Raw genomic sequence first — 144,179 nt, forward strand, 5'->3', positions numbered from 1 at the left:
ATGTCTCTCTCCGTCATATTCATCTGTCTGGGTATTATTTACTTCTCTTCTATTTTCTCTAGGTCTGTCGGATCTGTTTCGGTTTTCTCGATAGCCCTGTTCATTTTGTCTACCATTATTTCTGTTTTCTTGATTTGAGCGTGTGGTGTTTCTATTCTGGTATTCTCGATTTCTGTCCTCATTCCATTGCCTATTTCTTTGTTCATAATTTCCTCTTCCGTTGTCTCTATTTTCGTTTTCCCTTCTGGGATTAAAATCTCGTCTTGTATAGTCCCTCCTATTTTGATTTCTATCTCTGTAATCTTGTGTTTCTCGGGGCCTGTAATCTTCTCGCGACCTTCTTGATTTTCTTTCTCTTAGACGTGATTCTGTTATTTGTAGGAACTGGCATAAACTATCTATGTCTTTGTAATTTTGCAATGTGATATGGTCTTCCAGCGTTTCCTCGAAATGTCTTGCAATCAGTTCGACTAATTGTTCCGATGAGTAATTATATTGTAAATGTTTTGCATTATTGTAAATTTGCAAAGCATATGTCCTTTCTGATACACCCATCCTATCATTGTATTTCCCATTTTGCAATTCCTTGTTAATTTCCAATTGTTGGACCTTTCCCCAGAAATAATTCAAAAATTTTTGTTCAAATTGTTGCCAATTTCCGAATTCTTCTTCTTTGCTATCGAACCATAGGCTTGCTTCATATTTGAGATGGTTTCTGATAGTTTCTTTTGCTGTTTCGAAATTTCCGATGTGTTGTATTTTCTTTTTCAGGCTATTTATGAACGGCACTGGGTGTAATCTTCTTACATCCCCGCCAAACCTTATCTTCACGTCATCTGTGCTATGTATAACCATTTCTCTTCTTTCTCCGACATTTTGTTGAGTATTGATTTCCGCAATCTTTCTTTCCACTTCTTCTCTGTCTGCTTGAATAGCGTTTTTAAACTTGTTTTCCAAATTTTCTATTTCCTTTTTCTGGCAATTCGTTACCTCCTTTATTTTGATTTTGATTTCTTTAATCTCTAACTCCTGTTTCTCGCTCTTTTCTGCAATCTCTTCTATTTTTTTAACCATTTCCTTCTTAATACTCTCTATATTTCTGTTGTTTTCTTCTATGGCTTGTTTTGTTTCCTGTTGGTTGTCATCCATTTTTTGCTGTGTTTCATCCATTTTTTGATCCACTTTATCCATTTTCTTTGATGTTTCTTCCATGGCTTGTTTCGTTTCACGTTGATTTTCATCCATTTTTTGTTGTGTTTCTCTTTGATTGTCATCCAGTTTTTGTGACTGGAGTTGCATCAGTTGTAATAGTTTATCTATTCCTGATAATTCCTGATTTTCTGATGCCATGATTGTCGTGTCTAAAATATCTTCTTGGTCTGAATGTTCTTTTTGTTTTTTGTTGTCTTTGCTTTGGCTTCTTGTCACAGACATTTGTTTTCAAGGAGTACTGTCCCCGCCAAATATGAAATTTTACTAGTATGTTACCAAGACGACTTTTTCTCACCCAAATATTATAAATTGTCAATAAATATATCAAATGTAAATATCGTAAAATAAAATATTAAATCAGTTATGTAAAATTTGTACCTAAAGAGATCTAAAATTTTATGTTATCAAATGTAAGTATCTCACTTTTTACCACAGGCATATAAATTTTCAAATACCGGCTTTACTCTTTCTATCCTTCAAATTTGCCACTAGAAATACTTTTCCATGCCCCACGTTGGGCGCCAGTTGATGTGATCTTTATTATTGATATGAGATAATATTTTTATATGTCATTTAATTTAATCAATGCATGAATAATAATCTAATTAATTTACCAGATCACATATCAATGTGTTTTCAATCTCAGGGCTTTTTATAAAATTAAGTACTTACATACGTGGCTTCTAAGTATTTCTTAATGGTTCCTAATCGGGATAGGAAAGAAAAGAGTAAAATAATAACACATATGGGTTACAATTGTAATCAAAATACTGTTTATTTTATTTAAATGGCAATCACTGCTTAATATTTGCTATATCTTATTATTCTTAAACATAACATTTACACATGGGAATCTTATTTTCTTTTGGTTTCCAATTGAAAGTTTTTATTAACATTTAACTATTATGATTTATTAGCAACAATTCTATTTAAGTTTGATGAAGCTTTTCTGATATTATTGATTATGTTTCTTTAATTTTAAATGTGGTATTTAATACGAAAAACCCATACATTCATGTCCAAAAAAATGAGACTGACCTTTTTCTGGTGAACTGAGAATGTCTTCACACAAGACCCGTTTCCTGCTATCCTTGGCTGCAATCAAAACCTCGTCCTGGCTTCCAGTAATGTTCTCCTCTGAAACTAGCTCGTATAGCTCTCGCTTCCTGCTTCTGTCGTGATGCTGTGTTCTACCTTTTTCGAAACTGCAATCAGCTACCGGGAACTCTTGGCTCAAAGAGGTTCTTTTACTCTCAACCTGGCCTACGTCTCGTTCCACGATAGATACTCCACACTCACGGAACTACACCGGCTTTCTCACTCTCCGTACACTACCGTCTACTACTGGACTTCACTTCTCGACAGCTCAAAACATTCTGATCCTCTATTTGTCATTCATTCCCCTACTTTCTAAATATCCCTTCCAGATTCACAAATCAAACTTCCACCACCAACTCTCATTCGCAGTATTCCTCAAAACCAATTTTTAAACTTTCTAAATATGCTTAATGGATTTCAAAAGAAAAATAGTTAATTCCCATTCTAAAATTACTTTCTACTAATTACAAAATTTTAATGACCTATTCTCTATTTCTACTAAGTCTTATTTAGCATCGGCTAATGATCGAACCTTCCGCGAACAACGATTATGACCTATTATCGATTTCACTTGAGTCTTATTTAATCACTTCTTAAAATTAAATATAACAATTTGTTGTATACAGGTTGTTCTAAATTTATATGCCCGTGGTTGAGAAAATTGAAAATATTTTATATTAAATTGAATTTTGTTTATAATTATCAAATTTTAATTTTCATATTAAATAGAAATATAACAATACATACATACATACTGATGTGATCTTGATTATTGATATGAGATAATATCTTATATGTTACTTAATTTAATCAATGTATTAATACTAATCTAATTAATTAACCAGATCACATATCAATATGTTTTCAATCTCAGGGCGAATTATAAATTAATTACTTACTTCCGTGGCTTCTAAATATTTCTTAATGGTTCCTAATCGGGATAGAAAAGAAAAGAGTAAAAAAAAATACACATATGGGTTACAATTATAATCAAAATATTTTTTATTTTATTTAAACGGCAATCAATGCTTAATATTTGCTATTTCTTATTATTCTTAAACATAACATTTACAAATGGGAATCTTATTTCCTTTTGGTTTTCAATTGAAAGTTTTTATTAACATTTAACTATTAGGAGTTATTAGGAACAACTCTATTTAAGTTTGATGAAGCTTTTCTGATATTATTGATTATGTTATTCAATTTTTTATATGGAATTTAATACGAAAAACCATACATTCATGTCCAAACAAATGAGACTGACCTTTTCCTGGTGAACTGAAAATGTCCTCACACAAGACCCTTTCCTGCTATCCTTGGCTGCGATCAAACCTCGTCCTGGCTTCCAGTGATGTTCTCCTTTGAAAAACTAGCTCGAATAGCTCTCGTTCCTGCTTTTGTCGTGATGCTGTGTTCTACCTTTTTCGAAACTGCTATCAGCTACCGGGACACTCTGGGCTCAAGGAGGTTCTTTTACTCTCGACCTGGCCTACTTCTCGTTCCACGATAGATACTCCACACTCACGAAACTACACCGGCTTTCTCACTCCTCGAACACTACCGTCTACTACTCGACTTCACTTCTCGACAGCTCAAAACATTCTGATCTCACTTTGTCATCCATTCCCCTACTTTCTAAATATCCCTTCCAGATTCACAAATCAATCTTCCACCACCAACTCTCATTCGTAATATTCCTCAAAACCAATTTTTAATCTTTCTAAATATGCTTAATGGATTTCAAAAGAAAATATTTAATTCCCATTCTAAAATACTTTCTAACTATTTACAAATTTTAATGACCTATTCTCTCTTTCAAATGAGTCTTATTTAGCATAGGCTAATGATCGAAACCTTCCGCGAAAAACGATAATGAACTATCATCTATTTCACTGAGTTTTATTTAGCATAGGCTAATGATCGACCTTCCGAGAAGAACGATAATGATACGCGTCATTCACTTTGTTTATCTAAGCACATTGTTCCGAGTTTCGTACGCTTATTCTAATCACTTCTTAAAATTAAATATAACAATTTGTTGTATACAGGTTGTTCTAAATTTATATGCCCGACGTTGAGAAAATTAAAAATATTTTATATTAAAGTGAATTTTGTTTATAATTATCAAATTTTAATTTTTATATCAAATAGAAATATAACAAATCCCCGCCTTGTATTCGATAAAATTTATCTGCATTTTTAAATAAATTTTCTCGAGGCAAAACCAACTCCCTGTATATTTCCTTACTTTTATCTACGTCTTATATCCTAACTTACTATCTACTTCATGTAATTCTGTCTTTTATTCGTGATATTTGTATACATCGTGAATATTATAAATTCCTCGGATCTTTTCCGAGTTCCTGTGCCTCAACTCATAACTATTTATCCCATTTTCATTATTCACGATGTACGGGCCTTCGAAAACAGGCATCAACTTTGCGCAAATGCCGCCAGGAAGATTTGATACTCGTAATGCCCTCACGAGTACTTTTTCACCCTTTTGGAAAGTCACTGGTCTTCTTTTTCTATTTTGTTCCTGTCTTTGGATATATTTTTCGTTGCTTCGCCGTAATCTTCTCTGTACGGTTTCAATCACCTGTTGATATTCTTTTGGCTCTTGGTCTTCCCATGGCCTTATCGGCAATACACCCTTCATGATGTATTCTGGGGTCTCTTTTGTTACTGTGCTCGGAATTGTATTTAGATACCTTTCTATTTCCGCCATTTTCCTGTCCCAGTGGCGATGTTGACCATCTGTTGCAATGCGAAGAAATTTCGTCACTTCCTGTATGAATCGTTCCGAAGGATTACTCTGTGGATGCCTGATGCTGACAAAATTTGTCTCTATTCCTCGTTCTCGAAGTTGTCCCTTGAAACGATCATTTCGGAAATACGTTGCATTCTCCAGTAGGATCTTTTTTGGTGTTCCTACTATGGCTATAAAATTGTCGATTTTTCTTAATATTTCCTCCCCCTTGGTGGTGCGGCAACTATATAATTTTACGTATTTTGAAAACACATCCACCATTACCAGAATATGTTTGTTCCTTTTAGTGGTCATAATTAGATCGCTTAACATATCTATTGCTACAATGTCTAGTTTGTTTCGGGCTTCAATATTTTTGGCAACATTTTCGTTTTTGAAATTCCGACTCTTATATTTTTGACATACATCGCACTTCTGGGTAATTTCCTTTGCAATGCGGTAATCCTGTCGGCTGATGTAATTTTCCCTAAAAACGAGCCAAACTTTTCTGCTACCGATATGCCCATTGTCCTCATGTAATTTCTTTATTATCTTTTCGGCCAATGTCTGTGTCACTAAATATAGTTCCTTTCCGTCTATTCTCTTAAAATATATGTCATTTTCTACTTCCGCTCTTCTTTTCTCTCTTTCCTCTAGGTCTTCTTGGTTTGTCCTTATCTCATTTAACGAATATATCCCTTCTTCTTGTATTAATATATTTAGTCCCACCTGTAGAGTAATTGTTTCCTTTTTTCCCGTGTCCTCATCCCGTGTTAGAGCGTCGGCTATTATGTTGTCTTTTCCTTTTATATATCGGAACTCAAAATCATACTCCTGTAATAATAGAATACCTCTATGTATTCTATTATTTACTAATCTATTCTTCATGATATGTACTAAAGCTGCATGGTCTGTTTCGATTGTGAATTTTGCTCCCAATAAGTAAAACCTCAATTTGTTTACGCAATATAGTACACTGGCAAACTCCAATTCTGTAACACTATATTTTCTCTCATGTGTTTTAGTCACTCGCGATATAAAACATATCGGCACTTCTTGGTCGTTTTGTATTTGAGACAGAACTCCTGCAAATTTTTGTATGGACGCATCAGTTCGGAGTATAAAAGGTAAATTGTAAATGGGGTGGTATATTTTCGTTCCTTTTGCGAATTCTCGTTTTAATGTTTCGAAAGCTTCCTCCTGTTCTTCTTTCCAATTCCATTTTATTCCTTTTTTAAGCAACTTTATCAGAGGGATTTCCTTTTGGCTCAAATCGGGAATCAGTTTTTTAAAATAATTAATCGTGCCAAGAAAACCTCTCAATGTTTTCAAATTCGTTGGTCTTGGGTATTCATTTATGAGCTTGACTCTGTCATCGGATAATCTTACTGTTTTGGTGTCCAATTGAAAACCCAAATAAATGACTTCTTTTTGAAAAAATTGACATTTTTCAATGTTTAATTTCAATCCCGCTGTGTCCAATTCTTCCAGAATTATTTCTATGTGTTTCAGATGACTCTGAGTATCTTGTGAAAAAATTAATAAATCATCGATATAATGAACTATGAAATCTTCGTGGCAATTCAAAATGGTATGTAGAGCTCGGACGAGTGCAGCACAAGCACTCTGCAATCCAAACGGCACTACCTTAAACCGGTAGACAATACCATCAATAGAAAAAGCGGTGTAGTTTCTACACTTTTCAGCTAACGGTATCAACCAAAAACTGTGTTTTAAGTCAATTTTCGAAAATATGTGTGACCCGGTGATTCTTCCAAAAATGGCCTCGATGTTTAGAGGTGATTCATATTGTGATACAGTGTGCTGGTTGATATTCCTGGCATCTAAACATAATCTCAATTCTCCACTGCTTTTCTTTACTATCACAATCGGGTTAACATACGGTGAATCACATCTTTCGATGATTTGATCTTCCAACATTTTATTTATTTCTTCTTTCACCTCTTGTCGATACTTGTATGGAATCGGGTAAGTCTTTGATCGAAAATTTCCCAAGTTTTTCACCTCAAATGAATGTTCGTACTTTTTAGCCACTCTGTTTTCCTCATTGATCAAATTGTCGTAGTTTCTTAACATCAACCGCAATTCTTTTTCTTTCCCTTCTCCACATATCAATTTTCTGTCTTTTTTCTCAGATTCCTCACACATGTTTACCGTGCATTCTGCATCCTCGTTTGCATATACCTCCTCTTCAAATACCACTGTTTCAATCATATTCTTTTCACTTTCATTTTTTAGCTTTATTTCTTCTTCTCCTGAGCCCGTCTCTTCTTTTGAGGAATCCCAGGTTTCCTTTGTTTCTGATACTCTCAAATTTTCTTCTTCTGGGCTCAACTCTTCTTTTGAGGAGCCACAGGTTTCATTTTCTTTTATCTTTTTCTGACCTTTTCTCCTTTTTCTTCTTTGTCCTTGCTTCGCTGCCAAATTCATTTCCACTGTTTGTTCTTTACCTGATTCGTCCGTATTTTGTTTCTCATGTTCCTTGTCCTGTTCTTTTTCTTTTTCTTCTGTTAGTTTCATCGTATTATTTTTAAAATCGATCACTACATGTTTTTCTGCCAATTCGTCCACTCCTACTATCATGTCATGTGACATGTTTGGCATTATTACACATTGTAGTGCATACATATTCTTGCCCAGTCGTACCATTACTCCTATGCCTTCATTTATAGTTGCCAATGTCCGTTTGTTTGCGCCCACTAAATTTACCCTAGGTATTTTATAAATTAAATTTGTTAAGTTAACTTCTTCTATTAGTTTTCTGTTGACCAATGTTATTTCAGATCCAGTGTCTATCATAATTTTAATTGGTTTCTCGTTGATAAATCCATCCACAAATTTTAAATTAACTCCATTTTTCTTTTCGTTGTTTCCTGCCAAATTAATAAACTCCTTGGGGTGACAAAAGATTCCTGTTTGATTTTTGGTTTTTAGTGAGCGCCGTCGTGAAAAGACGCCGGTTGCTCATCGTTGTTTATATTTTCGTCATAATGTCTCTCTCCGTCATATTCATCTGTCTGGGTATTATTTACTTCTCTTCTATTTTCTCTTGGTCTGTCGGATCTGTTTCGGTTTTCTCGATATCCCTGTTCATTTTGTCTACCATTATTTCTGTTTTCTTGATTTGAGCGTGTGGTGTTTCTATTCTGGTATTCTCGATTTCTGTCCTCATTCCATTGCCTATTTCTTTGTTCATAATTTCCTCTTCCGTTGTCTCTATTTTCGTTTTCCCTTCTGGGATTAAAATCTCGTCTTGTATAGGCCCTCCTATTTTGATTTCTATCTCTGTAATCTTGTGTTTCTCGGGGCCTGTAATCTTCTCGCGACCTTCTTGATTTTCTTTCTCTTAGACGTGATTCTCTTATTTGTAGGAATTGGCATAAACTATCTATGTCTTTGTAATTTTGCAATGTGATATGGTCTTCCAGCGTTTCCTCGAAATGTCTTGCAATCAGTTCGACTAATTGTTCCGATGAGTAATTATATTGTAAATGTTTTGCATTATTGTAAATTTGCAAAGCATATGTCCTTTCTGATACACCCATCCTATCATTGTATTTCCCATTTTGCAATTCCTTGTTAATTTCCAATTGTTGGACCTTTCCCCAGAAATAATTCAAAAATTTTTGTTCAAATTGTTGCCAATTGCCGAATTCTTCTTCTTTACTATCGAACCATAGGCTTGCTTCATATTTGAGGTGGTTTCTGATAGTTTCTTTTGCTGTATCGAAATTTCCGATGTGTTGTATTTTCTTTTTCAGGCTATTTATGAACGGCACTGGGTGTAATCTTCTTACATCCCCGCCAAACCTTATCTTCACGTCATCTGTGCTATGTATAACCATTTCTCTTCTTTCTCCGACATTTTGTTGAGTATTGATTTCTGCAATCTTTCTTTCCACTTCTTCTATGTCAACTTTCCACTTCTTCTATTGCAACTTGTTTTCCAAACTTTCCATTTCTTTTTTCTGGCAATTCGTTATCTCATTTATTTTGCTTTTGATTTCTTTAATCTCTGTCTCTTGTTGTTGCATGTGATCTTTAATTTTCACTTCATACTTTTCTATGCGTTCCTCCATTTTCTTGTTGTTCTCTTCTATTGCTTGTTTCATTTTTTGTTGTGTCTCATCCATTTTTTGATCCAATTTTTGTTGTGTTTCATCCATTTTTTGTTGTGTTTCATCCATTTTTTGTTGTGTTTCATCCATTTTTTTATCCACTTTATCCATTTTCTTTGATGTTTCATCCATTTTTTGATTCAATTTTTGTTGTGTTTCATCCATTTTCTTTGATGTTTCTTCCTGATTTTTATCCATTGTTCGTTTTGCTTCATCCATTTTTTGTGACTGGAGTTGCATAAGTTGTAATATCTTTTCTAATTCTGACAATTCTTTTTTTCCTGTTTCCATGATTGTTGTGTTTAAGATATCTTCTTGGTCTGAATTTTCCTCTTGATCTGAATGTTCTTTTTGTTTTTTGTTGTCTTTGCTTTGGCTTCTTGTCACAGACATTTGTTTTCAAGAAGTACTATCCCCGCCAAATGTGAAATTTTAATAGTATGTTACCCAAAACGACTTTTTCTCACCCAAATATTATAAATTGTCAATAAATATATCAAATGTAAATATCGTAAAATTAAAATATTAAATCAGTTTTGCAAAATTTGTACCTAAAGAGATCTAAAATTTTATGTTATCCAATGTAAGTATCTCACTTTTTACCACAGGCATATAAATTTTCAAATACCGGCTTTACTCTTTCTATCCTTCAAATTTGCCACTAGAAATATTTTTCAATGCTTTCCACGTTGGACGACAGTTTATGTGATCTTGATTATTGATATGAGATAATATCTTATATGTTACTTAATTTAATCAATGTATTAATACTAATCTAATTAATTAACCAGATCACATATCAATATGTTTTCAATCTCAGGACGAATTATAAATTAATTACTTACTTCCGTGGCTTCTAAATATTTCTTAATGGTTCCTAATCGGGATAGAAAAGAAAAGAGTAAAAAAAATACACATATGGGTTACAATTATAATCAAAATATTTTTTATTTTATTTAAAAGGCAATCAATGCTTAATATTTGCTATTTCTTATTATTCTTAAACATAACATTTACAAATGGGAATCTTATTTCCTTTTGGTTTTCAATTGAAAGTTTTTATTAACATTTAACTATTAGGAGTTATTAGGAACGACTCTATTTAAGTTTGATGAAGCTTTTCTGATATTATTGATTATGTTATTCAATTTTTTATATGGAATTTAATACGAAAAACCATACATTCATGTCCAAACAAATGAGACTGACCTTTTCCTGGTGAACTGAAAATGTCCTCACACAAGACCCTTTCCTGCTATCCTTGGCTGCGATCAAACCTCGTCCTGGCTTCCAGTGATGTTCTCCTTTGAAAAACTAGCTCGAATAGCTCTCGTTCCTGCTTTTGTCGTGATGCTGTGTTCTACCTTTTTCGAAACTGCTATCAGCTACCGGGACACTCTGGGCTCAAGGAGGTTCTTTTACTCTCGACCTGGCCTACTTCTCGTTCCACGATAGATACTCCACACTCACGAAACTACACCGGCTTTCTCACTCCTCGAACACTACCGTCTACTACTCGACTTCACTTCTCGACAGCTCAAAACATTCTGATCTCACTTTGTCATCCATTCCCCTACTTTCTAAATATCCCTTCCAGATTCACAAATCAATCTTCCACCACCAACTCTCATTCGTAATATTCCTCAAAACCAATTTTTAATCTTTCTAAATATGCTTAATGGATTTCAAAAGAAAATATTTAATTCCCATTCTAAAATACTTTCTAACTATTTACAAATTTTAATGACCTATTCTCTCTTTCAAATGAGTTTTATTTAGCATAGGCTAATGATCGACCTTCCGAGAAGAACGATAATGGTACGCGTCATTCACTTTGTTTATCTAAGCACATTGTTCCGAGTTTCGTACGCTTATTCTAATCACTTCTTAAAATTAAATATAACAATTTGTTGTATACAGGTTGTTCTAAATTTATATGCCCGAGGTTGAGAAAATTAAAAATATTTTATATTAAAGTGAATTTTGTTTATAATTATCAAATTTTAATTTTTATATCAAATAGAAATATAACAATACATAATATCCACAAACATTTTCCCTTTTTTAAATAAAAATTGAGTCATATTTATGAGCTCGTTAACTTTTGAACGGTATAACCGATTTTCGAAATTAGACATGCGTTAAAAAGGTAATGATCAGTACTATTAGAAGCCGTAAAGGACGAACTTCTATTATTAAAATTTTTTGTAGTTTTGGGGACGAGAACGAAAAACAGACCCTAAATGGGAAGGGCCGTAAAATCCACACCATTCCACCAAGATGGAGAGTCCACATACGGATGGACGAGTCTTTTCCTAAACTTTAAGATGAAATTTGGTCCGATTTTCAATTCAGTCAGATTTAGAAAATCGAAAATTCGTGTATATATGAGGAGGTAAAATGCAAACAAGCTTAAGTCACAAATAAGTAATTTTTCAGGGAGGGCAAAAAACTTGTATCTTTGCTCTGAAAAAGGATAATGGCTTCTAATCAATGATATGCAATAGTACTGGTTCCAAATATGAGATAAAAACACTCGTTTCAGTTAGGGTAGCTGAAAATTAGTTTAAAAACTTGATTTTGTTTTGGCAATAAGACGTTTTGCACGAACTCAGTATAAATAAGTCGTTTTGCATGTAAAATGTTATGGACATAAGCTGACTTGCATGTAAATCTCAAACACTTCCAAAACCCTCACATAACCTCTCATTTGTACGACTCACTAGGTCAGCTGAGTGGCAGTTGCTGCGCTCCTATTGGTTGGTTGGAAATAAGCTAGTTTGTATGGACTAGTACATTGGAAATAAGTTATTTTGCATGTAAAAGTGATTTTTAACATGCTTTTACAATTGGAAAGAATTTTTTTTGCATGAATCAGATAGAATAAACCACTTTGGCTACTACAGAACAATGCATTTTCACTTCTAACTCAACTTTGATTTTTATGTGACTTAAGACTGTTTACATGTTACCTCCTCATATAGTATCACATGTAGGGGTATTGTGCGCCACTGACGAGAACTGCTGTTCTCTGGTAATAACATTTTTAATTAACTAATGTTTGACGTTTTTATTTTCACTCCGAAAATCGTTCTCAAGAAAGATAATCCTAAAAAGTTCTGGGAATATTTTATAACTTGGTTTTATTAGGCTATGTATTTATTTTCGTTCAAAAATTGACATTTTTACCTCCACTGAATATGACAAGAGTATAATACATAATTATTGCATGTAACGTTTTAAAATTCTTGAACCTTAGTGTACAAATGGGATATATGTGATGCCACGTCTTCTTCGTTTGAGACTTTTACTGTCCAAAGAGTTTTCAGAATACGCCTAAACAGGGTGTCCAGAAACTCTACCGACAAACGAAGAAAGGAGATACTTCACATAATTCTAAGACAATTTAGCTCAATTGACCTAGTCCGAAAATGCTTCCTAAGGGAGCTAGAGCTCTTTGAAAATGGCGTCTTGTAATTAGTTTTTCTTAAATACCTTCAGTACGTTTCAATTTAGAAAAACGAAAATCGGTATGTATATTTATCTTCCAGAGATACATCGATTTCATCCATGGTTAATTTCTAGTACCGATCCCAGGCGTCCGTTTTGGGTAGGGCAACGGTTATTTCACATAACTTTTTTGTCTTTAACCTTTAATTACACGCGCTGGCGTATTTTGTACGCCAGATATAAGAATTCTACTGTAAATATATTTAAAAATTTAATTTTTGACCTTGTTTATCTCTCTAACCTATCACTGGAATGTGCTTTACAATTTGGTTTTAGTTTCGTTATAATTGGCGTTCTGGAAAGAGCGTAATTTACAGTTTATTATTTGTTGTTTCCGGTGGTGGACAATATACGCCACGATTATATTAATATAAGTACATATTTCAATTGTTTTTTAGTCATTATGGCACAAAATATATTTGTCTTTATAAACAATACTTTTTCTTAAATAAAAAATCACATTTCAAAAAAATTTTTATTAGTAGTTTTATTTATCATGGAATCCAGTTATTCCATGATTTCAGTTATAAATCTCAATTGACTTACTGAGAATTAACCATAAAGTATTCACTGATGCCGAATAAGGTTTACAACAAACAACTAAAGTGTATTTTTCAAAAAAAAAATGAACAAATCCGCTGTTTTAAGTGTATTTTTTTGTGGCGTATAATGTACGCCACGCGTGTAGTTATGCCATAACTTGATGCGCGGGTAGTTTTAACTTTTAAACATTTTTGACACTGAATTATTAAATTGTGAGGTATTCTAGTACTAAAAGGATCTCTTGCTTTAAGTCGGTAGAACATACGGTTTTCTAGAAAAATCTATTTGAAAATTTTTCGTTTTTTGAATTTGAATAAAAATTGAAAAAATGTTTCAGAAAAACGGTGTATCTTACCAACTTAAAGCGACAATAACTTTTATTACTAGAACACGTTACAACTTTCTAGAGTCAAAATGCTTAAAAATTAAAGACAAAAATGTTATGCGATAAAATAACCTTTGACCTACCCAAAAGGGACGCATATGACCCATACTAGAAATTCGCATTCAATCAAATCGATTCAACTCTGAAATATAAATAAACGTACCAGTGTTCGGATTGGGCAGTCAATGAGGGTATGTGGCTCCGAATTTCATCATACTATATCGATTTACGTGATATTTTCACAGTAAATAGGGAATAGCTCAAGAAACAAAGTCTACCCTATGCCGATGTCCTTTTTTTTGGGCGGTTCCGACCCCTTCTCTTAGGTGGAAAATTTTTTGCTTAAATAACTACGGAAGTTGCTAGAGAACCTGATACTAAGCAAAAACTGTTCCATAATTTTTTTTCGAAAACTCAATAGTTTTTGAGTTATTCCTGGTTGAAAATTGGCCATTTTCATTGAAACATAACACCTTTTCAAACGGTTTTTTGCGAATACCTTAAAAACTATGCATCTAAATAAAAAAACTATATAAAATATTTTTGTAGCTTATAAAATAACAAATAGATTCTTTCCTTTATGAATCTTCTAATTATAACACAAAAAGAGATATGGTAAGTGAAAAAAACTTGTTTTCTTGGTGCATAATCAAATCAGTGTATTTAACTTGAAATAACAGAGAAACTGTCGATTTTAGGTGTATAATGCTACCAATATCTTTTGTTGTGCTTGAAAAGACCTATAAGTTAAGCAATATTAAATGTCGATTACATTCAAACTGTACGAGATAAACTCTAAAAAATTTGATGGCTGACGTATTTTAAGAAAAAAATGAGATGTATATTTAACCCCTCATCCACAAGAATTTAAATGCATCGTTTTCCTTCTACAGTACATTTTTTATAGTGTTCTTTTTTTGTTCAAAAAGTTGAGCGGGTTCAAAATGAATGGTTTTTGAAAAAAATAAGATCAAATTATTGAGCGCATTTTTAAATTTTCTTAAAAATTTTCCTATTTCTCCATGTAACTCTAAAATGATAAGACATGCCAAAAAAATGCAATACAAAAATGTAGGTTTCTGCTAGATAAACATTTTGATTTTATTTTTTATAACAGTATCTCTTATGATTTTCAAGTAACATGAAAAAAAAATAATATTTTTAAGAAAATTTAAATATGCGCTCTATAATTTGATCTTATTTTTTTCAAAAACCATTCATTTTAAACCCGCTCAAATTTTTGAACATAAAAATAACAGTGTAGTAAAATGTATTGTAGAAGGAAAACGGTGCATTTAAATTCTTGTGGATGAGAGATAAACTTCTCATTTTTTTTCTTAAAATTCGTTAGTCATCAGTTTTTTGCAGCATATCTCGCTTAGTTTGAATGTAATCGACATTTAATATTACATACCTATTTGAAAGGACTTTTCAAGCACAATAAAAAGTATTGGTAGCATTATACACCTAAAATCGACCCTTTTTCTGTTATTTCAAGTTGAATACACTGATTTGAGCATGCACCAAAAAAACAAGATTTTACCTACCATATCTCTTTTTGTGTTGTAACTACAAGATTGAAGAAGGAACAAATCTGTTTGATTTTTTATGAGCTCCAAAAATGTTTTATATAATTTTTCTAGTTAGATGCATTGTTTTTAAGATAATCGCAAAAAACCGTTTGAAAAGGTGTTATATTTCAATGAAAATGGCCAATTCGCAACCACGAATAACTCAAAAAGTATTGAGTTTTAGAAAAAAAATTATAGATTGGTTTTTGCGTAGAATCAGGTTCTCTAGCAACTTCCGTAGTTGTTTAACCAAAAAATTTTCCACCCCCGAGAAAGGGTGGGAACCGCCTCCAAGACAAAAGCACACATCGGCATAGGGTAGACTTTGAATAAGGAGATATTTCCAGGCTATGCTTAAAATTTCATTAAAATCCATGCAGTAGGTCGAAGAATTCGGAGGTAATAACCTGTTCTTGCTCTCATTGACTGCCCTTATACCTATTTTTGAATTTTTTTTTGGAAATTCAAATAAATAAAAATTTTCAAATATATTTTTCTAGAAAATGGTGGACCCTATCGACCTAAAACAAGAGTACCTTTCAGTTGTAGAAAATCTCACAATTTTATAATCCTGAGTCAAAAATGCTTAAAAATGGAAGATAAAAAAGTTATGCGATAAAATAACTGTTGCCCTACCCAAAATGGACGCCTATGACCGGTACTAGAAATTCGCAATACATGTAGTCGATTTATCTCTGGAAGATAAATATGTGTACCAATTTTCGTTTTTCTTAATAGAAACGTTCTGGAGTTACTTAAGAAAAACTAATTACAAGACGCCATCTTTAAAGAGCTCTAGCTCCCTTAGAAAGCATTTTCAGATTGGGTGAATTGGGTTTAAATAACTTAAAATTATCTGAGGAATCTCCTGTCTTCGTTTGTCGGTAAGTTTCTGGACACCCTGTATAGCTACATTTTTAATGCCTCCAATTTATTTACGAACTGGATTTTCAGAGTCAAAGCTTCTACTATATATAGTAGTTGCGACCAAACATATCATTCGACGAACCTCGACGAATCTGAGGGACATACTCAATTTCTTATTTGTAATTATTGATTTGTATTTTATAAATTATTTTCGAGCTATTTACATTCTGACCTTTATCTCTTCATCGTGATTTGACTGTGAGTTTATAATTGCTCAAAGATGTTTATACTTATCAAACCTCTAGCTGTTTACCAATACATATGGATACTGTTAATAAAACCATCGAAAAGTTTACCAAGAGCCTCGAACAATGACTTCTTCCACACGACAATAATACAGAGGCTATCCATCTCCTTTTCGAAACGTGTCATAAGAAGACTTAAGAAAGAGAAACTCAGTAAGAAGCCCTTTACCTTAATAATTATAATACAGATCATAGTGAGAAGCAAGTCAGTGGTTCAATTACAGTGAGAAAAAGGAAAGATTGTCGATGAACGAACATATATTATAAAACACACTGTATTTTTCTGTCACCGTGTCACAAAAAGAAATTGGCCAACGCAAGTACATGTAATACTTATACAGTGAGCACGTAAAGGTTGGAATAAATTCATTTTCTCGAGAATGGACGATTTTGGAAAAAAATCCCAAAACAGGTCAATTTTGATTTATAAATTACCACTTTTTGGCATATATGTCATACTAGTGACGTCACCCATCTGGGCGTGATGACGGCATCGATGATTTTTTTAAATATGAATAGGGGTCGTGTGATAGCTCATTTGAAAGGTAATTCAATTCTCTATTCAGTAATATAAACATTAATATAATTATTTATACAGGGTGTCCAAAAAAATATTTTTATTGTATTAAATTTATTGACATAAAAAGAAGAATGTATGTAATTTATTTAATTCAAAATACATTTTACTGCTCTCAGAAAACAGAAAAAAAATGTTTCATTGAAAACTAATCATGACTTTTCGCTTAGATTAAATGTTTAAACTGTCACGAGGTTCGTGGGTGGCTGCTTTAATATTCAGTTTAACCAAAAAACAATGTTTATCTGCCAAATAAACATTCTTTCCTGTTCTCTGATCGCAGTAAGATGAATTTTGAAATAAATAAATTACACACATTCTTTTTTTATGTCAATAAATTTAATTAAAAAAAACTTTTTGGACACCCTGTATAAATAATTATGTTAATGTTTATATTACTGAATAGAGAATTGAATTACCTTTCAAATGAGCTATTACACGATCCCTATTTTCATTTAAAAAACTCATCGATGACGTCATCACGCCCAGATGGATGACGTCACTAGTATAATATATATGTCAAAAAGTCGTAATTTAAAAATAAAAATTGACCTGTTTCAGGATTTTTTTCCAAAATTGTCCATTCTCGAGAAAATGAATTTACTCCAACCTTTACGTGCTCACTGTATAATAAGCTGTTCTTATAGTACTGGTACTAGTTCATTATTTTCCGGAACTTAGAAAAGATGTGTTTAATATTATGGTCGCTAATGGGTAATCTTTCATTTTTCCTACTATATAGGGTGAGGCAGATAAAGGGCCTATTAGAAATATCTCGAGAACTAAGGGCAACTGAATTATGAAAATTGGAATAAAGGTGTTTTGAAGACTGATCTATTTAATGAAAATATTTTCATCTATTTGGTACTTCCGGTTATACCGGAAGTTGCTTATAACTTCGTTTTTTTTTTAATGGGACACCCTGTATATTTTTACATTTTTGGATTCTCCTTGATTTCTTCTTTCTTAAAATGTGAGATTTTGTAATATTATACGGGGTAGTTTAAAAGATAATTACGTTTCTTTATTCATTTCGTAGCAACTTTCACGCCCTGTAGAATTGTAGTAGTTTTACATCACAATGTAGTAGTTTTACATCACAACCTCTGTTTATGTTCAAATGATTTTCAATATAGTCTACTATTGTTAACAATTATTAGTATAGCTAGATTTTTAATTTAGTATACAGGGTGGGTCGACACTCGGAATGAGGATTTTCTGAGTTTTCTTAATTGGAGCACCCTATGTGTTAGTATGGTAGTGAAATTATATTTTATGGTACTTTTTATTCCTTAAGCATTCCCTATACTTAACTGCTTTAATTTGTGCTTAATTGTTAATCGCGCCAACAATGTTAACTACGTAGGTATTTGGACAGCTCAACCATTATTGACAATTTTAAGTATCAGTCTAGATTAATATGAATTTATTTCCGAAAAAATATTTGTGGTTGAATATTTTCACGGCCAACCTAATAAAATTTCACGTATTTTGTGTTTTAATTAATGTTTGGCTTGAATCAGCAATAACTAGCAAATTAAAGCAGTTAGGTATAGGGAATGCTTAAGAAATTAAAAAGTACCATAAAATAGCATTTCATTTTAATACTAAAATACAGGGTGTTCTATTTAAGAAAACTCAGAAAATACTCATTCCGAGTTTCGACCAACCCTGTATACTAAAATGAAAAATTTAATTATACCAATAATTCTTAACAATAGTAGAATATATTAAAAATCATTTAAACATAAATAAAGATTATTATGTCAAACTACAACAATTCTACAGGGTGTGAATATTGCTACGAAATTAATAAGAAAACGTAATTCTCTTTTAACCTACCCTGTATAATATAGCAAAACCTTATATTTTAAGAAAGAAGAAATCAAGGAGAATCTTAAAATGCAAAAATATACAGGGTGTCCTATTTAAAAAAACAAAGTTACAATCAACTTCCGGTATAACCGGAAGTATCAAAGAAACCAAAATATTTTCATTAAACAGTTCGCACCTCAAAACCCCTGTATTCCAATTTTCATGATTTTCTTACCTTTAGTTCTCGAGATATTTCTAATAGGCCCTTTATCTGCCTCACCCTGTACAGTGCATTCATAAAGTGTGAAAACGCTCTATTATCTCATGACTTAATTATTTTCAGAGTTAAAGCTCTGACAGGTCGATTTTTATTTTTAAATAATTATGACTTTTTCACTTAGAGTACATAATAGTGACGTCATCGATTTGGGCATGATGACGCCATCAATGATTGTTTTAAATGGGAGAAGGGGTCGTGTGGTACCTCACTTAAAAGATTATTCAATTCTCTATTCAGTAATATAAATATTAACATCATTATTTACACGGGGTGGCCAAAAAATAATTTTTGAATTAAAATAATTTACGCAAAAAGAAGAATGTACTTAGGTATGTAATTTATTTAACTCAATATACATTTTGCTGAGGCCACATATTATAAAAAACATGTTTATTTCATATACAAACATTACTTTTCGCTTAAATTAAATGTCAAACAGCCACACACCTGCCTCTTGGCAGGTGTGTGCTTTTGAACATTTATTTTAAGCAAAAAGCAATGTTTGTTTGTAAAATAAACATTTTTTTTCACTTTTCTGACAGCAATAAAAAGTATTTTGAGTTAAATAAATTACATTATTAATATTATTCTTTTTTTTTTGCGGCAATTAATTTATTTCAAAAATAATTTTTTTGGCCATCCAGTATAAATATTGATGATAATATTGAATGGGTTGCATATGTGAGTCCATATTAAATGTAGTAATGAAACACAGATCTACTCACAATCATTTAATTATACTTTGACGACTGGTTTCGATCTCTACATTATACAGATCATCTTCAGGTCGGCGTTACAAGTAGTTAAATGATGCCGTTACAAGGGATGCGTTGCCACTTAGTTGTTATCATATTAATTCGTCCAACTTATGCCAATTGGTTTGCTGGTAGAGTTATACGGTAAACAGACATGTTACGCAGGTCAAAACAAAGTAAAATTTTTGAATTTGGAATGGATCCTGAAGGAAGATGCGTGCTGTGAAATAGGTGATGACTTGTTAGAATGGAGAAAGACAATGCTCAAGTGGTTGTGTATTGAATGTAGCCAAGTATGAAAACTTTATTGTAGACACTTGTACAAATGTGATGGTCTTAGCTCGTAGATATTTTACGATACGGGCAGAGGTCAAAGCATAGGAAATGACAAATAGGAAATTATTTTAATAATTAAATTGAATTATGTCTTGTTCCCGGTCAAATGACTAAGGGATGTCAAAAATTTAATAAACTAGTAGGTGCCAGACACTTTGAAATCTATGAACTGCATAGAAATAATAAGAAAGAAAGCTAATTAAATGAAAAATTAGTAAAAATTATCAAAAAGATTGGTTAAGAAACTGTAAAAGTAAATTATAAAAAGATCAGAAAAGCAAGGGTTATTTTGTTTGAGCTATTGTTTAAAGGAATATGTTCAAAGAAAAGTTATTGGTAGGGTGTGGTGTAGGCACTTATTTGAGAATAGTTTTTAAAATAAATAAATAAATTAACACATAACACATAGGATTTAAAAAACACAAAGACATAACAATAATTGATAAAAAATTGGAGGTAGCACTACATTTCCCCAATTCACTAAATTAGAGGGAATATTCCCTCTTAATAACACAAAAACCAAGCTTCAATTTAAGAATAAAAAATAACCCGTTGTCCTAGGTGAGCGACGGAAAACGACGCGACGCGATGCGATGCGTTGCGATGCGATGCGACCAGTAATTCACGCGACGTGTGGCTTATGTAGCGTCGCATCGCGTCGCTTTTCATCACTTCAAACCAGGACAAACGTGACGATGTCAATTATTCATTCCTAATCTTAAGTATGGGGAAGTATACGGCAGTTTTGCTGGAAAATTCATATTAAATACTTAGCTTTAAAAAATTCCATAAACGAAGAAGAAAGACAACAAATATCATATATTTAAAGCAAAATAAATTCGGAGAATTTCATCATTTATTTTCGAAATTAATTAATAATCCACGTCGGTTTAAAATGTATTGTGGCTTATTACCATGCACTTTCGATTATATTATTGCAGCTGTTAAACCCAGTACATATTCAACTGTCAATAAGTAATTTTCAAAAACCGATTTCTATTGAGAAGACGCTGTTACTGGCTTTAAAGTATGTTAATGAAAAAACACTGGTACTATACATATTAGTTTTTATTTATTTAATAAACTATTGAATAGCATAATTTGAATTGATAAAAGCAACTTGCACTTGACACTGCAAGCTTGACACTGACACTGCGTCGTGTCTCGTCGCGAACAATCGCGAACAAAACAAATTCGCACTTCGTCGCGTCTTGTCGTAGACTGATTAACCCGAAAACGTAGGCCACACACAAATACAACCATTACTTGATATTTTCGCGTCGCGTCGCGTCGTGTCGCGTTGTCGCGTTTGTCGCTCACCTAGGACAACGGATTCAGTGAATTGGGGAAATATAGTGCTACCTCCAATTTTTTATCAATTATTGTTATGTCTTTGTGTTTTTTAAATCCTATGTGATATGTGTTAATTTATTTATTTATTTTAAAAACTATTCTCAAGTAAGTGCCTACACCACACCCTACCAATAACTTTTCTTTGAACATATTCCTTTAAACAATAGCTCAAACAAAATAACCCTTGCTTTTCTGATCTTTTTATAATTTACTTTTACAGTTTCTTAACCAATCTTTTTGATAATTTTTACTAATTTTTCATTTAATTAGCTTTCTTTCTTATTATTTCTATGCAGTTCATAGATTTCAAAGTGTCTCGCACCTACTAGTTTATTAAATTTATGACATCCCTTAGTCATTTGACCGGGAACAAGACATAATTCAATTTAATTATTAAAATAATTTCCTATTTGTCATTTTGTAACGGTCACGTTACAAAATTAGCTCTTTAATTATTATTATAATTATTTTCCCTCGGTCTCCATTTAAATTCTCTAATTTCTCGTATAGGACTACTGGGGTGACGTCATACCTCGGTGATGGAACGTACTCCACCTATCGAGAATTATTTCGTTTTCTGAGAGAATTTGACGTTCACCTTGGCGGAGAAACGTCTCTCGTTCGTCACTTGGTTTGTGGCTGCTAATTAAGTGGGTTGGTTTGGTACTTGGTACTGGTACCATGAAATGGCGAATGAGTTCCATACACCTTATTTTATAACATCAATCCAGTTTTTTTAAGTAAAAAGTTACCAGCAAGGGTTGTCTGGAGTTAGGGAGACATGTGTGTGACAACTCCTGTTGGAGCCTAATAGGAATCATTCGGTGAGATTTATTTTTTTTTGTAATAATTTTTTTAATTAGCCATTGTCATGTGTTTTTTGTTGTGGAATATTTAAAATATTAGTCCCATTGTTAAACTTTCTTAGTCAATCTATTAAGGGAAGGGTGTAGATGATTTCGATCTTTATATTATCTTTATATCGATCTTTATATTAATGGGGTTTTTGGTTTTACATAACCAAACATTTTTGGAAGTCCTCAAATTAATATTGGAAATAATTACCATTTCTCTGTAGGTTTTAAATTTATTGAACATCCAATATTTTATAAATTCAATATATTTTTACAGATATTTCCTCAAATAAATCATTTCAGTGTCGTTTATTCATGTCTTCACACTTAAAATAGTTCAAGGTTACCTGAGATTGGTTTTTTGTTCCATTTTTAATGGCCGGTTTTTCTATACTATTGCTTCTAAAAAGTATTTCTTCTTCCCTTTACTTTTTGCTCATGTTTAAAATGGGAAATAAAACTGGGAATGTTTTTAGCCATTTGGAAGAAACCCTAACATGAAACCGTAGCCCTTTGACCACCTAGGGAAACCACTGCAGCCACGACCAAGTCACCATTGGGAGTATGTCGATTTGGGAGCAAGCTATGGGAGCGTTCCAGCTCAATTTTCGTCTTGGCACCTGGGCCTACAGGAGTCATGGGGTCGCACCATCCTGGTGCATCATTTTCTAGGATGCAACCGCAACCTCGTTTGGGAACATTTAGTGAGGTGTTTTAGTAACTATTGGTTTTTTTATATTTCAGACTATCTGTTAAATACACTATGTTTTTTTTTCAGATTTAGGTTACCTCTGGTTTTTTTTTGACATATTTGTATATTAGATTATTTGGTTCCCAAACTTTGTATCTACGGTAACTTCTTGTGCACAGGAATAAGCCTAGAGAAAATTAGGTTTTTAATACTTTATTATTGCTTTGATATTGGTTTATGTAATTCGGGTAAATTTATTTTTTAATATTACTAGCTTGTTTCCCAAATATTTTACTGTTATTCGCTTTATTCCATTTGTTCGGTTAATTTAGGTCATGGTCGGTATTTATCTCAACTTCATTTCTACTTTAGTCAATTGTATATTTAACTTTATTTATTCATTATTGTATTTTCCCTTAGTGAGGCTTGGGCCTATTTATTTGTAGTATTTTCATCTTTGTCAGTTTCCTTTAGTTGTACGTAGCAGGCGTACTATAACCATTTGGTAGAAGACTTATGTAATTTTGTACCCTATATATATGTAAGAGGTATTTAAGTTTATAACAGATAACATTATTGTTGTTATCTTTAAAATATATAGTTTCTTGTATAACTTATGTCATTTTAGAGTTACATGATATATGCTTGTCTAACTCAGAGATTGTTAAAAATCTAGTAGTTATTTTAATAAATATTTATTTATTTTGTATATCAATTATTTTATTATTCCTTTATGTTTGTTATTACAGGTTTAATATATTTAATATTTGAAAGCAGTGTAAGATACCTGGGAAAATGCTCGAAGATCATTTTCATGGTGCCCATGATTAGTTAGTTTTATTTATTTTGTTCGTTTTTAGTCATTATTCATCTCCATTCATTTTCAGTACATTATTCTTATTTTATTATTTCATCTTTTAGTCATCATTACTATCTATATAGAGCTACTGTTCTTCGACAGGCATGCAAACGAGCCGTATCCATCCTTGAGTGTCAAGTTGCTCTCTTGCATCTATAGCTAGCCAACTCTATTCAGTTTGCCTCTGTCTCTTCCCACTTCTACTTCTATCCCTTCTAATTCCCCTTTCTTCAGTACTACTGCACTTTAGTAGTATTTTTTTTTATTTTTCCTATTGCGGCTTCTCAACGTAGAAGTCACTTCATCCTTTTCTTTTTACACACCCCCCACTCTCTCTCTTCATTTTTATTCCTATTTTTTCTTATTTTTCCCTACTTCGGCTTCAATGGGGAAGCCCATTTTAATTTGCAATATAGACACAACTATTGAGTCATTAGTTATTTATTTATTTTTTTTCCTTACTTCTGTTGGAGTATATCTTTCTTTTTACTTTCACTCCAACAGAAGTTTTCTTATTTTTGTTACACTGGCTGCCCAATACGTGGTGCCAACCGTTTTATGGTTTTAAGACAGTAGTTCTTTTAGTTCATTTTTATTTTATTGGAATTTTTGTATTATTAACTTTTTGATATCTTTGTATACATGTTACTTCTGATTTATTTTTGGTCTTTAAAATTTTATTAATACTAAACAGGTAGACTTATACTGCTTTTGGTTTTGATTAGTTTATTTCGATACCTCATTTTTAGTTTTAGTGGTACAGCTCATATTTTAGTTTGAATTTTGTATTTTTATTGGAAACTTATTTGTGTATTTAGAATGAGTATACATGACTGACATTATGTTCTATTATTATGGATTTTTAGTCCTTCTACCAATGGTAGTATGTTTGCACGTACAATTAATTATTGACTATATGCATACGTTTTTCTAGTATGGTTATATTTTATACATAACTAGAAATTATTTTCAGGATTTAGGTACTTTATTTACTTTATTGATTTGATTATTTATATATTTTGCTGGCATTTTGATTTGTTGGTGTGTCGCTAATATTTTCTCCATATGTATCTTTGTCTTACAAACTTTAGATTATATTTTATATTTGTTATTTTTGATATTTGGGTTGTTTGGTAAGACAGGCACACACCACAAAGCAATATCGGTCCACAACATTAGCTTCTATACATGATACGTTGAATTCGCATGGTTCGGATGATTACAGATGGTCATCCAAATTTAATTTCTTTAATTGGTAGTGTTAAACATTACAATGATAAATTGTATAGTAAAGTAGTTCCATTATCCATCTCACCTTCTAGTTTGTTAATGTTGATAATAATATTATACCAGTGTGGGTACCATAATATAATGCTTATATAAATCAGATGCTTTGGGTTGAGATGTAAATATAAATTTTTTGTTAGCTAAGAAGTATTGATAATAGTCCTTATTTGTCTATTAAGTTTTAGAACAATACTCAGAAGAAGATTGACTTAACAGTGGTTGAGCCAATCTCTTCTTTGGTTTGCCTTTAGCTCAATTTTTATTGTTATATTTTAATCTAATGTTTTTAATCATCAGGTAGTGCAGGTACCTACATTACTCGATTTTATCTTTTGGCTTTGTTGTCGATGACTTTTAATTTATTATTTATTAATTTAATTATTATGTAGTACTCTCGTTTATGAGCTTATCATTTTGTTGCATTATTAATGGTGCACTTTTCAATATGTAAGCTCAGACAAGTACGTTGGTTTAATATTGATATTTTGTATGGAACTATGGAACTTATCATAATGTACACTACTATATCTCAGTTTATGTGTTATATTTTGAATATTTGATTACTTACTATTTTTTTATATTATTTCTATATCTTGTTCTTGGATTTGCCATAGTGGAAAGTTGTTGTGGTTTATAATTTGTTATTGGGTTACTCTATTAACATTTTTGTCTCCAATATCTTAAACACTTTATAATAATTTATATCCTTATATCCTACACACTATGATTCTGGAATTAGTTTGGAAGTTTGAGGTATGTACGGATTCTTAAGTCTCTAAGTCTGAATGTATGCATGGTATGTGGTTGTATGCATAATGTATGTATGTATGGATGATGTATGTAGGTATGGATAATGTATGTATGTATGAATGAGGTAGGTATGTATGGATGATGTATGTATTGATTTCTTCTTTTGGACTAGTTTGTCATTACTCTGTTGATACTCTGATTTGTGAATGCGTGGGTTCGAGGTTGTTGCTCAGCAACTGATCACTGCTGTTCGATTGACTTCGTGATCTATGTCTTTCATGGCTGAGTACACAGATGTTTTTTTTTCATCATAATATTTCTGGTCAGGAAATGTTGGCCACATTTCCTAACCATTCTTCTGTAATTAGTCCAATTATTCCAGTTACATTTTTACCATTAAATAGGGAAGTATTTAGTTCATATTAGGTCTTTTACTTCATAGTATGTTCGTACTTTGATAGTTGATGGATAAACATGGATAAATATCTTGCGCACTTGTTTATAAATCAATGCTTAGGCCATCCCTATATGTACACAGTACGTTCGTTAACTCAGTATTTGGAGTGTTTAGACAAATGAGTTGTTCTTCAGACCTATATTCCCACTTCTTTCCTTAGGCATTAGTTTTGTTATTCAGATTCTGGAACCTTTCCTGAATAATTCCACGTATGTGAGAGCGCATGAATCTGCAGTTTTAATTAAAATTGGTTGCCTGTTCTCGTCAATTTTTTTTCCCTATCACTTATCATATTTTTTCCTTCCTATTATTTATCATAGTGCCATAGACCTTGTAAGTTCACCATTCATTCTGTTTTCTTCCTTACTTATTCTTATATTAGTACTTTATCTGTGTCTGGTTATTCTCATACATCTGTTGTAGCAACATGCTATAGTTCGCGAATACCAGCATGAATTAAGTTATGAAGTTTCTATAATATTTTAGTCAATACACTTTAGGTATTTATCTTACTTTTGATTTAGTTTGGTTACCTCTCTGTTACTTAGTCTGTTAGCAATATTTGTACTGACTTATTTTGGATTACTTAGTTTGGATAGGTTCGTATTACCGGATGAGGGTGTATGTAGACCTAATTTATTTATTTTGTTCAGTATTAGTTACCATTGGATCCAATAATTTAGTTTATTTAGTATTAGTAGGAAATGGTCCATAAATTTGCCTGATCGTTCTTCTTTGGATATACTCCTATATACCTAAATCTGGTGTCCATTGATAGTCCGATTCTGGATAAGCGTCCGATTCTTCATTTATTTTGTGTATTTGGTTGGATAGGTTCGTATCACCGGATGTGGGTGTACGTAGACCTGATCTGTTTATGTGGTTTAGTATTGGTGTGAATTGGTCCATAAATTTTCCTGGTCGTTCTTCTTTGGATATGCCTTTTATGAATCTGGTGTCCACTGATAGTCCGACTTTGGATTAAGTGTCCGATTCCACATCTATTTTGGTTATTGAGTTTTGGATTCCTTTGGTATGTTTATTATTGGTATTATTTGGCATTAGTGAGAGTTGTTCCATAAATCTTCCTGATTGTTCTTCTCTGGATATACTATTATGAATCTGGTGTCCATTGTTAGTTCAATTTTGGATTAAGTGTTCAATTCTTTACTTATTTTAGTTACTGATTTTTTTTTATTCACTTGGGTACATTTACTTTTGATATGGTTCGAATTGGCTCACACCATTTCCTGGTTGTTCCGTCCTTGGATATATCCTTTATAAATCTGATGTCCATGGATAGTTCAATTTTGGTTTTGGTGCCCAGTTCGACACTTAGCATTATTATGAACTTTAGTGCAATATTTAGTTCTGTTTTGACTTTTAAGCAATATTATGTCAATATTTGGTAGCAGAGAGTAACATAGTAACATTTTAGCATGAGTTTGAGTCATATATTTATTTATTTTTCCTTGATCATTAGTTTATGCTTATTGGTAATCTTGCGAATCAACGTGGATTGTTAGACTATTGTAAATTTAGTTGTTAATATTTTGAAGTTTAGAAAAAAAATTTATGGATAAAATTTTTTTTCCCGAGTAGAAGGGGATTGTAACGGTCACGTTACAAAATTAGCTCTTTAATTATTATTATAATTATTTTCCCTCGGTCTCCATTTAAATTCTCTAATTTCTCGTATAGGACTACTGGGGTGACGTCATACCTCGGTGATGGAACGTACTCCACCTATCGAGAATGATTTCGTTTTCTGAGAGAATTTGACGTTCACCTTGGCGGAGAAACGTCTCTCGTTCGTCACTTGGTTTGTGGCTGCTAATTAAGTGGGTTGGTTTGGTACTTGGTACTGGTACCATGAAATGGCGAATGAGTTCCATACACCTTATTTTATAACATCAATCCAGTTTTTTAAGTAAAAAGTTACCAGCAAGGGTTGTCTGGAGTTAGGGAGACATGTGTGTGACAACTCCTGTTGGAGCCTAATAGGAATCATTCGGTGAGATTTATTTTTTTTGTAATAATTTTTTTAATTAGCCATTGTCATGTGTTTTTTGTTGTGGAATATTTAAAATATTAGTCCCATTGTTAAACTTTCTTAGTCAATCTATTAAGGGAAGGGTGTAGATGATTTCGATCTTTATATTATCTTTATATCGATCTTTATATTAATGGGGTTTTTGGTTTTACATAACCAAACATTTTTGGAAGTCCTCAAATTAATATTGGAAATAATTACCATTTCTCTGTAGGTTTTAAATTTATTGAACATCCAATATTTTATAAATTCAATATATTTTTACAGATATTTCCTCAAATAAATCATTTCAGTGTCGTTTATTCATGTCTTCACACTTAAAATAGTTCAAGGTTACCTGAGATTGGTTTTTTGTTCCATTTTTAATGGCCGGTTTTTCTATACTATTGCTTCTAAAAAGTATTTCTTCTTCCCTTTACTTTTTGCTCATGTTTAAAATGGGAAATAAAACTGGGAATGTTTTTAGCCATTTGGAAGAAACCCTAACATGAAACCGTAGCCCTTTGACCACCTAGGGAAACCACTGCAGCCACGACCAAGTCACCATTGGGAGTATGTCGATTTGGGAGCAAGCTATGGGAGCGTTCCAGCTCAATTTTCGTCTTGGCACCTGGGCCTACAGGAGTCATGGGGTCGCACCATCCTGGTGCATCATTTTCTAGGATGCAACCGCAACCTCGTTTGGGAACATTTAGTGAGGTGTTTTAGTAACTATTGGTTTTTTTATATTTCAGACTATCTGTTAAATACACTATGTTTTTTTTTCAGATTTAGGTTACCTCTGGTTTTTTTTTGACATATTTGTATATTAGATTATTTGGTTCCCAAACTTTGTATCTAGGGTAACTTCTTGTGCACAGGAATAAGCCTAGAGAAAATTAGGTTTTTAATACTTTATTATTGCTTTGATATTGGTTTATGTAATTCGGGTAAATTTATTTTTTAATATTACTAGCTTGTTTCCCAAATATTTTACTGTTATTCGCTTTATTCCATTTGTTCGGTTAATTTAGGTCATGGTCGGTATTTATCTCAACTTCATTTCTACTTTAGTCAATTGTATATTTAACTTTATTTATTCATTATTGTATTTTCCCTTAGTGAGGCTTGGGCCTATTTATGTGTAGTATTTTCATCTTTGTCAGTTTCCTTTAGTTGTACGTAGCAGGCGTACTATAACCATTTGGTAGAAGACTTATGTAATTTTGTACCCTATATATATGTAAGAGGTATTTAAGTTTATAACAGATAACATTATTGTTGTTATCTTTAAAATATATAGTTTCTTGTATAACTTATGTCATTTTAGAGTTACATGATATATGCTTGTCTAACTCAGAGATTGTTAAAAATCTAGTAGTTATTTTAATAAATATTTATTTATTTTGTATATCAATTATTTTATTATTCCTTTATGTTTGTTATTACAGGTTTAATATATTTAATATTTGAAAGCAGTGTAAGATACCTGGGAAAATGCTCGAAGATCATTTTCATGGCGCCCATGATTAGTTAGTTTTATTTATTTTGTTCGTTTTTAGTCATTATTCATCTCCATTCATTTTCAGTACATTATTCTTATTTTATTATTTCATCTTTTAGTAATCATTACTATCTATATAGAGCTACTGTTCTTCGACAGGCATGCAAACGAGCCGTATCCATCCTTGAGTGTCAAGTTGCTCTCTTGCATCTATAGCTAGCCAACTCTATTCAGTTTGCCTCTGTCTCTTCCCACTTCTACTTCTATCCCTTCTAATTCCCCTTTCTTCAGTACTACTGCACTTTAGTAGTATTTTTTTTATTTTTCCTATTGCGGCTTCTCAACGTAGAAGTCACTTCATCCTTTTCTTTACACACACCCCACTCTCTCTCTCTTCATTTTTATTCCTATAGTTTATTTATTTTTTCCTTACTTCTGTTGGAGTATATCTTTCTTTTTACTTTCACTCCAACAGAAGTTTTCTTCTTTTTGTTACAATTTCCTATGCTTTGACCTCTGCCCGTATCGTAAAACATCTACGAGCTAAGACCATCACATTTGTACAAGTGTCTACAATAAAGTTTTCATACTTGGCTACATTCAATACACAACCACTTGAGCATTGTCTTTCTCCATTCTAACAAGTCATCACCTGTTTCACAGCACGCATCTTCCTTCAGGATCCATTCCAAATTCAAAAATTTTACTTTGTTTTGACCTGCGTAACATGTCTGTTTATCGTATAACTCTACCAGCAAACCAATTGGCATAAGTTGGACGAATTAATATGATAACAACTAAGTGGCAACGCATCCCTTGTAACGGCATCATTTAACTACTTGTAACGCCGACCTGAAGATGATCTGTATAATGTAGAGATCGAAACCGGTCGTCAAAGTATAATTAAATGATTGTGAGTAAGTCTGTGTTTCATTACTACATTGATGGTAATGTTTATATTACTGAATAGTGAATTAAATCATCTTTTAAATGAGCTACCACACGACCCCTGTTTCCATTTAAAAAAAAAATCATCGATGACGTCATTACGACCAAATCGATGACGTCAATATTATGGGATATGCGTCAAAGATCATAATTTAAAAACAAAAGTCGACCTGTCAGAGCTTTAACTCTGAAAATATTTAGGTCATGAGATAATAGACCGTTTTCACACTTTATGGATGCACTGTAAATTTCTTCCTAGTTATTTAGGTTAAAGAAAAATTGCTAATTGAACAATGTGGTACGATTATAATAACCTGTTAATAAGGAGCTTAGTAGTTGTCAAAAAAAAGTGTAAGACAAAGAGATTTTCTAGTATGTACTATGTACCAAAAATTTAAATGTTTTTGAACTATGTACTAACCCTAGAAAGGTAGTTATTTGTTTGGCATGATTATTTTTGTAATTTTTTACGCCAATTTTTCTGGCGGTTCACATAAAAGTCTAAATAAATTAAAAACGACATTAAAATCCTTAGACACTACGGCCCGACACGCCAATGTAATTGTTTATCTGAATTATACTGAACAGTTAAAAGAACGACCAAAGTTGAGTAATGCCCAAAAATGAGTCCCTCCTCTTAACCCCCGGAGACCTGCTGATTAACGCATGAACTATCAGGGAACATAATTAGGCTTGTCAGAAAGTCCTGTTGCAAATGTCCGCATTCTCTGATCTGAGTTTCCACCCTCTTGAGTATTACAAGGATTAAACAATTTCCTTTTATCAACGGAAATTTGCGAATTTTCGCCCCTGCCTTATCGAACTCCGAGAGGTAGGTCAATATTCTATAAGTTTGCAAGGATTTAGATTGAATTAAAGTTATACTTGGAAATATAATTTCAAGTAAATTAACTAATTTCAGTAAATCCCATATATTTTATGAGTTTTATATGTTGCAATAACAATGTAACTGATATAGTTTAAGACTTAAAATAGATGTAAAAATAAACAAGCCATAATAGGCGAGCGGCAGCAACCCCGAAAATTACGTTATACCGACCACGAAAATCAACTTTAAGGTGAATGACCAATTTTGGTCGTTCTTTATGTTTTTGAGGTCGCTGAATCTGAATATGAAGTTTATTCTTATCTAGAATTGGTGGAACATGTTCAAAAATAAAATTTTATGCAAAAATTCGAAAAATAAATTTTGATGATCTTTCATATTTTCCTAGATGTATCTTTGGTCGCTGTAAATATTTCCTTTTGAAAATTTTACTTTCTCATCTTTGAAGTATTTGTATAACAATGCGATTTGTACAAAATGTTTAAAGAAATTAAAAGAGGAGTTGTTCTCTGATTTTTAAACATTTTGTCGTCAGATTTCGTTAGTTTCATGTTTACTTAAAAACGTTGAGTCACAAACTTTCTAGTGTGTAATTTTAACCAACACAGCAATAAAACATAATTCATTAAGAAGTTTTCTGTAAAATTTTAAGTCAAAATATGTAATAAAAAAAAAGTTATGTGACTTTATAGACAAGCGGCACACCACAAAAACGCGAAAATTAGGTTTATTTTGAATTTTACGTGGGGGAACAGTGGCAAAATCGTAATTTTACCCTAAAATTAAGAAAAAAATGAAATCACATTTTTGCGTTTAATAACTCTGTGTCACTTTAATATTTTTTTTAAATTTTTATAGTTTATACCTCTTACTTTTCTGAAGACCATGGTACCTGTTTCAATCTTTCTGTCTCATTATACTAAAAGTTATGAATTGTTTAAAGTGAGAGGTGCAGATTCCTGAATTTAAATGTTTAATCGCAAAAGTTGAGTGACAAAATTTGAAATTTAGCTTTTTAATCAAGTTTATGTTAAAATATAGAGTACAAAGAATAAAATGTTTTATAGAAAAAAAAAATAAAACTTTTAATTTTAAGAAAAACGTGATTTAATTTTTTTTATTTTTAGGGTAAAATTGCGATTTTGATAATGTTCCTCCACCTAAAATTCAAAATAAACCTTATTTTCGTTTTCAGCACCATCAAAAACATATATTAAGACCAAAATTAGCCATTCACCACACTGTGGTCAATATCTCGAGAAATACGCGTTTTTTGGAAGAGTACCACTCGTCTATAAAATCACATAACTTTTTTCGTATTAGATATTTTGACTTGAAATTTTCCAGAAAACTTTTTCATTACTTATGTTTTAATGCCGTGTTGATTAAAATTATAAACTGAAAAGTTTGTCACCCAACTTTTTTAGTAAGTAAACATGAAACTAACGAAATTTAAGGACAAATTGTTTAAAAATGAACAACTCTTCTTTTAATTTATTTAAACATCTCGGACAAATCTCATAATTATCTAAATTCTTCAAGGATTACACAATACAATTTTCAAAAGGAAATATTTACAGCGACCAAAGATACAGCGAGGTAAATATGAAAAATCATAAAATAGTTATTTATGAAACAGTTCGTAAAGTATGCTTTTTGCGAACGCACGCGATGTTTAGGGCACGAGCGACAGCGGAGCGAGTGCTATACATCGCGTAAGTTCGCAAAAAGTACTTCACGCACAGTTTCATACAATATTTTATCTACGATAAAAAAATAAAATATAACTGTAACTCTTCTTCACTTGAATTCATTTTATTCTACAATTTTTAGAACTTTGGCATTTAAAAATTCTAACTTCTTTCAAACCACAAAACTGTCAAAATTTTGTTGTAATTTATTGCTTACATATCATCACCATGACAACTCGAAAGTTAAGGATATTTGATTATATGAAAGTGTGCCAAAAAAGTGCAAAAAAGTAAATCCTATTTAAAATACACTGTTACTTCACTCACACTTTAAATCCTTCACGCACTGCTAACTATAATGACAGTTTTCACAAACTAAAAACTTATACATAATTTGGGATAGAGTAGATAAATTAATTTTTCGTATTTTTGCATAAAACTTGATTTTGGAACATGTTCCACCAAATCTAGATAAAAATAAACTTCATATTCGGAATAAAGAATGTACAAAATTTGCCATTCACCTATCATGGCAGCTTTTTCGATTTCTAAGCCTCAAATTACGGGTGTGGGAATAGGGCATCTATTGTCGCTTCCATTTTTGGTTATCTTGTGCTTTTTCTCTGAATTCTTTCCAGGTTAGACCAACGTTTTCTGCTTCTTTAATAATTATTGATTTCTTCCATGTATTTATCGGACTCCCAAGTTTCCGTTTTCCTGGAGGTTGGAATTCCAATGCTTGTTTTGTTTTGTCTCCATCTGGTTTCCGCGGAGTATGGTCGAACCATTTCCACCTTTACTCTTTCTTATTTCTTTATGTATTGGTTTTATTTAGTTATATCTTTTCATATCAGAGCAATGGATGTTAAAGACTGGAAACTTCAGTGCAAAGACAAGAAGAAATGAAAAAGAGTCATGACAACAGCAAAAATATACATGAAGTTATAAATGAATAGAAGAGTCATACACCTCACCAAAAAATACGATTTTGAACGCCATGGTTTAGCTATTCCATAGGGATTCTAATGCATTATGATAATGTTCTTGTTTAGTTTTGTCCATAATTTTGATTTTGCGATCTGGTTAAGCCAAAATATTCTTAGAATTTTTCTTAAGCATTTAATAATGAAGGATTGAATCTTTCCAGCGTTGTGTTTTGGTATTCTCCAAGTTTGTGATCCATATAATAGAACCGCCTTTACATTATAATCCAGATTTAGCCATACGGCTCACACTCCCTCTAAGGGGAAAATTGACTAATCCCAGATACCTACGGTATCAAAACGATTGTGCTCTGGTGGGACTCTTTCCGTTTTATCGAGCCCTCTAGGTGACTATGCAGGTGTTTTAACACAATTTCTACTGTTTTCCTATCTTTTATTTACTTCAAAGATTGTAACTATTTCAAGCCAACTTATCTTCAGCATTCGACGGTAGCACCACATCTCGAAACTTTCAATATTTTTGTATTGTTCTGTTTGAGAGTCCAGGCCTCTACACCGTATAATAGCGTGTCAAACACTAGCATTCTTATTCGTAGAGGAATGCTTATATCTCTGTTGTAGAAGAATTTTCTCATCTTTATGCAGGTGGCCCTGGTAATTTCGATACGCCTTTTTATTTCATTGTTTTGGTCTCCAGTTTCGTTTATTAAAGTTTCCAAGTACTTGTAACTTGATACTTTTTCAATTTTAATGCCGTTTATACTAATATGTGTTGGTTGTGGCATGTTTTTGCTGAAGACCCTAGACTTGGTCTTTTGATATTTGTATATATGGCATAAATTGATGCAACCAATATTTATATTTGTAAATAAACGTTGAAATTCTTCTACTGTTCATGCAACTAGTACAGTGTCGTCTGCGTATCGAATATTATTTACAACCTCTCCATTGATTACGATTTCTTCGTTTGCTTACAAACGGACTTCCTGGCAGATGATTTCACTTTATACATTAAATAGCAGTGGTGACAAAATGCATCTCTGTTGTACTCATCTACGTATTTCTATTGCTTGTGATGTCTCATTTTCTATTTTGATGTTAGCTTTCTGATTCCAATATAGTTTGAGAATTATTCGCAGATTTTTATTATCTACGTCCTTTTTTCAAGAATGTCTCTGAGCTTATCATGGACTACTTTCTCAAACGCTTTTTCAAAATCGATAAAACATGCATGCATATAGTTTTTAATAAACGTCTAGGCATCCTTATGTAAGAACATTCAAACCGAAGACAGGTTTTTGAGTACCTAATCCTTTTCTGAACCCCATCTGTGTATTACTAATATCTGAATCAAACTTTTGATAAACTCGGTTGTGGATGATTTTTAGAAATATCTTTAGTAGATGGCTCATTAAAGATATTGTTCAATGTTCTGAGTATTCTTTTGCACTGGATTTCTTTGGCAGTGTAAATAATGTAGGCAACACCTACTCTTGAGGTATAATACCAGTATTGTAAATTGTGTTAAATAAGTGCAATATTATACCTATTGATTTATCAGTCAAAAGCTTTAGCAATTCAGTAGGAACCTCATTAGGTCCATTTACCTTTCTAGTTCTGAAACATCTAAGTGCCATTTCTACTTCACATTTTAGGATTTCAGGTCCCGTTTCACCATTTACCCGAACAATGTTATTTCCTTTGTCCTCAAACAATTCTCTGATGTAATCACTACCTACATCTATTAATTTTCTCTGTTAAATCTGATACATAATAGATAATAATCTTTCCTTTTTTTGTTTTTAAGCAAACTTATTTGATGTCTTTTTGGGTTCCTGCAATTGCTTTTATTTTTTTATGTATATTGAATGTATCATCCTTTCTTTCCTAGATTTCCATTTCTACACATTGTTCTTTAATCCATGATTCTTTGGCCTTCTTTATTCTTTCCTTTATGTTGTTATCAACCTCCCTGTACTTTTCTGCATTATTTTTCGTTTTACGTCTTTTATCCATTTGTTCTAGTATGTCTGGTGTGATCCACACCTTATGTTTCTTTTCATATTTTTTTAGGTGTTTCTTTCCAGATTTGATTTTGTTTCTTTTCCGTAGTTCTTATTATAGTTTTTATATATTTAAATTTTTCAGCAATGTTAGCTGTTCTCCGGCCGGATCTCGTTTTTTCGTAGGTATTCACTTTTTAGCTGTCTAACCATGGGATGATGGTTTTTCTTATTTTCTTTGGTCTAGCTTCTACCACAGATACTACTGGATTATGATCTGAACCGATATCAGTTCCAGGGTAAGCTTTAGTAGATTTCACAGCATTACGGCATATTTTTGTCACCATTGTGTAATCTATTTAGTTTAAGACTTAAGATATATGTAAAAATAAACAAATCATATTTACTTATATTGATAACGTAGTGTCCCTAACCGAGCAGTAAATAAAAATGTATAACACTAGTAAATAGTTCCCTTCAATTGGCATAAGTTACGTCTTTTATACGTTTTCTACCGTTTTGTAGGAATCGTTATCTCTATCGCCAAAAAACATATCACCCGAGGCTTCCGAAAGGAGTACATCCCAGGTTGAGACAGAAGAAAGCCAAATATGACGAATTTTTGAAATCGGAAGATCCCGAAATTGGTGACAACTTCCAGAAGTCACTAGACTCAACTAGACTCAATAAATGCAAGTTAACCTTAAAACATATTGATTTTTCCCGTTCCAGTCGGAAGGCATAAAGACTTATCCGCAAACTGGGAGAAGCAAGTAGAGCACAACACTTGTAATCAACAATTGAGCCAAGTAAGATAGCCAATAGAATAATTGAAAACTCCAGAGGTCCATCTCAGAAAGCTCATATATCGACGTAAGAAGAACTCTTTAACAACTTAAAGCAAATACTCCCGCAACATCAGAATACTCACCTGCCCTTTCATTGGATGAAATAAACGAAACGCTTAACCAAACCAAAACAGGGAAAGCAGCTGATTTCGATGGAATGTATCCTGAGTTTATAGTCCACACTGGTACAAACAAAAAACATGAAAAAAAAAATTTAGCGACATTGTGACTATAGCTGTGCTACTCCCAGAATTTAAAACAACAAAAATTGTCGCAGTCCAGAAGCCTCGCAAAGATAATAAGCTGCATGAAAGTTACCGGCCTATTGCCTTACTCAGTTGCTGTTGTAAATTACTAGAACGACTTTTATAATATAATTGAATATGTAACATAATTGAGGACGCTGTACCAATTGAGCAAGCTGGATTTAGAAGAGGACGAACCTGCTGTGACCAAGTGCTGTCCTTATTAAAGACGTGAAAAATTTGTCATAACATTTAAAGATATCAGGGCTGCCTATGACACAATATTATGGAGAGAGGGCCTTATGATGAAAATCATACCCTGCCTTATAACTTCTCAGCTGATAAACAATCTACTAACTAACAGCCTGTTTCAGGTATATATGAATGATACACGCAGTAAAGTTAGAACACTTAACAACGGCTTTCCTCAATGCTCAGTGCTAGTTCTCTTATTGTTTAACCTTTAAAAGTTAAATGTACCTGAAAAAAAATCGAAAAAATTCGCTTATGCTGACGACCTAACCAGTGGCTTCCAAGGTAATAGTAAAGAAGCAGAAGAACGAGCTCTAAACAAGAACCTAACTACACTAAATAACTACTTTAAGAACGGGTTTAGGCGCTTTCGGCCTAACACAAGCAACACCGGTCTTTTTCACCTGTCGAATCAACTTCCGAGCGAGACTCTTAATGTAACTCTAAATGATACATCTATCAAACATATTGGTGATTCCTATGACATACAAAGGCAATAGTTAACAAGATGGATGCCAACAACAGAATGAGACTTGGTTAGAAGTGCTGATTTGCTGTTCAAATGGGGTTGTACGGAAAGTCCACAGTACGATTGCCAAGCATGTAGACAGATCATAATCCATTGTGTTTCAGACTGCCTAAATCGTGCCTACCGTGGAAACCTCCAGGACTTTGTGGACTCCCCAGAAGCAATGGAATGGCTATGTAAATTGGACATTAATATTTAGTTTAGCCTCATTCGTTATACACTGCGCTCCAAAATTAACGCACAATTTTAAAATTCTTATTTTGAGTTGTAATGAAAAAATTTTTGTTTATTCTTTTATGCTTTATGGTTGTTTTAGAACATCTTAAATAAAAAAGGTTTCTTTTTTTACACATAATGCATTGAAATTAACACTATAACATCATAAATCTAAACATCTAAACAAACAACTGATTTAAACAAACTAACATTATAAATTAATGACGAAATTGAAACTTTTAAAGTTGAAGAAAATACTAGTACCGAGTACTAGTATCGAGTATTGCCTCCTCTGGCGTTTATTACTGCCTGACAACGATCTCTCATACTGAGAATAACCGTCCTGATTTCTTCTTGATCAATTTGATCCCAAATTTCAACCAACCGCAAAAACAATTCATCTACTGTGTTTGGTGCCTAAGTTAGTTGTCGTAGTCGTCCAGCTACGATGTCCCAAACATGTTCTATTGGGTTGAGATCAGTACTTCTCGCAGGCCAATCCATGGGAGGAATTCCAACCACCTGACGATACTGCTGCACAATTATTGCCGTGTGTGGCCTGGCATTATCTTGCATAAGCATGAAATTATCCCCAATAAATGGTGCAAATAATACGATATGCTCTTCTAAAATGTCTGTTATATACCTCTGCGATGTAAGGCGCCCGCGATCTATTCTAACTAATTCCGTACGAGCCTCTAAATTAATCCCACCCCACACCATTACCGAGCCGCCGCCATACTGTACAGTCCCTAGGGTATTACACTGTGCGTATCGTTCCCCAGGCCTTCTATACACTCGGTTTCTCTTGTCATCAGAAAAAAGAGAGTACCTGCATTCATCGGTGAATAATATTCTTCCCAATCGTCATTATTTCAATCAACATGTTCACGAGCAAAATGCAATCTTTGCCTTCTATGGTCTCTGGTCAATAATGGTCCAATTGTTGCCCTTCCAGGGCGTAGGTCGTTTTCGGCAAGTCTTCTTCTAATCGTATTTTGGCTGATTCTAAAGTTATAACGATCCAAAAATTCATTTTATAGAGAAGTACTAGTAACAAACCTTTATCTCAGTGTCCGAAGTGTCAAAAACCGGTCATGATTAGGAGTTGTAACCCTTCTACGGCCTTGACCGGGTCTTCTCGAGTTACTTCCAGTAACAGAAAAACGTGCTAACACTCTTGAAATGGTTGACTGGGTGACGTTAAAACGTTCAGCGGGTTCTACTTGAGTGTATCCTTCGCGAAGAGTAACGATTCTAATACAGTCACTTTCTGACAAATTTCGATTTTCTTGCTGTTGGTGGTTCATTTCAAAGAAAAAACACTTAATAAACTTACCCCCTTTAAACGTTCAGCACAACGTATTCCAATACAACTAAATTCGAAATAAAATGAAGCACAACTAGCATGTTTTTAATTATTTTGCAAAAAATAGTAAAAACAACAGCGTTTTTTACCGTTCTTTCGACAAATTTTATAATATACCGGGGGTAACAATAATTATATTATCACAAAGATCGAAACATTAAAACTATGTGATTTACCAGGTTTTTTAAAACTATGAGTTAATTTTGGGGCGCAGTGTATTTTAGTGTTTGAATAATACAGTATATTTGTGTATTTATCGTACTGTAAAAGTTCATACGCTAAATAAAAATAAATAAATGAACGGCTTTTATCTGGTTCTTTAAATTTTATACAGATATACTTAAATCAAGTGACCTACTACCTACTGTCTGAAATCCAAACATTTGAGATTACGCGATAATTAGCGAACAAATTATCTTCTGTAGTTTGGAGGGTATTTGGGCACCAGGTGTACCAGGGGTCTGTATTGATGGCGCATTCTTGTTGAGCGACCCCAAAAGCCCACGAGTAATCTGCTTGCATCAGTTTAGTGCCAAAAATCCTCGAAAAACCCTTTACCTATAGCTTTTTATTCTTCAAGTTTTTAAGTGTTTTTGAACCTCCTATTTATTTATACTAAGTATTTACTTCCATAAAAACAAAGCCCACATAATATAATATGTATCTCCATTAAGAGGTTAAGACATATTAGTAATATAATTAGTACACTATAAGAGGATAGGAAGTCTAATATTAATATTGTAATATGATTAACACTGTATTTATTATTCTCATATACCTTGTCTTGCGCCTTAGAAAATTACTCCAATATACTACCGTTTCAAATCCCCAAGTCGTCGCTGTTACCGCTGTGGCCTCTGGATTTCAAACCTATTAAAGTTCCATTAGACCTTCGCACGATAATTGTTAACTTGCATAATATACTTTGTTTAACAAATGTTTTATGAATATTGTTTGTCGTTAGCACCCTCTGGATATTAAGGGGGCCCTAACAAGCTGATCATTATTATTAAGATCTCATTTACACAAACACATAATTAAAGATAAATTAGCCTGTTTTTTAAATAATGATTTAGACTTACTCACAAAGGAAAGTGATTTAAAATAAAGGACAAATTGGAAAATAAGCTACACTTCTCCAAACAATGATTTTGCGTGTCGTATAAAAGGAAATCGGAAAAGTTTTATAACAAGATATATTGCGTTATTTTGTACGAATTAGGGATAAGGGGCTACGAAGAAATAATTTTGACGATATTTTGGGTTTATCAATCACAATGAAAAATATGTTGAAGGATATTGTTAGATCATACTTTGTTTATAAAATAAATAAAACATAAATGTATACAAGTACTCGTGTACACGAAAATTTTAAGAGATGTGGAAAAATAAAAATTGGCCATATGTCCCACATGCTATAGGCCACTGACCACAGTAAGATAATAATATATATTTTAAAAATAAATAAATAAAAAATGAATATCAATAAAATTTTACCAATAATGGTAAAATAACCCCCACCATAACTAATGCATTCATTCTCACCAAATTATTCTTTTTCAGATGCAATACTACAAAGACTAATGGCTGGGATATGACCAGGACACAACCAGGGGCAAAAAAGATACAAAATTAACAAATAAAATATGACAAAGGAAGCCGTTAGGAAGACGAAAAAAAGGAAAAGCCAGAACGAGCCAGTTGGACGACAACATTTGGTCGACAAACAGTTGGTCGAATGCACAATTCATCGAATGGACAATTCGTCGACGAACATTTGATCGAATGGAATTTTCGTCGACAAACTGTTATTTATCTTTAGGATAAAGGGATTAATGGTGACAAACGACGGGTAACTGGAATACTGTATTATATTATATTTTATTTTTTTGGGGTTTTATTAATTTTGTTTCTAAATCTTACTTATTTTTACAAGCGACGCCGACGGGTTGTTGGTTTTTATTTTGTTAACTGGAATATTGTATTATACATTTTTTTTTCGGGTTTTGTTAATTTTTTTTCTAAATCTTAATTATTTTTCAATTTAATGAAAAAATTGGCTGCGGTGGGAGAGTATACAGCAAATATAAACCGATATTGTAATTAGTGATGTTGTACCGTTATTCTTTTTGGTGTCGGCGTACTTGCGAAAGGAGCATTTCCGGACTAGTCAAATTTGGGGGCACTTGCAGACAAGACGAAATATGCGAGAAGCTGGGCTCAATAAATTGTTAGGGAATCGAAGCAATTCCGTACAATGTTTTCGACTGCAATAAACTTTCTTTCTAAACGAAGCCCTCTTTATAAACATTAGAAAATTTAAAATGCAACATTTAAACGACTGAAAGATCATTTTTATACAAAAAAAATTCAAGACGATTCTTGTAAAAATGAGCCATTCATGATGCGCCAAAAGTGGAGGGTTTAAAAGTAAAGCGATTCTTACCATCTTGATTTTATTATCAAAAACTTAATTCACAACTGCACATTATTTATAAAAGTCGCAATACCTCCTATTCTAATCAACGGAAATTGATGTTCTTTTTGAAGTGAATACTTCTTATCGCTTGGTATGGAAATTTGTCGCCAAATACTAAATTCATATTTGGCGTTATAAAAAAATCGTGACGCGACTGGTAAGCGTGCGGTATACCTTAATGTACATATTTATATTACACTGTAATATACACTTATTCGAACTTACATAGTATGATCCTGAATTTTCTACTGTTTGACTGGTTTCAGGGTGATTTATTATAAATACATGTGTGTCGTATTTACTATAATTTTTGAAACATTTTACAAATCACCCCTATAGTGTTGAAACCACCCCGAAGGCAGCCGATCATAAGAAATTTGGAATCTATATTTAGTTTTACCATAAAAGCATGTGTCGCACTTTATTTTTAAGAAAAATTTAATACATTACCCCTCTAGGGTTGAAACGACCTAATCCCAATTAATTATTTAAAATTCGCGATGTATAGTTAAAGTCACCATGAAATCATTCAAACAGTAGAAAATTCAGGAACAGGTTTACTATGAAAACTAAAATAAGTGTTATATGTACGGTATACGGCAAGCTTACCACTCGCGTCACGACTTTTGAATGACGCCAAATACGAATTTAGTATTTGGCGTCAAATTTCCATACCAAGCGATTAGAAGTATTCACTTCAAAAAGAATATCAATTTTCGTTGGTAAGAACCGGAGGTATTGCGCCTTTTATAAATGTGTAGTTGTGAATTAAGTTTTTGATAATAAAATCAAGATGGTAAGAATCGCTCTACTTTTAAACTCTTCACTTTTGGCGCATCATGGACGGCTCATTTTTACAAGAATCGTTTGAAATTTATTTTTATAAACATGCTCTTTCAGTCGTTTAAATGTTGCTTTTCAAATTTTCTAATATTTATGAAGAAAGCCCCCCTGAATTTTTGAAAAAAAGTGGCTAACTCGGGTTTTAAGGGTTGTAGGGCATCAAATTTTTATTTCAGTTTGTATAAGAATACCAACATGTCGAATAAAAAAAATTAACTTCCTATATGTTGTTGTTCTGAAGCTATTTTCTTGTGGCATTTTTTCAATTAACTAGTTTTGATGGAAATAAGCCACAATTTTACTAAAAAAATGATTTTATTAACGTTTCCACGCTCAAATCGGGTATCGTTGTCAAAATAAAACCATTTTTTTTAGTAAAATTGTTGCTTATTTGCCATCAAAATTAGTTAACTCCTACATGTTAATGCGTTTGAGTTATTTTAATTGTTTATAAGCTTAAAAAACACTACTTTTTCAAAATTATTTTATAATATTTATTATAAACTTTTTAATCAAGACTTGATCTAATTTGATAAATTGAGCCTTTCTCTTTGATTTGATTTCTTTAGAATTTATGTTGACCTAATAGTTTATGCATAATACCGCTGTAGATAGAAGCTTTTTGGGATAAACAATTTCAATTTTGCAATAACTATTATGTAAATCTTCTTGAAATTTTAACGGCTGAATACTTCTAATATTGTTCCTTTACTTACGCGAAAATAAAGTTTTTAGTATATTTTTAGAAAAGTTATTAATCATTTTCAAAAAATCGACTTTTGAAGCTATTTTCCCAATAACCAAGCAACAAATTAAAAAAATAACTTTTCAAACACTCATTTTAAAGAATTTTCTATGCTTCTTCAGTAAAATTGTATCACCTTTCCATGCAGCATACCGTTCTCCACCTTCAGTATTTAAAATCAAATAGCGATCTTTAATTGTTTATATATTTTTTATAAGTTAAAAAGTACGTTTGATCTTTTGCATAATTTTTATATTGGATATTGTTGTAACCAAATTTACCCTAACCAGTTCTTAGATACCTGTATCAACGGATTTCACTTCTTCTTCTTGCAGTACCGTCTCCTATCGGAGGTTGGCTACCATCACAGCAATCTTAACTTTGTTGGCTGCAGCTCTGAACAACTGTATTGAACTGCACCCATACCACTCCCTTAAATTTCGCAACCAGGAAATCCTCCTACGTCCCACATTTCTCTTTCCCGAGATTTTTCCTTGGATTATGAGTCTTAACAAAGAGTACTTTTCTCCTCTCATTATGTGGCCTAGATACTCCAGTTTTTTAGTTTGAATGGTTTTTATGACTCCGCATTCCTTCCCCATCTTCAGCAAAATATCTTGATTTGTTACTCTTTCTCTTTCTGTCACGAAAGAGGCCATTTATTTGCTAATTTCTCTGGTCTATCACACCCTTTCTTATCTGTGTTTACAATCCAAATCATTGAGCCACATAAAGAGGTAGGGCAATAAACTCACTATAGCTATAAAAATGCTCTACTACAAAATTTTAAAAGATAAGACCCTTTAGGTAATTATAACGCAAATTTTTTGGGGGGGGGGGGAGCAATATAGATGGCTTTGCCGATGATTACATTCAATTGAGATGGTAGGTATGGATCACCTCTAGTTATATTTTAATTTTTAATGGCTTTGTAATTTAACTTCATGGGGGTATGATACGAAAGAATTAGAAACTTTTAAGAATTTGAAAAAACGTAATTTTTTGGGGGTTTAGAGGTGTTTTACACAATTTTTGAATATCCCTAAAAACTCAGTTATTTCAAATTATATGTACGTAACCTATAAAAAACCTTGAGTTAGTATATTTTGAAGTATATAAAATGGAGAATATCCCAAAAAACTACCGAAAAAACACAACAGTTTTCCGGATTTTTGAAGATGGCGCACCTTACGAATAAATCTGAAAAAAGTTAGAAATATAGTTTTTGATAAAATTCACAAAACGCGAAAAAAATGAGACATGCAGCCATCGCCAAAAAAAGTTATACGTACCTATTAAAAAAACAAAAAAAATGAGGTTATGTACACTAGACCTTCGGGTCCATAAAAATAGATGTTTTGTAAAAGACTCAGATGTGCGTGTGAATTTTTGTAATTTATAATTTAATTGCAAACCCACTTAAAAAAAACAAAATCGAAAAATTGACATTTTTGGATGTGGGGAAAGGGGAAGGGAGTGGTGGGCTAAAATTGCGGTGAGTCTTAATTTTTTAAATCACATAGAACGTAAAAAAATAAAAAAAAATATTCAGGCTGTATCGACCTCAAAAAATATGATTAGACCTGCAAAAACCCTTACAAAACTTAAAAAAACATGGTTTTTGGGGGGTTTAAAAGTGATTCGCCCAATTTTTAAATATCATAAAATACTCACTTATTTCAAGTTATACATGATCTATCAACAAAACTTTGCTGATCTATTTTGAAGTCTACAAAATGGAGAAAGTCCCCAAAAACCCCCTAGAAAACTGTTTTCCGGATTTTTCAAGATGGCCCAGTTGACGGAAAAATCTGAAAAAAATCAGATAGATAGTTTTTGATAAGATACACAAAATGCAAAAAATTGGACCTTCAGCCATCTTCAAAAAAAAGTTATAAGTTTTAAAAAAATAAAAAAAAATTGAGGTTATGTACACTCGACCGACGAGTCCATAAAAAATGAACATGTTTTGTGAAAGCCTCAGCTATATGTGTGAATTTTTTGAAATTTTTAAATCCATTTCAGCCCAACTAAAAAAAAATAAATCTAAAAATCTAAGTTTTTGGTTGTGGGGGAGGGGTAAGGGGGATGGCGAGCTAAAAATCCGCGGAATCTCATTTTTTAATTGCGTAGAACGTAAAAAAATTAAAAAAAATCGAATTCTGGTGGTGACGGCATTTTGCCTATCTTAACATTTTCTATCGTAAAATATCAATGGAAAAAATAATATGTATTTTAATAGAAGGGACTCAAAAATATCATTATGGCATTATAACAAGTTATTTCGATTTAAAACAAGTTTTTGATCAAATTTTATAGTGTAGAAAACTTTAAAATACCGTTTTTACATTTTCCTCCATTCAAAAAATACGTCATAATCGATTTGGCTGAAAATTTGCTCACAGATAGCCAAAACACAGTACTTTAAGTAGTTAGAAGGATTTTAATTATATTACAATACTAAAAAAGTTACATGCAATAATATCACACTCAAAAGTATATTAGTCCAGTCGGGATAACATTTGGCCTTACATGTCGAGCTGCCCAAAATTTTATTTTTCTAATCTTTAGAGGGGTCAATAGTAGCCTAAATTTAAAATCGCGAATGAATTTCTCCGTTACGTTAGCCGCCATCTTGATTTTTTTTGAAAAGGAGAACCGTTTTTGCTCAATATCTCCACCATTTTTAACTTTGCGACAAAAATGGTAGGAACTGAAATTGTTCAAAATAAATCGTATTTTTATTACAATTTCTTTTTAACAATTTTTATCGCGAGGTAGATATTTTCCGTGTTAATTGTACTTACAGTAGACGCCTATATTTTTGACTATGATATTGCATGTAACTTTTTTGGTATTGTCATATAATTCAAATCCTTCTAACCAGTCAAAGCCCTATGTTTTGGTTATCTGTCTGCAAATTTTCAGCCAAATATTTTGGGAATGGAGTAAAATGTAAATGAAAAGCTTGTTTTGAATCAAATTAACTTGTTATAAAGTCATATAATGACATTTTTGAGAACCTTTTATTAAAATATTAATTTTCCATTGATACTTTACGAGAGGAAATGCAAATTTGTTAAATAAACACCAGATCACTGTAAAATCGCTTAAAATAACATTTTCAAAAAAAAAGAAGAAGATTTTTTGACCTTAAATCTCTTATTTTTACGTCCCGCAGAAGCTATACACCAAGTTTCAGAAAAAACGGAGATCCAAAAGTTTTTTTGGTCCAAAATTGAGTGATTTGAAATGGAATCACCCTAATACAATATTCCATTTCACAAAATAAAAACCAACAACCCGTCGGTCGTTTGTCACCATTAATCCCTTTATCCTAAAGATAAATAACAGTTTGTCGACAAAAATTCCATTCGATCAAATGTTCGTCGACGAATTGTCCATTCGATGAATTGTGCATTCGACCAACTGTTTGTCGACCAAATGTTGTCGACCAATTTTCCGTCGACGAATTGTTCTCGACCAACTTTCCTAGACCCGGTTTGATGACGTCAGTGACGACCTGAAAACTATGAATCTAAGACAATGGAGGAGAAGGATACGACCGAGGTCTGAATGTAAGCACATAGTCAGACGGACAAAGACCTATCAAGGTATGGGATGCCAAAAGAAGAAGATTCTGTTTCACTTTCACTACATGATAACAGTTTATTTTTCCTCTATCTAATATTTTTTCAGGCGTTTTACCTTTTAAAATTCTCTTATTTGTTTTACTTGTGCTAACATATTCTGGCGACGTTAAAACAATGGAAACTTCTTTATTTGCATATCAATTTCATCAGATTACTTTGATGACCTTAGTTCTATTTCTGTATTTTCGGTGTTTTGTTGACTTTCGAACTTGTTTGTCTTGTTTCGTCTTCCAAGGGACCGTCTGCGGCACAGGCGACCAGGCGATTTAGATCACTTTTATTCACAGTCCGAGACTCTACACCATAATATAGTAAGACCATTTAGTGTAGGAAACAAAGGTTGAACCTTGCAAAATAGACACAAGTCCGGTTTTATTTTTTTTCTGGTATATCACGGGGTGCTTATTATAACACTAACTTTTTCTGAAAAAATTTCGCCCCGGAACCCCCCTTTTCACCCCTTTAAAGGGGGTAATTTGTGGTTTTTGCGGAACGTAGCCCTTCCTGTACCTTTTACAAAAAATTTTTTTATATAAATAAATATGAAGAGGACTATATTTTCTACGATTTATTTCCCGGCAGCATATGTCTATCATCCACCGTTTAGCGGGGATAGCGCCCCAAAGTTGACAAGTTTTTAAAAAAGATGTTTTTAAAAAATATATATTTTTCCCTAACTGTAACGGAAATTAAGAAGTAATCCTGCGGCAATTATTCACAAATAAGTGACTGATTTTTTGGTATACTGGTGCTATTTACAAATTTGTATAATGCACCGCCATTTTTCCCCGGAACCACCCAAAAAAAAGAAGAATTAATAAATAAAGTGATTTTCTTGGAATCCTTCACACACAATGCCCTTTATTAATATGCTTCATATATAATTTTGTGCACGTTATTATTACCCATGCATGGACACCAAAAGCGATTTCCTAGTGCAGCCCCTGTAGCCAAAAAAAATAAATAAAATGGGGGGTTGAAAATTTATTTTTTTTTTTGCTTTTTCATCCATATGGCGGGGCTTTGGCTATATGCTTTGGCGGGCTCCAGTTATTGTTTTTTTTTCGTCATCTGTTCGTTTTATTGATAAAGTACTTATGTAAAATAAAACAAAACAGTGTAACCTACAAATTATAACTTATGCACATTTTAAAATCTTTGCGCCCCAAAGCCACAGTGGTGGCCCAAAATCAATTTTTGCATATTTTCGCCACCTACATGCATTTTATTGCATTAATGCTATCTTAATAGCACAATATTTACCCTTAGGTGGTCGCTAAGCAGTGGCGGATCCAGGGAGGGGTGATGGGGGTGATCACCTCCCCTCCTCTCAAACCAAGTGATATTATATTCAAAGATTATAACAATATTCTTTTATTTTTATAGAAATTTAACCAATTGGCACCCCCTCTTAACGATGCTGGATCCTCCACTGTCGCTAAAGCATAAACAGTACGCCACTTTTATAAAAATAATAATATAATATAAGTATTTCTATAAAAATAAATGAATATTTTTATAATCTGAATATAATATCACTTGTTTTGAGAGGGGGGGAGGTGATCACCCCCATCACCACCCCTGGATCCGCCAATGCTTAGCGACCACTTAAGGGTAAATATTGTGCTATTAAGGTAGCATTAATGCATTAAAATGCGTGTAGGTGGCGAAAATTTGCAAAAATTGAATTTGGGCCACCCCTGTGTCTTTGGGGCGCAAAGATTGTAAACTATGCATAGATCATAATTTGTAGGTTACACTGTGTTGTTTTATTTTACATAAGTACTTTATCAATAAAACGAACAGATGACGAAAAAAAAAACAAAAACTGGAGCCCGCCAAAGCATATATGAGGTTTACGGCGCCACTGTGCCGTAACGGTTGCTTACACGAAAAAAATGAATGTGACCTAATTTTTAGAGTAATTAGTGGTCTTTAACCTTATATAAGTTTTGTTTAAAAAGAATGCATAGGTAATGAGAAAATCGTAAAAACATCCTCGCCAAGGGATAGGGGTAGTTTCTGCAGTATATTTTCAAGGATAGGGGTGGTTTCCGCAGGGATGTTGCAATAACCATATATATTTTTGAAAAGCACTATTGATGAAGCGTATGCCCATATGGATCAAAAAGCAAAAAATAAAAAAAATTTCAACCCCCCCATTTTATTTATTTTTTTTGACTACAGGGGTTGCACTAGGAAATCGCTTTTGGTGTCCATGCATGAGTAATAATAACGTGCACAAAATGATATACGAAGCATATTAATAAAGGGCATTGTGTGTGAAGGATTCCAAGAAAATCACTTTATTTGTTAATTCTTCTTTTTTTTTTGGGGTGGTTCCGGGGAAAAATGGGGGTGCATTATACAAATTTGTAAATAGCACCAGTACATGGGTAATTGCTAAAAGTCTTTTTACTCTAGCATAAACGGTTCAGATGGTATAAAAAGGGGTTTTTTAAAATGTAACACCCTGTAATTAAAAAACGGGCAATTGCCCTTAAATTAAAACTATACCAAAAAATCAGTCACTTATTTGTGAATAATTGCCGCAGGACTACTTCTTAATTTCCGTTACAGTTAGGGAAAAATATATATTTTTTAAAAACATCTTTTTCAAAAACTTGTCAACTTTGGGGCGCTATCCCCGCTAAACGGTGGATGATAGACATATGCTGCCGGGAAATAAATCGTAGAAAATATAGTCCTCTTCATATTTATATAAAAAAAAATTTTTGTAAAAGGTACAGGAAGGGCTACGTTCCGCAAAAACCACAAATTACCCCCTTTAAAGGGGTGAAAAGGGGGGTTCCGGGGCGAAATTTTTTCAGAAAAAGTTAGTCTTATAATCAGCACCCCTTGATCTACCAGAAAAAAAATAAAACCGGACTTGTGTCCATTTTGCAAGGTTCAACCTTTGTTTCCTACTCTAATTTTAGGTTTCTGTTATATAGTAACTTATACATCATTTTACAAACGGCTCAGGCCTGCTCAATATATTCTGTATTTAATTTCATGAACTGAAATGTTCTGTTGGAGACGAATGCTACGAATTCCTTGGACCGACCATAGAACAGATAATTCAATTTTAAGAGAGCTAAAAGTTACCCAACGATTCTCCAGTAAAGTCCATATCCAACAATTAAAATACTTTGGACATTTTTTGAGAGCAAACACAGAAAACATGGAAAGACTCATTATACAAGGAAAGGTGGAAGGCCGAAGATTACGAGGAAGATCCCCAACAAGATGGGTCGATCAAATTAGGGCAATATGCAAAAGACCTATGCCTGAGTTAAAAGAAATGACCAGAGACAGAGATCTTTGGAGACGGACAATACACGACGTCACGTCGACCACTACACTCCCTCCGGGGGGTCAGGATTGAAGAGAGAGAGAGAGAGATAATTTTATCGTGCTTCTCTGCGTTACATTTAACTGATATTATAAGTTGAACAATTTGATAAACTTGCTCAATTTTGGACTATTTCTATTTATATACATATAGTGGAGTCAATGAAGGTGGATATGAGTTATTACCTCAGATTTCGTTGAACCCCCATCGATTTTCATAAAAATTGGTGAGTGGTTAAAGGATACCTCATGGAACAAAGGTGACATAGTGCCAACTTGCGCTTTTTGCATTTTAGGGGTGAAATACATCCCTTTTTAAAAATTATTGTTTAGATTTCTGAAAGTGCAATCACTGTAAGTTTTCACTTCCTATTTCGTTGAACCTTCATCGATTTTCATGAAAATCGGTAAATACCTCAAGCAATAAAAGTTATATAGCATCAACTTGCGATTTTGCATTTTAGGGGTGCAACACACCCCTACTTTTTAAATTGTAAAAAATGCAGATTTCCGCATTATGGCGCAAGTAATCTTTAATTAAAAAAAATAAAAATATTTGTTTTATATTTATGTGCATGAATTACATTTTTTTTTTAATTTTTAATCACGAAAACCTTATTCTTCTATATTTCTGAAAGTGTAGTCACTGAATGTTTTCACCCACGATTTCTTTGAACCTTCATCAATTTTCATGAAAATTGGTAAGTAGTTAGAGGATACCTCAAGAAACAAAAATGATGTGGTACCAACTTGCGCTTTTATCCTGGGGGTGGATGTTACCCCTTCTCATGGGTGAACACTATTTTATTAAAAATAACCCCATAATTAGATAGAGGAGTAAATTCTAAGCAAACTTTCTTTTATCAAGTTTATAAATTTTTTATTTAAATAATATTTCATAATTTAATAAAATATTATTGGTACAGTAAAACCTGCCAATAACGGCCACTAAAAATAGAAAACAATTGGCCGTTATAGAAATGTGGCCGCTAATGCTAGGTTTCCTTTTCCACAAATACATAAAATATAATTGAAAATTTATTTATTTTAGTAATTAAAGCAAATCTAATTAAATATAATTCTACAAACAAACGGAACATACTAAAACTAAATTCAATTTACTACAATATAAAACAATATCTATACGAAAAAACAACTACAAGAAAAACAGAATTTTTGTTTGTTTTACATTTTTTTAGATAAACGAAACATACTAAAACTAATTTAATATAGGTAATACATATTATAAAACAACATACTATAGCTACTACGAAAAATACGCTTATCACTAAAGTATCGTCGTGCTTTCATGCTATGTTCAACAAAACCAACTTGGTACGGCCTTTAATTAGATATCGCAAATCACTTTGGCTGATTTTGTCTGCATATATATTATGTTTGAAGAATCCCTTTTTTTTGTGAGACTGGATATAGGACATTTCTCAAGTATGAATTCACATTCATGGTATATCGTTGCTATACAGGGATAATAATCTGTGCAATGTTATGGTACAGGCTACGTTAAATATGAAGTAAATGTGGAAGATATACACTGGTTATTCATTTTAATTTAATTTGATTGTTTTTTAATCGTTTGCAATATTTAAAATAATTAAAGACATAAAGTTAGGGATTTCAAAAATAAATTCAGTTCTCACTGGCAGGGTGGGAAATAATAAAGTGCCATACAATAGCATTTCATTATAATGCTCATTACAGGCATTACAGGCTGCTCCGTTTGAGAAAACTCATACTCTCAAACTTTGAGAAAACACTCATTCAGTTTCGACCAACCCTGTATTAGCTAAAATTTAACGTTTTGCTAGATTAATAATTTTTAACAATAATAGACTATATTAAAAATTACTTGAACATAAATTGATTTTCTGATGTCAAATCACTACAATTATACAGGGGGTGAATATTGCTATGAAATTTGAAAAAAAACGTAATTATCTTTTAAACTACTTCGTATAACATCACAAAACCTGATATTTTAAGAAATAAAACATAGAGGAGAATCCAAAAATGTAAAAATATACAGGGTGTTCCATTAAACAAAAGATAATTTTGTTTCACCCTGTCAATATGGGTGGCCCTGTATATTTGGAAATGTATTTAAATTCTGATATTATCTATGCCCCAATCTCACCTAAATAAACTTTTCTCGTATCTCCTACAACAAACGACTAATTGGACTTCCCACAGCCTGTATACATACAAAATCTCCGCTATAAAATTTTTTCAAAGAAAATGTTATTGGTTTTTTTAAAATAACTCAGTTAATTTTTGAAATGAGATTTATCCCAAAAACCATTACAGAGCTAAGTAAAAGGTCTATAACACTGTATTAAACATAATTTTCTAAATCCTTTATTTTTTTTTTAAATACAAGGTGAAAGGGCCCCGGTTACATGGTTCTCGCAGTAAAATTTAGGTTTTAAATGTTTCTGTCTCGGTTATTTTTTGTCGTAAAAAAATATTTAAAAAATAAAAATTTTAAATAAAGTTAAAACTAAAATTTTGTTCTCTACCATTTTTTAAGTATATCGAGTATTTTTGGAGTTATTATCAAAAGAAAATGAAATTCACGAAAATTTGAAAAATTCAAATTGTTTTTAATCGTATTCTTTTTCAAAAATGTGCATTCTAAACCTGTCAAAATTGTTGAAGTTATTACTCATGTTAAAATAAATAAATTTTTAAATGGGTTACTATAAATTTAAATTTTTGTGGAAATGACGTATGTCATTCCCTAAAAAATCTGAAAGGGTCCTCTTATTTCCATCATAACTTGCTTAATTTTGATGCTATCGACTTCTTATATAGCTTTTTGATAGTTACCTTTAAGTACTTTATTAAAATGTTTAGTATCTATATTTAACAAAGTGCATCGTTTTCCTGTTATTTAAGCTTGAATACTAAGATTTGAGTACTCGCGGAAAAAAATATACATTCAATTGCATATAACTCACTTTGTATATGTAATAAAGGATTTTTCGAATAAGCAGCTTATATATATATATATATATATATATATACTATATATATATATACTAGTTCTCGGCGAATACAAGTTTTTTACATAAAATTTTTTTTATACATGTATGATAACCACATACTTCTTTTGCTGTTCTAAGTCTTTGTTAAATTGTAAACTGTACTTAGTATTATTGATTGTTTCTACACCTAACGATTCAATGGTTCATTGTTTCAAGCTTTTGTTACTTTTTATACCTTTGACTGCTACATGTCTTTTTGAGGTAACACTGTTATATTAACTTCTCTATGGATGTTTGGTTTTTTTCATATTGTTCTTTTTAGATGAACTGATGATGCTCTTTGATCAGAGAGCGAAACGTCTTCGAATAAATAGATGAAGTAGCCACCTTCTTTGTCTTATTTCTCCACCTATTGACCGAAAAACCCTCCACTCTTCGAGTGATCCTTAATTTATATTGGATTAACGGTCGTACTCCTTTTCTCGATATATATATATATATATATATATATATATATATATATATATATATATATATATATATATATATATATATATATATATATATATATATATAGTGGCTAAAACACCCCCGTGGGGGTAGCGCCGCCTTTACAGGCTCTCTAGATCCATGTTTTCGAGGTGGATCAGTCCTCCGTTCTTCTCTTTCTTAAACTGCATTACATATCCGGTTCCAGCTCCTTCTGTCTCTTGCTTTTTCTTCTGCATTTCTAATACCCATGCCCTCTAGATCTCGCTTCACCTCTTCCAGCCATTTGGACCTCGGTCTTCCTCTTCGTCTCCTTCCGGCCGGAGACCACTTTGTCACTATGTTTATTATCGCTTCTTCTCCTGCTCTCCATACATGCCCAAGCCATCTCAATCTTTGTCTCTTTATTCTCCTGACTATATCTTGTCCCTTCAATTCCTCATTTATTTCGTTATTTCTTCGACTCCTGTATTCACCCTCTGCTGTTTTTATTGGTCCTAATATTGCCCGAATTATTTTTCTCTCAGTTCTTCTCAAATTTTCTTCGTCTGTCTTGGTCATTGTCATCACTTCTGCTCCATACATTAATGTCGGTCTAATTAACGTTTCATAGAGCCTTAATTTAGTAGTTTTTGTTAATATTTTGCTTTTTATCATTTTTTTGTTGGCTTGGAATGCTCTATTTATTGCCAATGTTTTCTCTTTTATTTCGTTTTCTCTTGTTCCATCACTTGACAGCATGACTCCCAGGTACTTATATTTACTTACTTCTTCAAATTTGTATCTTCCCACTTTAACCTCTCTATTAGTAGGATTTTTCCCTAATCTTAAAATTTTTGTTTTGTTTTCGTTAATACTCAGACCCACTGTTTTTCCTTCTTGAATGAGTTCCTCTACCATTTGCGTTAATATATCTCTTCTCTTTGCCATTATCACAACGTCATCGGCATATGCTACAATTTGACCTCCTCTATTTCTGAGTGTACCTTTGTTCATTTTTCTGGTAATATATTCTATTGCCATGTTGAATAGTGTTGTGGATAAACCATCACCCTGCCTCAATCCTTTGTTTGTTTCAAACTCTTCTGTTTCCCCTATTTGCGTTTTTACACTCGCTCTGGTATGGCTCATCGTCATTTTTATAAGTTTTCTTAATTTAAGCGGTACCTGTAGCATTTTTAATATTTCCAATAGTTGGTTTCGTTTGATGGAATCAAAAGCTTGTTTAAAATCTACGAAAAGTATTTCTAAGTTTATGTTAGCTTCGTTCGCCTTCTCCATTATTTGTTTTAGTATGTATATCGCATCTATTGTGGATTTTCCTTTCCTGAATCCACACTGATATTGACCAATCTTATTCTCTGCTGCTTCTTGTAATCTTCTTTGTATTATGGTTGACAATACCTTATATACTGTACTCAGTAATGTTATTCCCCTGTAATTTTGACATTCTTGTTGGTTTCCCTTTTTATGTATCGTTATTATTTGGCCTGTTTGCCATTCATTTGGCATTTTTTCTTCTTTCCAGATGTTTACTATCAGTTTGTGTATTTCCCTATGCAACGGTTTCCCTCCTAGTTTTATGAGTTCGCTGTTTATGTTATCTTTTCCGGGTGCTCTTCCGTTTTTGTTATTTTTAATTATTTCAATTACTTCTTCGAGTGTTGGCTCCTTCATTCCATTATTTTCCCACTCTTCCTCCATTTCTGTAATCTCTTCTGTTTCATTTTCTGCCAGTAACTCCTTGAAGTGTTCCATCCAGACTTTCATATATGGTTGATCTTGTGTTACTATTTGCCCTTGTTTATTTTTAACTCCATTTACTTTTGGTTTGAAACCTCTGTTCTGTTCTCTGATTTTTGTGTAGAATTTCTTGGTGTTCTGAGTCTTACTTTCCGCCTCAATTTCCTCCAACTGACTATCCATGAATTTTCTCTTTTGTTCTCTTATTACTTTGTTGCTTGCCTTTCTTTTTTGCTCGTACATATCTCTATGTTCATTTTTGTGAGTCCGCATCCACTGATTTCGTACTTTTACTTTTTCTTCAACTGCTTCTTTACATTCTGTATTGAACCAGTCCTTCTTTCTTGTAATTTGCTTCGTCCCTAATGTAGTCTCAGCCGTGTGGTTAATTGCTTTTTTAATATCACCCCATATTTCTTCGACATCATCTCTTTCCTTATTCAGTGCGGCAATTCTTTTACCTATTTCATGTTCATACTTTTGTATCTCTTTTGCTTCCTTCAATTTTTCGATATTCCACCTCTTGTTCCTCTCTTTCTGCCTTCTCATTACTTTCATCTTTTGTCTCAGCTTTGCTACCACCAGGAAATGGTCTGAGTCTCCGCATGCACCTCTGTAGCTTCTCACATCCATTATACTTGATTGTCTTCTTTTCGATATTAATATGTGGTCTATTTGTGACTCTGTTTTTTGGTCTGGAGAAACCCATGTGACTTTGTGTTTTCTTTGATGCTTGAACATTGTACTGCTGATAGACATATTATTTCCTGTCGCCATATTGCATATTCTGTGCCCGTTGTCATTCGTTTTCTCATGTATTGTATGTTTGCCTGCTATTTGCTGTATATAATCCTCCTTTCCTATTTGTGCATTAAAATCACCCAATATTAATATCACATCTTCTTTTGGTATTTTTTCTAGCTCTTCTTCCATAGTGTCGTAGAAATGATCTTTTTCCTCCTCTTTCGCATTTTCTGTCGGTGCATAAACATTTAGTAGGGATATGTTTGCCTGTTTAGCTTCAATCCTTAGGTAAGCTATTCTTTTGTTTATTAGTCTGACTTCCATTATTTTGTCGTTTGCAATATTTAAAATAATTAAAGACATAAAGTTAGGGATTTCAAAAATAAATTCAGTTCTCACTGGCAGGGTGGGAAATAATAAAGTGCCATACAATAGCATTTCATTATAATGCTCATTACAGGCATTACAGGCTGCTCCGTTTGAGAAAACTCATACTCTCAAACTTTGAGAAAACACTCATTCAGTTTCGACCAACCCTGTATTAGCTAAAATTTAACGTTTTGCTAGATTAATAATTTTTAACAATAATAGACTATATTAAAAATTACTTGAACATAAATTGATTTTCTAATGTCAAATCACTACAATTATACAGGGGGTGAATATTGCTATGAAATTTGAAAAAAAACGTAATTATCTTTTAAACTACTTCGTATAACATCACAAAACCTGATATTTTAAGAAATAAAACATAGAGGAGAATCCAAAAATGTAAAAATATACAGGGTGTTCCATTAAACAAAAGATAATTTTGTTTCACCCTGTCAATATGGGTGGCCCTGTATATTTGGAAATGTATTTAAATTCTGATATTATCTATGCCCCAATCTCACCTAAATAAACTTTTCTCGTATCTCCTACAACAAACGACTAATTGGACTTCCCACAGCCTGTATACATACAAAATCTCCGCTATAAAATTTTTTCAAAGAAAATGTTATTGGTTTTTTTAAAATAACTCAGTTAATTTTTGAAATGAGATTTATCCCAAAAACCATTACAGAGCTAAGTAAAAGGTCTATAACACTGTATTAAACATAATTTTCTAAATCCTTTATTTTTTTTTAAATACAAGGTGAAAGGGCCCCGGTTACATGGTTCTCGCAGTAAAATTTAGGTTTTAAATGTTTCTGTCTCGGTTATTTTTTGTCGTAAAAAAATATTTAAAAAATAAAAATTTTAAATAAAGTTAAAACTAAAATTTTGTTCTCTACCATTTTTTAAGTATATCGAGTATTTTTGGAGTTATTATCAAAAGAAAATGAAATTCACGAAAATTTGAAAAATTCAAATTGTTTTTAATCGTATTCTTTTTCAAAAATGTGCATTCTAAACCTGTCAAAATTGTTGAAGTTATTACTCATGTTAAAATAAATAAATTTTTAAATGGGTTACTATAAATTTAAATTTTTGTGGAAATGACGTATGTCATTCCCTAAAAAATCTGAAAGGGTCCTCTTATTTCCATCATAACTTGCTTAATTTTGATGCTATCGACTTCTTATATAGCTTTTTGATAGTTACCTTTAAGTACTTTATTAAAATGTTTAGTATCTATATTTAACAAAGTGCATCGTTTTCCTGTTATTTAAGCTTGAATACTAAGATTTGAGTACTCGCGGAAAAAAATATACATTCAATTGCATATAACTCACTTTGTATATGTAATAAAGGATTTTTCGAAAAAGCAGCTTATTTATTTTTATATTGTCTTCGATTTTGGTAATAACAACTTTTTTAAATAAACTTATGGTTTTAGAGTTATTTATGAAAAACTGCTTTAAAACATGGATTTTTTTCAGGAAAAATCAAAACTTTTGATCTTTAATAACTCAAAAACTATTGATTTATTGGAATAACTTTATATAACAAATTTTACTTACAATTTGTCCCTCTATCGATTAGTCGTATTATTTTTAATAAAATAATTTCCACCCCCGAGAAGGGGTGGCATCCCCCCCCCCCAGGGTAAAAGCGCAAGTTGGCAACATGTCACCTTTGATTCTTGAGGTATCCTCTACATCAGAGGTTCCCAAACTATTTTTTCTCGTAGACCACTTTAAAAAATATACTGGTTTCGGTGGACCCCTTGCTGCTACATTTTTACCATACTTCCAATGAAAAAAACATGGGGGGGGTAAAAATAAGATATTGAAGGGCTCTTCTTTTCTTAAAATATCATTTTATGCGATTTTACAGTGATTTGGAATCTATTTAAACAAATTTGCATTTTTTATCATAAATATCAATTGAAAAAATAATATTTTAATAGAAGGGAGTCCAAAATGTGCTTATTAGGCATTATAAGAAGTTTTTTGTTTTAAAAACAAGTTGTTGATCAAACTTTAGCGTAAAAAACGTTAAAATACTGTTTTTTCCATTTTCCTTCATTCCCAAAATACATGTTCTTCTATTTGGCTGAAAATTTGCCCACAGATAGCCAAAACACAGGACTTTAATGGTTAAAAGAACCTGGATAGTTTTACAATACAAGAAAAGTTACATGCAATAAAGAGTCAACATTATATAGTACAGTCGGGTTAACATTTGATCTTGCATGCCCGAGCTACCCAAGCAAGGTTCTATTTTTCTAATCTTAAGGGGGTCAATAGTAGTGTAAATTTAAAATCGCGAATAAAGGAGAACCGTTTTTGCTCAATATCTCCGCCATATTTAACTTTTCGACAACAAGTGTACGAACTGAAGTTGTGAAAAATATGATTTCCTATAATTTATTCTATTATAAATTTTTTTGAGCCGTCGATATTTTCCGAGTTATGGGGGAAAGAGTGACAGTTACAGCATAATTATTGAATTATCTCGTTTATTATTAGTTTTATAACAAAAATGTACCTATACAAAAATGGAGAGAATTAAATTTTATACAATTTTGATCTCTTTCATGTTTTTGCTAAAATCAATATTTCAGGTAGTACGTATGCTGTAAAAGCGCAAGCATAAGCCCTGATGGATTTGATAGCAGTGGTTTTTGTTCAATAACTCAGCAACTCTCAACTTTTCGACAAAAATGGTAGGAACTGAAATTGATCCAAATAAATTGTGTTTACAATCATTATTATAATTTTCTTTAACCATTTTTTTCGTATGGTCGATATTCTCCGAATTAATTGTACTTATTACAGTAGACGCCTATATTTTTGACTCTGATATTATTCCACGTATTTTTTTTGTATTGTAAAACGATACAAATTCTTTTAATCACTTAAAGTCCTGTGTTTTGGCTATCTGTGGGCAAATTTTCAGTCAAATCGAAAGACATGTGTTTTGGGAATGGAGGAAAATGTAAAAAACGATATTTTAATGTTCTACCCTAAAATTTGATCAAAAACTTGTTTTTAATCAAAATAACTTGTTATGCATCATTAAAATAACATTTTTGAGTCACTACTATTAAAATATTATTTTTTCCATTGATATTTTACAATAAAAAAATGCAAATTTGTTTAAATAAATACCAAATCGCTATAAAATTTTCGTGGACCCCCACTTGCAACTTGTGAACTCCCATTTTTATTTCACGCCAACGTGGACCCCCGTTGAGTCCCTCGTGGACCCCTGGGGGTCCAACTGGACCACTTTGGGAACCACTGCTCTACATACTTACCAATTTTCATGAAAATCGATGGAGGTTCAACGAAATCGGAGGTGAAAACCTGCTTCTTACAGTTCTCAACAACACCGCCAATAATGTTTGCAGATCATTTTAAGTAGAAGCTAGCAGTGCTGTGTCGTTGGCATGGAAAAGTTGAAAAGCAGTGACACAACAGAGGTATCTCAGCCATTACTCCTCTTTTAATTAAGAACCCGTGATTCCAAACCGTTTAATAAAACTGATTCCAATACAAATTTGAAATTAACAGCACGTTTCTGCCAGATAAGCTGATGTATCCTAGAGAACTTCGATCAATATAGAATGTTTAACACGATCAAATATCGTTTGGAAAATAAAACTACAGTGCATGTCTACAGATATATTATCTGTAGACATGCACTGTAGTTTTATTCTCCAAACGATATTTGATCGTTTTAAACATTCTATATTGATCGAAGTCTTGTTTGGAATGAACGTTTTTGCTCAATAACGTCTTGATATTATTATGACGTTATTGAGCAAGAACGTTCATTCCAAACAAGGCTTCTCTCGTTCCAGACCCGACACGGAAACCAAAGTGTTTGTTACTTAAGGCCATCGGTACACAATTCGCAAATATTTTACGGGTATCCCTATTTTTTCTGTTTTTACAAGGCAAATTACGTGTAGTAAAATTCACAGTGACATGGATATGCAAACATTACTAGAATGTCATTCTACTTGAAAATGTCATGATTAATTTAAAGATATGGCTTTTGAATATTCTTGGATAACTGTTATTTTTATAATTGCAAATTATTATTTCAGTTAATAAGTGTGATAATTTTTTCACTAACTATGTATTCAGTGATTGTAATAATTTATATATACAGCAAAAACTAATACTCAATCGAGAAAAGAGGAAAAGTGTTAAAGTGATTTTTTAATAATACATATATTGTTACTATGGAACGCTTACAATTTTGAACATCTTTAATAACAAAATACTTGGATCACAGAATATTTTATCCTGATGTATTCTCTGCTTCGATCTTCCGCAAGTAATACACAATAAATAACTTTTTATTAAGTTCACGTCTTAAATCAATTATAATTATTTATCAAATACACTATATATCAATATTATTTAACCCTGCTGTCCCGTTCGAGTCAACTACACAAATGTACTGTTCGGGTCAATATGACCCAACTATGGTTAACGCTCCTTAATCGAAATAAAATAAGCTAATGGTGATAAATAAAACTTTACTAACAATAAATTATGGTTAATTAAACAAAAATTATGTTGTTAATGTAAATTAAACCTTCTTAACAAAAACAAAAGACATTTTTTCTTTCAAAAAAGCCTAGTAACAAATATCTACAAAAATTTAATTCAGTTTACAACTGGGACATTAATAAAAAGAATGGATTTTACAAATATGTTTGTGATGTAATCCAATATAATAATTTGTCTTGTCATCGTTTTTACGGCAAGTTTACAGCGTGTTCGTTTAGCAGGCGGAGTTAGATTTAATAGACGGTTCACTAGCATTTCCATCTTGTCTACTTGTTCCTGCTCGTGTCCTTTTTGCCAGTTCGTAAGAGCCTTTAGTTATTGGTATATTTTTTCTGGAAATGATGACTAGATTCATTAGTTTTTTCCCAATTCCTCAAGAAAAATTCGCCGTTTTCCCAATTGATTGGTATTCCATTGGATATTTATTGATGCCCATAATACGAACGCGTTGTAGGCAGAAATGTCCAGTAGATTGTAAAAAACAATCATTGGCCAGCGATTTATCTCTTCTCACATATATACGTGCCAACAAGCTAATCTAGAGTATCCATTGCTCCCTTATTGGAATTGTAATCTAAAATAATTTGGGGCTTTTTCATTTGATGAAAATGATGCATGATGCCTCGATTCATGATGCAAAGTCCTCATAAGAACAACATTTTTATTATTTTTGGGAATATTGTCAAATCTTGCATGAAGCAAAAAAGACGAGCTATGAACTTCTCTATTCGCGATTTTTGCTGAAAGCTCCGGTTTATTTTACTTATAATCCCAGGCATTGTATCTACTTTGTTTTAGAAGAAATTTTCCTAAATTTTACGATGCAAAAAAGTTATTATACACGTAATATTGTGGCATTTCAAATCACTACTCAAGTCACACATCACACGCATTTCTGTATAGATCTTCAATTTTAGAGCATAAGAAGTTTTACTGTTCATAATTACATAAACCCTAAAGTTTTGTGCCATATTTCGCTGGCTTGCTGGAATATACCATTTGAAGGGAGAGTGGCCTAAAGGCAACTAGTTGCTTATCGACGGTAACATTTTCATCAGGGTTAAAAGTTCTGTTTACATTTTCTACCCATGTTTCATAAATTTCACGTATTGCCGCAAGTTTATCAAAACGTCTTCTATCCTGTCTAGTAGTTTTGTTATCAAAACGTATTACTTGCAAACTTTCTGTAAATATATCAAGCGACATTGTTGATCTAAATATAGTACGACCCGTTTCTTCATTCCATAAACTTTTAGTTGATTCACCATGGGACTTATAAACTCGAGCTAAAAATAAAAAACCAATGTATGCTTGGAAACCAACTTTATTCATGTCTTGACTCATGTCCAGCTACACTACAGTTGATTTTACAAGTTTTAGCTTGCAGAAACCTGTTTTTGTTTACAGACGTATGCGGCTGACAAACACACAGGTACTGCTAATATAGAATACTGCCAACTAAACACACATACACAAGTAATTTTTAACGGTTTAAATACTCGGGTCACATTGACCCGAACGTACCCTAGGTAACAATTTCATTTTTATCAAAAAAATCAGGAAGTTGATTGTTTATCTCATATGCAATTGAAAGACCTCATATTAGGTAATAAAGTCACGAAACACCAAATCGTTAAGCCGCGTAATAATTTGTAAAATAAGAAATAAATTATTTTTTGGGTCAAATAGACCCGAACAGGACAGCAGGGTTAATCAACATCTCAAAATATTCCCGATTCCATGTCAAATATTTAAAATTGTCACTCATTGTTACTGTTTGACTGACAGTATGCTGACAATATTCTATTCGACTGAGTGCGTTGTATGACAAAGATAGATTTGTAAATATTACCACGGACATTGTGTTCATTTTTTTCGAATCCTGAAAAAACCAATAAATATTTTTTAAAAATTTAAACGCAAAATGAAAGACTATATTATTACCGAGGGCAAAAAGTCCCTTAGAATAAATAAAAAGTTTATTTTGAATGAGATATTTGAATTTAAATATCACACTAAATTTTCTCTTTGTTTTTCACCCCTGTAACTTATTAAAATAAACATTATAGAAGTTATCAGAGACTTTCGGCCCTCGCCAATAACGTAATCTTTCATTCTGCGTTTAAATTTTTCAAAAATACTTATTAGTTTTCTCAGGATTCGAAAAAAATTAATCCCCATTTGAATAGCATTGCAGCCGAAAATACGTACCCATCCTCTTAAGTATTTCTCGCATTTTTTATGGATACAGTAGAATCGCTATTATCCGAGTCTCGGTTATCCGAGCCCCTCGGTTAACCGAGGCAAAAATCATAACTGCTGAGTTACAACTTTCAACCTTGGCGCAAAATTGCCGCCTCAAAATCAAAAAGATGAATGAAGCTTAATCAAAATCAAAGACTTTTTTAAACAGTAATATTGATAAGGTAAATGTTTTTATCTTGTATAGACAGTACTGTATTAGTTTTGTCATTAAAATATCCACAGTTATAATTGTTTATGTGTTTTTTTATGAATATAACCAATCTCAGTGTTAACCGAGCTTTTTTTTATCCGAGGTAGTCATGGTCCCAGTTACCTCGGATAATCGCGAGTCTACTGTACAACCATGTATACTCGAATTACCGGACGATGTACCCTGTGAGATATTAAATATTCTTTGTAAATCAGACAAACAATTCCTTGATAATCTTGTTATACTTTTTAACATAGAAGCACCAAAGCGGTCATTTTGACTGCTTTTTATTTTTGACCCACTGTATTACTTATTCATAGTTATTTTAGAAACTTGATAATTTAGGACTTTTCCTAGATCTATTTGAGGATTATAATTTTGTCTTTTACATGTACTTAGTGTAAGTACTTTTTGAGATATATTGATCTCTACCTAGAAGCACCGGATACAGTCATTTTGACCGCTTTATATCTCGGACCCTCTGTATTACTCATTCATATTTATTTTCCAAAATTGATAAATTAAAAGATCTATTTGAAGATTACAATTTTTCTTTTAGATGTACTTAATGTAATTACTTTTTGAATACGTTGATGTCAACTTTGAAAATTTCGGTCCTTATGACGGCTTATTCTACTTTTGTTAAAAGTTTTTACTAATTTTCTGTAAAACATGTAACGAAAATTATTGTTAGTTAGTTTGAGTTTTGATTAAACACTTGCTGTTTGCAAGTGTTTAATATGTATTTTGACTTTTCATTGTGATTTTTCTCCTTTCGTCTCTTATCATCTCTCATCACGTCTGGTCAATACTCGTATTTGATGGAACTGGAACTTTTGGAGTATTTATAGAATTTGTAAAATAATAAATCTGAAATAGAGTTATGTGATGATGATGTACCTATCCGATAATAAAGATGACGAGTATGCGCCTGATACAGTTGATCAAGGACATTCTTCGGGCAGCGATTCTCTACGCTAGCTTATACAATTATATATATATATATATATATATATACTTATACAACATCTTACAATTTTAGCATAAAGATGCTGTAGTCTGGTACATGGGTCCAAATTTTTTTCAAGATGTCTAGAAACAGATTTACATAAATAATGAGCTTTATTCCCCTTGATACAAGGACTGCCAGGTTGGAGCGATTATTAACAGATAAATTTGCACTTGCGTCGGGAATATGAAACCGCTTTTTCCAACGAAGACAAGATGCCGCTTTGCCCAGTACCTACATGGCGAATAAACCCGATAAGTTTGAAATTAAATCCTGGCTTGCCGCTGATATCCTCGCCAAATATGTATCGAATCGATTTCCTTACCTGGGGACAGGTGAGCAACGACCAGCCAATCAACTTCTAGGGGAACATGTAGTAGCCGTCTAATGGGGCCATTTATAAATAAATGAAGATCTGTCGCTACAGATAATTTCTGTACGTCTATAAATTTGGCAAAAGAATTACGAAAGAAAGCTACCAGCATTGTTGGAACAATAAACCGAGCAAGAAACATTAGGTTTGTTCTGTCAAACAGTCGAACTAGTCAGAAACCGTCAGCAAACAGTTGGTCAGTGAGAGAACATAATACAGTCACCAGTGCTATCCCCTCTACTCGCGCTGGTCGACTATTCGCTGACGGTTTCAAACCATTTGAAACTGATGCTAGAACAAACCTAATATTTCGCCATCCATAAAAAACGAAAATATGGAACTGTACAAAACAAAAATGTTGAAACACGAAGACTTGACGATATCGCTGTACCAGGGAAAAGCGAACGAAATTGTTCTAGTAGTGAGTTCTCTATACTCAAGTAATAAATAAGCACAGATAAAAAGAAGAAACCGGAAACCATTACCTACTACAACCACACAAAATGCGAATTAGGTGTTGGAAATCAGATGACCAGGCAGTAATCAACCAAATCAGATACAAGAAAACTAAGGGCAGAATATCATCAACGGATACAAATCCAAGGGATGCAAAGAGCAATCAAATAATAAACGTAAATACTGCTATATAGGGAACTGTAACAAAATAGCTATTTGTATAACAAAGGAGGAAAGTGCTACTTTTCCTCCCGAGAATGAAGTTTACTGCCCGACGCGTAGCGGAGGGCAGTAATCATTCAAGGGAGCAAAATGCACTTTACTCCCATGTTATACATATGGTTTTCCACCTTCCTCAAATATCAAGTCATTTTTTCATTTTTACTTAATTTATTTATGTAGGTAACTAACCAACAAAATTTATTAGAACTCAAACTAATAAGTAGGTACAATATAACTGTCAACTCTCAAAATATAAGTCAAATTATTAATGTAAACATTGTTAAATCAGAATATCAATTTACTGTTTTTTACCATTCTGCAAAATACCGACTGTTTTAAATAAACGTTAAAATCTATAGATACTTACGTAATAGCAAATAGATATTGTACAGGGCGTCAATAAGTTATATTCCATGAATGAAATACCATGACGTCACTGTTACTTTTCCTCCCTAGGGAGGAAAAATATTTTCCTCCCTAAGGAGGAAAAGTACAACTTTGCTCCCTACAATCAGGTCCGGAAAAGTATACTTTCGGAAGAGGTAGGTGGAAAAAAATCATTTGAAATTTGTCATACCTATATTATGTAAACAATTTTTATGCGAGTCTTTTACAAGCAAAATAATTAAAAAAAATTCTGGTGCAAAAATTGTGCTTAAAGAATAAAGTGATTTGTATAAATTAATTAAATAATGTCTTTATTTAGTAAGTATTAACTCAGTATAAGCTTTTTTTAAGTAAACAAGAATGCAAAAACGGCTGGCGATAGAAAATTTTAATAACCGTCGTTGTGACCGCTCTGGTGCTTCTAGGTATGAAAAAATGCGAATGCTTCTAGTGCTAACATATAATAGTGGTAAAATCTGGGAGAATTGGCTGCAGTCGACATTTATTACAATCCCGAAGAAACCAAATACCCAGCTCTGTGATGAATATCGACTTAAAAACTTGATCAAAGTTTAAAGTGCTCATACTTTAACTAGACTAAAGTGTTCACCAAGATCATTCATAGAAGGATATATGACAAATATGTGAATCAAATATTCTCTCTCTCTCCTGTTGTTTCCCCATTACTGAGGATCGTCATTTCTTCCAATATTCCTAACAATGTTTCTCCATTGGTCTCTATCTTCAGCTACTCTAAGAGCTTCGCAGAATGAGTTTCCAGCTGAACGCTTTATTTGGTCAGACCATCTAGTCGGTGATCGTCCTCTTGATCTTCTCCCCGGAACGTTTCCAGAAACAATTAATCTCACCAAACTGTCGTCACCTCTTCGAACCACGTGACCAAAGAATTGCAGAATTCGTTGCAGACATAATGTGGACAGCCTTTTTTTAATATTGAGTTGGTTTAGAATGAAACCGTTTGTCCTATGAGCTGTCCAAGGTATGCGCAGCATTCTTCTCCAGCACCACATCTCAAAGGCATCAATTTTTTGGCGGTCGCATGCGCGAAGAATCCAAGTCTCTGCTCCGTATAGAAGTATTGAGAACACAAGGGCATTCACCAGCCTCATCTTGATATTTTGAGAGATAGATCTGTCTTTCCAAATTTTAGTTAGGCGACTCATCGCATTTTTTGCCATACCAATACGTCTCCGAACTTCTGTTTCACAGTTACCATCGTTAGTTATACTAGACCCGAGATAGACAAAGGTGTTTACTATCTGGTATTCCTGTAATATGTTAGTCAGTTGAATAGTGTCAAATCTGTCGACCACCATTATTTTTGTCTTAGCTTTATTGATTCTCAGACCAACTTTATTGCTTTCGTACTCAATTCTTCTCAGAAGATCAAATATTTCTTGCTCATTTGCTGCTATAAGTGTAGTGTCATCAGCAAATCCTAAATTGGAGATTTTCCTACCAGCTACTGTTACTTCACCGGCCCATTCTTCTAAAACCATCCTCATGACATGTTCACCATAAATGTTAAATAAGTCACGTGACAACACGCATCCTTGTCTAACACCTCTCTCGGTCTTGAATTGGTTTGAGAACTTCTGATCTAGTCGTACTGTCGCTATATTAGACTGGTACAGATTTTTAAGAAGTGTCACCAGGTGCATTGGTGCGCCCATTTCTATCACAATTGACCACAGATTTATCCAGCTTACACAATCAAATGCCTTTTGGTAGTCAACGAAGCATATAATCATAGGAACTTGAAATTCTCTAGACTTTTTAATGAGTTGTCTCAGGTTCAGGATTTGTTCGCTTGTAACTTTACCCTTTACAAACCCCGCTTGTTCCTGCGGTATTTGGTAATGTAGATAGGTTTTTAATCTGTTTTTGATGATATGCAACAAGATTTTACTAGCATGTGTTATTAGTGACAGTGTGCGGTAGTTTTCACATCTGGTACTAGTTCCTTTTTTGTGTAGTGGGATATAAATTGAGGTACACTAATCAGATTGCCATTTTCCCGAATTCTAAACAGCGACACAGATAGAGATAGAATGGATGATATGTAATCTTTGTCACCTAGTAACTATAGTATTTCACATGGTATTGAATCAATGCCTGGGGATTTATTTAACTTTAGTAATTTAATTGGATCTTTGACTTCAGCGAGTAAAACAGTAGGTTCTCTAGGGTAGTCAGAAGGCCACTGATTTTCTGCTGATACCTCGTTATTTTTATATAGCTCGCCACAGTAGTTTCGCCATGTTTCCAATATTTCATCAGTATCGGTCTTTAAATTACCTTCCTTATCTATTACAGACCACGTTTGAGGTTTAAATTCTCTGGTAAGGAGTTTGATCTTCTGGAATAAGTCCCTCGGTTCATTTCGACAGCCATGTTCCTCTATCTCTCTGCATATTTGAGAGACGTAATAAGCTTTATCTTTGCGGCAGTCTTTTCTGATTTCTCTCGATAACGCTCTGTATTCATCGTTTGTTCCGTATCTAGTTTTATGTTCTTTTCTGCGTTGAATCTCAGTCCACGTATTATCGGATATCCATGGCTTACGGCCAGTGGAAACCGCTGCCTCACAGTCTTTTGCAGCCTCGATTACTTTATCTTTCAGATAGATCCAAGTGCGTCACTATCTACTTGGTCTAAAGAAAGAGCATCTAGGTTTTGTTGGAAGTCATTGATTTTTGATGGAGTAAGAGACATGACTTTTCTCTGGGGTCTTCTTTTGGGGACATTAAAACGAAGTCGAACGTTCAATACCAGGAGTTGATGATCGCTTCCACAGTCTGCGCCAGGATATGTTTTACAGTTGATGGACGACGAGTTCCATCTTGATCTTATTAGGATATAGTCTATTTGATTCCTTGTTCGTCCATCTGGGCTGCGCCATGTGTATAATCTCCGTGGATGATGTTGATATAACGTGTTTGTAATTGTAAGATGTTGTTCTACACAGAACTCCACTAGACGGTCGCCATTCTCATTTCTCTGTCCCAGTTCATTTTTGCCCAACACTCCTTCAATATTTTCATTAGATGACCCCGCTTTGGCGTTAAAATCTCCTAAAATTATGACGAGTTCACGATTCGGAATAGCGCAAACAGTTTCTTCTAGACGACCATAGAACCTGTTGATGTCTTCTTCTTGTGCAGCTGTTGTAGGAGCGTATACCTGGACAAGGTGTAGGGTATTGTGGATATTCTCATTTTAAGGGATATTATCCTGTCATCAATAGTATCCAATTAAGCAGTCGTTAAGTTTAGAGGGTACAATTATTGCGACTCGATTTGTACTTTTGTTATCTGGGCCTGAAAAATAGACGACGTTGCCAGCAGTTGTTTTAAAGTGCCCTTTTCCTCTCCAGTGAATTTCTGAGAGTCCCAGTGCCGAAAGATTGTGGTCTGCCATTTCTTTTTCAATTATGTGTAACTTTCCAGGGTTTTGGATCAGTCCCTGGACGTTCCATGTACCAAATCGCTGACATTTTCTTAAATTAAAGGAAAATTTGGAATCAAATATTAATAGATCGCAGTTTGGCTTTCGCCAAAGCACTTGGAACTAATGAGGCAATTTTCGCTCTCCAAGTGCTTATACAGCGGTGTAGAGACGTTGATAAAGATGTGTATTTGTGCTCTGTGGGTTTTGGGAAAAGAAATTGGTAATGCCAATCATGAACAATTAATAGATATTCTACGAAGGACAGTTATTGACGGCAAGGATATACGAGAACTGACCATGTAGCATCTTATGTATACCTTGGCACCAACGTAAATGCAAAATGGGAACAGAGCACATACATCAAAGTGAGAGTAGAACGAGCTAAAGCAGCATTTATCACTATGCAAATACTCCTCATAGTCAAAGATTTATCTCTTCCTCTTACACTACACCTGGTTAAATGCTACATTTTTCCGATCTTACTATATAGTGTTAAAGCTGACAGAGATGCTCACGAAAAAACTAGAAGCATTCGAAATGTGGGTGTACCGACGCATTCTTCGTATATCCTGGACCCAACATGTTACCAACATAGAGGTAATCCACAGAATCGGAGAAGAGAAAGAAATAGTGAGTACAACTAAACAGAAAAAAAACTTGAATATCTAGGCCACATATTTAGACATCATAAATACCGTCTACTGCCATTGATAATCCAGGGGAAAATAGACAGTAAGTAAGTCCAGGCAGGAGGACCCACTCATCATTCTTTTTGCCTTATCCCTATGCGAAGTCGGCTTCCCTAATTGCATTTCTCCACACAATTATATCTTGGGTCATATCAATGTTAATCCCCTTTATCAACATGTCCTGCCTTATCGTCTCCCCCCAGGTCTTCTTTGGTCTTCTTCTCCTACTCCTTCCAGGAATCTTCACTTCATATATTCTTCGTATTGGGTGATTAACGTCTCGACGTTGAACATGACCAAACCATCTTAACCTGTGCTCTCTCATTTTGGCATCAATTGGTGCCACACCTAGACTTCCCCTAATATAGTCATTTTTAGTTTTATCCTTATTTGTCACTCGACTCATCCATCTAAGCATTCTCATTTCCGTCACATGCATTCGTTGTTCCTCTTTCTTTTTCACTATCCAACATTCAGTTCCGTACATCATAGCCGGTCTTATTGCTGTTTTATAGAATTTTTCCTTCAGCTTCATTGGCATTTTTCTGTCACACAACACACCACTCGCCTTTTTTACTTCATCCACCAAGCCCTAACTCTACTGCATGCATATCCATTTATTTCTCCATTACATACTCTGTAATATCGGTCCTAGGTACTTAAAACTATTGCTTTTCACAATCATTTCACCATCCAAAGATACCATTTTATTTGTAGTAACTCCATATTTAAATGAACATTCCGAATACTCTCTTTTTGTACTACTAAGTTTTAACCATTTTACGCCAGAGCTTGTCTCCACTGTTCCAGTTTTTGTTCTAAGTGTCTTTCACTATTTCCTATTAACACTACATCATCAACATACATTAGGCACCATGGAATGCTACCCTGTAGTTTCGCTGTTATCTGGTCCAAAACTAATGAGAATAAATAGGGACTAAGCACCGAGCCTTGGTACAATCCTAATTTTACCTGAAATTTATCAGTCTCTCCCACACATGTCCTAACACTAGTCGTTACTCCCTCATACATTTCTCTTACAATCTTTACATATTCGCCACGGCCTCCTTTCTTATAGAGTGCCCACCACATAATCTCTTGAGGAACTCGATCATATGCTTTTTTCAAGATCACTGAATAGCATATGAGCGTTGGTCTCTTTATTCCTGTATTTTTTCATCAGTTGCCTTACAATGAAAATTGCATCTGTTGTTGATCTGCCCTGCATAAAACCAAACTGATTATCGGATATTTCGGTTTCTTCACGTATCCGTCTATCAATTACTCTCTCCCATATTTTCGTGGTGTGGCTAAGTATTTTTATAGCCCTGTAGTTTGTACATTGTTGTATGTCTCCCTTGTTTTTGTAGACAGGTACTAATACACTACTTCTCCATTCGTCTGGCATTTGTCCAACTTCCATAATTCTATTAATGCCCGGTTGCACCAACAGATCTTAAGCTTAAGTCGAGAATATTATAAGAATTAATATAATATAAATATATTATATAACAATAAGAATACCATAATATAATAATAGATATAATTGATAATAAGGTAATCTAAAATTATGGTGCAACGTAAGTGATACTCAAGGAGGCCCTATCTATAAGTAGAGCTTAGCTAAGCTGGAGCTTAAGATCTGTTGGTGCAACCAGGCATAAATAGACTTGCTAGCTAACTTATTCCTGTCTCTTTCAATGCTCTCTTTACTTCCCCAGGAATATCATCTGGTCCGAATGCTTTTCTTTTTTTTTATTTTTTGAAGCACTTGAGCTACTTCCTGGTTTGTTTTTCTGGTAACCATTGCTGTTTGCTTCCTGGTATCAAGTTGATCGTATAGGTTTGAATACGCTTCTGCTTTAGCTTTTGCTACTGCTACTTTCGCTTCCTTTTTGGCGACCACATAGTTTTAAAGGTCTATGTCCGATCTGGTTTCTTGCCACTTTTTTTATAACTTTACCTTCTCTTTTATTTTTCCTTGTACTTCATTTGACCACCACTAAGTCTCTTTATCCTCAAAATTCTTTTCTGGCGTTTTCCCAAGTATTTCCATAGCCGTATCTCTAATAATATTGGCAATTTTTCTCCAAATTGTGTTAGGGCTTCCTTTCATGTTTCAACATACTTTTTTACTATTATTTCCCTGAATAGACCTTCTTTCTCATCTTTTAGCATCCACCACTTGATTTTTTGTGGTCCTCTCCGATATTTTTGTTTAGTTCCGCTTTTTTACTTCGATGTCCAGAACAAGAAGCTTATGTTGTTGGCAGGAGAACCCACTTGTGGCTCTAAAATCTGCTGAAGTAATTCGGGCTCACATCAGTCGAACTATTCAAAAGTGCCGTAAGCAAGATCAGAATTGCCATGTTAATAGCCAACGTTCGTAACAGACAGCTCACTTGAAGAAGGAGAAGAAGATTACTCAAAAAGTTTTCATGGTCATGAAAATTTTTCAATAAATGGCTTAAGGGGGTAGACACAAAATTTCGGCTCCATTGCTTTTTAAATGCATTCAATTTTTACGAATCCTGAGAAAAATAATAAGTATTTTTGGAAAATTTAAACGTAGAATCAATTATTACGTTACTGCTGAGGACCGAAAGACTCTAAACACTTCTACTATAATGTTTAAATTAATAACTTATATGGGTTAAAAACAAAAGAAAATTTAGTGTGATTTTTATTTTCGCATACCTATCTCATTCAAACGAAACTTTTTGTTTATTTTAAGGGACTTTCGGCCCCCACTAATAATATAACCTTTTATTCTGCGTTTAAATTTTTCAAAATTATTTATTAGTTTTCTCAGGATTCGAAAAGAAAATGAATGCATTTAAAGCATTGGAGCCGAAATTTTGCGCCTACGCCCTTAACAAACCGAAGGTTCTTTAATCGGCATTGGTTTTTGCTGGTGTCTTGTTGGTTAGAACTACAAATAATTAATAATAAAGGGCCTAGCCGGGTAAGATGGTGAAAAGTGCCCCCAACTCGATTCGAATTCCATATAGGTCACCGTTTAGCATATAATAGTAAAACTAACTTTCTGAAATTTTTAGTCCCCTAGAGCCTAATTAGGGTTTTTATGTTATTATTTTTTATCTCAGCCGCATCGAGAACTAGCGAAAAACTTTAAATAAAAAAGTTGTAAGCTTTAAAAAGTTCTGTCCGAAAAATTTTTTTTTATTTTTTGCGGGAAATTTAAATTTTAGAACGATTTTAAAATTTTAACTATTTAGAATGGGAAATAAGCCACAATATTATTAAAAAATGATTTTTATTAACGTTTCGACGCCCAAATCGGGTGCCGTTGTCAAAATACAAAATACTATTAATATAAACAAAAATGTTGTTGCTTAGTAAAAAAATTCTTCTAATAATTTATTTAATTTGACTCATTTATATCGGCAATTCAGATACATATGATACATTTTAAAGTAGAAGACTTTAAAATGATATTGCTAATATTTATGAGTTGCGTTCCTGGGACGACTTTACTGAAAGATAGTTCATTCGATTACATGAAATCAACCCCAACTCAAGAATATCCGTCACAAAAAAATCATAGCATGTGATCTGTCTTTAAAAAGACAACCACATGCAACGGTGACATTAAATAATGAATTTTATAAACAAAATTTTGGTCTAGCAATGGGCTCCTCTTTATCTCCATTATTGGCTAATATATTTATGGAGGATTTCGAAAATAATATCATTTCTAAACAAAATTTAAAACCCACTGTATGGTGGAGATATGTAGATGATGTGTTTTCAATATGGCCTCATAGATCAGAATTGTTGGATACATTCCTGAATATTATAAACGATCAAGAAGAGACAATAAAATTTACAATGGAAAAGGAATATAATAACACCCTGCCTTTCCTCGATGTTTTAGTCTTAAAGAAGGATACTGGATATGAGACTCAAGTGTATAGAAAACCAACACATACCAACAGATATCTCAATTACAAATCAAATCACAACATCAACGTTAAAAAGGGAATCATAAAATCCTTATATGATAGAGCCAAAATTACTTGTTCTAACGAAAATTCTTGTTTAGAAGAAAAACAATTCTTAACATCTGTTTTATTAAAAAATGATTATCCTTTATCGTTTATAAATAAGGAATTGTCAAGATTGGATCGAATGGAACAGAACAACATAGAACGGGATCCTACAACATTCACAAGAAATAATACGAGGAAAATATCAATACCATACATAAAAGGACTATCCGAGAAACTTAAAACAATAGGAAATAAATTCAACATTTCAACAACATTCAAAACAACCAACACATTGAGATCTATTCTATCTAAAACTAAACCTAACAATGAACAAGAAAGGAAAAAGAATTGTATTTATAAAATACCTTGTGAATGCGAACAGTTTTATATAGGTGAAACATCAAGACCATTAAACGTTAGAATAAGTGAACATCAATCTTATATTAAAAACAGAGAATTTGATAGATCTCAAATATGTCAACACGCATGGGATAATGAACATAGAGTTCAGTGGAGAGATTCAAGTATAGTCCTGAAAGAAACAGATAGTATAAAAAGAGAAAAATCAAAGAAGCGGCTCTAATTATGCTAAACGAAACCAATTGTGTCGCAAATTCCTCGGTGGAATGCAGTAGGATGTGGATACCCATACTGAAAGAGGAAGTCAATGGAAAGAAAATACCACAATTAGTAAGTCAATAGTCGAGTTAGTACATATTTTATATTTTAATATTACTTATATACCCATGTATTATTGATATTATTTATAATTTAAACAAAATTATAGTAAAGTCAGAATTTGGTATTAATTTTGAGAGTAAATTAAATGTAAGACCAAATACTTACGATGTCGGGATAGTATCACGAGGTTTTTCCTGGTTTTCCCTCGTGATTTACTATGGGATCTCTAACGCGAGAATTTTAATGTCACCGTTGCATGTGGTTGTCTTTTTAAAGACAGATCACATGCTATGATTTTTTTGTGACGGATATTCTTGAGTTGGGGTTGATTTCATGTAATCGAATGAACTATCTTTCAGTAAAGTCGTCCCAGGAACGCAACTCATAAATATTAGCAATATCATTTTAAAGTCTTCTACTTTAAAATGTATCATATGTATCTGAATTGCCGATATAAATGAGTCAAATTAAATAAATTATTAGAAGAATTTTTTTACTAAGCAACAACATTTTTGTTTATATTAATAGTATTTTGTATTTTGACAACGGCACCCGATTTGGGCGTCGAAACGTTAATAAAAATCATTTTTTAATAATATTGTGGCTTATTTCCCATTCTAAATAGTTAAAATTGTAAAAATGCCACAAGAAAATAGCTTCAGAACAACGATTTTAAACTTTTAAATGAATTTAAAAAATATAACTAAGACATTCGTTTCCAGGAAAAAAATATGTAACGTGTATTTTTGCATAATATTTCACCCTGAATTTTTTCAAATTTTTAAAATTGGTGAAACGCACCTTTAAAAATAAAAAACCGCATTTTTTCGGTATTTTTTTTTCGTTTTTTGATACAATTTTATACATATTTTTCAAAAAAGGTAACACCGTTACTGGAGTAGGTAAAAAACTGAAAAATAGTTGTGGTTTGCTTAATAAAAATTTTTTATAACGCCATCAATTTTCAAGATACAAGATGAAGAAAACAAAATTTTACACATTTTTTACGATTTTGCCGAAACTACTGGCAACATTGTAATAAAACTTAGCGAGTTTTAAGAGGTAGTTATTGTGCATGTTTTGACGTACAAAGGATTTGATATTCATCATTGGCGCGCTTAGGGGTAATGATCTGAACTTTTCAAAGAAAAAAAGATAGTACGGCACTGACATATTTCAAATTAACAATCATTTTTTTAATTCCTCGTTCAATTATCGATAAAAAACTATCTTCTAATTTTTTCACACGAGGCGCCGTTATGCTGCAAAAAATAAAATATCTTAACGCTTCCAAAGTATTCGAATTAGTTTTTATAATGGATGAACGAATTTATGTACATAATATATGTATAATACTAGATGTAGAAACTACTAAGAGTAGTATGCATTTTATTTCATAGAAGTTCAAATACTTTGTAAGGGTTAAGATGTTTTATTTTTTGAATAAAAATGGGGCGTCGTATGAAAATATAGGAAGATATATTATTTTTCAAAAATTGTACGAGAAATTCAAAAACGATTGTTAATTTGAAATATGTCAGTGGGGTACTATCTTTTTTCCTTAAAAAGTTCAGACCATAACCCCTATGCGCGCCAATGATAAATATAAAATTCTTAATTGTATGTCAAAAAATGCACAACAACTACCTCTTAAAAGTCGCCAAATTTTATTACAATGTGGCCAGTAGTTTCGGCAAAATCGTAAAAAATGTGTAAAATTTTGTTTTCTTCAACGACCTGTATCTTGGGCATTACAAAAAATGTTTATTAAGCAAACCCCAATTATTTTTCAGTTTTTTACCTAATCTAGTGACGGTGTTACTTTTTTGAAAAATATGTATAAAAGTACCTATATCAAGAATTGAAAAAACCGAAAAAATGCGATTTTTATTTTTAAAGGTGCGTTTCACCAATTTTAAAAATTTGAAAAAATTCAGGGTGAAATATTATGCAAAAATACACGTTATATATTTTTTTCGTGAAAACGAATGTGTTAGTTGTTTTTTTATACTCATTTAAAATTTTAAAATTGTTCTAAAATTTAAATTTCCCGCCAAAAATAAAAAAAATTTCGGACAGAACTATTTAAAGCTTACATCTATTTTATTTAAAGTTTTTCGCTAGTTCTCGATGCGGCTGAGTTAAAAAATAAAAACCTAAAATCCCTAATTTGGCTCTAGGTGGGTCACATGACCACCTAGGGGGCTAAAAATTTCAGAAAGTTAGTTTCACTATATATGCTAAACGTTGACCTATATGGAATTCGAGTCGACTTGGGGGCACTTTTCATCATCTTGCCCGGCTAGGCCCTTTAACTCAATCAACCATTAGTCTTTTTTTATCGTCGGAGTTGTCAGATCATAATACAATTTCAAGATCCTCGGAAACAATGCGTCTTGAAAAGTAAAAAGCTACCACCATAATTTATTTACGGACAAGCTAGATCTTCTAGTTGGACAATTTAAACGCATTTACTCTATTAATCGGAGAATATCATGTTATTCTCCTTTAAATTAGTTTGTTTCCTAATTTCTGAGCGTAGCATCGGTTTTCATAATTTGATAACGATGCGAGTCCTACGCCGTTAAATTATATCAAACGATTCCGGATTTAATTAAGCCATGTCTACACTCCAGACGATGCCATCTTTAACGCCATTGTGGTGAATGATACAATCAGGAATATCTGCTCCCTATACAGGAAGTTAAGTTTTATGTCAAAGAACTTAAGAAATTGATAAACTATTTTTTGAAACGTATGTAGATTAGTTAATCCAAATTGTTGAAGAATTAAGTATATTTGTTTAGTATAATATAAAAACTGAATATTTCTTCTTCTAACTAAACCAACGTTAGATTTTTCTACGGTAGCGAATGTTAGCGATTATTTCATTCATAGAGACTCTGACCATTACAAACATACAAAAATAAAAATGTCAGCGGTTATTTTACAATTTTAATTTCCAATCATGTAGTAAGGTTTTTCATCACGTGTTTGATTCTGTCCAATCAGATTATTATTATACCGGGAATATTCTGATTGTTATACTGGGAATATTTTTAGGTAGATTGTTTCTGTTTAATTACAACGAATTTATTAGTTTGGCCAACTGTCACATTTAAGAAATTGAACCACAATAAACTTTAATAGTCTAAGAGCTAGAGCCGAAAAATCATCGTCATAAGTAATATGTCGTTTGGCATGTGAAATGTGTCTATTGTATATTGATAATTATGAGTCCGTTAAGGCTGACACCTTAGTGGATACAGGAAGTAGCAATAAGGGATGAAAGGGGAAAGTTAGTGTAGTTTAAAGGTTTTCACCTCCTATTTTTTAAAACTTCCATCGATTTGCATGAAAATTGGTGCCTGTTAGAGCATACCCCAAGAAATAAAAATAATATGGTGCCAACTTGCACTTTTACCCTGGGGGTGGATACCACCCCTTCTCGAGGGTGAAAACTATTTTATTAAAAATAACCCCACATATCGATAGAGGGACAAATTATAAGTGAAATTTGTTATATGATGTTATTAAAATAAATCAATACTTTTTGAGTTATTAAAAATCAAAGATTTGTCTGTTTAAGAGCACATGCGTGAAGTTACGGATAATACAGGGTGTCCCGAAAAGATTGGTCATAAATTATACCACAGATTTTGGGGTCAAAAATAGGTTGATTGAACTTCACTTACCTATATACAATAGTGCACACAAAAAAGTTACAGCCCTTTGAAGTTACAAACTGAAAATCTTTTTTTTTATATATATCGAAAACTCTTAGAGATTTTTTATTGAAAATGGACATGTGGCATTCTTATAGTAGCAACATCTTAAAAAAAATTTAAGTGAAATTTGTGCTCCCATAAAAATTTTATGGGGGTTTGGTTCCCTTAAACCCCCCCAAACTTTTGTGTACGTTCCAATTAAATTATTATTGTTGCACTATTAGGTAAACACAATATTTTTAAAACTTTTTTGCCTCCTAGTAATTTTTCGATAAGCCAGTGTTTATCGAGATATTTTGAATATTTGTCGAATCCACCACATATTTGTATACGGTTAAGTACGATTATAGAGAGCTGTTAATAATCTGAAAAATTTATAATTTACATTATTAGGTATATTTTGAAAAAGAAGAAACATCTCGATAAAAGGTGACTTATCAAAAAAGACTAAGAGGCAAAAAAGTTTTAGAAAGACTGTGTTTACCTAATGGTACCACAATAATAGTTTAATTGGAACGTACACAAACATTTGGGTGGTTTAAAGGAACAAAACCCCCATAAAAATTTTATGTAAACATATTAAAAAGAAGCCGCATCCCGATAAAAACTGGCTTATCTAAAAAATACTAAGAGGCAAAAAAGTTTTAGAAACGTTGTGTTGAACTAATGGTACCACAATAATGAATTAATTGGAACGTACACAAAAGTTTGGGGGGGTTTAAGGGAACAAAACCACCATAAAATTTTTATGGGGTGGACGAATTTCACTATAATTTTGTTTTAAGGTATTCCTGCCATAAGAATGCCCCATGTCCATTTTCAATAAAAAATCTCTAAAAGTTTTCGATATAATGAAAAAAATCGATTTTCATTCTGTAACTTCAAAGGGCTATAACTTTTTTTATGAGCACATTTGTACTAAGGTAAGTTAGGCACAATCGAACTATTTTTGACCCCAGAATGTGTGCTATAATTTATGACCAATCTTTTCGGGACACCCTGTATAAAGAGCATATTAATTAATTGTATGTTACTAAAATATTATTTTTATATTATTTCGATATTATAAATTTAGCAAAAGTGTATTCGAATATGTCAAATGTACCCATTATTGGACACCCCCAGTTTCTAGACATATTCAGTATATATTGATAGAAAAAATTTAATTAAATATCGAAATAATATAAAAATAATAAGATACAATTAATTAATATGTTCTTTTTATCATCCGTAACTTTTTTTTGACACAGGCTTTTGCCCTTTAGCCAGTCACAACTTTCTAAGTTCTTCCTAAAGCAAAGAAAAGAAAGTAATTATCACAATACCTATTTGATTATCAGTAAGGAATAACATGGTTACTCGCTTCTCGTCTAGGGACCCATCAAGACATTAAATTAATACACAAACTAGACTGGGTCACGGAAAGAAGGTTTTAAACAAATGGAGTAAAACAAAGGTTACTAGTTTAACTGTGCTCACAAGTTAAGGTTACTTTTTGAAATAAATTCTGTTAAATAGTCATATTATACGGTTTTATTATTTAATGACAAAAGGTAGCAAATGTTATAGGGAGGAAGGATTTTATGTTTGATTAAATTTTTTTATTAAGTCATCAGTTTGTTGTATATATTTTGTACATTCAAAGAAAATATGGTTTAAATCTGCTTCTTTTTGACAATCTTCACATAAATTGGAACTTAAAATTCTAAGTTTTGCTAGATGGGCTGGATAACACGCGTGTCCAGATCTCATTCTGATAATAGATGTAATGTATCTACGTGGGACAGAGTAATTTTTAAACCAAAATTCACTCGGGATTGTGGGTTGTATCAGTGCATATTGTGACTTGGAGTGTTGACTATATTCATAATATTCTTGTTTCCACTGTTTGTTTAGATCATTCTTGATTTTTATAAATACATCTGGAATGCAGAGCTTATAATCTGTTTTCACACCAGAAGCAATAGCTTTCTTAGCTAATATATCTACATGCTCATTATACTCGAGCCCTATGTGAGCTTTAATCCACAAAAATCTAACTGTTCTCTGGTCATGGTGTAATTCAAAAATAATTTTTTTAATTAGAAGAATGTAAATATTTGTGTTTTTACTGGCTAAAAACATAGTCTCAATGGCTAAAAGGACCGACAAATAATCAGACGCAATTGTTGCGGAGCTGTCATTGGAACTCTTAAAATATTTTAATGCTTCATAAATTGCTACGATTTCAGCAGTAAAAAAATTAAAAAATTATGATCCAGTGCAAACATGTTTTCTATACTTTTTGAGGGGATATAAAAAGCGCATCCAGTGCCAAAAGAAGACTTTGATGCATCTGTGTAAATAACTGTTGATTCTGGCCAGTTTTCTAATAAATTTCTTAAAATATTGAAGCTGATTGCAGTATTTACATGGTACCTTGTTTTAATTACCGTAATAGTTTGCAAAAAAGTATCAAAATCTTCAAAGTTTGAGCTGTTATATGTATGTGAGTTGGTGTAATCGCAATATGAGAGATTCCTAAAAGCCTCACAAAGTGGAGGAGAGTTCTTGTGGATCCAATATTTATTTATTAAATCTGCATTATTAAGTTTGCTAATATTGGAGTAGAGAGAGGAGTTTCTATGACAAATATTAATCAGAAATTTTTGACTAAGATATTGTCTTCTATATCTCAATGGAAATTCAAGAGATCCAACATATAACAAATTGGTTGGAGTTGACTTCATAGTACCCAGGCAAATACGTAATATTGTATTTTGGAACACATCTATTTTTCCCAAGATATACTTAGCTGTTGAACCATACAAAACACATCCATAATCGATGATTGATCTTATGTACGATCGATAAAAAAGCAATGCCGTTTCTACATCGGCTCCCCACCAAGTTTTAGAAATTGCTTTAAGGAAATTTAATCCCTTGTTGCATCTGTTTAACATGAATTCGATGTGTAGCTTCCAAGTTAATTTACGGTCAAGAATCATCCCTAAATATTTAATTGAGGCACAGAAATTATACTCACGACTACTTACTGTTATTTTGTCTATTCTGGGGAGATTATGTCTCGTGAAAATACATATACTGGATTTGCTCGGTGCTATTTCAAATCCATTTTCTTTGAACCAGCTATTAGAGAAGTCGTCCATTTTTTCTAAAATTTGTATGCACTTTTCGTATGATTTGGAAGATGAGTACATCAGAAAATCATCAGCATATTGTATTATATTAAAGCTGTTATTTACCATTGAAATATTGTGCAAGTCAGCTGTATACAGATTAAATAATAGAAGGCTTAAAACTGACCCCTGTGGAAGTCCTAGGTTATTATATCGAGGACCTATCAGTCTATTATTATTAGATCTCAGATCAATTTTTCTGCAAGTGTAAAAGTTGAGTATGGTTTTCGCTAATGCAGCTGGTATGTGAAAATTTCTAATCATTCTTTCCATTAGGATGTCAAGACACATACTATTATATGCACCTTCTATATCTAAACATATTGTAGGTAGATATGTATTATTAGTAAATGTATCCTGAATGTCTGTTACTAATGTAGCAATAGCGTCTATAGAACCACATCCTTTTTTGTATCCAAATTGAAATTCTGGAAGTAAGTTATTCCTATCTAACCACCATTCTAGTCTATGTTTGATCATTCGTTCTAATGTTTTTAGTAAACAAGACATAAGGGAAATGGGTCTGTACGAATCTGCTAAGTTGGAATTTTTACCTGGTTTGAGAATAGGAATGATAATTACTTCTTTAAATTCATAAATAACTGAATTATTAATAATTATGTGGTTAAATATATCTAATAAAAAGAGTTTAGCAATTTTAGGAAGAAATTGAATCATAGGATATTTAATATTGTCTAATCCTGGGCTTGTGTTGCATCTGTTTTTGAGTACATATTCTAACTCAGCAATTTTAAATGGTTCTAGTAAAAATTCCTTTTCATTATTTTTTGTAGTAGGTATTATAATTTCTCGTGGTTTAACAGATGGTGGTGCTATCTGGTCAAAAAATTCTTCCTCTAATGTACTGTCAAAGCATTTTGTATTCGATATTGATTTTCTGTTTATTTTCCTGGCTTTAGCCATAAGGATGATGATGGAGTATTTTTGTTAAGGGTGGAGACAAAATTTTTCCAACTTTGTTTTGCGATTGCTTTCAGTTTTTTCTTACCGTTTGCTATGGTCTCTTGGCATTTCAAATAGTTCTCAAAATTCGAATTGTGTTTATAATTTGAAAGTGATTCTTGTCTCTCACTGATGATTTTGTCACAATCTCTATTCCACCAGGGGGGAGGGGTTCGAATTTTGTTTTTAAAAGGTTTGTACTGTGGAATTGAAATTTCTGCTGCCTGGTTGACCCCATCTATTAAGAAATTGTATTTTTCTGATATATTTTCCATTTGGTATTGCTTATCAAAAAACTGTTCTACACAAGATGTATATAAATACCAGTTGGCCTTTTTTACTTTCCACTTGCTCGCAGGATTAATCTCCTCATTTTTATTCAGGCAATTTATTTCCATGTAGATGATAAAATGGTTTGAACCTAAAGTGTCAGGATAGACGGACCAGTTTATTTTACTAGTTAGTTCAGGCGAAACAAAAGTTACATCAATGGCTGAAGTATTTTGGTCAGGTCGGGTAAAAATAGTTGGTTGACCATTATTCATTACTATATAATCCAAGTCATCTGCAACTGTTATGAGTTGTTTTCCAACTGCGTCATTAAAAGTCGATCCCCAGATTGCATGATGTGCGTTGAAGTCTCCACCTATAATTGCTTGTTTACTGACTTCCGAAAAAATATTTTTCCAATCATCTACTGTGCTCTTACTTTTAGGTGATCTGTATATAGATAATATGCTTAATTCACTTTTTTCTTATTTAATCTTTGTACCACAAACTTGAATATCCTTATTAAAATTACAATTTAAGTTTAATTCGCTAAAAGAAATTGAATTATGAATTAATATACCCACACCGCCAAAACCATCTTGGCGATCATTTCTGATCAGATTGTAACCATTAAATCGATAGTGCAAATTTCTTTTAAACCATGTTTCACTTAAGAGGAGAATATCTATTTTTTCTTTGTTTAAATAATTCATTAAACTACCTTTATTGGCAACCGCAGATCTAGCAATCCATTGACTTATTTTAAAAGTATTTTTAAGAGACATTAAAATTTACTATTATCTACTTTATCCAATACTTGTTCTAAACCTGAAATTATTGTTTTGTCGTCTATTGTTTTTATGTTTTCCAATGTACGAATGTTACCTAAAAGATTGAATATAAAAGATGACACACATTTAGCTAATTCATTTTTGTTGTCAGTTTTTCCATAGTTTGGTTTGTATGGGTTAGGAGGTAAGGGTTGTGAGGGTCCAAATGTGAATGGAAAATGTGGTTGATGTGCTGGTGATTGCATAGGAGGGGTGTCGGCTTTTATTTTCTTTGCTGTAGGAAGGTTTTCACTACTAGAAATAGTTTGACGGTGTGTTGAAAATTGGGTTTGTTTGATACTTATATTAGGCCGATTTAAAGAAACATTATTGTTATTTACAGGGAGTGTGGGAAATTCTTTATCATAACTTGAAATAACAGAAAAAGGATTGTGACTGATTTGGCCGGAGAATGAATTTTCGCAATATAATTTTACTTCTAAAAAGGTAGTTTTTTGCTCTATCATATGATTTTCTTCTGCTTTTCATAAAAAGGGCAGTTTTTAGATATTTTTACATGGTTACTATTTTTACAGTGAATGCAAAACATACTTTTCTCACATTTATGATCTGGATTTTTTATTTCACCACACTGTATACAGGATTCCTGTGAGCTTTTACACTGCTTAGAGACGTGCCCAAATTTCAGGCACCGGTAACATTGAACAACCCTACCAACAAAATGCTCAACAGGAAAATAAACACGATTGAAAGCAACGAAACTGGGTAGAATATTTCCCTCAAAAGTAATGACTACAGTTTTCTTATCTACATATTCTATTGTACTTTCTTTTTGAATCCTACGTTTTGTTCTATAGATAGGTATTTAAAACTTTTGACGTACATTCAATATTCTCTAAAAGATAATTAACATCAAACGTCGTATCCACGTCTCTTACCAACCCTTTCACTTCTAAAAAGTGATTTGGTATATAAGCTCGCAAATTATGTCCTTTTAGAGACTTATTATTTACTAAGTTGTTAGCATGTAAACGAGAATTTAATAAGAATTTTATCCTGTTCTTCCCAATACTGCGTATTTGCTGTATGTGAGTAAATTTTAACTTTTTAAATAATAAATCCCCTAAAACCATGGGGTGTAATCTTGATAAATTACTTAAATCACCAATTCTTTCAATATATACCCAGATATTATTTAAATTGTAGTTATCTGACTGCAAATTAAAATGCTTTATCTCCTTTTCCTTGGACTGCAAATCATCTTTTTCCTGAGTTGTTTCACCACTAGTTTCCAATACACTATTTTCACTAGACACGTCCATATCAATTTCTTTCGTCAAAGAGGACGTCTTTAGATTTTTATCCCCCATTACGCGGTCTATTTATTTAAAAACACACAATTTATGTATTTATTTTTAAACGATCACCAAAACAAAAAGAAAAAACTAGAACTAATTAATAAGCTATTAAACCAAATACGATTACTACTACACACGTCCGTATGGCTTAAAAGCATGCGGTAGAAATGCATCCGTAAATTCACGCATATGCTCTCAACTAGACAAATTTTTGATATTTAATAACTCAAAAAGTATTGAATTATTTTAATACCATGATATAACAAATTTTACTTAAAATTTGTCCCTCTATCGTTTTGTGGGGTTATTTTTAATAACATTGTTTTCACCTGCGGGAAGGGATGGAATTCACCCCCAGGGTAAAAGTGCAAGTTGGCACCATATCATTTTTATTTCTTGGGGTATGCTCTATCTAGTCACCAATTTTCATGCAAATCGATGGAGGTTTAACAAAATAGGAGGTAAAAACCTTTAAATACTACACTAATTTTCTCCTTTCATCCCTTATTGCTACTTTCTGTATCCACTGAGGTGTCAGACTGAAAGGGGTCATAATTGTCAATATACAATGGACACATTTCACATGAAAAACTCCATATTACTTATGACGATGGTTTTTCGGCTCTAGCTCTCCGTCTATTAGTTCTGCATTTAATGTCAAATTGTCACGAGGACAACACAAATTGGCAATTTTAAGCGCTCGAGTGTACTTCGGTAAGAATCTGCGCTCATGAATAAAACTCTATTTGTAAATAATTTTAACTAATATTTTATTAACATCTTTGTCTGAATATTTGCTAAACTGTGCTGTTTACTTTGACAAGTTAAAAAATGTGTGTCACAAATTGGGATAAATGTCACTGAATGTATTTATACAAAGACTTGAATTTTGTACGTAAGTATTAAGAAATAACCTGTCGAATATGACACGATAATAGGTGTTCAAATTTCATTTAACCATACGAAATAATTTAAAATATTTGGTCAAGTTCCATTTTCTTTAACGTCAATTTGTCAGTTTAATACTACTATACTTGTAGGTAGTTTTTAAGATTAGTTATAATAGACTGGGAGATTTAATACAACAATTCAGCCACGATTTTCTGAGTCCTGTCTTTTGCAATAGTGGAAGGGTAGACGAGGTAAGGTAAAATTTTTTGGGCAGGAGGATTGCAAACAGGCTAACGGAGTATATAATATGTATACATACAAACGTGTAAGGAAAACATTTTTCATGAATTTTCATGATTTTCTGGGTCCTGCCAACTAATTTTTTTTTTTAACTAAGTTAATGGCACTGGCGTAGCCAAAAGGCCAGTCATGTTTTCTTATAGTTTTATCAACCATTGCTTACTTATACTTACATTTATATACGTGGTACATTGAGTAACAATAATTTGTATACAATACAATATTGGTATGTTAGTAAATGCCTAATGATTTTGTTTGCATATTTTTATTATTTTTTATGTATTTTTTTTTGTTTTTTTTTTGTTTTTTTTTAATTTTTTTATTTCTCTTCGTTTTATTAGGATTTATGTATTTTTTTATTGTTTGGTTTTTTTATATTATTATTATTATTTTTTTATTTTTTAGTACATATTTTATTTTGTTGTTTGTCTTTTTTATTTATTTTTTTAATTATTTTTTCGGTTTAGGCTTACAATGAAAAAATTTTTTTTGTCTGTCGCAATACTGCTTACAATGTAATGTTAGTAGATTTTACATACTGATATATAATATTATAAATACTATTATCCTCTAATGTCAATAGATTTGAAACATTTATTGGAAATATCATATTGTAAGATATTAAATTTTGATAAAGCTTGTCAATTTCTAATTTTTTTAAAGGACATTCTAAAATAATATGTTGTAAATCGGCAATTTCATCACAAAGACATTTATTATTATCTAACAAACCTATTTTAAGGAAATAAGGCATGATTACAGCGCATTCGACTTATAATCCGAATAATTGAACGATTACATATATTCTCAAACCATGGTTTGTCCCTTATTTTTGGTTGTATATTCTTAAAAAACTGTCCCTTCTCTCCTAATTCATATTTTAGCTGCCAATTTTCCTTTAGTTCCTTTCGAAAAATTGGAATAAAGTCAGACTCTGGTATTTTTGATCCGAGTATTCTTCCATTTTTCGCACCATTTTTTGCTAAAGAATCCACTTCTTCATTTTCTTCTATACCTGAATGGGCTTTGATCCATGAAATATAAATTTGTTTTCCCATACATAATACATTGTGATACAATTCCAAAATATCAAGAAGTATGTAATTTAAATTAGGATTTAAACAAAGGTTTTTAAGTTTTTCTACAGAACTTTTAGAGTCTGTGAATATAACAAATTTATCATCTTCTTGTTCTAAACACATACTAATTGCTAGTTTTATGGCAATAAGCTCTGCACTGAAAATTGACAACATTTCTGGTAGTTTGTATATTAACTTAATATTTTTAGAAGGGTAATAAACGGCACAACCAACTCCATGTTCCGATTTCGATCCATCAGTATAAATTTTTCCATACTCCTTCCACTTAACTGTACATTCCCGATAATGTTCTTTTTGTATAATATCACTGTTTTGACACAAGTATATAACATTAATATGAGTCTTTACTGGATATAGAAACATTTCATAGGGATAATTCCATAAAGGGATACCATTGGATTGATAAAGTTGTTCATATCTGTGTACATTGGTAATAAAACTTTCAACTAATAACGGTGTTTTTTTCTTCTCCCAATATTTAGATGTCAAAACCATACTGGCTAAACTGGATATTTTAGCCAACACCTTAGATTTCTGAGAACTTAACTTTAATACGAATTTGTCAGACAAAAATCTTCTACGCAGGTTCAGTGGTGGTTCACATTTTTCAGCTTCCATGACGTCTATAGGCGTGCTTCCCAAGTATCCAATACTGAGTCGAAGACATTTGTTTTTTATTTGATCTATTTTTTTAAGATTTGATTCCGCTGCTGAATGGTAAAATAAAGAACCATAATCTAAAATAGATCTGACAAGTGTTTTATAAAACAGTAACATTATTTTTGGATCTCCTCCCCAGGAGGAATGACTGAAAGTTTTTAATAAATTTACACTATTTTCTGTTCTTTTGATTACATAATTTATGTGTTCTTTGCAATTTAATTTACAATCTAAAATTACTCCTAAAAATTTAATAGAAGATTTGTAAGGAAATACATATTTTGATAACTTTATTTGAGAAGGACAACGAAATCTTTTTCTTGTAAAAGTAACTAATACTGGTTTTTCTTCGGAAATTGATAAGCCATTATTGAAAGTCCAATTGTCTAAATTTTTTACTGCATAATTAAGTTGCTTATGGCCTCTCTCAATGGATTTGTGACGAGTGTAAATAACAATATCATCGGCATATTGCAAAATAGATACATTTTGTGGGATGTCAACAATTAAATCACTTGAGTAAATTAAATATAATATAGGACTTAATATACCACCTTTTGGCAGCCCCATAGATGTTTGTCTGCATTCAGAGAATGAGTTATTTTCTCTGAAAAATAGATTTCTGTTGTTGTATAGAATATATACGTGTTTAGCTAGACTTTGAGGAATTCCCATTTGACACATTTTTAAATATAATATATCTAATTTTACGTTGTCATATGCCCCTTTTATGTCTAAAAATAAAGCTGATGTTGACTGGTCATTGGAAAGTGATAGTTGAATATCTGTAACAATATTGGCCAGGTTTTCATATGCCGATTTTTTTTTTCGAAACCCAAATTGAGAACTATGAATAAGGTTATTAGATTCTAAAAAAAATTCTAGTCGTGATTTTATCATTCTTTCATATGTTTTTAAAACACATGATGATAAAGAAATGGCCCTATATGACGATGCTTGATTTTTTGGTTTTCCTGGCTTAAGTATGGGAACTAAAATATAGTTTTTCCATTGTGAAGGTATGTCGATTTTATTTAACCAAATATCGTTTAGTAGATTTAGAAGCAAAATTTTTCCTGGTTTAGAAAGATTAAACAACATAGAATAATGCATATTATCAAAACCTGGGGCTGTATTGGCAGACTTTTTAAATGCCATATCTAATTCTTGTTTTGAAAACTGATTGGTGAGATAATTGACACTACTATGATGTTCTGTCACCCCTGGACAGTCAAGAAATATTGGATCAGGTGATACATATGGAGGAGTTAAAATGTTATGAAATTCCGCTCGCCATTCTTCTTGATCTGATTGAGTTTGATTAGAGATTTTGCGATTTTTAAAGTTATTTACCTTTTTCCATATAGTCTAAGGGGTACTGATCTATTGAGAGATTTACAATAATTTATCCAGCTATCTTTTTTAGTTTGCTTAAAAGTTTTTTTTGCTATAGCATCAGTTCTTTTATATTCTAACAAATTATCTAATGTGGGATTATTCATATACTTATGAAAACTATTTTTTCGTTTCTGTACTAAATACTGGCATTTTTCATTCCACCATTGTTTATTTTTATTTGAACATTGATTGGATTTAAATTTAGGTATAGAAAGGTTTGCTGTGGTTTCTACAATTTGTATAAAATAATTGTAATCACCAACTTCTGTTTTACTAAACTGTTCATGGGACTCCATATAATATAGATCCCAGTTAGCCTTTTTAATATTCCATTTTCTACAAGATAATGATTTATTAATTTTGGGAGACATATATATTTGTGTAATGCATGGAATATGATCAGACCCGTAAAGATCATTCAATGTTTGCCAATGTAGTAAATGTTTTATACAAGGAGAACAAATTGTCAAATCGATAGCTGACTGAGTTTGTAAATAATTTCCTATAAGTGTAGCTGTTCCATCGTTTAGATAGACAAGATTATTTCGATCTAGGGCTTTCATAAGTGTTATGCCGTAGCAGTCTGTGTTTGGCCCACCCCAAGCAATATTATGCGAATTAAAATCTCCTGTAAAGATTACAGGTGGCTTAAAAGAACTGAAGAATTTATCCCAAATATGCAAAGAAATTTTAGTTTTTGGTGGAACGTATAGCGATACAATAGTAATATTTTTTTCCACCTACCTCTACCGAAAGTATACTTCTCCGGACCTGATTGTAGGGAGCAAAGTTGTACTTTTCCTCCCTAGGGAGGAAAATATTTTTCCTCCCTAGGGAGGAAAAGTAAAAGTGACGTCATGGTACCTCATTCATGAAATATAACTTACTGGCGCCCTGTATAATACCTATTTTCTATTACGTAAGTATCTATACATTTTAACGTTTGTTTAAAAACACTCTGTATTTTGCAGAATGGTAAAAAACAGTAAATTGTTATTCTGATTTATCAATGTTTACATTAATAATTTGACAGTTGACAGTTATATTGTACCTACTTGCTAGTTTTAGTTCTAATAAATTTTGTTGGTTAGTTACATAAATAAATTAAGTAAAAATGAAAAAATGACTTGTTATTTGAGGAAGGTGGAAAAACCATATGTATAACATGGGAGTAAAGTGCCTTTTCCTCCCTTGAATGATTACTGCCCTCCGCTACGCGTCGGGCAGTAAACTTCATTCTCGGGAGGAAAAGTAGCACTTTTCTCCCTTGTTATACAAATAGCTATTTTATCATTACATTTTACAATAATGGATGTTTGATTACAATTAGGTAGGAGAACAGAGATCGGTAGTTCCGTATACAAAAGTTTCGACTTAATAAGGATGGCCGTTCCACCACCACTGCGGTCCAAACGGTCATCCCTCACAATATTGTAGCCTGGAAGATTAAAATATTTATTGGATGTAAATCTAGTTTCTGACAAGCAAGCTATATCAATGTTTCTCTCATTTAACAAATATTGTAAGTTTTCTTTATTTGAATTTGCCGATTTAAGATTCCATTGACAAAGAGTTATCTGATCCATGTTCAAAAAGGTTATTTAAACTAGCTTTAATAATATTTGTAATTTCGTTTTCTTGTATATCGAATTTATTTTTGCTCTTTATTATATTTATGGTTGATAAAACTATCTGAAAAATTAAGTTTGAAATTTCATTACCTTCGTTTTCTGAATTATTTTCTTTTTGGATATTGGAAAGATATTGTTCTGTGCTCAAAATTCCTCCTTTTTTAAACGGAAGGTTAACTGAACTAACAATGGACTGGTGCTCTGACAATGTAGGATCGGGAGATAAAGGATACGATCTTTTACTTTTTTTTGGAAAGCTATTTAATTGTGCTTGAGAATATGAATGTGGATTTGATCGTTGAGAAATGGGTCGCGTATTGGACTGGTACGATATTGGTGGAAATGACTTGGACGATGTAGATGGTACATGAACATTAACTGAATTTAATAATGAATTTTGTTCTAGATTAGAATTAACTATTTTATTATCAATTGTGGTTGTAGTTAAATGCTTAGATACTATATCAGCGTAACTTTTTTTACGAACACTACTATTTGCATCATTGAAGGAACAATTTGACTGTGACATAATTTGTTTAATTTTTTCTTGTCTATTGTATTCTGGACATCTACTAAAATCGTTTGTAAAATGGTTTCCATTGCAAGAAAAACACTTTACTGTAACTTCTTCTGATGAGCAGGTTACTGTGTCATGATTCTGAGAGCATTTCAAGCATCTTATTTTAGAACGACATTGCTTACCAATATGTCCGTAACGATAACAATTATTACACATTACAACCCTTTGTCTATAAACTTCTACTTCGTAAAGAACCTTATTTATTTCTACATACTTAGGTAGAGTTTGACTTTTGAAAGAAACCAAAATGGTACTTGTGGGTATTAATTCTATTTCGTTATTTGAATTTTTTATTTTTCGATTCATTCTTTTAACAAATTCAACTTCAAATTTACGATGAAAATCATAGGCCCTAATTTTATTTTTCAAATAATCAACTGGTAAATCTTTATCAATGTGTCTAATAATTCCCAAACGAAATATTAAAAATTTAGGAATGTACGCAGACAAATTTTTATTTTTTAAAATGTGTGATTTTATTAATATATTAGCACTTAAATAATCTTTCAACAATACCCGAATACGATTTTTCCCTATAGACTGTATTTGTTTTATTTTATTATCTAATTGCGGATATGATGTTAATATTATTTCTCCAATTTTTATTGCATTTAACTGCCCTGTATAATTATCCGTATTGTTTTCAATATAAATTTGAAAAGGAGCCGTGTCCGTAGACTGATAAAAGAATGTTGTTTTATCTTTTTTATCGTTGTCATTAGAAACCGATAAACTCGGTGTTGGATTTAAACTAGAATCTACAAACTTTTCTTTCGATACAAACTGATTTTTGTTGTTTTGTTCATTTGCATGTTTATTTATTAAAGGAGAATCTATAACTAAATTTAAATTATTTGAACCACTTATCTGATTTACAGGATCTATATTTTCTCCAGGATCTGGTTGAGGAGGGGGTTTCCCCTCAGTATCCACCTCCATATAAATGCACTAGGAACTCACAATATCTTTATAACTCTAACTATATTTATTAAATAATAATTAATATTACTACTACACTATTAATAATTGTTCTATACTTTAACGATGTTCTCACCTACGCTGTTGAAGTACGACTGCTGCCAGCTAAATAAATTAAAATATTTATTTCAAAATGATCAAAAAATTGGTGGCATGACGTCTCCTACCGGTTAAGTATACTTGTCCCTTGGAAAATTCTGCGGAAAATGTTCACCATGATTCCGTGATTTTCCGAGTCCTGCGTTTAAAAATTATAACACTCAAATGCAATCATTACTTTTTCGGTACTCGGCAGGAAGGTTAGCCGGTTCTTGTAAGATGGCAGGAGTCTTAGATTTGATTCTCACGACCCGAAGGGCAGTGAAATTATGTCAAAGTGTCACGAGGGCAAAAATTCGATAATTTTAGAGATCGAGTGCAATTTGCTGCGATTATTTCATGAATAAAACTGTTCAAAACCAAAATTTTATTGTAATTTATTTATGTAAGTACACATTAGTACAATTAAACACACAGTTGTTATAAATATTTAACGGTTGAAAGTCATCACTTTTATAATTTTTAAAACATTAATTGTTATTAATGTCACTGAATGTCTTTTTTCGTAGCAACGAAGGGCATCTGACCTAATATACTTGACAACGGGATATTATCAAAAATTATCACTTTAATTTTTATTTCTGTAGCTTTCTATAGGTCAGAATCTCCTATCCATGAATGAAATAATTTGAGGAATCTCCGGGCTTCGTTTGTTAGAAAAGTTTCTGGACACCCTGTATAATAGGTCCAATCCCTACTATAACCAATTAATTATAAAATTATTGTTTTTCTTCCTATTACTTTTATTACGTTTACTTAGGTACAAATATGATCTAATCGCTTAAAATAAAGATGTTACAGTTTGGTATTAGATTTGAAAGGTGTGTAAAAATCCGAGAAATTACTCAGGAAAATAATTTTTAATACCGTACGATTGTTTTAACGATATAAAAATTAATTTTTATGTATTAAATATCTTTGCTGTTATCCTTCCACGTTGTAAACGGTTTTCGATTAGTGTTTTTTAAGTATATTTGACATGTCATTGCTCAGGAAATTTTGGTGAAATGAATATGTTTGTATAACAACTGCAATAATTTTACAGACTTAAAATTTTATTTGTATATACGAAATATCTACACAACCATCCTGGCTCTTTGTAAATAGCTTTATATCAACATTCTTGAGTCACGAATTTTTTTAAACATTTTTTAAATATGTATAGTAAAAAAGGTGTAGCTAAACATCCTGCCATTTTGAATAATGTCTACTAAAATTATTTATTTTATAATAATATTTATTTTATCACTTAGAAAATCATGGAACCAGCGTGAAAATTTTCCACAGAATTTTCCAAGGGACAAGTGCAGTTAAACATTAGGAGACGTCATGCCAACATTTTTTTCGATCGTTTTCAAATAATATTGAAATTCAAATAATTATGATTTTTTTCAACCCTCCTACTTACAGAAGAATGTATGCAATTTATTTAACCCGAAATGCATCCTACTACTGACAGAAAACAGAAAAAAATGTTTATTTGACAAATAAATATTGTTTTTCGCTTAAATTCAATATTCAACCTACCAATGAGTGGCAGCTTGAACATTTAAATTAAGCGAAAAGCAATGTTTATTTATCAAAAAACATTTTTTCTGTTTTGTGACAGCAGTAGAATGTATTTTAAATTAAATAAATTTCATACATTATTATTTTTGATGTCAATTAATTTAATTAAAATATTTTTTTCTTGGACACCCTGTATAAATAATTATGTTTATTTTTATATTATTGAATAGAGAATTTAATAATATTTTAAATGAGCTAGCCCACGACCCCTATTCCCTATTTAAAAATAATGGGAGGGGAAGTGGAAGGAAGGAGGTTGATAAATGACAAATGTGTGTACCGTAAAAATGTGTCCTCCTTTGGTCAAAAATCGACCTGTTTCGTCATCTCCTTAAAATCTAATAAATACTGCGAAATATCGAGGTGGACTGTTTTCTTTGGCCCACTCTGTATTATAAAATACATTGTTTTCCCGATATTTAAGCTTAAATGCTTGGATTTGAGTACTCGTCGAAAAAATATATACTCAGTTATCTATTACTCACTTTCAATGATCAATATTAAAAGGTTTTTTCAAGGTAAGAAAATTTCACGTAAGAAAGTAATTTCAAGTAAGAAAAGAAAAATTCGATTTTTTATTTAACTTCAATTATTGTGGTAATAGTAAATTATATATGTAAAAGCTTTAGTCCCTCGAACTGAGTATCGCAGTCAATTGAGAGAGCAAGCTAACGATATTTAGAGTGGCACCACTCCCTGAGAAGGATTTAGGGTAATGGGGAGGATAAATAATTACAAAAGATAAAAAAAGAATGTGTGTGTACTTAGTACGCACGTAAGAAGTTATAGTTCTACTATATGATTTCAAAGAAATAAATATACTTTCGAACAGTTTATTTATATTTTTTTGTTCGTGCGGGTGCGGACTACAAGATTTCTCAGACATAGTATCAAATAGACCAAGTGAAGTAGAAAAATACTTTATATATTACTTATTATCTTCTTCCCGAAGTAGACAAATCCAAAGATACAAAAATTATAATAAATATATTTACTAAAAACACTAATATATTCTTTCCACACCTTTTTTGGACTAATATATAGTTACAAAATATTTAGCAACGAACTCCATACTGTCTGTGTGCGCATGCGCGCAGAATAATAAAAATTCACTCCCAATCGCACCTATAGCAGCATAACTTCAAAAATATCTTATATTGGGCAATCAAAAAAATCTTAACCGATAGAGACAATGGAATTACAAAAATATAGCTACTGCTAATTAGTAGGGCCTAGTCACCCAAATGACTTACCCAATCTGATTTACATTGCATATTTATTATTAAGATATCATGTTACAAAAGTAACCAGAGGGGTTCACAAAAGTATTATAATTTTTTTTATTTTCTCTAAAATTTTGTTTTAAAGGCATCTGATAATCACAATATATACACGTTATAAATTTTCCAATGTAGTCAATTTTAAAGATATTTTAATTATAACAATATTTATGAAGGTGTCTATTCTAATACTTATTAATCGTTTATTATTATTTATTGTTCATACATACATAAATTTGTACACAAAATCACACTTTTAAATCTCTGAAAGAATATTTTTATCCATTCGGAATACACGACCTTCACTTTTTTGTGCTAATATTTATTGTTTTTTATTTATATTATTCAAATTTTTGATGTAAATCAAATTATTAAGCACGGATATATTTATTTATAGACATGTAAAACTACTATTAACCACAGACAAATAATATATGTTTTTCATATGCAGCGATAAGGGCGAGCGCGCTAATAACCGACAAATTAACGCAAAAGATGAAAAACATATTAACCCTAGAGGGACCAAGGAGGGTTAAAAAGTATCCACAACATTGCATTACATCCGATTTTCTAAATACCTTTGTTCCTAAAAATCTCAGATAATTAGTAGTTGTCGGCGTACTACTGCCCTATTAGATAGCATAATTAGCATTTCCATAATTTAATTCATTTCCTCATACTTTTATAAAAACTTGACAGTGGACTATAAATAATCTCCTTGAATACCTTCAACACCATCCCAAAATGGAAAGGGACGATATCATTAATGTGTCAAATTAGCAAAATCTAAAAGAAAAATGCCAATAAGTGGGCAAAAACAACCATAGTTTGTTCAAAATGCAAGTATGTATGTGTTACGGTCAATGGTGTAAATTGGACATTGACGTTAATGGCTGGGCATTGTCGTGAATGTCTATTTTCCTTGGTTATTAACGACAATGCCCGGCCATTAATGACAATAACCTTAAATATTGGCCAATGTTGTAAAAACTTAACGTAAAATTAGATTTTTCATCAATAACCGGGCACTAACGACAGTGGCCAGAAGCAAATGGCCAATGTTGATAAATCGAGTCTTAGAAGCCAATCGGTGTAAGTCAATAAGTGTTTAAAATGAGATATGTACTAAGATGTTTCTGAAAGTAGTTGCAGATATATAAGTAGTTATTAAAAACAAATAAAACGTCTTTATTTATCATAATATGGATAACATATGTATTCATAAATACAAACAAGGAAATAATAATATTTTCCGCAAATCGCCAGGAATTTTTGACATTCCTGTCAAAATTTCTTGAAGAAAAAGTCAGGACTTCCTTACTGTAAGGAAATGTCATTTCCTTACTGTAAGGAAATGATATTTCCGTACAGTTGTTAGTGTTCTACATAAATGATAATTCAACCTCAATACGTTTCCATAGTAACCCAAGTAATTTTATTAGGAATTTCAAAGCACCATTTATTTGGGAATAAAATTATCGCGTTTTTTTTTAAATCAATCAATATCTGTCGAATTTTAAACGATTTGCGGAAAAATAGTATGTTTACCTCGTAGGAAAAGCCACATTCCTGGACTCTATGTTGCTAAGTCTCGGCTTGCGCCTCGACTTAGCAATCTTCACAGTCGTCCAGGAATGTTAAGCTTTTCCTACCCGGTAAACAATGTACTATTTTTATATACAGTATGCTGCAAATGAAAGGAATAAATTCGTTATTTCGTAAACCGGCGACTTTAAGGTCTCGAAACAGGTCGATTTTTATTTTTAAATTATGATATTTTGGTATATATGGCATACTAGTGACGTCTTCCATCTGAGTGGGATGACATAATCGATGATTTTTTTAAATGACAGTAGGGGTCGTGTGCCACCTCATTTGAAATGTTATTCAATTGTTATTCAGTAACATAAACACTTACATAATTAATTATAAAGAATGTCCAAAAAATTTTTTAATTAAATTATTTAACAAAAAAAGAAGAATGTACCTATGTAATTTATTTAATTCAAAATACATTTACTGCTGTCATGAATCAGAAGAAATATTTATTTCAAAAACAAACAAACAATATTTTTCGCTTAAATTAATGTTTAAACTTCCAAGACGCAGATGGCTGGCGGGAGCTGGCATGATCATTGAATTTCATTATATGGTGCTTTGTTGTTTTGTTAGCAGCCGGTGTTCTCAAAATATTTTTCGCTTCTTTAGTTTCACTTATTCGGCTATTGTATTCGTCACAGTTTAAAAATGATTTATTGTCATCACGTTTTGACTTGACTATTAAGTTTATATTATAATAATTATTAAAAAGAGTGCGCACATCGTTGATATCCATGATAACATTTATTAAATAAATTTACGAATAATTTAAGCACGCAAACAATACACAATATACATAGTACATGAAGTAAACAATAGTAAACCTACACATAACCTATCTTTTAGTTATATTTCATATCACCATTGGCCGATTAACAACGAGCATTGTCGACATTGGCCGGGCAATGATAGAAATATTATCAAGAATTTAAAATTATCATCAATGTCCAGTTTCTATGGACAATAACGTTAATATCCGGCCATTGTTGACAATGACCAATTCAACCGGCCATTGTCGTTATTGGCCGGCCAATAACGTTATTGGCCGGATTTACATCATTGTCCGTAACATATGCAATAAGTACAGGAAGAAGTCAAAAATGTTTCTGTATCCTACGGTGATGCCAATTCCCATGAAGCCGAAGACTTGGGTTAATTATAAATTCGTATCTTTTAAGAGGATGGGTACGTATTTACGGCTGCAATGCTATTCAAATGGGGATTCATTTTTTTCGAATCCTGAGAAAACTAATAAGTATTTTTGAAAAATTTAAACACAGAATGAAAGATTACGTTATTGGCGAGGGCCGAAATTTCCTGAGAACTTCTATAATGTTTATTTTAATACGTTACAGGGGTGAAAAACTAAGAGAAAATTTAGTGTGAAATTAAATTTAAAATATCTCATTCAAAATAAACTTTTTATTTATTCTAAGGGACTTTCGGCCCTCGCTAATAATATAGTCTTTCATTCTGCGTTTAAATTTTTCAAAAATATTTATTGGTTTTTTCAGGATTCGAAAAAAATGAACACAATGTCCGTGGTAATATTTCCAAAAATATCTTTGTCATACAACGTACACAGTAGAATAGAATATTGTCAGCATACTGTCAGTCAGACAGTGACAATCAGTGACAGTTTTAAATATTTAACATGGCATCGGGAATATTTTGAGTTGTTAATTAAATAATATTGATATATTATATTGTATTTGATAAATAATTGATTTAAGACGTGAACTTAATAAAGAGTTATTTATTGTGTATTATTTGTGGAAGATCCAAGCAGAGAATACCAGGATAATATATTCTGTGATCCAAGTATTTTGTTGTTAAAGATGTTCAAAATTGTAAGCGTTCCATAATAACAAATTATTAAAAAATCACTTTTACACTTTTCCTCTTTTCTCGATTGAGTATTAGTTTTTGTTGTACATATAAATTATTACAATCACTGAATACATAGTTCGTGAAAAAATTATCACATATATTAACTGAATTAATAATTTGCAATTATAAAAATAACAGTTATACAAGAACATTCAAAAGACATCTCTTTAAATTAATGATGCCATTTTCAAGTAGAATGACATTCTAGTAATGTTTACATATCCATACCAGTGTGAATTTTACTACACGTAATTTGCCGTGTAAAGACAGAAAAAGTAGGGATACCCGTAAAATATTTGCCAATTATGTACCGATGGCCTTAACTGTTCCATTAACTTCTAGGAATAATATAAAAGTGTTATTTTTAAATTAATTTAAATAAAGAAGCACGTTTTTGATTAATTTATGTGTGGACATTTTTATTGACCCTCCTTGGTCCTAGCTGTTTCTACTAAAAGGTTGGTACTGCGAGGGTTAAGTTGTAAGGTAAAAAAGGTGAAATTAGTAGAGGTGAAAAATTTAGCAATAGAAACCTATAAATTTACATTATATTGATTGTTTCCCACCTTTAGACGTCTCAGAGGTGTATGTCAACTAAAAATGTCACAGTGGTAGTTGCCAAACTCATCGGACACGTCTAAAGAGGGGAAACAATCAATTTAATGTACCTAAATGTATACCAATTTTGATGCATGTCGATGTAGGTTCAAGGAAATCAGAGGTGAAAACCTTCATCGACTGCACTATAATGCAGATTATTACCAATAAATACCTGAGACTTAAAAGCGACAAGGAGCAAGAATACATATTTGATTTGATGAAATATCAAAATTTGAGCTACTTGGGGTTACGACTCAATGGCATAATATATCTATATGTTAAAATATTGACGAATTAAAATCTCGAATAGAGAAACGAAGCAAAATACAAGCGCATAAGGACGACAATTCAGTGAATACAAAGATACCTAGAAGTACAAAAGGAAGACGGTTCAAAACTGTTATAATTAAGACAACAGTAACTTGTTTCATAATAACAGAAATGAATATTAAAGTAATTGTAAAAAATATATTTAATTAGGAGGATGTGAGAGAAAAATCTATAAATAAAAATTGTTTGAAAATAACTATTTACCTATTTACAGAGTTTTTGTATGTGGATCCTAATATTACAAGTTTTGCAATATGGCTATCAATGCTTCGATGCGCCCCCCCCCCCCCCAGGGCACGTGGATGGAACAGCAAAATGATAAAAATAAGTGTTAGCAGACTAACAACAGCAAAAAGAAAAAAAGAATATTTAAGAAAAAAGGTGATGTAAGTATCGTAGAAGAACTAAGAAATATAGGGTTTCAACAAGTTTTCCAGAAGAACAAACAAATAACGGTTTTAAATAAATAGGTTTATTATGTAAAGGAAATAGGTAATTCACTGGAAATATTTCCTACACGCCCAATGTAAATATCCGATAATTTACTTATTGTCCTTTAATATTATATATGATATGAGACAGATTGTAAATATACTGGGAGTTAATAAAAAAACAAGTTTTCAGAGTTGAATGAAGAAGAGTAAAAGCATGCGACGAAATCAATCAGTAAAAGAAATATAAATTTTTTTAAAACCATTGTTTGAATTTTAAAGTAATGTAAATTGTATGCAAATATTGTAAGGTTAAAATTGTAAAATTTGATAATACAAAACATAAGCCATATTCCTAAGCTTACAAGACCTAAACGCAAAATTGCAGGTCAATGCTGTTTAAATGCATTCACTTTTTTTTAAATACTGAGAAAACTAGTAAGTATTTTTGAAAAATTTAAACGCTGAATGAAAGATTGCATTATTACCGAGGGCCGAAAGTCCCTTAAAACTTCTATAATGTTTATTTTAATAAGTTACAGGGGTAAAAAAAGGAGAAAATTGAGTTTGATTTTTAATGTCAAATATCTCATTCAAAGGAAACTTCTTATTTATTATAACAGACTTTCGGCCCTCGGTAATAATGTAATCTTTCAGTCTGCGTTTAAATTATTCAAAAATGTTTTATTAATTTTCTCAGGATACGAAAAAATGGATTCATTTAAATAGCATTGGCACGAAATTTTGCGCCTACGCTCTTAAGATAATAAATGTAATGAGGATTGGGAGCTGATATGCAACAGAGTTTAATATATCGTCACCCTAATTAGTAAACCTCGTAACTCCATTTTTACTCAATTTGAGAATATATTTTATGCGCCATCTGTTTGTAAATTAATTTTTTTTTACCAAATTAAGTAATTATATTTTTTAATCAAATCCTGTAACTCCACCTAAATGTAGAAACTAAATATAAGCGAAAAAGAACTTCGTATCAGCTTTTTTTGCAACTCCTGAACAGTTTGTCATTTTGGAGTTACGAGTTTTGCTAATTAGGGTGACGATATTCATATTTTTGAAATAACATGTTTTAATATAGTCTTGTATATAATTCCTGTTTATTGCGTAATTAACTTTTAAATTACTGTATACAGGTGATACAAAAGCGACAGAACTGTGTAACTATGTGCTGACCCACCCCAGGGTAGTTGCGCCCTTATTGAAATCCGCACCATTTTAGACCTTGTTTTAGATAAAGAATGACGCAACTGTAAGTAGGGTTAAAAATGGGGGGATTAAATTAAGATAATAAAATTCGGATCAATAGAAGCTCCAATAGCGCCTACCCTCTTAAGAAAATAAATTTAATGAGGATTGGGAGCTGATATGTAACAGATTTTAATATATCGTCACCCTAATTCGTAAACCTCGTAACTCCATTTTTACCCAATTTGAGAATATATTTTATGTGCCATCTGTTAATTACAGTAAAACCTGTGTTAACGGCCACCTACTAACATCGGCCACCTGTGCTAACGACCAGTTTAAAAATTTCCCAAACCAATTATATGTAGACTACAAAAACTGGCAATAGCGGCCACCTTTCTATATCGGCCAATGGTTCTTTCATTTTTAGTGGCCGTTACTGACAGGTTTTACTGTATTTCTTTTTTTTTTACCAAATTAAGTAATTATATGTTTTAACCAAATCCTGTAACTCCACCTAAATGTAGAAACTAAATATAAGCGAAAAAGAAAACCTTGTAACTCCGTATCAGCTTTTTTTGCATCTCCTGAATAGAATAATTCTGAGTAGCCCTTTAAAATTAACGATAATTTTAAAATACATCTCTCAACTTCCTCTACAACATCAATAATAAAAAGTGTTTTTATATTAATATTACAAGAGTTATCAATATTGTAATATTTTTACATCCTTTAACTTCTGTACCGGGTGTCCCAATAAGAATGGCTCTCGGCCATATCTCAGGAACGGTTTATAGTAGAGCTTTGAAATAAAAAATTTTATAACAAAAGTTGCCTCAGGAAAAGCCTGGAAATTATTTTCATAATTGTGGGTCCACCGCTAGAGGGCGTAATTGAATATCAAAAATAAAAAAATCTAAATTTTACAAAATTTTCCTAATGAAGGGGCACTGGAAATCGGATTATTGTATTCTTCATCAAATTCTGCGCATATTTGATTTAACAAGTTTAACTCTAGCTTTGCAAATAAGAGGTGGGGGTGAGTGGGAACCTTGTTATGAAAAAATGGCTGTAAGTCCGGTTCTGCTAAATCAAAATTTGAAAACTGGGTCTTGTTGAAGACAGATCTTTTTCTTGAATGTAAGCGTGATAATTTTGAACCATCCTAATAAGTAATAAGCCAGCTGGGAGGTGTTATTTAATTTTTTTCAGAAATCTAGTTTTCTTTGGAAAATATTAAATACAAGTATGCATTTTTAATCATACTTTATAAAATTAGATTAAATTAGCAATAGAATAGCGAAAACCGCATGTCGATACCTTTTGTCTATCTCAAGATATCTCGAAAAACGTGTAAATTTTATACATAACTGTTACTATCACCGGTAAACTAAGTTAATGAAAAGTAGTGTGCTGTGGAAAAAAACAAAATAACATTTTCCAGATGTCAACGTATAAAAATATAATTAATTAAAACAACAATATAAAGAGAAACAATACTATTAAAATTAAATATAGCACAGAACAAAAAGAACTACTTAGTGACGACCTAAATATTCAAATTGTTGCCCATCATATACTACTCTAGAATACATTATCCAGAGAATACTAAACGACATTCAAAGCATATCGAGAGCAGAAATTGAGACTGCTGTTCAATCTATTCTTGAAAGAGTAAATGTTTGCAACGAAAATGATGGGCAAAAATTTGAACGTTTATGTCATCACTAAATAGTTGTTTTTAGTTCTTTGTAATAGGGCTTTTCAACGCTTCTCATTTGTTTCGAGCCTCTGTCATATGCCGTATAATCCGTGTATAATATTAATATACGAGATATGAACGAGGCTCGAAACAAATGAGAAGCGTTGAAAAGACCTAATATACGTTGACAGCTGGAAAATGTTCTTTTGTTGTTTCCATAGCACACTACTTTTAATTAATTATTTCGTTTGCCGGTGACAGTAACAGATATGTTTTTAAATTTACACGTTTTGTAAGATATCTCGAGATCGAAAAAAGGTATTAACATGCGGTTTTCGCTATTCTGTTGCTAATTTTGTCTAATTTTGTAATATGGTATTAAAAATGCATGTTTGTATTTAATATTTTCCAAGGAACACTAGATTTCTGAAAAAAATTAAATAACGCCTTCTAGCTGGCATATTACTCAGTAAGTTGGTTCAAAATCATAACTTTTACATTGACGAAAAATATCTGTCTTCAACAAGACCAAGTTTGCAAAATTTGATTAAGCAGAACCGGACTCACAGCCAGTTTTTCATAACAAGGTTCCCACTCACCCCCACCTCTTATTTCCAAAGGTAGACCTAAACTTGTCAAATCAAATATGCGTAGAATTTTATGAAGAATACGAGGATCGGATTTCCAGTGCCCCTTCATTAGGAAAATTTTGTAAAATTTAGATTTTTTAATTTTTGATATTCAATTACGCCCTCTAGCGGTGGTCCCACAATTATGAAAATAATTTCCAGGCTTTTCCTGAGGCAACTTTTGTTATAAAATTTTTTATTTCAAAGCTCTACTATAAACAGTTCCTGAGATATGGCCGAGAGCCATTCTTATTGGGACACCCGGTACATTGTTTACGTTTCGCAACATAAAGAATATTCTACATTAGTGTATATTATCTATGTTGCGAAACGCAAAACTTTTTACAGCCAAAAATATTTTCAAATTTTTAGAAACCTAAACTAAAATACTATAATTTTTTGTCATCCTGTATATTCAATAAAAACAGAACACAATTTAATATAAAATGATGAAGAGAAAAAATTATTGGATGTATGATGATTAATATGTGTTAAAAAAAAGTGGTAAAAAAGCATTTTGATAACATAATTTTTATTTAATAAAAAACAAAAACAACATATTATTTTTAAACTAATAGATATGTAACAACTGTTTATAAATATCTACGAGATAATTACATATATAAAATTTCCAATTAAACACATTGAATACATAATCTGTGGGACTTTTAGAGGTCAACAATAATTATTTACAAATCTTTATTTATTTATATTTACGTGCTCGGCAACTATGGCTACTCGCACAGGGCGATTATAAACAAGATTACAAGAGGTATAATAGCATTAACAAGTAATGTCTAAACAAATTTAAAGTTTATGATACAATGATATATTTTTTGAAAAACTGATTAACCCTGTCAAACTGGTTGGCATCACTTAGAATATCACATAGCTGCATACATTAAAATAAAGACAACGAGACTATTTGTATATACATAACAACAGACAAATAAATTTCTGAAAAATACATTTTGCAGGCAAATCAAAAAATTTTTCTTATTTGAAAAAAAAAAGGAAATCTACAACAATTTAAAAAGTTAAAACAATATTATTAATATTTATCTAATAATTTAAAAATACTACGTTTTTACAGTAAAAATGTACAAAAATGTTTAATATACATGCAGTCTTAAATTTATAGTTTTGTACTTAATATTCGACTTGACCTCCATATGTTGACCTAACCAAATTGTTTAAAGTTTCACTATTATATCTGTTTAAGTCAGCTCCAGCAGTGACGTATAAATTGATATGTTTTGAATTGGAACTAACTGGCACATGTAGATTGTTAAAGCTTAAATCAATCAAATTCAGCCCCTTAACATCTTCAAAAGCGTTTTCTTCTACGCTGGAAATCTGGTTTTTGGGCAAACCAATGAAACCGATTTCTGCGCCCTTAAATGTATCTCTTTTAATGGCCGTTAAGGAGTTATTGTGAAGTTTCAATGAAAGTAAGATAACTTTACTGAATGAGTTAGGTGCAATATTAGAAATCCCGTTATTGTCAAGACTTAGTTCTAAATATTTGTTGTTTAGTGTTCCCAAAGAAGTAGGTGTTAAATCGCCAATTTTGTTGCTTCCAAGTTTCAGGTTACGAAGCTCTTCTGTATCATCAAAACTGCCTTCTTCGATTTTAGAGATCAAGTTACCAGTAAGGGAGATAGTTGTGAATGAGAGACCATTGAAAACTCCCTTGCCGATTTGAACCAACTGATTGTTATTAATGGAAAGAGCAGATATTTTAGAGCCTGCAAAATTGTTTGGGTTGAGTGCTTTAATTAAGTTGTTGTCCAAGTTAAGATCGTACAAATGATCTAAGTGGCTAAACAGATTTGTAATATCTTCAATTCGGTTATTACTGAGGTCTAGACTAGTCAAGCCATTAATTTGATGGAAAGTAGTATCTTCAATTTTACTTATTTGGTTTTTATCTAATTTAACATTACTGATATTAGCCCCAAAGAACATTTCTTCTGTAAGAGTACTCAGAGAATTTTCGGAAAGCGTAAGACTGTTTAAAACCAGATCTTCAAGTGCCCCATCTTCAATTTTAGAAATTTTGTTTTTTGCTAAATTTATGGAGTTGAAATTCTTTTTGTTTAGGACTCCTTTTTTAATAATTTCAATTTTATTTTCTTGTAACTCTAATCCATTAATAACAATTTCGTCAAATGCTCCAGGCTCTACATTATCGATGTTGTTATTGTCTAAAGACAAAGTTGTTTGTTGTGAGTTGATACCTTTAAGGAATTTTGGTTTCAAATTGCCAATCTTGTTGTGTGAGAGAATAATCGAGTAAAGTCCGGGTTGATCAGCAAAAGCGTCACTAGCAATTACCGAAATGTCATTGTTGCTAAGATTCAAATAATTCAAATTTAAGCCATTAAAAGAATTTGGTTTTAACTCTTTTATATAGTTATCTTGAAGATGTAATGAGTTTAGCCTGGAACCAGCAAAACTATTTGATTCAATAACTTCAATTTTATTGTTGCCCAAGTTAAGGTCAATTACAGTATCCAACTTAGAGAAACTTCCTCCAAGATCTTTAATAAGATTGTTACTTAATTGAACGTAAAATAAACTTGGTATCTGATTTAAAGCATTAACTTCAATTTTTTGAATTTTGTTATTGTTCAAATCTAAGCTTGTCACTTTAGTATTATGAAATGTACCTGCAGTAATTTTTTCAAGATTGTTGTCGCTCAGGTGGAGAGAATTCACATCCAATGTGTCGAAAGCATCATCCTCGATGGTAGAAATCTGGTTGTTGGATAGATCAAGCTCCCATAATGACCTGTCGTTGAAGACGCCTTTTTTAATAGTTTCAATGTCATTGTTGGGAAACTCAATTCGGTTGATGTGGGCTCCCTGTAGCGCACCGGGCTCGATGTCTTTTAATTCGTCATGTTTGAGTTTTAGTTCGCTGATAGTCACACCATCCAACGCTCCACTAGGTAGTTTAGGTATGGTCTGGTTTTCAATTTCTACCCTGTAGGTTGTATTAGCGATAACACTCTTTAGGTTTTCGATTGATGGAATAACTGCTTCTTCTGATTCCCAATAACTAGAGTAAACATTTACCGTAATTTCACTTTGCACGTAGGCAAAAAATGCCACTAACACCAAAAATAACAGTTTCGACACCATTGTTACTGACTGACAACAACCAAATTATAAAATCCACCGCTATTTATATTATGTAAGATGTTTATTTTCTCACAAACATTGGTCCAGTACCGGCTTGCAATGAAGTTTATTTGTAGTTTTATATTGTATGTATTACGTTGTTTGAATAATGCTTATAATTTGCAATGTTCTATAAAACCAGTGAGTCACGAGTGATTATATTATTCAATTTACGTCCTAGGAATTACCCATTTTCATTAATTTTTAAATGTGTTTCGCAACACAATACTATGATATATAAATTTTAATATGCTGCAAAGGTAATGAAGTGAAAAATTATAACTGCTGGTCGGTTATTTTAGATTTAACGAGAAAATATGCAGAAACGTTGTTATAGTACTTCCACTCTATCTTTTCCCATGCCTGAAATTATTAAGCGAGCGGAAGCAACCCCTAAAATTACGTTATACCGACCACCAAAATACACTTTAGGGTGAATGACCAATTTTGGTGGTTCTTTATGTTTTCCAGATAGCTGAATCTGAGTATGAAGTTTATTTTTATCTAGAATTGGTGGAACTTGTTCAAAAATCAAATTTTATGCACAAATGCGAAAAATCAATTTTGATGATTTTTCAACTTTACCTCGCTGTATCTTTGGTTGCCGTAAATATTTCCTCTTGAAAATTTACTGCGTCATCTTTGCCGTATTTAGATAACAACGAGCATTGTACAAAATGTTTATACAGATTAACCTTTAAACGCCCAAGGGTGGGTAAAAAATGTCCACCTAATGCGTATTCCCTTGTAACATATTTATTACGCGTTTAAAAATTCCTAAAAAATTATTTATTGTTAAAAAGACAGCTATTTATCGATTGTTAATTGGGTTCTACCGATATTTTTGAAAATAAAAGTAGCATCTTGTGTTAAATATGGATGGGCATAAAAAGTACACCCTTGGTAAAACTTGTTACTAAACGTTTCTATATAATTTCTCGTTTGTAGGAAGATAATTCATATAATTTTTGACGTATAATTACATAATCTATATAATTATCCGCCAATAAGGAGGCTGAAAGGAAGAATGTGGAGAGAATCGACAAATCTGAATTACTGTCTTTTACTGGTATGTTAATTTTGATGTGCATTTTAATTTTTTGTAAGGTTTGTAAATTGTTTATATTAATATTTTAGAAGATGCTGTGTTTATTATGTTCTTAAGTTTAAACCATATCCAACAAATGTCAATAAATATATTAGCTATTTTCGAGGTGGACATTATTTACCCACCCTTGGGCGTACATGGAACCTAAAAAAATTTGGGCGTTTAAGGATTTTAAAAGAGGTCTTGTTAATTTTGTCGTCAGATTTTGTTAGATTCATGTTTACTTAAAAAAGTTAGGTGACAAACTTTTTAGCTTAAATTTTAACCAACACAACAATAAAACCTAGTTCATGACGAAGTTTTCTGGAAAATTTTAAGTCAAAATATTCAATAGGAAAAAGGTTATGTGACTTTATAGACGAGCGGCAAACCACAAAAAAACGCTTATTTCTCCAGATACTGTGAGGTGACATGACCACGGTGTGGTCAATGGCTAATTTTGGTCGTTTTTGAATGGCTAATATTGGTGGCGCTAAAAACGAAAATAAGGTTTATTTTGAATTTTACGTGAACAAACATTTTCAATATCGCAATTCTACCCTAAAAATAAAAAAAGATATCACATATTTTGCATAAATCTAATAAATCTGTTCCATTTTAATATTTTTTTTCCTAAATTGTTGCAGTATATATCTCTTAACTTTCTGAAGACAATGATACCTGTTTCAATCTTTCTGTGTCATTATAATAAAAGTTACAAATTGTTTAAAGTGAAAGGTGCAGACTCCTGAATTCCAAAGTTTAATCGCAAAAGTTGAGTGACAAAATTAGAAATTTAGAAGTTTATGTTAAAATATATTGTACAAAGAATAAAATTTTTTATAGAAAAAAAAATAATGCAACTTTTGATTTTAAGAAAAACGCGATTTATTTTTTTTTTATTTTTAAGGTAAAATTGCGATTTTGACAATGTTCCTCCATCTAAAATTCAAAATAAACGTTATTTTCGTTTTCAGTACCATCAAAAACATAAAGCAAGACCAAAACTTAGCCATTGACTAACACCGTGGTCAGTATCTCGAGAAATAAGCTAAATAAGTCACATAACTTTCTTATTATTGCATATTTTGACTTGAAATTTTCCAGAAAACTTCGTCGTCATTTATGTTTTACTGCTTTATTGGTTAAAATTATAAACTAAAAAGGTTGTCACTCAACTTTTTTAAGTAAACATGAAACTAACGAAATCTGATGACAAAATATTAAAAAATTAACAACCCCTATTTTAATTGTTTAAACATTTTGGACAAATCTCAATGTTATTTAAATACTCGAAATATGTTACACAATAAAATTTTCAAAAGGAAATATTGACAGCGACCAAAGATACAGCGAGGTAAATATGAAAATTCATTAAAATTAGTTTTTCGCAATTTTGCCTAAAATTTGATTTTTGAAATGTTCCACCAACTCTAGATAAAAATAAACTTCATATTCGGATTCAACAACCGCGAAAATATAAAGAATGACCAAAATTTGCCATTCACCTATCCTGGTCGCTTTTTCGATTTCTAAGCCTCAAATTAGGGGTGTGCCGCTCGCCTATATTCAGAGGCGGCTTTACCTACTGTGCAGAGTGTGTGGTGCACACGGGCACCAGGATGTTGGGGGCGCCAAAGAGCGGGTCCTTTACTTTGTTTCAACATAAAATATGCTTTAAAACGATTAATGAAAAATTACATTGGCACTTAAGCGCGATTTATAGATGCCGCCCGCCCGGCTGTCCCTCCAACGAGCGGGCGGCAATCTTTTGATTCGTTTGAAGACATAGTACCGACAACGATTCCGAAATAGGTCGTGGAGCCTATAAAGGTCAAATTGCATGGGACTTGCCGGGCATTTTCAAAGACGTTTGTACACGTGTCGTTAGGCAATTTTGCGAAATAAGCTTTGAAGGAATGGATTATTAAGTATTATATTTAAGTTAACATGTAAATATAAAGAAAGCGGCTATTCTTTTGATTAAAATTATTTAAAGGAAGGTTTTCTTTTATTACTACCACAATTATTGCGACTTTCAGCCGAGTCAGAGCTCCTCCTATTAACAATTTGTTGTTGGATCTTTTAGTAATACTGAAAATACGTAGTTCATCATTTTATCAACCTCAACCAATTTTCAACCTTACTTCATAGATAAAAAAGTTCATTTTTAATTAAATATTTTTAACAGATTTTGGTAGGTTGTTCTGATGCCGTGAATAACTATTGGCTCCCAACATCATTTAATATTGCACTATTTGCATCTGGATGTTTGTTTACATTATAAGCGTACCTACTACCCTCTAATACCCTATGTACTAGTACTAGGTAAATACCTATTGGACTCTTCCATTTTGACTGCGCGTTTACCAAAGGGCGCCTGGGCATCGACTGCGCATGGGCGCTACATGGGCTAGAGCCGCCTCTGCCTATATTCACTAATTACTTTTATCTACTCTAATATTATGTATTCGCGATGAAAAGTAAAGTATCTGACTTCTGGTGGAATAAATTTAAACCACTATAAGTGGTATAAACAAACCAGAAAATTGTTGATTTGAATGGAATATGGTCACTATTAAGAAATTTTTAGTAAATATCATCATTATGAGTACATTAAAATATTTTAAATCAAATCGGTATTGTTCTGTTCCTCAAATGAATGTTTGTTTACACCATTTATATCGGCCATTTTCCTGCATTCGACCTGCCCTCTATATTCCGTTTCAATCGCGAATAAGTTTTTAGTTTGTGAAAACTGTCATTATAGAAGTGACAATATATTTTAAATGGGATTTACTTTTTTGCACTGTTTTTGGCACACTTTCATATAATCAAATATCCTTAACTTTCGCGTTGTCATGATGATGCCATTTTTAGCAATAAATTACGACAAAAGTTTTGACAGTTTTGTGGTTTGAAAGAAGTAAGAAGTTTTAAATGTCAATGTTCTAAAAATTGTAGAATAGAAATGAATTCTAGTGACGAAGAGTTACAGTTTTTTTATTTGCTTATCGTAGATAAAATAATATTGTATGAAACTGTGCGTGAAGTACTTTTTGTGAACTTACGCAATGTATAGCACTCGCTCCGTTGTCGTTCGTGCTCTAAACATCGCGTGCGCTCGCAAAAAGCATACTTCACGAACTGTTTCATAAATAACTATTTAATTTTACACATATTTTCTGTATATATTATTTTTGACATAGTCAAAAATAGAGATATTATTGACGAAGGAGCACATTTTTTACAGACTCTCTGTACAACTAAATACCGTCAAAAAAGTGAGAGTCAGAAAAAACATGGAGGGTATCAGATTAAATTAGAGGATGTCAGAAAAAATTGAGAGATTCAAAAATAAAAAAATATAAAAAAAATTTTAAGAAACGCTTTTCTTTAGTAACGAGTGAATAAAATTAAAAATATTATAAAAAAAATCAACTAAAAAGCAAAAACTAAAAAAATCCAAATTTGAAGGATTATTCGAAAAAACTGTTAGACAGATTAAATATACAAAAATCTCACACATTCGTTAAAAAATTGAAAAAATCTAACACCTTCGTTAAAGAAAAGCGTGAGGCGCGAAAAGTAAAAAAGTATCTATCTTCAAACCGTTTATTCGATAAAGACGCGCCCCACGTTTATTCTTTAACGAATGTGTTAGATTTTTTCAATTTTTTAACGAATGTGTGAGATTTTTGTACTAATCTGTCTAACAGCTTTTTCCAATAATTCTTCGAGTTTGGATTTTTTTTTTGTTTTTAGTTGATTTTTTTATAATATTTTTAATTTTAGTCACTCGTAACTAAAGAAAAGCATTTCTTAAAAAAATTTTTCGTATTTTTTTATTCTTTACTTTGTAGTCCTATACTTTTCAAACATTAAAATATATATCGTCATGTTTAAAAAAAGGAGCTATATGATAGACACATTTTTTGCATTGAATTCAACATTTGATACATACATTGTACATTTTCTGTAATTTCTTCATACATTTCTTAAATCATAATTTACACCTATTACAGTTTTTGCAGTCTTTGCATCTCTTCTAATGCATTGCTATTGCACGGTGTGGACCCTGTTAATTTATGTGTGATTCTAATGTTAATTGGAACACGAAACGTATCTACTGGTGGTTTTTTCTAAGACTATGTTTCAAACACGAATTTTTTGACTTCGAGTTTAAGTTGAAGTTTTGTTTCGTAACGTATTGAAATTTGACATGAATAAGCGCCGATGTTTATATAAACAAAGACATGAGCGTTAAAAATCGTCGCCGCTTACGATGTTTATAAACATGATGTACAAACATAAAAAGTAGTCGGAATCAGCAAAAAATTTGAAACTTTATTGTTTATTTATTCAGCATAAAGTAAAAATTAACGTAAAAAGTGAAATTATGTATAGTTTATATAATTAGCTACAATCTGTAAAAGTTTCAAGTTACTACATTTTAAAAAACAGGAGAATTTAAGCAATTTCCATTAAAAGCCTTTTTTTATTTAAACAATTAATAAACATAAAAACAACTTTTTATTGACTATTCGTGTATTGTTCCGGCAAATGCATATGTGCAAATTTTCATTTATTTGCATTGAAGAAAAGGCAGTCAAATTAACGTCTAAAGATTTGGGCCAAACGATTAAACTAAAGAAAAGCGTTTAAAAATGGAGAGTGTCAGAAAAAATTGAAAGTGGATACGATATAAGAGGAGAATGTAATAAAAAAATGGAATGCAGTGACTCTAGAAGGCAATTGATTGTATTCTCCGTTGCATGGCGACGGGTAAAATCACCAGTAACTTTATAAAGTACGTCTGCCGATAATTTCGCCATTTTGCCATTTCCTAATTATAACATTAACAGTAGTAGGTATCAATTAAGTATATCAAACATCAACAAATTCCTGTTGCTGGCTGTATACCCTAAATCACAAAAATACGAGATCCTTTTGTAAAAGGTATATTTAAAATTCTCTAAATAAGGGTTACATTAAACCACAGAACGTTTTTAGATTAAGAAATCCATCATTAGTGTTACTAAAAGCCCTAAAATAAATATAACCTAATTAGTTAAGGTGATACAGTAGCGATCAACAGGTAGCCAAAACGCGTTCCAAGATTGCGGCTGTAATTTTGAATATTTTTTCGAGAAATTTGGCACACGTATTCGTAATATAATAAAGAATTGCGGTACAGAGCCCTATTTGAAAAATATATTAATATGTGGAAATTACTCTGTAACTAAATACAATATTAAAAAAACGAGCCTGTACCGCCATTAAGAAGAACAAAAAATACACTTTCTTCAAATAAACTTTTTTATCCGATGCCTAGATTTTGTGTTATTTTGGAACTACTAATGAAATAAAAAATTTTAGTAGTTCAAAAATGACACAAAATCTACGCATCGGATAAAAAAATTTATTTGAAGAAAATGTATTTTTTTGTTCTTCTTAATGGCGGTACAGGCTCGTTTTTTTAATATTGTATTTAATTACAGAGTAATTTCCAAATATTAATATATTTTTCAAATTGCGGATACGTGCATTGCGGATACTTTATTATATTACGGATACGTGCGCCAAATATCTCGAAAAAATATTCAAAATTACAGCCGCAATCTTGGAACGCGTTTTCGCTACCTGTTGATCGCTACTGTTTCCTTTTAAGAAAAAATATTTAAAAAAGTTTACTAATGTTAAAAATACATACTTACAAAAATAGCATCCCTCTGGCACCAAAATGTTTGTGATAAACACCCTTTAAATGTTTAAAAAATAAAAATAAAATAAAAATGCTCAATGATGTTGCAAATATGTCTGGATATTACCCAGGGCAACACAGGACACATATGGTTGTAATTTGAAGATTAAAACCTGACATATTGAAATTCAATGCCCAACTGAGTACAAAAGTACCTTAAAAGGATGTCAAAGGCAAACCTGTCAATGCAACTTAGGATACGTTATATTGTTGCTTCAGCCACAGCATTTAAAGTTTATTTTAATGTTTAAAATAAAAAGAGTACGAAATATCCATATGTTGGAGTTAAAGTTATTTCAACCTAAATGAAAAATGTAAAATATCCAACAATTAAATATTCAAATAAGAAAAATAAGATATTTAGGTTATCGGAAATTATGCAGTCAACAAAACTTATAGATATTATGTTGGTCATGTGATATCAATACACTTAGACCTATTTGTATTAAGGTCTTTTACGTTGAGATGTCTAGATAGACTGATAACTTGCTCTGATATCTAAAGTGTAAGTGGACACTTTACGACATAAATGGAATAAAAATGAAATATGTAATATGACTAAAGAAATACTGTTGGTGTATATGACTGAAAATGAGACTACAAGTAGTTTGATAAAACTGATGACTCCAGGGATCTGATATCAAAGTGAATGAAAATAAATGATTGTAAAAGATGGAGGACGTTGGAAGGTATGGATGGTCGGACAAATTTTGTTGTGGTCCAATATCACAACATGCTGACGGACCCTCCCTAAAGATTAGAAAAATAAAATTTGGGGTAGCTCGACATGCAAGGTTAGGCCTGTTATTCGTCTAACACGACTGGAGTATCCCTGCTATCTTTGATATCTACCACATACGGAATTTGTTTGTAAGGAAAAGAAAAAAGTTTAGTCCATTGAAATGTTACATTTTTTAGGCCATACCTTGCATTTTTTAGAGGAGTCAGTTTAATATTTTTAATGTGTAGGGGGATAAGTAGAAGCTTAAGTTCAAGTTTTTGGGGTCGCCACCCTTGTTCCCCAGCCGCCATCTTGGAAAAGGGGTGCAAAAAGGTTTCGCGCTATATATCGTAAACTACCAACCCTACGGAAAATCTAATAAAACATAAGATGTAGCAAACTAAATTTTATACAATTTTATTTCCATTACTTTTTATCGTCAAGTGACCAACAAAAAAGATATAAACAAAAATAAGTAAAATTTTTTTAACAAGTTTCCTTTTGATGGTTATTAACTTTTTTCGCTTCATTTTACAATAAAATAACATTTAAGCAATTATGTAAAGGGTTTTTCAGCGAACAATTTCCACTATAAATTTGTTTAATTATATTTATTTATCTAGGTTTTACAGCGCTCCAAACCTGGCCAGATTCTCCAATGCTCATAGGGATACAATAAAAACCAAACGTTAGGCTTAATTTTCTATCTTGATATTTTTTATTCATACAATTTATTATGATTTTAACATTCTTATGCTATTATTGATCTATTTCTGACCTTTTTCCCCACTATAAAACATAGAACCCTAAGCATATGTACATAGAAAAGGCATAAGAAGTTGTTTGAGGACAAATTCGCCGGTCGATAAGAAGAATGACGCAACCGCAAAATGCAAAATTCTTCAGAATAGCATAAAAAACGATTTTTAAATATTTAAAATAGGGATTAAATGAAGAGTAATCGTCCAGGAGCATCGGTAGTTTTTTTGACAACGATGGCTTTTATCTTCATCGATATTGGTTCGAATTTCATTATCTTAATTTCTGTGATACTAAGGCAAAACCCGATATGTCAAAAATTATCGATTTTTCGTTTTTAATGCCAATATGTACATTGAGCGATGAAGAATATGATGACAAAACCTAACATGGCTAAACGCATCCATGTAACCAGTAGATGATAAAATTAGTTTCCGATATGTCCACTATTACAACAACACCGTGAACTTTGAAACTCATCTGCTGCAAAATCACGTTTTTTGACATATCGGGTTTTTTCCTTAGCACCACAGATTTAATCGCCCCATTTTCAACCCTATCTACAGTTGTGTCATTATGCACCTGAAACAATCAAAATTGATTTCAGTAACGATGCAACTACTCTATAGTGGCTCAGCATATTTTTACAGTTCGGTCTGTTTATATCATCTTTACATAGTATTTTAGAAGTTAATTGCGCAGTAAACAGGCATTGAGAAAATTTGCAGTTACGTCATTTTTCTTCCGTACCGGACTGAATATCTGCCTGCTATTACTTTTATTATTATAAATTATCCTAGGTGGCACAGCAGTCGGTCCCCCTCTACTGAAGTTATTCTTACAGTTGTGCTACCTATTTGGCCACGTACAGTCGTATTAAAAATTGTGAAAAGTATTTTAAATTTTATAGATAATACTATTGAGAGTCTTGTGGGTAAAATTTATATTTTTGTAATTAGATAAGCCTTTTGTGTTTTTTGTAAGAGCGCATCATGAGTGATGGTTATTTTATTTGTAAAAAACCTCTAGGGAAAATTATTTGTCAGCGGGAAAGTCGAGCCATCTTTACTCACTGTTGTCGGCGAACGTTTTTCATTTTTTTGTATGGCGAAAATAGATTCTCCGGAAACCCTGAGATACAAACGATTCACTAAAACAGTGACAAAAAATGCATTTAATCTCTCCTCACTTCCTCCAACACAAGATGCAGTCCGTTGTTACAGACTCCGAGTGTATCACCAGATTCAGTCATGGCTCGGTTAACATTGTTATCCAGAAAATTTGGGGCTGAAAATGCATGGAAAATTTTGGATACCAATCCAAAATTCCCAGCTTCCAGTAGGTAACCCCGAGCTTATGAAATTCACCTTTAGCAGATGCAATGGAGACTGGAAGTGCATGTGGTTGCCGAAAAGCAGATCTCAAATGTTCAGCAGTGTGCCTCTATTCTGGTGATGAAAGTTGCAGCAACATCTTGGGAATATCAAATGACGCCAACTCTAACTCTCATTATACCACAAGAATTCACCTCGGATATTGATTCAGATCTTGAATCGCAGCCTAGACCATCGAGAAAAATGAAAATCTAATAACTATGATAGATCTTTTCAACATATAATAATAAATATTATTATTTTGTCTAGAAATTGTCCATGGATTAGACCTATTGGGGATATCACACATAAAACGCGCCTCCAGAGTCTACCTCATAGGTGGACGAAAAAGGGTCAAAAACAGCTTGATAATACCATAGGAGTGTTAAAATCATAATAAATAAATAATAATATATGGATAAAAAAGTAAGCCCAAGGTTTTATTTTTAATGTGTTCCTATGAGAATTCGGGAATCTGGTCAAGTTTGGAGCGCTGTTAAACCTAGATAAATAAATAAAAGTAAACAACTTTAGGGTAAAAATTGTTCGCTGAAAAATACTCTATAAAAATAAAAGAGCTGTGATGTCATTTTATTGTAAAATGAACGAAAAAAAAGTTATAACCTCCAAAAGGAAACTTCTTACAAAATTTTCTCTTATTTTTGTTTATAACTTTGTTGATGGTAACTTGACGATAAAAAGTAATCGATATAAAATTGTAGAAAATTTAATTTCGTACATTTTATGTAAAATCAATTTTCTGTGTGGTTACTAGTTTAGGAGATACAGCTCGAAGGCCCTTTGTACCCCTTTTTCCAAGATGGCGGCCGGGGGACAAGGGTGGCGACCCCAAAAACTTGAAATTAAGCTTCTACTGAACCCCCCTACACATTAAAAAAAAATAAAATTGACTCCTCTACGAAATGCAACCCTAAATGTAACATTTTAATGGACTAGTTGGGGGCTCGTCAAAATGAAGCTACTCACGAAAAATTAGCTCGTTAGTAGTAAATGGTGAAAATAGGCCTGGGATTTCTGACTATTAATATCTATAATATAGTAATAATATTTAATGTACCTACTGCATAATTTATAAATTTTTCTTCTTCTTAAAGTTCTGCTCCTATCGGAGATTGAAAATCATTCTGGCAATTATAATTTTGTTGGTTACGCGCCGGAATAGTTCAATTGAGCTGCATCAAAACCATTCACGAAGATTGCGTAGCCACGAGATTGTACGTCTTCCTAAGCTTCTTCTGCCTTTGATTTCGCCCTGAATTATATTCCTTAATAGCTCGTATTTTTCACCTCTCATGATGTGCCCCAAGTATTCCAACGTCCTGATTTTTATGAAATTTAAAACTTCGCATTGTTTTCCTAGTTGTTCGAGCACTTGTGCATTTGTTTTACGATCTGTCCATGATATTTTCAGAATACGTCTATAACACCACATTTCGAATGCTTCCAAGTTTTTAATGTTGGATTGTTTTAGTGTCCATGCATCAACCCCATACAAAAGGGTGGAGAAAATATAACACCGAAGCATTCTTATCCGGAGCGTTATATTGATATTGCGATTACAGAAAAGTTTCCTCATTCTGTTAAAAATGGATCGTGCAATTTCAATGCGACATATTATTTCTTTTGTCTGATCAGTATCTTCTGTGATCCATGCTCCAAGGTATTTGTACGAAGATATTTGCTCAATTTCTGTACTATCCAGTACTAGTCTAACTCTGATGTTTTGTGCTTTTGTAAATACGATGAACTTGGTTTTCTTCAAATTTATTTTTAGTCCATAATCGTTGCAATGTATATTTAGTTGTTGAGCAAGGTGTTGCAATTCTTTCAGTGTTCCCGCTAGAAGTACGGTATCGTCAGCATATCTTATATTATTAAGTGGCTCACCGTTTATTATTAGGCCCTCATTGACTTCGGCCAACGTTAATTCTGAGATGGCTTCACTATATAAATTAAATAACAATGGTGATAAAATACACCCTTGGCGCACCCCACGGCGAATCTGGATATCCTCAGTCAGTTCATTTTCAACTTTTACTTTTGCTGTTTGATTCCGATAGAGGTTACATAAAATTCTAATGTCTCTACTGTCTATGTTTTTATTTAACAAAATTTCTTTGAGACGATTATGCTTCACTTTGTCAAATGCCTTCTCAAAATCAATGAAACAGGCATATACTTCCTGATTCATATCTACGCATCTCTGCGAAAGAACACTTACTCCAAACAGAGCGTCCCGTGTTCCCAGACCTTTCCTAAATCCCATTTGTGTATCACTTATGCCTTCGTCGAATTTCTTATGTATTCTATTGTGAATCACGTTTAAAAACAATTTCAAGACATGACTCATTAAAGCTATGGTGCGATGTTCATTGCACTCCTTTGCATTGGCTTTTTTGGGTAGCAGTATAAATTTCGATTGCAGCCATTCTTTGGGTATTATACCTGTTATATAATGGTGTTAAATAAATCCAAAAGAAGGTCAATAGATTCAGTATCAACAATTTTGAGTAATTCGATAGGAACTTCATCAGACCCGGGAAATTTTCCACTTTTAGCTTGTTTCATTGCATATTCGACTTCTTCTCGTACAATGTCAGGTCCAGCATCATCTTTAAATTCTTTTGGTGCTTCTGTTCTCTCTTTGTCTTCAAAAAGCTGTGCTATATATTGTGGTTATCTCTGCATTTTCTGGTTTATATCTGTCATAAGTGTACCACACTTTCATCTCTTAGTCACCTAGTTTGAAGTGTTTTTTTCATTCCTGTTAGTTCTCTAATTATTTTATGCATGTTAAAAAAGTTGTATTTTTTCTCAAATTCTTCCAGTTCTTGGCACTGCTCATGTAACATTCTCTCTTTAGCTTCTTTTATTTTATTTTTAATTAATCTCTCGGTTACATTATATTAAATTCGATTTTTTGTTTTGAATGATTTTCTTTCATTCAATAATAATATTATCTCTTCAGTGATCCAGTCTTTATGTTTTCTTTTTTTTGGTTTTAAGTTTTCACTCGCTGTTTTAATTATTGCTTTTTTTAAATTTTCCCATTTTTGTTCAATATTATAGCTACTTTTATTCAGTTCTTGGGCAATATGTAAATTTTTAGTAAGAGTTTTTACAGTTTGTTCCTTTGTTTGTGGTTCCCTTAATCCCTTAACATCAATTCTACTTTGCGTGGGTTTTTTAATCAGCTTTAAGTTGATTCGTAATGTGACTACTATGGGGTTATGGTCTAAACCGATATCTGCTCCAGGGTAAGTTTTGGCAGAAAGTATAGAATTACGAAATCTTTTTCTAATGAGGACAACAAAGTCAATTTGATTTCGGATTGTTCTATTGGTTATGTCTCCGGGAGATTTCCATGTATACAATCTTCTTTTTGGTAGCTTAAAGGGTGTGTTAGCTACTACAAATTCTTCTATCTGACAGAATTGTATTAAACGGTCATCACGTTCATTTCTATTTCCTAGACCATATTCACCCACATATCCATCCACTCATCCCTGGCCAACCTTGGCATTAAGGTCGCCCATTACTATTGTAGTGTGATGTCTCTTCATTGACTTTAAGACTTCCAAATCATGGTAAAATAGTTCAATTTCGTCTTCCTCTTTATCTGCCGTCGGAGCATAAACTTGAATGAAATTCACTATACCTTTCTTAGACTGAAGTTGTAAATATATTCTACAAAATTATAAATTCTACAAAATACAAATTGAAGTCGACCCTGGTATCATAATCAGAATTCCCCAGATTGCGATTACACGATTTATGTAAAATTGTTTCTGGTGATCCTTGTAGTCACGGTTTTACATAACTCATAAGAGTTTCATATGTTTAATGATTCGGTTATTATTCTAAGAAAAAAATAAAATTGATTAAATTTAAATGAAAATAAATATTTCTCTTTAACTTTTGTTGAGCGCATTAGAACACTAACAGGCGGCATGCGCATAATTGCAACTTTATATTTTCTTTAAAATTTCTTAAATAAATAATGGGTGTATGGTGTTAAATAAATAATGCATAATACTTATGTTTAAAGGAAAGTTTTAATCGGTTAGGTTAATATTTATTTAATATCAAAATCAATATTTTAATGGACATTTTCTGGTAACTCGAATGGATTATATAATAGGCTATTGATTATGTTCAAAATAAGAGAGATAAAAGGAACTACAACGTTAATGGGATTTTATTGTCTTATATGGTCAATGGACCTTTAGATTTGAAAGAACCGTAGAGTGCTACCCTTTAAATGGGTGCGTTTTTGAGATAGGTTGAATTAGTCCATAGGCAAAGGGTGAATTAGGATGAGTTCCATGCCATTTTGGTACAAACACGTGTACAGAAAATTGTTCCAGGTTAAATTTTTTATTGAAATATCATATTTTAAAGTCAAAAATACTTTTTTTTACAAAAATATATTCAAAAGAAAGGCAAGAAAAATACACGAAAGAAAGCAAGTTTGTTTTTTGCCCCGTAACTTTTTTCCAGAGAAATTCAGATATATGCATGGCTGTAGTGAAAAATAACTTCGATCCGTCCTCTTTAAACTGACGTCTGGTTCCAAAATACGATTTTTCAAAGTTCGCCGCTCAGAGCATTTTTGTGCCATTTTCCCCATTATTTCGAAAACATTGTTCTGTAACTTTTTTCTATGCATTTCTAGGTATATACAATGGTATATTTAGTAGAAAGAGAAGTCAGTTACCTTTAAAATGGTCTACTGTACAAGATTGTAGGACTATTTTTAAGCAAGTTATAATTTTCAAGATTATAATGCTTTTAATGATTTTTGATATTTTTTATGATTATTTTTTGAATTCCTCATTATGACATTTTTTCTTGTACATTTAGGTAAATATATTGTGAAACAAAAAAATATTATTTTATTTAATTTAAAATGGCGTATTGCAAAAAATTCTAGGACTATTTTTAAACAAGATATCCGTAGGATATCCAAGGGCCCAAGGGTATCCGTAATTTAAGAAAAATTTTAAAATTTCTTAATTTTTTCATTTATAAGAACATAATTTCATATTATAACATAACTTTTAATTCCAAATAAATTTTCTTATAAACACTTTTCGATATTGTGAAATATAAAGGTACTTTATTCTTGAGCGAAATTCATATTTTTTAACATACCGCGTACACTATTGATAAAATTTTATATCTGATAATTGCCCCTTAGGTTTTAGACTATGCATAACATTTTATATAGAAAAATTCTTTTTCATAAAGTTTAAAAAAGTTTTCCATAAGGTTCTAACTATTGCATGTGTATATGTCACATTTAGAAAAAGCATATCTTGTTTATAAATAGCCTTAGAATTTTTTTCAATACACCATTTTAAAGAAAAGTAAATAAGCTTTCTTTTTATTGCACAATGTATGTACCTAAATGTACAACAAAAATTATAATGAGAAATTTAAAAATAATCGGAAAATGTATCAAAACCCATTCAAAGTATAAAACTTTAAAAAACCATATCTTGCTAAAAATAGTCATAGAGCCTTCTGCAATAGACTATTTATTTTAAAGGTAATTAACTTTTCTTCCTGTTAAATGTAATATTGTATATACTTAAAGCAGCGTAGAAAAAAGCTACAGAACAATGTCTGCGAAGTAACAAGCAAAATGGCCCAAAATCGCTGTGAGTGGTGAATTTTGAAAAATCATATTTTGGAAACTGTAAATTTCAGTGACTTCTACCAAACGCCATTTTAAAGATAAAGGATGGAAGTTTCTTTTTAGTGAAGCAATGCCTACATATATCTATATCTCCGGGGAAAAAGCTATGGGGCAAAAACAAAAAGGCTATCTTTCGTGTTTTTTCTTGCTTTTCTTTTGAATATATTTTTGTAATAAAAATAGTTTTGACTTTTTAAGGTGTAATATTTCGATAGTAAATTTCATCAGGAACAATTTTCCTGTAGACGTGTTTGTACCAAAATTGCGTAGAACTCACCCTAATTCGCCCTGTACCTAGGGACTAATTCACCCCTTGTTCAAGAACGCACCCCTTTAAATGGTAGCAGTCGACGGTTTTTTCATATATAGAGATCCATTGACTATATGAAACAATGAAACCTTGTTAACGTAGTAGTTCCTTTCTAAAATACATAATCAATAGCCTATAGTAAGGATTTACTGATAATCTGACATCATTTTGAAAAATTTAAACGCAGAATGCAAGATCACGTTATTACTGACGGCCAAAAGTCCCTTAGAATAATTAAAAATCAAAAATGAATAACCATTTTCAATTTCGTTGCAACACGAAACTACAGCCGCATCATATTCTAGTTCAAGCAGAGAGTGCTGCAAGCACCTCTACCGGTTTCGAAACTTATCAGTCTTTCATCGGGAGGCACATATGCTGCTCTCTCTAACCCAACCAGAACAAACCCCGGCGTACAGTTACAAATTGCAACTAACGAAATAGCAGGGATGCCCTAGCATCAACTGCTAGCAGAAGACTAGGTTTTCAATCTAATAGCACAAACAACACTAAAAATGTTACTTTACATCCTACCAGATTGGAAACAATGGGAACCATTCTCGTTGGAACTTTACCGCGCTGGGCAGATGGGACGTGAATTATAAATTGTAAAATTCCCTTATCGTCTTTAGTCTCAGCATCCGTTATAACACAGTTCTACAGATACATCAAACACACATGATTTTAAATTAGCACTGATAGTTGTTAGCTACTTTGTACCTGGGGCAGGTATATCTGTAAAGTTACTCTATTTTGAATATGTAACCGGAGAAACGTCTGAAATCTTAACAAAAACACGAAATAGAAAACAAGGTGGCTGCTTGCTGTAGTAATAACTGTAATAATAATAATTTTAGAGAGGTAGACAGAAGCAGAAGAGGCATCAACAACGTCTATTCCAGGCTCACCGAAGATGTAGGCGTTAACATTAAAAGGAATTTATTGCAGCGCACACATCGTTCACAACCCGTGTTGAGCTGCCGCCTCCCCCCTCCCCCGCACATGCAGAAAGTAAAAAACAAATAGCGCTGAATTATGAGCTATTTATTTATTACGCAAATTAAAAATTTTGACCTCGTTACACTGGGCATGCATTTAATATTTTACTGGGATATTGAATCGATCTTGGGTTTAAAAATAGGGATATTGAATCAATCTTTGCGGCGGAATTATGAGCTCTTGAAATGATATAGTTTCTATTTTTGAGCTCATCCTCCAAACAACCCTTTAATTGATTTAACTTAAGAGAAACATGCTGAAAATTTAAAATATTATCGCGGATATAATTCGTATAGCTTATATCTAAGAATAAACTCTTAAATCACGCGCATTTCGATTACTGAGCTACAACACCTTCGCAAGAAAACCACCTCATCTTCCCGGCCTTAAGAGAGAGTTGTCCTTAAAATGCATTAACTTAATAATTTGGCGACTATAATGTATCGTTTAATAAGTTATGAGCTCTCAAAATACGTGCATTTAGATTATTAAATTGCAATTTCTTTTGTATAGTGCCGTCACTGAAGGTAAAAATAAAATACTACCTTCACTTTCGGTGAACCTTCATCTATTTTCACAAAAATTGGTGAGTGGTTAGAGGATACGTCAAGGAACAAAGGTGTTGTGGTGCCACCTTGCGCCTTTACCCTGAGTGTGGATACCACCCCTTCTCGGGGGTGAAAATTATTTTATTAAAAATAACTTCACAAATCGATAGAAGGACAAATTATAAGCAAAACTTGTTATATAAAGTTATTACAATAAGTCAATAGTTTTTGAGTCATTTAAGATCAAAAATTTTAATTTTTCGTGAAAAAAATGCATGCTTTAAAGCGAATTTTAATAAATAACTCAAAAACTGTAAGTTTTTACAAAAAAGTTTTCATAACTAAAATTAAAGCTAATAAAAACTATAGTAAATTCCTTACTTGAAAAACCATTTAATATTAATTTAAACTAAGTTAAAGGTAATTGATTGTATATTTTTTTTCTGCGGGTATTCAAATCTAAGGATCCAAGATAAAATAACGGGAAAAGGATTCATTTTCTAATACTTACTAAATATATGCCAAAGTACTTAGAAATACCTATCAAACGAGCTCCAGAAGAATCAGTTGATAGCATCAATCATGATGCGATCAGTTGTAGCATCAAAATTTATACTCCAAAATTATTATTATTTTTACACAGTTATTATTTTTCTTAAATAACTCTGTTAATTTTTAAGGTATCAGGAACATCCAACTATTTGAAAGGTAATTTCAAGAGCTATTAAACGGTATTACCTACATTCAATATTTCAAATACTTTACTTTTTAAGATAATAGGTTAAAGGTCTCCAGTTTTTGGGTTAGTCAATTTAGGCTTAAACGTTTCTATCATGGTTATTTTGTTTCATACAGAAATAAAAAAACTAGTGGTAAAATCTTTGCTTATAAAAAAAACTCAAATTTCGTTCTCTATCATTTTTTACGTGTATCGAGTATTGTTGGAATTATTAGCAAAAGAAAATAATCTACGAGAATTTGAAAAAAAATTTGATTTTTTTAAAATATTATATATCTACATTTTTTAAAAATATGCGTTCTAAATCGGTCAAAATGTTTAAGTAGTAAAAGTTGAATGCTAAAGTAAAGAAAGTCTTATAGGCATTACTAAATATTTTAATTTTTGTGGAAATGGCGTTCGTTTTATTTTTCACTTTTTCCTAAAAAATTCAAAAGGGTCCTATTATTTTCATGTTCACTTGCTTAGTTTTAATGATCTGAACTTCTTTAGGTGCTCATTTAATAGATATTTCTGAGTACTTTGACAAATGTATATTAAGTATATTTTATAAAATGCATAGTTTCCCGTTAATAAGACATTTATTAGACATAATTACTAGATTTGAGTACTCGCCGAAAAAAAAATACATTCAATTACTTATAACTCACTTTGAATTAATAATTCAAGGGTTGTCAAAGCTTTAATTTTGGTAATGATGACTTTTTTGTAAAAACTTATAATTTTTGAGTGATTTACAAAAACCGCTTTAAAACATGCATTTGTTCACAAAAAATTAAAATTTTTGATCCTTAATAACTCAAAAAGTATTGATTTATTTTAATAACTTTATATAACAAATTCTGCTTATAATTTATCCTTCTATAGATTTGTGGAGTTATTTTTAATAAAATAATTTTCATCCCCGAGAGGGGGCTGTATCCACCCTCAGGGTAAGGGCACAAGGTGGCACCATGTTACCTTTGTTTCTTGAGGCATCCTCTACCCACTCACCAATTTTCGTGAAAATCGATGAAGGTTCACAGAAATTGAAGGTAATAGTTGATTTTTACCTTCAGTGACTGCACTATACAAAAGAAATTGCAATTTAATGATCTAAGTGCACGAATTTTGGGAGCTCATAAATAATAAAGCGATATATAATCGCCAAATATTAAATTTATTTTTATTTTAAATACAACTCTCTCTTAAGCCGGTAAGTTGGGATGGTTATCTTGCGAAGGAGTTGTAGCTCAATAATCGAAATGCGCGTGATTTAAGAGTTTATTATTAGAATATATAAGCTATATGAATTATTTTCACGATACGATATATTTTAATCTTTTTCAGCATGTTTCTCTTACGTTAAATCAATTAAAGGTTTGTTTAGGGGGATGAGCTCAAAAATCGAAATTATATAATTTCAAGAGCTCATAAATAGCTCGTAATTCTGCAGCAAAGATCTATTCAATATCCCTATTTTTAAGTATTCCCCCTGACGGACAAATTAAAATCCTGAGTGAGCCCCCCCCCCCACTAAAATATTAAATTCCTGCTCAGTGTAACGAGCTTAAAATTTTTAGTTTGCGGAATATGAAAGCTCATAAATAGCTCGTAAATCGGCGCTATTTGTTTTTTAATTTTTGCAAGTTGGGGGGGGGGGGGGGGCAGCTCAACAGGGGTTCGTTCACAATACAATCCATCATGCAATTTATGATCTTCCTACCGAAGTAGAGGCTGTCGTTGTAAAAATATACAAATATTTTTGTAAATAATATAATGTAAGTACACGTTACAAACTTAGAAGTTTTTTGTGGGACAGCAGTTTGAAAAAATTAGTGAAACATTGAAATATAAGATTTATGTCTTCATTACTAGCTGTGGAAAGGATCCTACAGCTATAGATACAAGGCCTGAAATCTTATTTTCTTGCTCAACTGAACTGCCCTCTCGTATTCATTACGGAACAGGGCATCTACTATGTGCTTATACAGTATGTCGCTGTAAGTTGTATCCATATGGAAAACTTTTTTATTATTAATTTTACGAAAAAAAGTTATTCTTTATAAAAAGTTCTGCATGGTCCAAAACCCAAGAATCAACGATCAGATATCAAATTTTATGAATGTTATACGAGGTATGTCAAAAAGTTTAAATTTCACTCAAGAGTAAAGTACCTTTATTTTTCACAATATTGAAAATTGCTATTATGAAAAGTTGTTTGGAATTAAAAACTATATTCTAATATGAAATTACATCTTTCTAATAGAAAAATTTTTTTTTTAATTATGGATAACTAACATTATTTTCAATATTTCAATTCTGATAACTCTTTTATTATTAATTTTACAAAAAAAAAGTGATTCTTAATAAAAAGTTTTGGATGGTCTAAAACCTAAAATACAACCATCTTATATCAAATTTTATCAATTTTATACGAGATATGTCAAAGAAGATAAATTTATAACAAAAGTAAAATACCTTTATAGTTAAGAATATTTCAATTCGAAGGATGTAATTACATACTGAAACATAGTTTTTAATTCTAAATAACTTTTCATAATAACAATTTTCGATATTGTGAAAAATAAACGTATTTTACTATTGAGCGAAATTCATATTTTTTGACATAACTCGTATAAAATTGATAAAATTTGACATAAGATGGTTGTATTTTAGGTTTTAGACCATCCAGAACTTTTCATTAAGAATAACTTTTTTTCGTAAAATTAATAATAAAAGAGTTATCTGAATTGAAATAACTGAAAATAATGTTAGTAATCCATAATTTTCCAAAAAAACATTTTTTTAATTAGAAGGATTGAATTTCCTACTAGAGTATAGTTTTTAATTTCAAACAACTTCTTATAATAGCAATTTTCAATATTGTGAAAAATAAAGCTACTTTACTCTTGAGTGAAATTCAAACTTTTTGACATACCTCGTATAATATTCAAAAAAATTTGATATTTGATGGTTAAATCTTAGGTTTTGGACCATGCAGAGCTTTTTATGAAGAATCAGTTTTTTTCGTAAAATTAATAATAAAAAAATTTTCCATATGGATACAACTTACAGGGACTTACTGTATGTATTTCAGGTTTACCTTACCCTCATCGGAGCACCTGTGTAGAGGCACTGATATAAAGATTTCCTCTATTATTTAAAGATAAACATTAATTTTAATTACATCTATAGGCCTGTTTATTAGCACCCGTAATAAATAATTGAAAATAAAAATAGTTTTAATTTGCAAGGAGTTTACTGCTTCTTAGATGATAAAACTATAATTATTACACTAAATTCATATTAATAATCTGGGTACTCATTAATTTAGTTGTCAACCATCATCGTAAAGGTTATCAATTACCATATTGGGTATAATGCTGTATCACAATTAAATTAACGCTTATATTATGTAACTCATTATAATAATCGACCGGTGAAAATAAACGAGATTCAAAACATCTTAAACCAAATTACTGTATTTTAAGAAAAAGTCGGTAAACAAGAAGATAACTACTGCTATTCAGTCGATAACCTTGGACACCTATTATGAAAAAGATTGTTGTTGCCTCACAGTTACTGCTGCTAATTCGAACTCTTAAAAATACTTAAACGAAAACAAAATATGTATATTGTATTTTGTTGGTACGCCAGCATATTAAACATTTTTTATTTGATAGACCAGGGAAATAAGGTTTTTGTCGGAACACCGGGGACACTCACCCAGCCAGGTTGCAAATGTGATTTTTTGGGTACCTACTATAAAATCGAACATACTGCCAACGTCCGCTTTTATCCCCGTCCGCGTTATGATCAAATTGGAATGTGTTTTTTTGTGAAAGACATTTGTGCCCGTATTACATGTTTTTTCAATATTACAACCAAAATTTCACAACCAACAACCAAATTTTTTTGAAACGTCGAACAATGTTTTTTCAGTCAATAAAAAACGGCTTAAGAAAAAGTTTTTTCCATCTTACATGGGAGCTCTCTTCATAGTGGTATTTTGAAATTAACGAATTAATGACCAAAGCTTTGAAAATGGCTCTATAAGCCAAAAGCGCTCAGCTAGGAATTAATTTTTTTACACACTTCAAAAGTACTCTTTTCTCTCTGTCGTTCATAAAGTAGTATATAGTATACAGGGTGTAACAAAAATACAGGTAATAAATTTAATCACATATTCTGGGACCAAAACTAGTTCGATTGAATCTAACTCTGGAACTCGGAGGTAAACTACACTATGTCGACATGGCGTTGTTTTGTTTTATTCTTTTAACTCACTCAGCTCTCCAAGAGCAGTCTAGAGGTATACTACACTTGGTACTAATGACCACGAAAACGAACTTACCAAAAAGATAGAACACTATTTTCAAATAATCTGAGAGGTAAAAAGTGCCATGTAAACTTGGGTGTTTTTACCTCACAGTTACTAACTGAGAGTTGATCGCAAACAACACTATGTTGACTTAGTGCACTGAGCACCTAGCGGCAAACGGGTCATAGGTAACTATTGGTGTTTCTATTTCGAATGGTATTATTCTAATTGGGGTGTAATGATAGATCGCCTCCACGTGGTGCACCCTGGGTAACGCTAAATGGTCTATCAATTTTTGGACGCCAAACTAGCCGCTAAGCTCTCCTGGCAACCAATACGATAAAGAAAAGCAGGGAAAGGAATCTCCATATAGGAATATGGAAAACTACAAAGGTGTTTATCAACACCATTTGACGAGACGTATCGGACCAACCCTCCGTATATGTCAAATAAACATAGAGGGAATTAGTAGATCAAAATCTGAATTTCTTTCAAAAATACTAATCGAAAATAACGTTGACGTCATAGCCATTCAAGAAACTCACGCATCATCAGAAACCGAGCTTATTAAGAGGGGTAAAATTTCGGGATATAGCATGATTGGAGCCACTTACAGCAATGTTTACGGAACTGCAACTTACGTGAATAGCAGTGTACAAAATTCCAAGGTGAAGGACTGCAGCTGCGAAAATAGTGTATCCATAATCTCTACAGAAGTGAATGACATAACTATAAAGAACATCTACAAACCACCATTAACTAAATGGCCAATAAATGTAATCAAAACTGAGGACAACCAACCTACAGTTTACATAGGGGACTTTAACAGTCACCACAACAAATGGGGGTATGAAAGCAATGATGAAAATGGGGAAAAACTCCTGGAGTGGGCCAAAGAAAACAATATCCACCTTATCCATAGTCTGAAAGATAAACCTACTTTCTTTTCTAAAAGATGGCGCAAAGGCTATAACCCTGATCTATGCTGGGTTTCGAGTAACTCACAGTTGCAACCACTCCCAAGCTCCCGAACTGTACTGCCTAGTTTCCCTCGCAGCCAACATCGACCTGTCATATTCGAAACAGGCATACAAATTTCTATCGTTGAATCCACGCCGAGACCCCGTTGGAATTTTAACAAAGCAAATTGGCCTGAATACGCCAAAGAGCTGGACACCTGCATTCGCTTCATTGACCCGAAGGCCAACAATTACCACCGTTTTTTAGGAATGGTTATCTCTATCGCCAAAAAACATATCCCCGAGGTTTTCGAAAGGAGTACATCCCAGGCTGGACGGAAGAAAGCCAAAAACTATATGAAGAATTTTTGAAATCAGAAGATCCCGAAATCGGTGACAACTTACTCAAGTCTCTGGATTCAACTAGACTTAATAAATGGAAATCTACCGTAGAACATATTGATTTCTCCCGTTCCAGTCGGAAGGCATGGGGACTGATCCGCAAACTGGGCGAAGCAAGCAGAGCACAATCCTTAAACAAATCAACAATTGAGCCAAATAAGATAGCCAATAGAATAATTGAGAACTCTCGAGCTCCATCTGAGAAAACTCATACATCGATGGTAAAAAAAGCTCTTAAACAACTTATAGCAAATACCCCCGCATCATCAGAATACTCACGTGCCTTCTCATTGGATGAAATAAACGAAGCGCTTAACCAAACCAAAACGGGAAAAGCAGCTGGTTTCGATGGAATATATCCTGAGTTTATAGTCCACACTGGTACAAAAACAAGACAATGGCTCAAAGAATTCTTTAGCGACATTGTGACTACAGCTATGCTACCCCCAGAATTCAAAAGAACAAAAATTATCGCAATCCAGAAGCCTGGCAAAGACAACAAGCTGCCTGAAAATCACCGGCCTATCGCCTTACTCAGTTGCTGTTATAAATTACTAGAACGACTCTTATATAATAGAATATGTAACACCATTGAGGACGCTATACCAATTGAGCAAGCTGGATGTAGAAAAGGACGAAGCTGTTGCGACCAATTGCTGCCCTTAACTACATTCATCGAAGCTGGCTTTGAAAGACGTGAAAAATCTGCCATAACATTTATAGACCTTACGGCTGCCTATGACACTGTTTGGAGAGAGGGTCTTATTTATAAGCTAATGAAAATCATACCCTGTCTCAAAACTTGCCAGCTGATAAACAATCTACTAACTAACAGACTGTTTCAGGTATATATAAATGATGCACGAAGTAGCGTTAGAAAACTTAACAACGGCTTACTTCAAGGCTCAGTGCTAGCTCCTTTATTATTTAACCTTTATACGGCGGATATACCTGAAACAAAATCGAGAAAATTCGCTTATGCAGACGACCTGGCCATTGGCTTCCAAGATAATAGTAAGGAAGCTGGAGAACGAGCTCTAAACGAGGACCTAACTACACTTAGTAACTACTTTAAGAACTGGCGCTTACGTCCTAACACAAGCAAAACTGAAACCTGTCTCTTTCACCTGTTGAATCAACTTGCGGGCGATACACTCAATGTAACTCTAAATGATGCAGCTATCAAACATAACAACAACCCCAAATATCTAGGCATCACACTTGATAGAACACTCACCTTCAAAAGTCATCTTACAAACGCAGCCGGTAAACTGAGAACAAGAAACAATATAATAACAAAACTTGCTGGAACAACTTGGGGTGCTTCTGCAGATACTCTTCGGACCTCTGCTTTAGCTTTGGTTTTTTCAGTGGCAAAATATTGTGCACCAGTATGGTTAAATAGTGCACATACAAACAACATACAATTACCAATCCATCAAGACATACCAGACATCTCAAAAGAGCACCAGCGAATGAGATCTAGAAATCCTCCAATCAGAACTGCCCGAACAATTGGTGATTCCTATGATATACAAAGGCAATGGTCCACAAGATGGATGCCAACAATAGCAGCAGACTATATTCAGATATCCACCCCAACCCAGGGTTTCATCGGATCGGGTCTGCCCCGGCCCACCTGGGCGAGGCTTAATCGCATACGTACCGGACATGGTAAATGTGCTAATTCTCTGTTCAAATGGGGTCGTGCAGAAAGTCCACAGTGTGATTGTGGATCGCCTAGACAGACCATAATTCATTGTGTTTCAGATTGCTTAAATCGTGCCTACCGTGGAAACCTCCAGGACTTTGTGGAATGCTCCCCAGATGCAATTGAATGGCTATGTAAATTGGACATTAATATTTAGATTCATTCATTATGTTTTGGTGTTTGAATAATATATATTATATTTGTGTATTTACGTACTGAAAAAGTCCATACGCTAAATAAAATAAATTATTCTAATTATACATATAATTTCAAAAGTTATGCATCACTTAAAATTATGCTAAATTTAAAAAAAAATATATATAAAAGAAACATAAATAACAACAAGTATTATTAAATATTATTATTTTGTTGAGCCACAATATGTCAGCAACAAATTGCCAACATTGTTGTTATTTCTGTTTTCTTTCAAGAGTCAATAAATACATATTGATTCATTAATAATAATGTTTTATTTATGATAAAAGGTATAAAATTAAATGGACAACCAAACAATATACCTTGTGTCTGGTACATACATAAAACCTATTTAGTATTACAATGCTATTACCTCATAATAACCATTTTTTTAAATCTATTATTATATAATGCGTCTAATAATTTGGCCAGAGACTGTATACTACGAAAAAAACAGAATCTGTTCAGATTGTTATACAGGGTGTCCCGAAAAGATTGGTCATAAATTATACCGCACATTCTGGGGTCAAAAATAGTTCGATTGAACCTAACTTACCTTAGTACAAATGTGCTCATAAAAAAAGTTACAGCCCTTTGAATTTACAAAATTAAAATCGATTTTTTTAATATATCGAAAACTATTTAGAGATTTTTTATTGAAAACGGACATGTATGATTCTTATATCAGAAACATCTTAAAACAAAATTATAGTGAAATTTGTCCACCCCATAAAAATTTTATGGGGGTTTTGTTCCCTTAAACCCCCCAAACTTTTGTGTACGTCCCAATTAATTCATTATTGCGGTACCATTAGTTAAACACAACGTTTTTAAAACTTTTTTGTCTCTTAGTATTTTTTCGATAAGCCAGTTTTTATCTAGATGCGGCTTCTTTTTTAATATAATTACATAAACATTTTCTGTGGGTTTTGCTCCTTTAAACCCCCCAAATGTTTGTGTGCGTTCCAATTAAACTATTATTGTGATACCATTAGTTTAATACAGTGCTTTTAAAACTTTTTTGTCTCTTAGATTTTTTTTGATAAGTCACCTTTTATCCAGATGTGGCTTCTTTTTCAAAATATATATAAAAATGTAAATTATAAATAAATTTTCAGATTATTAACAGGTCTCTATAATCGTACTTAACCATATAAAAATATGTGGTGGGTTCGAAAAATATTCAAAATATCTCGATAAACACCAGCTTATCGAAAAAGTACAAGGAGGCAAAAAAGTTTTAAAAACATAGTTTTTAACTACTGGTAATACAATATTAATTTAATTCGAACGTACACAAAAGTTTGGGGGGGTTAAGGGAACAAAACCCCCATAAAATTTTTATGGGGTGCACAAATTTCACTTTAATTTTTTTTAAGATGTTGCTGCTATAAGAATGCCACAAGTCCATTTTCAATAAAAAATCTTTAAAAGTTTTCGATATATGAAAAAAAATCTATTTTCATTTTGTAACTTCAAAGGGCTGTAACTTTTTTTGTGTGCACTATTATATATAGATAAGTAAGGTTCAATCAACCTATTTTTGACCCCACAATCTGTGGTATAATTTATGACCAACCTTTTCGGGACACCCTGTATAATACCGGGTTTTACTATTCATTATAATGAATCATTAGCTAATAAATGTGATGGTGTTGTTGTGTATATTAGGAATAATTTAGGTGCCTCGGTAAATATATTACCCATCAATGAAAGTAAATTTTTAAGGGTAACGTTTTCTAGTAAAAAATTATCTAATACAATTTGCAAAATAGGTATAACGGCTTTTTATAGGCTTCCATCAACAGATATTAAACAATTTTTAGGGGATTTGGGTGAATATTTTGGAACCATACAAAAACAAAATATTGAAATATTTGCAGGTGATATTAATATTGATTTTAAAAAAAAAAGATGAAGTTTATACAAACAGTTATTTGAATATATTAAATTCTAATGGTTTTGTTTCCTATATAAACAAGCCAACAAGAGTGACAATAAATACAAAATCAATCATTGATCATATATTTATAAAAACACAAACTAATCTAAAACAGCCAATTAGTATTGATCCGTTCGTTTTTCACACTGACATGACTGATCACTTTACTCCAGTCGTTTTGGTAAATAATGAAACTAAAAAAAAATCCCTACACCTGAATCTCCAGTCATAATTAAAAACCTTAATATCGGAAAACTACAACAGCTTTTAAAAAATGAACATTGGAATGATATTTATAACAACAAAATAGATTCTCAAGTTGCATATGATACATTTATAAATAACTTAAATAATTACATACAAACCTCTACGGAGGTAAAAAGTATGAATAAAAATATATCAAAAATAAAACCCTGGATAACGGTGGGGCTGATATCTTCAATCAAACGACGAGATATTCTTAAAAAGAAATTATTAAAACAATTTTCACCAGCACTTAATGCTGAATATAAAAATTATAGAAACAAACTTAATATTCTACTAAAAAAAACCAAGAATGACTTTTATCAAAATAAAATTCATGAAGCTGGTGGAAACACAAAAAAAATGTGGAATATTATAAATGACATCTCTGGTAGGAATCAAAAATCTAAAGACATTTAACACATATTAATTTGTTAATGACAATATAACTGTAAGTAATAACAAAGAAAAAGCAGATATGTTTAATAATTTCTTTTCTAATATTGGTGCTGATATAGCAAATAGAATACCGGTGACAAGTATACCTGATAATTTTATTGCTAATGATAAGGTTGAATCTAGCTTCTTCTTAAAACCAGTAACTAAAAATGAAGTAACAATACTAATATCAAAGTTAAAAAATAACTGTGCTCCTGGACCAGATAAATTGTATGCTAAAACAATAAAAAATATCCATGATCTAATCTCACAGCCTTTAACTCATATTATAAATTTGTGTTTTCAAAGTGGTAAAATACCACTACAATGGAAAGAATCTACAGTCACCCCCATTTTTAAATCCGAAAATTCGAGTAAACTGAACAACTATAGGCCCATTTCTTTAATAAATAATTTTGCTAAATTATTTGAAATGGCCCTAAAAGAAAGGTTGCTTGAATTTTTTCATATAAATAAGGTTATTTCAGATAAGCAATTTGGTTTTGTAAAAAAATCAAGTAGAGAAAGGGCTGTAGTTGACCTACTGGAGAAAGTGATAGGTGCTGTGGATGAGTCATTGAAATGCGTAGTAGTTTTCCTTTATTTAGCTAAGGCGTTTGGGGTTAGGGGAATTGCACTAAATCTAATAGCAGATTATTTGTCGGAAAGAGCTCAACAAGTAAAAATTGGCCCAGAATTGAGTTCTGAATCTATAACAAAATTCGGAGTACCACAAGGAACAGTATTAGGACCACTTTTATTTAATATTTATCTGAACAATATCACAAGAACTAATAGTTTCAACGGCCACATTGTTTGTTATGCCGATGACACGGCAATATTATTTATGGGGAAAACATGGGAGGAGGTTAAAACCAGCTCTGAAATGAACCTAAAACAGCTAAACTTATGGCTAAAATTTAACAAACTGACATTAAATATTAATAAAACAAAATATATCGCCTTTAGCCCAACAATTGTTGACCAACCTACAAATTTTCATATAAAATTGCATAACGCAAAATTTCAAGGACAAAATTGTGACTGTTCTTCAATAGAAAAAGTTTTTTCTATAAAGTATTCAGGTGTCTTCATAGATCAACATTTACGTTGGTCAGACCATATCACTCATGTCAGTAAACGAATTAGGGCTCTAATGCATAAATTTTATATCTTGAGAGATATTCTACCCAGGAAAAAATTAATCATGGTTTATAACTCGCTTGCAGAATCGGTTTTAAGATATTGTATTGTGGCATGGGGTGGCGCGTTTAACAAAACTCTTTAACATTTTAGAAACAGTTCAAAATACTCCATTAAAAATAATTTTTAAAAAAAGAAAACTGTATCCAACAAAAAAATTATATGATGAATTCAAGATATTTAGTGTTAAATCCCTCTACATCTACAACTGTGTTTTAAATGTTTATATAAACTCAAACAAATTTAAATTTCAAAACAACCGATTAACTCGATAAGTAACAAATATGGATATCAGTATTCAACAGTTAAAAAAATCAGTAACACAAAGATCCCTAATGTTCTTTGGACCAAAATTTTATAACATAATTCCTACACATATCAAACAAGAACCTAAATTATTTAAATTTAAAAAATACATAAAAACCTATCTAAAAACCCACTTACAATTATTTTTGGACGCAATGTCTTAATGTATGAACGACAGTATAATCAGAGTAAAATTTGGGTGTATATGGGTATTATAATTATTAAGGTATTCAGCAGCTAGAGAGGTTTACCGTCCGTCTTGTTCTGTTGCATTATCTCTTTCGATAGTTAGGTATTTTACTTCTTAGTTCCAACCTTAATATTGCTTTTATGTACAATTGATACAGTTTCGATTGACATAGTACAGTGCAAAACAGGCAACTCTTGCCTAGGCGTGGTGCTGAGTCAGTCGACACTAATAATATAGGATAAATGTAAAATGTTGTACACATATTTTTGAATAAAATTTGAATTTGAATTTGAATTGAATTTGTTATCAAATGTTAGCGTTTAGTGAAGCGTTTTAAAGAATTGTTCAACTTACTTTTATTTTTTTTTATAATACAGCTTCATAATTTTACAACACTATATTTTTCGGCAAACTTTTGTAAATTTAAACCAGACTTTTCACTTTCTCAGCAATTATAATATTTTTATTATGTTTCTTAGCGACAAAGGTTTCTTATCTTACGACATCCTTTCTTCGTGTTCGCCGACACCAACCCTTATGCAGGTTATTTTTAATCTCATTTTAGATAAATACGAAGTAATAAAATAGTATTGGGTATTTTGCAATACTGGGTAAATATTATCAACAAGTACCCATACAAAAATATTTTGGCCCAGAGTAACTGGTAAATTTCTATAAAATGGGTTTTAAGAGTAATGAGATTATTTGGCTGCGTCCGTATTATATAAATGGCCGTTAGTACAGGTTGCCAATTTTGACAGGTGCCCGTTAACACAGGTTTTAATATAATAACATCTAACTAAAATAAAAATTTGTTTCATGAGAAGTACCTAGCTATTTTTTTGCGCTTAAATACCTTTAAATTCAATAAATATTTTATAAGTTTAGATCAAACCTATTAGAGGTAAACTGTACTATGTCACTGTAAATTACCATTAATTACAGTAATTAGGGCAAATTTTAACGTTTCATTAGATGGATTTTACAAACTAGTTATATGTTATGATTAAAATATGATCGCATTGTCTTTCAGAGCGAAAGATACCTAATTATGGGATATATAAAATTTTTAAAACATTCAGAGGTAAACTGCACTATGTCACTGTAAATTACCATTAATTACAGTAATTAGGGCAAACTTTACCGTTTTATTAGTTGGATTGTATAAACTAGTTACATGTTATAATTAAAATATGAGCACATTGTCTTTCAGAGCGAAAGATACCTAATTATGGGAAATATAAGATTTTCAAAATATTCAAACGGCCCTACTGAAAAGTTGCTTAAAATGACATAGTATAGTTTACCTCCGAGGTCCAGAATTTACCTTTGTACCAATGTTCACATAAAAAAAATTACAGCCCTTTGAAATTACAAAATGAAAATCGATTTTTTCAATATATCGAAAACTACTAGAGATTTTTATTTGAAGATGAACATGTGGTGTTCTTATGGTAGTAGTATCTTAAAAAAAAATTATAGTGAAATTTAGACACCCCATAAAAATTTTATGGGGGTTTTGTTCCTTTAAACCCTCCCAAACTTTTGTGTATGTTCCAATTTAATTATTATTGTAGTACCATTAGTTAAACACAATGTTTTAAAATTTTTTGCCTCGTAGTACTTTTTCAAAAAGTCAGTTTTTATCGAGATATTTTGCATATTTGTCAAATCCAACACATATTTGCGGTCTAGGACATTTCATCGCCGCCAGTTCATCGCTGCCAGTTCATCGCCGGCCGATTCATCGCCGGCAGATTCATCGCCAGTTAATTAGTTGCTAACTGATTTATTTCCAAATTTCCGACAAATTTTCTACAGTTACATGTAATATATATTGTTAATGTTAATTACGAATTCTAGGAAATAGCCTAACCTAACCTAACCTGACACTACATACATTTAAACATATATATTTTTACAAGGCCATTTAACACTACAAATTTAATACTATTTAGTGTCAAATTTAGGGGAAGTAGAAATAGAACAAGTAAATTAATATAATAATATTTTTTATCTTTTTAATTGTCATAAGTTTTTAACTGAATTTAACGTCGTGTCTTGTCATCTCCCATAATACAAAATCAACTGACTAACTGGCGATGAAACGGACGGCGATGAAATGGACTGGTGATGAACTGGCGGCGATGAACCGACGGCGATGGACCGGTGGCGATGAAACCTACCATTCCGCATATTTGTATATGGCTAAGTATGATTATGGAGACTTGATAATAGTAGGAAAATTTATTTATGATTTACATTTTTAGGTATATTTTGAACCACATTAAAAAGAAGCCACATCTCGATAAAAGGTGTCTTATCGAAAAAATACAAAGAAACAAAAAAGTTTTAAAAACACAGTGTTTAACTAATGGTATCGCAGTAATAGTTTAATTGGAACGTACACAAAAATTTTTTGTTGTACACAACCAGTTTTAGAGGAACAAAACCCCCATAAAATCTGTATGTAAACATATTAGAAAAGAAGCCGCAACTCGATAAAAACTGCCTTGTCAAAAAAATACTAGGAGCCAAAAAAGTTTTAAAAACATTGAATTTAACTAATGGTATCACAATAATAATTTAATTGGAACGAAAAAAAAGTTTGGGGGGGTTTAAGGGAACATAACTCCCATAAAATTTTTATGGAGTGCAAAAATTTCACTATAATTTTTCTTTAAGATATTCCTGCCATAAAAATGCCACATGTCCATTTCCAATAAAAAAACTCTAATAGTTTTCGATATATTCGAAAAAATCGATTTTCATTTTCTAACTTCAAAGGGCTGTAACTTTTTTATGTGCATATTAGTACTAAGCTAAGTTAGGTTCATTCGAATTATTTTTGGTCCCAGAATAGGTGATTAATTTATGACCTGTATGTTTGTTACACCCTGTATAATAGTTTATTAGTGTTTAATAATACATAGTGTAGTGTACTGCCGTGCTAAGCCCAAAGGCGGTATCTAACATTTGATAAAATGTTGGCAAAATCGATTTCAAAATTGAGTGATAAAATTTTGGCCCGTTAGGGATTTATGGACTAGCTAATAGTTTTTATGCATAGATATATGTGTCAGTTTATTAAGGGAACCATTAATTATATTTTAAAACAAAGTTTTATAGAAAAAAGGTAGATACCGCTAAAACTTCTTATCAAAAATTACTATAAAACTAAGCCTATTAGCGGTATGTGGTTTACAGTTCTGATTGATATGAAATCAAAAGCTTTTCTGTCTATTAAAGTTTATTAAATTGAAACAATTAAAGATAATATACGTCAGTTGTTCTCATCATTGTCTGATTCATCAATTACTACCGGAATTGTTGACCAAAACACTAGTCTATTTCCAGGAATTATTTTATTGGTATTATAGCCATAGTTTCAAAAGTTATGCATCACTTAAAATTATGCTAAATTTAAAAGAATTATAAAAGAAACGAAATAACAACAAGTATTATTAAATGTTTTTATTTTGTTGAGCCACAATATGACAACAAATTGACAATCTTTTTTAATTATCGTTATTTCTGTTTTCCTTCAAGAGTCAATAAATACATGCAGACCTGGATCCCGCGTACCAAAAAAAGTTGATTAATAGCCAACTGAAAATTTGTTAATAGCTTAACGATGTCTAGTCGGACAAACTTTGATGTATGGGAACACTGGAACAGGGGAAGTTTTAATTGTAGAACAGGTTAAAAATTTGGAGCGTCAGACTACGAAAAATGTCCATGTATTTTGTCGAACAGAACTTATAATTAATTTGATACCATTTCAGTAAACGCTCATGCAAAAATCAAAATGGTTTTTATCACTCACTGGGCATTTTAATGAGTGGAACACGAAGAACATGTCAAATGACAGAAGTTATAATGATGATTAATAGCAATCGAATTTTTGCATGAGAGTTTAATGAAACGGTAACAAATCAATTGGAAGTTCTGTCCAACAAGTCGTAATCTGACGTTCCAAATTTTTAAACTGTTCCACAATAATTAAAACTTCCCCTGTTCCAGTGTTCCCGTGCGTCAAACTTTGTCAGACTAGACACCGTTAAGCTAATAACAGATATTCAGCTTGCTATTAATCACCTTTTTTTGGTACGCTGGATCCAAGCCTAATATTGGTTCATTAATAATAATGTTCTATTTGTGATAAAATATAGACAAATAAATTAAATAGACAACCAAACAACATACTTTGTGTCTGGTACATACAGAAAAAATATTTAGTATTAGAATGGTATTACCTCATAATTAACATTTTTTATAAAATCGTTTATAATGCGTCTAATAATTTAGCCAGAAACTGTATACTACGGACTACGGAAAAAAAACAGTCAGATTTTTATCAGCTGGTAAACATCTGAGGTTATGCGTTTTAAAGAATTTTATTGTTAAACTCACTTTTATTTTTTTTTATAACACAACTTGATCATTTTACGACACCATATTTTTCGTCCAAGTTTTGTAAATTTAAACTATACTTTTCACTTTCTCTTCTCATCTATTATAATTTGTCAGCGACAAAGGTTTCCTATTTTACGATAATTTATAGAGCTTTAAAAACTTTATGATCGCCGATATCGGCCCAACTATTATTATTGTGCAGGTTATAATCTCATTTTAGATAAGAAGGATAAGCAATAAAATAGGATTTGCTATTTCGCAGATTATGTTTGGTAAAATACCATTAATTACAGTAATTAGAGCAAATTTTAACATTTTATTAGTTGTATTGTACAAACTAGTTATATTATGTTATGATTAAAATATGATCACATTGTCTTTCAGACCAAAAGATACCTAATTATGAGATATATGTATAAAAATTTTTAAATATTCAAACTGCTCTACTGAAAAGTTGCTTAAAATGACATAGTGTAGTTTATCTTCGAGGTCCAGAAATATTCTCAACAAAGCTCTGATTTAAAAACAAATTTAATCGAACTGATTCATAGTTTTGAATACCATCATTAATTTTTGAACAAATATTTGTATGATTAATCAGGTACCTAGAAAATTTATAAAGGAATAAAACCAGTTAGTAGTCCTGGATCCCACGTACCAAAAAAAAGTTGATTAATAGCAAGCTGAAAATTTGTTAATAGCTTAACGGTGTCTAGTCGGACAAACTTTGATGTACAGGAACACTGGAACAGAGAAAGTTTTAATAGTGGAACAATTTAACAATTTGGCACGTCAGATTACGAAAACACCCCATGTATTTTGTAGGACAGAACTTCCAGTCGATTTGTTACTGTTTTATTAAACTCTCATGCAAAAATTAGACTGCTATTTATCACCAATATAATTCCTGTCATTTGACATGTTCTTTGTGTTGGACTTATTAAAATGCCCAATTGGAGATAAATACCAGTCTGATTTTTGCGAAAGAGTTTAACTAAATGGTAATAAATCAATTGGAAGTTCTGTCCGACAAAATACATGGAACGTTTTCGTAATCTGACGTTCGAAATATTTAACCTGTTTCACAATTATTAAAACTTCCCCTGTTCCAGTGTTCCCATACATCAAAAGTTTGTCTAACTAGACAGATAGAAGCTATTAAAACATTTTTAACTTGCTATTAATCAACTTTTTTTGGTACGCGGGATCCAGGCCTACAGCATTTTTGTATAAAACTTACGTAAAGGATTCTCAAAAGATTACTTAAAGATGTCCCAAAGCTACAATGCCGTGGAGAGAAATCCTGAGATAGGTTGATTTTTATTTTTAAATTATGACTTTCTGGCATATACATCCTACTAGTGACGTCATCCATCTGAGCGTGATGACGTAATCGATGATTTTTTTTAATGAGAGTAGGGGTTGTGTGGTAGCTCGTTTGAAAGGGAATTTAATTCTGTATTCACTAATATAAACATTAACATAGATATTTATACAGGGTGTCCAAAAAATGGTTTTTATTAAATTAATTTACACAAAAGGAAGAATGTAAGCAATTTATTTAATGCAAAATATATTTTACTACTGTCAGATTAACGGATAATAATGTTTATTTCACAAATATAAATATTGCGTGTAGCTTAAATTCAATATTCAAACTGCTGAGATGGGTGGGTGACAGTTTTAACAATGCGAAAACAATTTAAGCGAAAAACAATGTTTATTTGTCAAATAAATATTTCTTTCTGTTTTATGGCAGCACTTAAAATGTATTTTGAAACAAATGGATTTACATACATCCTTGTTTTTGTCTCAATGTACTTTAATTCAAAAAACAAATTTTTGGACACCTGTATAAATAATTATGTTAACGTTTACATTACTGAATAGATAATTAAATAATATTTCAAATGAGCTATC

At 32.0% G+C, this 144,179-nt stretch overlaps 1 protein-coding gene across 1 annotated transcript; it reads right to left on the reverse strand.

Annotated features, from left to right (window-relative positions):
- Positions 1-105,258: 105,258 nt before the first annotated feature.
- On the reverse strand, positions 105,259-107,919 carry LOC114338110 (leucine-rich repeat-containing protein 15-like). The gene has a single exon (XM_028288690.2). It carries the CDS (start codon positions 107,888-107,890, stop codon positions 105,893-105,895), a length of 1,998 nt encoding a protein of 665 aa, XP_028144491.2. The 5' UTR covers positions 107,891-107,919; the 3' UTR covers positions 105,259-105,892.
- Between the last annotated feature and the right edge of the window lie 36,260 nt (positions 107,920-144,179).

Source organism: Diabrotica virgifera, chromosome 7 (assembly GCF_917563875.1).
Source record: "Diabrotica virgifera virgifera chromosome 7, PGI_DIABVI_V3a".
In the NCBI taxonomy this organism is placed as follows: Eukaryota; Metazoa; Arthropoda; class Insecta; order Coleoptera; family Chrysomelidae; genus Diabrotica; species Diabrotica virgifera.

Bases quoted from the DNA above. Each gene is read 5' to 3' on its own strand.
- LOC114338110 (XM_028288690.2), bottom strand. From the start codon at position 107,890: ATGGTGTCGAAACTGTTATTTTTGGTGTTAGTGGCATTTTTTGCCTAC.